The sequence below is a fragment of the Anabrus simplex genome, chromosome 14 (genome assembly GCF_040414725.1).
Source record: "Anabrus simplex isolate iqAnaSimp1 chromosome 14, ASM4041472v1, whole genome shotgun sequence".
Taxonomy (NCBI): Eukaryota; Metazoa; Arthropoda; class Insecta; order Orthoptera; family Tettigoniidae; genus Anabrus; species Anabrus simplex.
The window spans coordinates 17400818-17528620 of NC_090278.1; the positions used below are offsets into that span (position 1 = coordinate 17400818).

Below are 127803 nucleotides of genomic sequence, written 5' to 3' on the forward strand. Positions count from 1 at the left end.
TACAATTCCTGATTTCCCTCCAAACAGCAGAGACCACGGTTCTGTTAAATTCCTTTTCTTATAATTTTTTCCGCTAAAATGTCTGAAAGGAATCACCAGTCCCCACCGCTAGAGGAAGATGTTTTACGGGTCATGATAAATGAAATGTTGATATTTAGTAAGGAGTATAGTGATCTTAGTGAAGTAAGTTCTGCCGCAGGCGAATTCGTAAGTGACAGGAATTTACATGGAACACGTACTTCAGGCTCAAATGACAGAGTTCCTGCCCAGCTGATGTGAAAATTTAGAAGTCGCGAAAGAGATATCACTAGATCGATTCCTGTTCAAGTAGAGACCATGACAGTGACAGTGGTGACGATAATACCGATAACAGTCCAACCAGTGTAACTTCTTAGTCAACCTGGACCTAATGTGGACAAAGAAGTCCCCACTTTGACCCAAAATTCAATCCTGATGTTAAGGGCGAGCTTTTAGGGGAAGCAAAACCGAGCGAAACATTTGATTTTCTGATGACGAGGTATGCCAGAACGTACTGTAGCTGAACTGACAAGAAGTGCCCAGCAGAAAATCGCATATAAAACTGAGTTTAGTAAGAAAAAACGAAGGGATAGGAATCAAGGCCGGATCCGTACAAAGGACGACATAGAGATTCATATGGGCTTACTGTTACCACAGGGGATTGTATAGAAAACTAAATAATGTCTTTATATTAATTGCAATTGCTTGTTGACTACCAACTCCTACTTCCCATGAGCTGATGGTACGAAAATCATTTCTTCTTGCCAGGCTGAGTGGCTCAGAAATTTGAGGCGCTGGCCGACCTTCAGACCCCAACTTCGTAGGTTCGAATCTGGCTCAGTCCAGTGGTATTTGAAGGTGCTCGAATACATCAGCTTCGTGTCAGATTTACTGACATAAAAAATAACTCCAGTTCGATTTAATTCCAGCATCTCGGCGTCTCCGAAAAGCGTCAAATTAGTTAGTGGTACGTAAAGCCATGATTATTATTATTAGATATTCCTACACATCTTTTAACATTTATGTGACAATGAGACGTAGAATGAAATATTCTTCAAAAATTATAAAAGTTAAAGCCAGTACATGACCTTCTGGTAGCAAAATGTTTGGAACCTTATACCACTGATGGCAACGTGTCAATTGATGAGAACCCCTGTTTATGAAAGTGTGGCTACGGCGGAAATTCTACATACCAAGGAAACGATTGTGTATGTACATTATTGAGCATGTGAGGCGATCAGCTTAGTTTAAGATAATAATCACTCTCTGTGCTCACTCAACAACCCCAAGCTTGTCTGATTAAAGAAACAAATAATCAATGCGAATTTTAAACAATTACTAGTCTGTCTTCTATAATGTGTGAAGGTAGATTGACAAATCTTCTTAATGTCCTAAAGTGATCATTCCTTTAGTTATTCGATCATGATAATGAGGGTGACAAATTCTCGAATGTTCATGAAGTTAAGGTTCGCAATAAATAATGAAAATATACGTAATGTAATACTCATACCTAAATAAAATGATTGACCGCACATGACCTTACTTCGTCCGGGATTTGAAAAGTAAGTCTTCCCCAAGAATGCAAGCTGAAGCTAACAGGCACGGATTCGGCTCAAGGCCAAACGTCACAAGCCATGGATTCAATCCTCGGCTGAAGCTTACAGTGTCATTAGCTTAGCTTTACCGACTCAAGTTCGACGCCCAAAGAGTGCTGGCTTAGCTAACAGACACAGACTGGATACCTGGGTCAACCTTACAAGGGCATTACAGATTCGAGTTTGATATTCGATCTCAGGATTAACCTCATTAAATAAGATGAGACATGGTCCATGGGCTTTAGGGTCTGTGCTTGGAACTGAATGGTGGCCATACACATTCTTTTAATAGGACTATGGAGATGCTGTAAGGCTTAATACACGCGCTTTATTCATAGGGGCATAACCCTGAAAGGTGACCTTAGGTCACGGAGCTAAGTGACTGCAAAACGGAAAAAGGCCAAAGGGCTAAACGGCTACATGGCAAAAGGATATAAAAGTGGTAAAAGACAAAAGGGCAAAAAGTCTAAATGGATAAAGCACTGACGGTCCAAATTGGTAAAAGCTGAAGGGCAAAACGGAATGAGCTATTGTCTGGGGCTAAGAGATGAACTTGGAACAGGATGGTGGTATGGGACTATGGAGATAGTGAAAGGTGCATTATTCATAGGTACATATCTTTATAAAGCTACTTTAAAGTCTTGAAGCTGAGTAGCTGCAGAGTCAAAGATGCTAGCGTGTGCGCAGATGCGAACCATGCCATTGGTTTTAAGTGTCTGGAACCCTAAATTTTTTATTGTAACAAACCTACCTCTTAGATTTGAATTCTAGAAACTTATAATATCGTGGACACCACTTAGAGGTTAAAACTTTGTGTTCAGAACTGAAAAACCTGTTCGCACTAAAAATGATTGGCAATGGAACCCAGGGCCCTTCCCTTGGGACTGCTGAGTACCACGCTAGGTAAATGACTGCACATTGAAAGTGTGCTTTGAATTCAAAACATCTAACGTTTGAGCTGCGAGAAATTACAAATCCCCACCCCGACTGGGATTCGAACTCAGCATTCTTTCCCTTGGACTGCTGCCTATCATAGTAACTAAATGATTGTGCATTAAATTAAAAAACACCCAACTTTCTAGCTACAAGATATAAAAATCGCAGACCCGACTAGGATTCGAACCTGTGGCTCTTTTACTTGGGAAGCAGAGAAGCATGCTAACTAAATGACTGCACATTAACAGCTGATGTGTTTAATTGAAACACGTAGCTTTAGTGGTACAAGAAATGAAAGTCTAAAATCACCGACCGAATTAGAACTTGAATCTGGAGTCCCCTTGGGCCCAAAGCTGAAGTGCTATTCGAATAACTAACTCCAAAATTTCAAACTTATAATTCTGCGCAAAGGAAAATATCGCTGATTCTGGGTTTCAAACGTGGAGCTCACCTGGACTCAGAACTCAAGAGCTAAACTGCACAACAAGAAGATTTTTTTAAAAATCCTCAACCCGACTTGGAATCGATGACAAGCTTTCCTTTCACTGAAGACTAAGTGTGAGCTATTAGCACTAAGTATGTTACCTGAATGTGAAGAGAGAATGCAATAAACTTAGTATAAAATGAGGTCGCGACATATGTGCATCACAGGAAAAGAAACTGACTGTACGAACATGTTGATTAAACTTGGAAGTATTTGCTGTCACACAAAATACAAAGTTCACTGTTTTTGCATTTAGCTTAGTATGCACATCTCAGCAAAAGAACATTGGCAGTACGAGTAAGTTGAATTGATTTGGAAGTAACTTATTTTCTCAGATAGGGAATACATAGTTTATAGTTTCTGCACTTAACCCTGAGCTGAAGATTGAAACCTGGAGACTTGCAATTGCCTGCTGTAAATTATACATCACATAGCACCTAACATTATAGCTGCGAGCAATTAATAAATCCTCAGGCCGTCTGGAAATTACACTTGTCACACATTCCCTTGATCTACTATCATAATAACTACAGGAATGTGCGAAATGTGCATTAAATTCAAAACACAACATTCGAGCTGAAAGAAACTTAAAAATCACCGACCAGACTAGGAATCAAACCTGTGGTTCCATAACTCGGGCAAGAAACAAGCATGCTATCTAAATGACGGCATATGTGTTTAATTGAAACACTTCAAGTTTGACTTCCTTTCGAGGTGAGGATAATAATAATATTATTCTCACTACGCCTCACTAATTACATTCCACCGTTTGAAAAGTTCGCAATAATAATGATAATTTTGAGAATCCAAGCTGGTTTCATGCCGAATACTGAACATTCATGCACAGTAAGAAAGTTAACTTTACCGTCTGAGCTCGGTAATTAATGTCCTCAGTTGCTAAGTGCTCAAATAGCAATCCCCGTTTCAAACAGTTTTCGAAGATATCGATGTGCCAGAATTTAGTCCTGGAAGTTTTCCTTTATCTGCCAGTAAATCTAACGACACGAGGCTGACGAATATGAACACCTTCAAATACCATCGGGCTGAGCCAGAATATAACCTGCCAAGTAGGGCTTAAAAAGCTATCGCCTCAACCGTCTGAGCTACTAAGCCCGACAATTCAACTATTACAGTAAGAAACGAAAACACACATACGCTAATAATAATATCATTTGGAGGATCCTAACCACATTCATACTGAATATTCAACATGTATACCCAATAAGAAAAAATATCTGGTGCTGGAATTTAGTCCCGCAGGAGTTTGCGTCCTATCAGAATCACCTACCTGGTAATAAAGAATAAAATCTCTGACCCTGCCAGGAATTGCAAAATCTAGACTATTTAAATCAGCATGGATTACACAAACAAAGAAAATAAAAATAATTTGTAGGATCCAAACCACCTCCACACTGAATACTCTACATGAATACTGTACCAGGAAAAGTTGTGGGCAAAGGGCATGAGTAGGACTTCAGGGAGTGGAACTGGGTTTTGGAGCCGATACAGAGAAGGATAGTCTCGCAGAGCGAATAATAGATGGTAAATAATTTTTTTTTCTTAAAACAATTTATTAATTTTTCACCCTGCGGTATGATTATTGACTCAAATTTTGCATAGAAATTAAATGTCGAAAATAATCTCCTTAAAAAAATGGCATAAATATCATTGGTTTCAAAGTCTTTCATATGTGGGAATTTCCACCTAAAGTCTTTTTAAACCTAAGCACACTTTTATAATTGTAAATGGATATGAGAAATTATCAAAGTTTTCAGTTCTCAGTTCGTCAATCTCGATATATAGCACACTTGAAAGCCTACAGTCTTTCTATGAGAAATGAAACTGAAATTAAATTTATCACTTTTGAGAAATTATGAAAATTGTTCACACGCGACACTGAAGTTTCACTGTTCAAAATAAATGAAAAAGTTTAGTCAGTTTGTTACTCACTTATGACAAGAACTGTTGCTACCAAATGTCGAAAGATGGACGTCTGGAATGTTCCATGTAGAATCAGGATTGGCGATGTTGACGTTCCCAATGAGGTGATGACAGCTGGAACTGGATCACGTTCAGTTGTAGCTTGTTCGGGTGATTTTCGCACACGAAAATTTACTTAGTGTGAGTAGTTTATCACTGACACTGTTGAACACTATTTATGGCGTATGAAGAATCACAGTCCTTTCTGTACGAAATGCTATTTACAGTCGTTATTGAAACGTTCATAATCACACAGTTCACATTAAAAAAAAAGTAAGTCGATAAGCACAGTCTTTGAACACAGTCTGAAGTTGCTAGGGATTATTTTCTGCTAATCCTGTTACTATAATGTTATATTAACACAGAAAAGTTCTCACTTTTTCACTCAAATTACTACTGTGAGTCTTATGTTGATGTGACGTGAATATGAGTTCTGGTAATTCTAAGTATTAGGCTCAGTAGAAGTTCAATGTTACTTGAAGTTACCTAAGTCCACACGTAATGAAATAGTTAATATTTGTACTCCAATAAGTTCACTCGCGTTACAGTCTTAAATGTCTTTAGGATTATATTGTAATCGCGACGCGGTATACTAACTGCAGTGCGACGTCCTTTAATAATTCTATCGGTGATAGAATTTCGCGTTCCGGAGATACGACGGAAAGTACTTCTACCGTGACTGCGCGAACATACTGTACGCGGGCCGGTCTCTTCGCTATCTCACTCACACAGCTGTTTGCTTGTCCTTATACTAGTTTGCGGGCTGTCTGGCCTTGACATATATAGATACCAGCGCAGGGAGGGGTGGCGGCTCTCTCGGCCATGTGACCGTGATTACGTAATTTCGTTGAGAATTTAAATTATTATAACTCAACAACCGTTTGATGAATTAATTTGAAATTTACAGGGATTAACTTTTATGATGTTTGCTATAATTCAGCGTTTGTCCCGTTGAAATTGGTTAAGGTGTTAAAAAGCTGTTAAAAGAAAATTTCTTTCGAGAAATATCTCTAGGGGAGGTGAGCTTCAAGCGACAGGTGACGTCACTTGACTCCGCCTAGCGCACTCGTAGGGTCTGGCACATACTGGAACATTCTTTACATGGATGTTCGTACGTCGGTCGGATCTTTAATGCTGGAAATAACATTTCTTTCAATTAACATGGACCAGGACCTAGGCCTTCCTGGTACATCTTCCCCTTGGTTGGACGAAAAGAAAATACGCAGGATTTTCTTTTCCAGGCTTTACTCTTCCTGTGGTACATATTGTTTTATGAATTAGCTGAGTTATAAATACAGGTTTACGCACTATGGCCAATGGATTCAAGTACTTAGTTACGCAAGGCGAAATTATCCCATCATCTGTCATTTTATGAATTAAGTTACGAACTTCTTCTCGATATTTCTCGGGTACGGGATATGGTTTCTTCTGATAAGGAGACAAGTCATTTACATCAAGATGATATTCGTAGTCAGCTATCTCTCCAGGCTTGTCATCGAATACACATGCAAATTTCTGTAGAACGTCATTTTTAGCCTCCTCCAATTTTAATTTAATTTCCGGGTCTTCAACCACACTGGCTATTGACATTATATAATCCGGACCTATAATGGAGTTCTCATTGAATAGGGACTCTGCGTCGTCCTCACTTTGGTCACCCTTTCTACTTTCTGCTACGGCTGGCGCAACCTCGCTTACAGCGGGCTTAATAATGTCACCACCGGCTTCTTCAAAACGGGCTCCCTTCTCTTGAACTTCCAGGTCACCTCGTCCTACCAGCTGTAGTTCTACGGAATTATTCTGTAATCTTACGAGGTTGGCATCATAGTCAATGGTTCCTTTGTATTTGATCATAAAATCTGATCCAAGTATTAAGTTGAAGTTAAGACGTGATACTACCAAAAATATGTGTTCGAACATCTGACTGTTAATTTCAAACTCTAAAAATGCCTGGGATTTGCATTTAACAATCTTATCAGGAACTATCCCTCTTACTTTAATCTGAGCTGCAGGTAATAACAAAACATTGTTCTGATCTTTCAGCGAGTCTACAAGCTTATCAAAAATTAAAGAAGCTTGCGCTCCAGAATCGATGAGCGTAATCACCTGTAGGTTGCCTGTGCGTACTGTTATGACAGGTAATGAACGTGTAATAATTGGCCTTAGTGTTTGTGCGTCTTCGAATAGTAATTCGGAATCGTCAATATGCCAGTAATTGATAACAGCCGTACAATAATTTGACGTTTCGACCTCATCGCGTTCGGTAGTCAATCTCCCTATTGCGAGATCGGCGTTTTTTTTTATAGCGCCTATTGGGTCAGGATCAGGTGATCTTTGTTCTCTTGGTCCGAATTGACGTTGATATTCCAGGGATGTCACTCCAGGTTCATCAGAATTACGGTTTCTCTCCCTGATGTATTCCCGTGTGTCCTTCCATCTACTTTCGAGTTCTCGCCGTCTGGCCTCACGATTTCCTTCAGGAGTGCTTTCGCGCTGTCTCCATGAATTCCTAGGTTGGTAAGGGTGTCTATCCTGATTCCTCTGACGTCTAGGATTCCGGAATCTGGTTGGGTTAGTAGGGCTTAATCTGCCTTCTTCACGTGTCCTGGGTTCCTCTCTCTCCGGAGGTTTTATTTCCGCAGAATTCGTATTTATTTCTCGACTCCTGTTAGTTTTCGGACTAGATTGGGTATTAGCCGTATCTAACCTACGCAAAGTAGCGTCAAAATGCTCCAATGTTTTAATGTTGGCAGCGACTAGTATCTCTTGAACATGAGGCGGATATTGAAGTGTCAGGATCTGAATAAGTTCAATATCTGGCAAAGGTGGATCTAAAAACTGGAGTTTCTTTAATTGCATTAGACAGTAATCTGAATATCGGGAAGTATTGACTGAAGTATTGTATTTGCTAGAGTAGAGTTGCATCTTGACAAGGTGCTGTCTTTCTGAATCCCAAAAGCGTTTAAGAAGTGCCTGTTTAAAGTCATCATAGTTTTTAAAATTGCTCTTAAAAGCTATGAACCATGATAAGGCTCGTCCTTCTAGAAGTTTGGATACTACTCTAAGTTTCCTATCGTCATCTACCCTATTCTCTTCCAGGTAATCGTCGACATTTAACAAAAATTCTCGAGCAGTGTACTCATCACGTCCTGAAAATTTGACTGGTTTGTCATCTGGTACTTTAATAAGGGTAGTTGTATTGTGTATTTCCCTCGACGAACCAGGAATTGTGACGTCAGTTGTATGTTCTTTAAGTTTAATTTGATTCATTTCTTCGGACAAATTTTTAATTTTAGAATTAATTGAGGTGTCTAAACTTTTTATTTCATTTCTCAAGTCAGTTTTAATGACTTGTACGTCTTTACAAAAAGCAGCTATCTGGGTATGCGTGCTATCTAGCTGTCCTGTAATACGCTTGTCGAGTTCTCCTTGCGTGCTCTTAATTAATCCTATCTCGCTTCGTAATTTACCCACGTCGCTCTTTAATGCATCTCGCAAGGTTTCCTGCACCTGAGCTAACTTTGCTTGAGTTTGTGAGATGTTACCATGGGATTCTTGAAATTCAATCCGTAAATCTTTAAGTTCAGTGGAAAATGCTTGAACGGAAGGAAGAATATTTCTAAGATCTTTGTCTAAAGACTTGACGACCTCTGTCTTTATTTCTTCCTTAATAGACTCTAAATTTTCAACAAACTGATCCCGCATGTTTTTCAATGTAGCTTCGACTTGTGCACTAGAATCAGTAAGTTTCTTTTCGAGGCGAGTTCCAGCTTCACGGAATCGTTGCTCGATAAGGGCACTAGATTCAGTGAGTCTTTTGTTAATGACTTTATCCGCTTCAGCAAACTTAGTATCCAAGGTCTTGTCAATTTTAGAAGTTAAGTCTTCAACCTTACTATTTGACTCAGTTAACTGCGCTTGAAGTTGAGTATTTTGTGCCTGCATTTGTTGTTGAAGTTGAGCCTGTAATTGGGAATTAGACTCTACCATTTGAGCCTGCATTTGTTGTTGAAGTTGAGTATTTTGAGTCTGCATTTGTTGTTGAAGTTGAGTATTTTGAGCCTGTAGTTGAGAATTAGACTCTACCATTTGCGTATTAATTCGATCTATTTGTGTGTTCATTTGTGCTATCTGGTTATTCTGATCATTAATGCTAAGCCTGAGAGCTTCGATAGCTGCAAGTAAGTTATCCATGTTTCCGGAATATTCGAATAAGTCAAATACAACAAGTTCTTTGCAGTCAAATCCTGTGCTCAAAATATAATGACTTGAATCGAACCCTGAATGTTGCGATTATTGCAAGTGCATCATTTATTATTATAGTACGGCTCCAAAATCGTGCCCTTGAAGTTGCGACGTCATCTATTATTATAGTACGGCTCCAAAATCGGGCCCTTGAAGTTGCGGCGCCATCTATTATTATACTATCCTCTCTGTACCAGGAAAAGTTGTGGGCAAAGGGCATGAGTAGGACTTCAGGGAGTGGAACTGGGTTTTGGAGCCGATACAGAGAAGGATAGTCTCGCAGAGCGAATAATAGATGGTAAATAATTTTTTTTCTTAAAACAATTTATTAATTTTTCACCCTGCGGTATGATTATTGACTCAAATTTTGCATAGAAATTAAATGTCGAAAATAATCTCCTTAAAAAAATGGCATAAATATCATTGGTTTCAAAGTCTTTCATATGTGGGAATTTCCACCTAAAGTCTTTTTAAACCTAAGCACACTTTTATAATTGTAAATGGATATGAGAAATTATCAAAGTTTTCAGTTCTCAGTTCGTCAATCTCGATATATAGCACACTTGAAAGCCTACAGTCTTTCTATGAGAAATGAAACTGAAATTAAATTTATCACTTTTGAGAAATTATGAAAATTGTTCACACGCGACACTGAAGTTTCACTGTTCAAAATAAATGAAAAAGTTTAGTCAGTTTGTTACTCACTTATGACAAGAACTGTTGCTACCAAATGTCGAAAGATGGACGTCTGGAATGTTCCATGTAGAATCAGGATTGGCGATGTTGACGTTCCCAATGAGGTGATGACAGCTGGAACTGGATCACGTTCAGTTGTAGCTTGTTCGGGTGATTTTCGCACACGAAAATTTACTTAGTGTGAGTAGTTTATCACTGACACTGTTGAACACTATTTATGGCGTATGAAGAATCACAGTCCTTTCTGTACGAAATGCTATTTACAGTCGTTATTGAAACGTTCATAATCACACAGTTCACATTAAAAAAAAAGTAAGTCGATAAGCACAGTCTTTGAACACAGTCTGAAGTTGCTAGGGATTATTTTCTGCTAATCCTGTTACTATAATGTTATATTAACACAGAAAAGTTCTCACTTTTTCACTCAAATTACTACTGTGAGTCTTATGTTGATGTGACGTGAATATGAGTTCTGGTAATTCTAAGTATTAGGCTCAGTAGAAGTTCAATGTTACTTGAAGTTACCTAAGTCCACACGTAATGAAATAGTTAATATTTGTACTCCAATAAGTTCACTCGCGTTACAGTCTTAAATGTCTTTAGGATTATATTGTAATCGCGACGCGGTATACTAACTGCAGTGCGACGTCCTTTAATAATTCTATCGGTGATAGAATTTCGCGTTCCGGAGATACGACGGAAAGTACTTCTACCGTGACTGCGCGAACATACTGTACGCGGGCCGGTCTCTTCGCTATCTCACTCATACAGCTGTTTGCTTGTCCTTGTACTAGTTTGCGGGCTGTCTGGCCTTGACATATATAGATACCAGCGCAGGGAGGGGTGGCGGCTCTCTCGGCCATGTGACCGTGATTACGTAATTTCGTTGAGACTTTAAATTATTATAACTCAACAACCGTTTGATGAATTAATTTGAAATTTACAGGGATTAACTTTTATGATGTTTGCTATAATTCAGCGTTTGTCCCGTTGAAATTGGTTAAGGCGTTAAAATGCTGTTAAAAGAAAATTTCTTTCGAGAAATATCTCTAGGGGAGGTGAGCTTCAAGCGACAGGTGACGTCACTTGACTCCGCCTAGCGCACTCGTAGGGTCTGGCACATACTGGAACATTCTTTACATGGATGTTCGTACGTCGGTCGGATCTTTAATGCTGGAAATAACATTTCTTTCAATTAACATGGACCAGGACCTAGGCCTTCCTGGTACGACACGAGGCTGACGAATATGAACACCTTCAAATACCATTGGGCTGAGCCAGAATATAACCTGCCAAGTAGGGCTTAAAAAGCTATCGCCTCAACCGTCTGAGCTACTAAGCCCGACAATTCAACTATTACAGTAAGAAACGAAAACACACATACGCTAATAATAATATCATTTGGAGGATCCTAACCACATTCATACTGAATATTCAACATGTATACCCAATAAGAAAAAATATCTGGTGCTGGAATTTAGTCCCGCAGGAGTTTGCGTCCTATCAGAATCACCTACCTGGTAATAAAGAATAAAATCTCTGACTCTGCCAGGAATTGCAAAATCTAGACTATTTAAATCAGCATGGATTACACAAACAAAGAAAATAAAAATAATTTGTAGGATCCAAACCACCTCCACACTGAATACTCTACATGAATACCTAGTAAGGAAAAGAAATCTGGTGGCGGAATTTAGTTCCACAGGAGTTCGCGTCTTACCAGAATTACCTAATAAAGAATAAAATTCCCAACCCAGATGGGAATCACAGTCTAGAATATTCAAATCAGCCTGGAATACACCTACATACGCATTATATCTGTCATAAAATGGTTTAGAAGCAAAGTGTAAGTCCTGAACAAGAGAAGTGTTCCACATTCGGCTGTCAGAGATCAAGGGGGTTACTCTATTGGAGTGTCTAACAACTAGGCTCGCGATAATAATGCAGACAAGTAAACAGGAAGTTTCGTGTTACTGCATTCTTTGGACCTCGCTTGCTAGATGTGCGCAAGGATCATCAAAACTGTTAGGAGGATGAAGCCACTAGTTTACTTATTATTAGTGTGTGTTTTCGCCACCTTATATTTGAATTTTTTTGGCAGAGTAGCTGAGATGGTTAAGGCGCCAGCCTTCTAACTCCAACATGGCAGGTCTGATTTTGGCTCAGCCCGACTTTCCTCCTTAGTGCTGTAACTGTTTCCTCTCCTCGCTTCACACTTGAGACGAAAGTTATATGCTGCGGACACATGAATATAAATATAAACTATATGTAGCTTCCCCGCAAATTGCCATGCAAATAAAATATCAATTATAATTCCATGGTTTCCCATTTCTCTGTGTTTTGATTGGGCGCCAGCTTTACAGTTTTTAACAAAAAGACCGTACAGCAAATTTTATATTGAATAGCATAGAGACTTATACTTAAATCACGGGGGTAGGATTTTAAATAATTAACCATTAAGTATCGCTATGAGAAAGAAAATTAACGCAATATCCAGTCAAATTAATTTATTAAACAAAAATGAGATAAGTCGGAAAACTTCCTTTTAGCTTGGAGGGAATTAAGAATTTAACGTTACTGTAATTTACTGTTGCTTGCATTATCTAATTGTGGCTCACCAATTGCAGCTTCCGTTGAGGTCATCTGAACTCCGTGGTTACTCGTTCCAGACTGGTTCCATGGACATCCTTCTTTCCTTCTGCAATTTGGTTTGGGCTATCTGGCCTAACACTCCCTAATTACATCGTCCTTAAATTAGACATTGGCCCTATGCTTAGGAAAGTTGATCACAGCTGAGCTTATGTGGAGAAAATGCAGTGTTATGAATTTTTCCATATTATTAAAAATCTTGTACAAACTAAGCTGTTCTCCTGATACAGTACAGATTTGTACCAAGTACCGTAGACTTGAACTAGCATAGTTCTTCGTCTAGAATAATATAGAATAAATAACACGCAGGGTACAACTCCGTCTCACAGCATCACGGCACTTGCGTACGGTATATCGATGGTAACTCACTCTGTGTCAGGACTGCTCCGTTCACGATAATATACACGAGACATCCCCACCCTTGGTAACTGCTCCATATCAAGTCTCTTTTCCATCGAAGCACCGGATTCCTTGAACTCATATCAGACCTTTCCCTATCTTCTTTCTTCACGGGTAACCAATGGGCGTGTCTACGATGTAGGCAGGCAGCTCTAGCCTTGCGCGCGGGTCGCTGTATAATCAGGTACTCTTGAGTTAAACCCAGTGACTCATCCCAAATTCCCAGCTTCAAGAATAACTTTTCCGTTTACACAAATATGAGATGAAATGACACAAACTCTGTCTCAACATATGGCCCAAATTACAATACATATTAAATTCCTATCGTGATAATTAAAATAATAAATGATGTTCTAATGTAACTAATATGATTCAAATATAATTCTAATTTACAACTGACTGTAGTTTAATTAACAGTTCTCAATGAATAATTGCCGATGACGGACAATTGATATCGAATGATATCACGTAATTGGACTGTAGAATTACAATCGACGTGGCTGGAGAAGCCTGGACGGTTACATACGCCCTCCTTTTATTTACAAATATAACATATGTGAAAATAACACACTACACGAATACGGCTGATACATACATCATTGGCTCTTATGAACACCTAATAAAAACATACATAATCAAATCTTGTACCCCACTGTAGAGTGTCTGTTCCGGTGATACCATATAACACTTGTAACAACTCGTGCCTGGAAAGCTGAGGATCGAATCGCCGTCGATACTGGGTTGGGATTTTCATCTCAAAAATTACGCGATATCCGGCCCTGAACCCCCGGCCTTAGTAGCTTCAGCGACCTCAATTATAGCCGGGTTAAGCTGAAGAAATTACATGTTGTCGGTAATGTTATGGCCTCAATCACTTACTGTATAGACTAGGTAGCTTCTTATTCTGCTTCTGCATCTTCTTGTTCCCCGGCCGCCATTGTGCCCGTAACGGAAAGTCAGGAATGGCTCTTCTGATCCTCAGAGAGCAGGTAGGTAGGCAAAAGGTAAGGGAAGACAGGTGGGCAAATATCTTAAGATCAAGAACAACAATAGGTAAGTGTTATCATTAGGGAGTTGGCCCAGGTGAGGTTGGTTCGGATCACTGCAGGAAGATCAGCAGAAGGAAGTGTTACGGAGGAGCGGAGGGGCAAGAGGAAAGCGAAATATAGAATAGTGGATAGGAAGAAAGAGAGGGAGGAAGAAAAAGACGTTATCTAAAGAGAGTGGGATTGGGGCTCTGGTCAGGCATGTAGAGGAAAGGGAACCAGAGTGGAGTATTAAGGCAGATGTTGAGGAAAATAAAAATGCGGAAGGGGGATAAGGAGAAGGTGGTCATTTACAACGTAAGGCAAGAAGGAGATTTGTGGGATCTGATTTCTGCAATATGGGAGAAGTTAAAGGAAGCAGAGATAATTATCAGTGGGATACCGTGTAGGAGGGATAATGAATGGTATGCGTGACGTCAGTGCTACCTGCTGAAGCAAGTTGATAAAGGGCAGCCATGTTAACGGGTGTCAAAACAAAGCTTGTTGGCGCGAGAACATATTTCGAGGTGACAGGGAGATAGTGCATGACAAATAATTTCGTAGTTTTTCATAAGCTTTTAGAGGTGAAAAGATAGATTCTTGCTTTCAAGTATGCTCAACAGTGGGTTGTGAGGACGGAAAGAGATAAATGGTATCCCACTCTATAAGTCACTTATGCTCTGTACATTAAGTACATGTATGAAGCAGATGACTAATAGCGATTACTGGTAAATGCCGTCCAAACTATTTCATTTTTCTCCTCAGTTACAGACAAAAAGGCGAAGCGCCTACCTCCAAGCGAAACGTGACCACGAAAATTCACCTGAGATGACTGATGAGGAACCTCCTGCTAAACGATGTATGTATATAAGGTAGGGATTATTAAATACTTACAAATTATTTAATTCTTAATCACTTGCTACTCCTATTTATTATGTAATATAAGATTTATTGACCTGGATGACATTGTTTAAAAGAAATCTCGGAAGTCGTGATGCAGTAGTGATCATCGGCGGGACGAACGACGTAGCTCACAACGACGCCAAGAATGTTATTTCTGAACTTAAGTGTACACTAGGTAAGCTGACTCACACTAACATCCTTGTAGTGAACGTGCCCCACAGGCATGATTTGATTAGAGACTCGTGTGTGAACATTGAAGTGGACAAAGTTAATACAGATATGGTTAAAATTTGTAAAACATTTTCGTAATACACAGGTAATTGATAGCAGCAGTTTCGAGAGACACTGTTACACAAAGCATGGCCTTCATCTGTACAATTCAGGTAAACGAAAGATAGCAAATATTGTTCTAGATTTGATTAATCATAAGATATGTACTGTAAAAAAGGCCACTCCCTTGAGTTATAATACTGACCAGGAAAACTAGTAGAAAGAGCCAGCTGTACTTCAAGCTGGCTCAGCCAACTAGAAAATGAAACTCAGGAAATTAAGGAATTTCAAGTTACCCAATTGCAACAGTCAATTTTTAGGGAGGAAGGGGGTCTGAGATTGCTCTTGGTACACTGTCAGAGCGTAGTAAATAAACAATTAAAATTCAGTACATTGATGGAATCTTATGAGACTGATGTGGTGATAGGAGTGGAATCATGGTTGAGAGAAGGGGTGGGTAATAGAGAAGTATTTCCAGAAGGGTACACAGTCTATCGTAGAGACCGAGGAGATAAAAAGGGAGGGGGGTGTTTATTCTGGTGAAGGAAACATATTGTTCACATGAATGGTTTACCGATGAAAGGGATGAAATATTATTGATAAAATTAATTTGTGATAATATGAAGGAGGTGGCAATTATAGGAACATATAGGCCTGAAAGAGAGGAAGGAGACATGGAAATATTTGAGAAAATAATAGATTATACTCATAAGAACAATAATAATGATGTGGTAATAATTGGGGGAGATCTAAACTTGCCTGAGGTTGAATGGAATGGAGCTACAAGTGAAGCCCATGAACAGAAACTGGCAAATAAGTTGATTTGGGAGGGAGGATTTACACAAGTAGTACAAGAACCGACTCGTCTCAATAACTTACTAGATGTATTCTTGGTTAAACCATGGGAAATTATTGATAAAACTGAGGTAATTGAAGGAATAGGTGACCATAAGGCTGTAATAATGGATGTAGGACTGGTACAAAAAAGGCTTAATAAGAGGGTCACACAAGACAAGAAATTGTACAGAAAAACTAAAGTTGATGAATTTGGGACTTTCCTTAAATCACAATTCAGTTGTTGGATAAGTGAAGGGAGTAATGTGGATACACTTTGGGCTAAATTCAAAGAAATCATTTAGGAAGGAGAGAAGAGATTTGTACCTGTTAAGAAGGGTAAAATGACCTCAGACCCTGTTTATTATACAAGGGAAATAAGGAAATTAAAAATAAAATGTAGAATAGTAAACAGGAAAATCAAAGAAGGTAGGGAGAGTAGAGAAAGTAGAAGACAGCTAATGAGGGAACTGAATAGAGTGAAAAAGGAAGCAAAAGAGAATTATATGAATGGCATACTTCAAGAGGGTAATGACCACAAAGGCAAATGGAAAAAGCTGTATTCATATATCAGGAATCAAAAAGGAAAAGGAATCCAAATTCCTACAATGGTGGGAGAAGGGGGTGAACACTATTTAACAGATACTGAGAAAGCAAACCTCTTTAGTAGGGAATTTAGAGATTCAGTAGATGATTGTCAGGAGTTGGAAACCGAAACAGAATTTACAGAGGGACAGACACAGAGGGAAAAAAGAAGCTTCTCGTTCACAAATGAAGATATTTTCAGAGAAATCCAAACTGCTTCAGCAAGGAAAAGCAGCAGGAAGTGATCAAATTGCTGGGGAGGTGACAAAGACAATGGGGTGGTACATAGTGCCTTATTTAAGATTTCTCTTTGACTATGTCATAAATAATAGTGTAATACCAAAGGAATGGAAGGAATCTATAATAATATCAATTTATAAAGGAAAGGGTGATAAAAGGAAACCAGAGAACTACAGACCAATCAGCCTGACCAGTATAGTTTGTAAAATACTGGAGAGTTTAATAGCAAAGTACATCAGAGGGATATGTGATGATAAAAATTGGTTCATGAGGAGCCAGTATGGAATTAGAAAGAAATTTTCTTATGAGGCACAACTGGTGGGATTTCAGCAGGACATATCAGATCAATTGGATTCAGGAGGCCAGTTAGATTGCATAGCCATAGATCTTTCCAAAGCCTTTGATAGAGTGGAACATGGAATATTATTAAAGAAATTGGAGGGAATAGGATTGGACATAAGGGTTACACGTTGGGTAAAAACATTTCTAAATTCAAGGGTTCAGAAAGTCAAAGTAGGAATTAACGTATCGCAGGAAGAGAAAGTTTGGAAGGGAATTGCACAGGGTAGTATAATAGGTCCGTTACTTTTCTTAATATACGTAAATGATTTAGGGAACAATATAACATCAAAAATAACATTGTATGCAGATGACATAATAGTTTATAGGGAAATAAATACCATTGAGCATTGTTCAGAATTACAAAGGGACCTTGAGAGTATCCAAGAATGGGTTGAAGAGAATAACATGAAGGTTAATGGAGGCAAATCAACTGTTACAACATTTACAAACAGGAGTTTTAAAACTGAATTTGAATATACTTTGGATGGGGTAGTTATCCCAAAAGATGGCAAGTGCAAATACTTAGGTGTAAGATTTGAAAGTAATTTGCACTGGAAGGGTCATGTGGATGACATTGTTGGGAAAGCATACAGATCGTTACATGTCATAATGAGGCTACTTAAAGGATGCAACAAAGAATTAAAAGAGAAAAGTTACTTAAGTATGGTTCGTCCATTATTGGAATATGCAAACAGTGTTTGGGATCCTCACCAAGAATACCTAATAAAAGAAATAGATAGTGTGCAGAGGAAAGCAGCAAGATTTGTAACAGGGGATTTCAGGAGAAAGAGTAGTGTGTCAGAAATGTTAAAGAAACTAGGGTGGGAAACTTTAAGTAAGAGAAAGGAGAAAACTAGACTTATAGGTTTATATAGAGCCTATACAGGAGAAGCAGCATGGGGAGATATCCGTGAGAGGCTTCAGTTGGAAAATAATTATATCGGCAGGACTGACCACAAATATAAAATTAGAAGGAATTTTAGCAGAAGTGATTGGGGTAAATTTTCTTTCATTGGGAAGGGTGTGAAGGAGTGGAACAGTTTACCAGGGGTAGTGTTTGATCCTTTTCCAAAATCTGTACAGATATTCAAGAAGAGAATAAACAGCAACAGAGAAAATAAATGAAATGTTAGAGGGCATTCGACCAGTGCAGGTTAATGTAAATAAAAAATGTGTGTGAATAAATTAATTCCATCCCCTGGTCTAAGGAGTTTGGACAGCCAAAGTAGGGGACTGCCTGTAGGAGTGAAGTACAGTGGGGACTTCGAGGGCCCTGGGACCGCTACGGTAGCTGTGAAGGCCCTTCAGGAACTCTGAAAAGTGGTGGTAAAAGGGGCTCTGGTTAAGACGCAGCAGGTCATTATGCTACTTAGGTTCCAGAATGGGTAATGAAAAGAAAAAGTAAATAAATGCAATGTAAATTTTAATCTTATACCAGTTGTACAGTATCATTTGAAGTAATTCCACATACTGTATATCAGATGACTATATTTGTAAGTAGTACAGGAGATATTATAAGTAGAATTTTGTAAACAATGTAAATTTATTAAGGATGAGCTGTGTGTTTAATAGAAAGAATTGTTTGCGTAAATTATAAAATATTGTATTATAGGAAAATTTTATTCTCTTGTTAATTTACTATTTAGTGCTTGACAATAATGCATTTTAGTGTACCATTTGTCACCGAGGTAAACACCTCATTTGCAAATAAAGAGATTTTGATTTGATTTGATTTCAGATCACCGGACCGATGACCACAACTACAACTTGTCCCAGCCGTAAGAAATTAAAGCAGCAATTGGTGCAGACTGACTGGAAATTAAAACAGCTGAAAGAGATAACGTCATTAAGCAGAAAGCAAAAAGGTGGAAGAAGAAAGTGTTAAATCAGTAAGAAAATATCGTGGTCTTAACAAAAGACTTAATGCTTCAGCTCTGAATGATTTGGGTAGCTACATCTGGGGCTGTGCCTTAATTAATATTTATTTAGCACACTACAGGACTTATTGTCCCCAATTACAGTAATTATTACAGCTTATTACTGTTGCTTGCTCATCTGTTTAGTACGCGGAGCCAACCGACCTAGTATTTTGGTGTACTACTGTCGCTTGGCCCCGATAGCACGTCACTTTGTGCTGAGTATGCTAGATAATTTTTCTTTATGCCGACTCTGGTCTGCCTCCTAACTATTTAGACATCGATTTGTTTCTTCACTTGCATCATCACTAATTACATCTACGCAATCTTCTAAATACACTTTCTTTTCACACAGATATCTCACGGCACTAAGATATTTTTGTTTAAATTGTTTTCACTGTTCCACTCCTTAATTAACCAAGCAACAACTCATGGAATATCCTTATGCTTGCACCTCACCATTTGTTTCTCATTTAAAAATTTCTTCCTCAAAACCTCCGTTTTCTCAAATTCCCCAATCAGATGCAGATCATCCATCTTCTTTTCACATACAAAACATACTGAGTTGTCTTTTCTCTTCACCCAACCCTTATTCTTGTACAGCCCCATTATCCACCAAATCAACCCCTCATTTGGTCTATTATTTCCAAATTTTAGACTAATCTTAGAGACTTTGCGTGCCTTGTAGAATAAACTCAGAGAAGTTCTCTTGCCGCATTCCTCTAAACACTCTTGCATTTTGGTGTCCTTAATTCTGGCTATCATCGCTCTCTGCCCACTGCTCCCTTTACCCTTCCATGTCTCCATCCAGATATAACTTAACCCTATCCTCTCCACATAAGTTTTAATTAACATCAACCAACTCTATGTGTACATACCCTTTTCCTGTTGCTTAAAGGCCTTCTGTACCACTGCACCACCCTGCCCTCTCCTCAGTCTCATCAGACAGTTTAGAACCCTCCGAGCGCAGTCCACTTCCATGTATCCTCCACACGGTAATGCGACCCTCACGTTCGTGGTGCATTGAGGTAGTCTCATACATATTTTCTTAAACTTATATGTGACTTGATTTCGCAAATCCCTTTTCTTTCCATCTCCTAAATTTCTGCCATTTACAGTACTTTACTCACCACTATTGTCTTGTACATTAGTCTCAATATCCTATAGCTTATCCCCGGAAATTTTTCTATTAGATTTTGACCACAGAAAGTGCTGCCACCCTGTCGATTTTGCCTTCTTGATGTGATCAAATCACCCCCCTCTTCTGTTTAGTACCATTCCTAAATTTTCTATCTTGTCTACCTGTTCTATTTATTCTCCCTGTAAATTCAATTTCTTATTCACTATTCGCCTCTTGACTTTGCTTATAGTTAATACCTTATATTTGTTGAAGTTAAGTTTTAATGCCCACTTCTTTGCGTATTCCGATAGCTTATCCAGGCTCCTTTGGAAACCGCTCCTTGTCAAAGCCATTAATATGACATCATCTGCAAAAATCAAGCCCGGGGTCTCTAGATTATTCATAACCGGCACTGCCCATTTTTCTCTACCATGTCCTCCCAAAATGTCATTAATTAACAGTAAAAATAGCAGCGGCGAGAGTTTACAGCCTTGTCTTAGCCCCGTCTTACAGTCTATGGGCTGACTGATGAAATTCTCTTTCACCTTGACACAGCAACGGACCTTCTCATATAACGCTTCTATCGCTCGTATAATTTATCTTGAGACCATAACCTGCCTATTTTTCTACCAATGCTTTTGTGCTAAACGTATCGAAGGCTTTTTCAAAGTCAATGGTCGCTAAGTACATGCATCCTCTTTCTCTACTTAAATATTTATCCAAAATCAACCTGACTGTCATAATATTATCTACGGTTTATTCCCCTTTTCGGAATCCTCCTTAAAATATTGATATTATTGATTGGGTTTCATATATATATATAAGCAAGTCGGTCTGGAGCGATGGATATATAAATATTGAAAAATGAAAAAAGACGTGAATTAATGAGGCACTTCCAGAAATCTCAGAAATTTGAAACTTGGTACGGGAGAATCTGATGACCCCAGGATCCCTAGAAACATCGAAAATTCTCAAAATTCCCTCAAGGGGGCACGCTGGAGGCCCTCAAATTTTGGGCTCAGCAAAAGGACGCAGTCGTATAATTTATCCAAAACGACAACCTATTGGTTTCGTGGACTTAAAAATTTTCGGGAGTTTCCTAATTATAGCTTTTGGTCCCTAACCGACGGAAAAATTACAAGATATTCAAATTTTAATGACTGTGGGGACATTCCTTTTGAGCTATTTGTTGGCTAAACGGTAAGTCGTATCACAAAACGGATGGCACAATCTCGCTTCAATTCGGAGTGATCTACAACTTTGGTCCTATGACATTTTGTCGTATCTCTCTCCCTTATACGTTAGATTTGGCCGTATTTCTGGATTGGTCGTAAATTTGGTGATTTTTACAAGAATATTTCATTGTTTGACACACTTATATGACTGATAGGATCATCAAGTTGGGTTCGCACATTGGCACCATCAAGGGCCATATGTGGACCAAATTTCATGTTTCTAGCTTATAGATAAGTAAGCAAAAAGTAATGTAAAACGTTACAAAAGTACCCAAATTTCACCCTATTCAAATTTTGAACTCAATATACCCACTAAATAGGGGAGATACGAGGAAGTGGTTTAGAAACCAACATGTAGAGCGACAAATGAGGCGCCTGATGGCGCAAACCGTTTGGTAATATCATGCAGCGTTCATTGTGTCTCACAATGCGATGTCCTTTACTCCTCATCTGTTTACAAAGTTCTGTTTTGACCATTCTATATGTCATGTTACAACCACGCCATATTACCCTACGTCTTCGTTTAGTGAGAGGATGAATAGAAACCTAAAGTCTGTTCTAATTGCATTTCATAGCGACAATCATGCCAAGTGGGACACTTCTATACACTGGTTGGAGTATCCATTTAACTCTGCGGTTCATGAATCACATATGCAAACTCCCATGGCTCTCATGTTTAATTTTACGCCCAACTCTCCTCTGTCCAACCTAATTAATATTGACCAGCTTCTCCCTGATAGCAGGAATCCTGATGAAATTCGGGAAATGTGGCGAAAGGCTAAGCGGAGGTTAGTTGTTCCCTACCAAAGAGTTGCTGAAAGATACACTAAAGGTCGCTGACCTACCAAGCTCACCATCTGTGATGAAGTTTTTGTAAAAACTTATCCGCATAGCAAGACTGTAAATAAATCTGCGGCTAAGTTAGCCCCTGTTTCACCGGTTCTGGCACCATCCTAGATATTTTAACTCCTGTTATTCTGTTGGTTAGTGATCCTAATACCAAGCGTATTAGGCGAGTTCACCTTAGCCAAATCAAAACTACCTGAAATCATGTTGATAAAGAGGTCAAGGTTATTGCTTCAAACTCGTATTATAGAACTGTATGGCAGTCATGTAATTTTGAAAGATGTGATGCTTCTTAATATTATTACAAGGAATTGATAATCCATTTCTTCAGGTTGTATATGAAATGTATGTTAAAGGTAAACAGATCTAAATTAGTGACAATAATGTGGATCCACAAGGTAATAGGAAACATTTAATTGTGTGATGTCATCACACTAATTGCCGATGTGCAATTTTATATTCATATAACAGTGAGTCAAAAGAAATTGTGTACACCAGTTGACATTGGTACTAAACGACTTAGTCCAACGAACAACTTTGGGATATTCCCAGATTAACCTAGAATTTCCTAATCAGGTTAATGGTACTCTTCGCTGTTGCCTTCTGGTTATGTTGCAGCAATATAGACGTCCAACTAACACCATCTTAAGCTGAAGAAGCACTCGAAGATTGATGTTGTTGTTGCTTGAACTCATCATGAAATCCTGCGGTATACTGGAGGTATTAAAAACAAAATTGGCATTGTGATGGTGGTACTGGCCATATCTTCATCGCGAAACTGTGCCTCCTACAAGATTGACGTACCATTTGGAACTGGTGATGAATTAAAGTAAGATGCTTGCTTCGGTATTATTTCCTAGTTGGTGACTGTTTTCCACATATTATTGTGACATCTCGTGAACATTTCTCGTGAGAATTTATCCCTTGCATCACTTAAGTGAAATGATCTCCTTATTTTGGGAAATTGTTTGGAACGTAACTTAGAAAACTGTACCCTCTCATCTCTACATTGTGATATACCATGTCAGTACCCTAGTCTTTTTTTGCTAGTTGCTTTACGTCGCACCGACACAGATAGGTATTATGGCGACGAGTACCCTAGTCTGATCCCCGTTCGAATCTTGCGGGAGGAGAATGAGACATTATTAAGGAACATGGACTCCTTTTGCAAGTGATTTGAAATTCGTATCACATTAGGAATTGGAACTAGTTTGCAACGCAGCACTACCTGTTGGAGTTGCTCGTTAATAAAGTCTAAGCCAGCTGGTGGCGCTCCTCACGGCTGCCAGTCTGAATTGCGACAATGAAGCAAATAAATGAAGGATGTCTCTAGGAGAGGATTTTCATCCTGGAAAAGAACCTTCGTGTGTTTTGTCTTTTCAAGATCTTTTTATTAAGTCGGCACTAGCTGCTACTGTATGATTTACTACGGATATTTCCTTCTTAGGGCAAATCAGTTTGTACGTGCTCACGTGATAACCTACTTTATTTAATTATTCCTAATTAAGAAGTGCAATAGCCTGAAACTCAAGATATATATATATATATATATATATATATATATACATAATCCTTAGGAATGCTGTAAATAAAAATTATGTGTGGAACTGGTTCCGGTGGTCGTGCTATCGGCAGATGAACTACACCTGTAATTCACAATTATTCTGTTTGGCATCCTCAAAATGCTAAAATGGTAACCTTAATTCGGTAATTTTCCCTTCTAGTTTTAAATTCGTGGTTAAAGTTTATTCAAGGTGTAATGTGTACTTCACATGGTGAGTGTAGGCCTAAAACTTTAAAACTGCATTTCGTGGCTTCCTTCCCTAATGAAAATGAAACCTCAAAATTATTAGTGGCCGTCAAGCTAGTTTTCTCTATGCTTATTGCCTTGCCTATTATTAAGGCTTGTTGCCTGGTTACGAGTTTCCTTTGATGATGATTGGACTTTCTGCCCACTGTTGTTGAAAAATAAATGTCTTCGAATGTTAATGATGGATAGAATGGTGCTTGGTGACTATGTTTTTTTTATCTCTGTTAGCCGGTCAGTTAAATCTGATCATATTTGTTGAATTATTTGTGGTAGTCAGTTTTTATTGCCAATTAATTGTGCATGTTTTAGAAGCAAAATTCATTTATATTTAACTACATTCCTTGCCTAGTTAACCAGTGCTTGTTGTAATTCTAAGGTTCCGAATAAGGTACACACACTGATAATAGTAGTAGTAGTAAAAATAATAATAATAATAATAATAATAATAATAATAATAATAATAATAAGTGGTTATGGTTATAGTTAGTTGTTTTGAGGCACCTCAACCTTTTATTTTTAACTTGATCTAAAAATATTTCAAACTACCCTTTTTATTTTGTTACACAACATTAATATAATGGACATGATATTGAGTCGCACTATTTCTTCATTTACTTAGTATAATTTTAATTTTATCTTTAATTATTAATGCGTTCATTAAAGCCTTTTATGTTTAATGGTGTGGCTCATTTCATATTACATGGTAAGGAGGGCTAAAGCTTTAAGTGAGTACTAGTTCCCGGTCTTGGATGGATATACTCTTGAAGTGGGCTTCTCCCTCCCACGTTAAACATTGTCATCAGTAAGTATTTTTCTCCGGTCTAGAAAGCCAAGAATAACGGCCGAGAGTATTCGCCGTGCTGACCATACGACACCCCGTAATCTGCAGGTCTTCGGGCTGAGCAGCGGTCGATTGGTAGGCCAAGGCCCTTCAAGGGCTGAGGTTTGGTTTTTTAAGTAATTTTCCGTGACAAATTGCATCCGTGTAGCTTCATATACATGCGTGTCGAGCCGTGACTTGTCAGACAGACATCTGAGCTGAAGAAATCAACAACAGATATTGCAGGAGTGTGACCTCTCGCATGTGATGTGTCAGACTACATTTTAGGCTGGATTGACTACAGACATTGCACAGGCGTATGTTTCGTCCGTGTGAGTCCGCATGTGTCGTTTCAGGTTCCTTTTGAGGCTGAAGGATTTTCCACAGACATTACAACAGTGTGGCCTTTCGCCTGTGTGAGTCCGCATGTGGTGTGTTAAATTTACTGTACAGCTGAACGATTTCAGACAGATACTGCAACAGTGTGGCTTCTCACCCGTATGAGTTCGCATGTGATGTTTTAAAAGTATTTTGCGTCTGAAACATTTGCCACAGACATTGCAGGAGAGAGGCTGAAAGCTCGTATGAATATCCACATGAGCTCTTAAATATTTTTTCTGGCTGAAACATTTGCCACAGATATCGCAACATAGTGGCCTTTCCCCCGTGTGATTCCGCATGTGATGACTTAGACAGGTATTGCTGCTGTATGATTTACCACAGACACTACACAAGTGTTGGCTCTCTTCTGTGTGTGTCAACATGTGAGCTTTCAGATTGCTTTTGAGACCGAACGATTTGCCACAGACAACGCACCAGTGAGGCTTCTCGTCTTTGTGAGAAAGCATATGAGAACTTAGATTGCTTTTGTCTCTAAAGAATTTACCACACACATTGCAACAGTATGGCTTCTCACCAGTGTGAATCCTGTTGTGACGCGTCAGCCCACCTTTGAGGCTGAAGGATTTACCACAAACAATGCATAAGTGAGGCTTATCGCCCATGTGAGTCCGCATATGATAAGTTAGACTGATTTTCCGGCTAAAGGATATCCCACACGCGATGCACCTGAATCTAGCTCCTACGTCATCCGTAGGTTGATGATTGGCGAAGCTCACCTCGGGTCTCGATCTACAGTGAACAAATGAAAATATTACCAATTATTTAACCGTCAACTCTACTACAACTCTCACACAAGTGAAATGCTACTGAACATTATTCAAGATCACATTCCTGAGGGTAAATATCTTCTGAGGTGTAATGAATTTGAAAAGCTGTCACTTATGACGAGAATATATTGCGTCTTTTCTCTTGAATCACATTGTTACGCGCAAGAAACTTCTGACGATATATAAATGTACGAGCACATACACCTCATTTAAAGAATGCATGAGAAGTGGTCGAGGCTAAAGGAGAAATACAAGCTCCTTAATCTGGCAAACATTTATGTATTGAAATCCGTATAAGTCTGTCCTCCAAGATAAAGGACGGCATATGGTTTGGAGATTTGATCTTGTTTAACAACTCCGCGGTTTGTGGTGGGCGAGTGATAATTTTTGTACAAGCCCTTTTTGTGGTTGTGTCCGCATGTGGAATGTTACTCTGAATTTCATGCTGCAGGATTTGCCACAGATTAGCACTAGTGTGGCTTATCGCCTGTGTGAGTCTCAATGACAAACCCTACACTGCACAGTGGGTCTCACGAGACCCACACTAATTTTTGCATCCCTGAGTAAGTGAATAACCTATCTTCCACACGAGGATGGGGTTCCTTGTGAGGCCTGAACTATTCAGTCATTTTAGTTCATAAATCATCCACCATAGACCAACAAAGGGATCACCTACAAAGCAATTTTATAGAGTTTCCGTGACAACAGCCATTACTCCAAATAGCTGTATTTCTCTTCTTGACAGGAAGGGCATAGAGTGACAAATTTCAGTTGTTCAAATATTGTCTGTGTTATTGAGGGCTTTTAGGATAATATACACATGGTTTTTGTGGAATTATGTTTCTTTACAATAGAAAATTTAGTGAAAACTGTTTGTTCCTTGTGAGACCCACTGCGCAGTCAGGAATATTTTTATGGAGACCATGTTTGAGGTCATATGATTTCGTTATTATTGACTTTGTTTTGTTCAGGGATCGAAATGAAGTGGTTTTAAATTGCTTGGCAGAGTTTCAAAGTGTATTTATGCCTTAATAATATTTGTATTGCATTAAAAATATCATATAATGACAAACTAACTGATAAACAATTGTTTACTGCCCTGGAAGAAATTTTTGCAGTACCTGAAAATAGTGAAAATGGACTGGATGATTCAGATGATAGTGATGAAGAGTTCAGGGTGAAAAATATACCCTTTTCTGAGGACATAACCCCTAAAGCTTTCTCCAGACAACCACCAATTGTCCCTGAGCCCAACCAATTAACATTTGGTACTGAACAACAACCACCTACTGAGCCTTATTCCACTCAGCCACAAACATCTGTGAGTGTAGAGTCTGTCTCAGATGGTGCAAAACAGAGGGGTCCAAAGCGTATTCCTACCTAAGCAAATCAAACAACAGACAAAGTGAAATATAGGAATGTCATATGGAAAAGAGGATGTATGCAATGGGATAACGAAGATCTCAAATTTTCTGGCAAAACAGTGCAACCAGATGAAATATGTGAGATGGATCAGTTAGTCGTTAATGCTTGGCTTTTTTCTAAGAGATGCCTAATTGAAAAAGGGATACAGCATATTATGACACTTGCTGAATTCCGTGCTGATCTTGGTGTAATACTCTGCAAGTTTGGAAAACCCATTACTCCTTCACGGGGAAGGCCTAGATCTGAAGTTGAAGTGCAGCTACAGCCAAAGGAGAGGAAAGGCCCTAATACACCAGCACCACCACAAGATGTTCAGAGTGATCAAGTTTCTCATTTGCCAGTATTTACCGAGAATCAACAGCGCTGTAAATTGCCCGGTTGTAGTGTTAAATCACATTCTAAGTGCATAAAGTGTGCAGTATATTTGTGCCTACACAATAAGAAAAACTGTTTTTACAGTTATCACAATAATTGAAATATAGTAGACGCGATATTTCCTATTGAAAGGAAAATATAAAATGTATTTTCAAACTGATCCTTGCTGCAGATTTTTTTAATTCTTTAAAAATGCTATTTGTTCGGGGCGTTGACCCATGTGGATCTTTTGCCCCTACTGGCACCATATTCTATGAACCTGCGTGTAATTGGAATGGCGGTAATGTGAAATGTTGTGTGTGAGTAAAAGAAAATGAAGGACATCACAAATACCCAGTTTCCAGGCCTGGGATATTAATCATTACAATTAAAAGCCCCTGACCCGGCCGGGAATCGATCCCGGGGCCGTCAGGTGACAGGCTGACGCGTTGCCCCCTACACCGCGGGGCCGGACATGTAATAGCCTACCTCTGTGTGATAATTAGGCTTATAAAAGGGAATCAAACATATGCGCTAAATTTACCTGATTGTGCTATGCATTATTCATAATCAGTGTGAATGTTCATTTTTCAAACAATGTGTTTTGTACATACTGTATATATGTGGCCTTTAGTTTCTCGTGCTTTTTGCTTTGGAAGGTTAATTTTTTAATTACATATTTAAAAAGACCGCTGCAATAAAGTATTCATGTGTTCTAAGAGTTCTCAAACATTATTTTACTCTCAATGTGCAGTGTTCCTCCTGAGACCCAAACCCCTTTTTAAGCCATAATCTTAGCATTTTGTAAATATAATTTATTTTACTATTTTTTCACAAATTAGTACATTATAAATAATAAAATATATTTTTTCATCAAAATTTGAAAAACTGCGCAGTGAAGGGTTAATAAAGTCTAGTATTTTGTTTGCCGACAATCAACAGGATCTGCTGAACCAAGGCAAATATTTTATAAATATTATTTACTGTCACGCAAAAATTCGTACTGGAGTTGTAAATTGTTATCATACAAGTGCAGCATTATGTTACGTCACAGTGTGGTCATTTCTAATTACATGGTTTTGACGTGCAATCAGAGTCAAAACACTGTAAGTATAGGACGGTAGGTTTATACAAGAAATTTCGTACTACTACCGTGTATTACATCAGTCTACGTCTCAATTGCTGTCTTTAACTGAGGCCGCATGCAATATAGAAACAACTTATCCTGACGAAATCCTCGAAAAGCTGAAAGATAACATGCAGATGATGACTCTTTCCCTAACCCTGATGATTTCATTTCACCTACAGATACTGCTGTCATAGACATTATAACGGCGACAAAGAATATGGCTTAGGCGGTAGCGTTTTATTACAATGTTCTGATATCCTGGAATATTTGAACACAAATGCAAGCTATCACGTCCTTAAATATTCTTATGAATGTTCTTTTAACACTGCACGTAAAAGGAGCATAAAAATCAAGGCTTGAGCCAGAATGCGAGATGACAGGACATTGAATTGAACCATAGGGGATACTGCTGTTATGTAAAGAAAAGGATGAAACTCATTTTATTTCAGAAACTTAATGGATCAAGTTTTATTGTTAGTAGAATGATAATATCGCTAAATAGCATCCATGTCTATGCCTGAGTCCCCACCGCAGGGTGGTTGTAGATATCCTAGGAAAGAAGAGTGAGAAATACAAATTTCTTGGCTAAAGGTGAGATCCACCTGCAACAGGCACAGGAGAACATTCATCGTAACGTGAAGTCGGACTTCCCAATTCATTCTGTATGCACTGAATTGACATGTACCGGTGGAATGCATGACCTCCTCAAAAGCAAAGAAATGGGAGGAGGCTCGACCGTTTGCTTTAAACGGTGCAATACTCTGCGACAATTCTTCTTTACGTGATTACGTGATTTTTGTGACAAGTGATTTATCAGGTTCTCATTCTTTTTCAGTAAAACAGTATTTCATTTTGAACTGATGAACACTCTACACGAATCTGTTACACTGCCATCATACGTGGGTCGTCCCAGGTGATGGATACGGGTTCCCCACCGGCCTGCCGGCAGTCTTGAGCGAAATATAATTGCTCTCGTGAACGAAGCACACACAAAGTCCTTAATGGCAACTTTGGCGGGGATGGAGACGTTCAATACGGAGTAGTTCGCAGTCGAGATACTCGACCTTTCTGAAGTTAATGTAGAAAGGAGCGTAGCGTACCTTCTCCAGAGGAGGGCTGCAAAAGGCGTCCGTTTTCCATGTCCTTGGCGGCGTACCTACCTGCTGTCATGAGCTCTAAAACTATTCATAACAAGCGCTACATCCTTATGGAAATACGTCACATGGAATCGGAACCAAGCCTAATAACGTACATATATATTTATAATAAGTGTAATACATATAAGTACATACATGTAATAAGTACATAATATATGTAACAAAGTACATACATGCTTATACAACCTGAAACTGTTCGGTAATGTATTCTCTGTTCGATTTAACGTACAAATAATTCGCACTCTGATACTAACTATATTTGATTACTGTGAAACTGTCTTGACTGAAGTAACCTGCGACAGTAACAAGAAACTGGACCGGAGACTGAACAACTGCGTAAGATGTACCCTTAACCTGCGAAATGACTCACATATATCACCTTATTATAAGGAGCTGGCGTAGCTTCGAGTGCACAAGCTCCGTGAGCTTCACAAGCTATCACTTCTGCAAAAAAGTACTATCCACTAATACTCCCGACTATCTGTTTTCATCTTCTTACCTCTCTTCCTATCATGAACAAACTACAAGATCTGGCTCCTCTCTTGCCATACCTGTAAACCGCACTGCTGTGTACAACCGCTCCTTCATAATCTCTGTATCTAGGTCATGGAATTCGCTACCTGCGAATATTAGAGACAATCCTTCTCATCGCAAGTTAAAAGTGGCTTGCGGCGAGCATTTGCAGGGTAGATTCCGCTGACCTGCTGGATAATTATTGAGTGAATGTTAGCAATGAATGAGATGAATGAATGGATTACTGTAGTTACATCATTTAAGTGTACTTTGTGTATTTTAAAATTAAGGATTCTTTTATTATTATTATTATTATTATTATTATTATTATTATTATTATTAATATTATTTATTTGTATTGAAATTATAAGTCATGTAAAAGTATACTCACCTAGTGGTTAAATGTAAGAGGGCCATGAGCCCCAACTTCGCCACCAATAAGGGTATTTTCCATCTATCTATCCCCTGGAAGGGATGCACGTTGGCAGGGCCCAGTCAGCGTGAAAATTATGCATGGGTTACCGTCGCACGGGCTGTGAAGGCTAAGCAAGCGAGAACCCCCATTTTTATCGCATCACTGAATTACGTTCGGACGAAGTAGCGAATTAGCCACAGCACTTGAGAGAAGGCATGTAGGCATCTGTAATGTGCAGGAAAAAATATGGGATGGAGGAAAGTAATGCGAAATGGGGAGCAGTTACTAAACGTACAACGGAAACTGAAGAACAACTAATTGTGTTGGCATTGTTATATCAGCAAAATGTTGACTGTTTTGTCTCTGAGGTGCAAATGTACGACAATGGCTTGATGTAACATGTCTACGATGGGGACAGAAGGAAAATCCAATTTTTCAGTGCAACGCTTTACAAACTGGCCTGGGCACGGAAAGCAAAGATGGCTTCTGGGCAGTGCTTGACATGAAGAACGTTGACTATCTTATTGTTGCCTGTACTATTATTATTATTATCGTATGGCATTTACAAGCATAATCTGTAAAAATATATAATTAACATACACATTAAAATATAGAGGTAATTAAACTAGAATGTCCAGCTTCGACAACCAGTCCACTGCACTTGGTGTCAATTCATGCAGAGTCCGTAAACCGTCCTTAAATGCTGACAGTGGACAGCTCTCAACAACGTGAAGCAATGTCTGCTTCTCAGCACCACACTCACACGCAGCACTTTCACAATATCCCCACTTTTTCATCATATATCGGCACCTGGCGTGGCCTGTTCTGAAACGGTTGAGTTTTGACCACTCATGTCGAGGAAGATCGAAACCTGGCACTTTCTTCGTTGGGTCTTTAATCAGAAAGACGTTAGTGGGTGGACATTGTTCCCATCGCTGTCTCCATTCTGCTGTTACACTGAATTTTTCATAGGAGTGTAGATCAGTCCAGAGTGGATTCCTGGATTTTAACCTCATCACAGGTGGATCGTGTAAGGCATTGAACAAAAGTGAGTTCCTGTGTGCAAAGGTCTTCTTGAGCAACTGTACTTTTGCTGCTTTTCTCCTCAGATCTGGAGGAGCAATGTTTGCTAAAACAGGCAGCCACTGAGTAGGAGTCGACCTCACTGTACCAGTAACAACTCTCATGGTTTCATTGAGCTGTACATCAATCTTGCTCAAATGTACGCTGTTTTCCCACACAGGAGCGCAGTACTCACCAGCCGAGTATACTAGAGAAAGTGAAGCAGTGCGAAGAGTGTTTGCATCTGCACCCCAGTTGCTGCCCGCTAGTTTATGCAGTAGATTTACTCTTGTACTCAGCTTCTTTGACAGATTCGAGCAATGCTGTTTGAACGACAAGGACCGATCCAGTGTGACACCCAGATATTTTGGGAAGAAGTTGTGGGAGACTTCTGTTCCGTTAAAAAGCACATGTAGCTTCCGATTAGCTTCCATGTTATGCAAGTGGAATGCTGTTACTTCCGTTTTACTAGGATTTGGTTGGAGTCTCCATTTGTGAAAATAGTCGCACATGGTAGCTAGGTCCTCTGTAAGTACATCCTCACAGTGTGCCAAATCCGTACTCTGAGTAATTAAAGCTAGATCATCTGCAAACTGTATCTTCTTTGAAGTTGTTCTTGGCAGGTCATGGATGTAAAGATTGAATAGAATGGGAGATAAAACTGACCCTTGGGGTAAACCATTATTTAGAGATCTCCACCTGCTTCTTTCACCATTCAGAAATACAGCAAGTCGACGGTTGGATAACATGTTGTTTAGTAAGCATGCTAGCTTCTGACAAGGGATGACCTGAACAAACTTGAGCAACAGTCCCTCTCTCCAGACCGTGTCATAGGCTGATGTAAGGTCGACAAAAGCTGCAGCAGTCTTCAGTCTTTTCTGGAATCTTGCTTCAATCTCTGTTGTCAGTGTTAACACCTGATCACAACAACTACGATTCTTTCTGAAACCCCCTTGCTCAACTGGGATGACTCTTTCTATTGCTTCCTGGATACGGTTAAGTATCATTCTTTCAAGCATCTTGTAGATTACACTAAGGAGTGAAATTGGTCGATAATGTGAAGCATCAGTTCCTTCCTTTTCTGGTTTCAAGACTGCAATTACTTTGGCTTGTTTTAACAACTTAGGTAATTTACCAGTTCGTAGAATTTCATTGAAGAAGTTGACTAGCCATTGTTTTTTACCAGGGCCTATGGCCTTCAGAAACTCAGGATAGATTTCATCCAGACCAGCAGCTTTATTTATCTTTATCTTGGATAGAGCCTTGTCCAGTTCTTCAGTACTGAAGTCACAGGAATACTCCGGATGGGATGTCAACTGTGATCTTCTCGTTCTTAGTTGCTTCTTAACACTCCTTGCGTGTACCTTGTCCATCTTCGCTCTAGAGATCTGTGTCAGTCTGGAGGCAATGGTGTTTGGGTTCATTGGCAAACTTCTGCGTTTCATTGTAGGGTCACTACCAAGTTTTCTTATGAGGTTCCAGGCTTTCCGACTAGAGTGTGTGAAGTCTATCTCTGCTGTAGTTCTGTGCCACTTCTCTCTCCTAGATTTATTTAGAGCCCTGAGCAACTCATCAGCTGTTGTTTTATTAGGAGAGTTCTGATATTCGGTGTAGAGCTGATTACATTCTTCTGACCATCCTGGTATATACGTCTTGCGATATCCCCGGGGAATGAACTTCCTAGCATTAGCTTTTATGGCGTTGACAAATCTATTGTAATTTTCAGGAACTGGTCGTATCCACTGTACAGTGTTATCAAGTCCTTCTGCAAATTTATCCCACTTTGCTAGTCGAAAATTCCAACGAGGTTGTGGTACTGAAGACACAAGAGGGATCTCAGTGCCATAGTAAATAATAACTGGTCTGTGTTGACTGTGAGGAAAGGAACTGATGACCTTTCGTTGTACTATGTGATGATTCTCAGGAGTTGACTGTGACACTATGCACAGGTCAGGAGAATAATCCTTTAGCCACCTGCCAGAATGAAATGTGCCAGGATGTTTAGCATTGTAGACGAGTTGTAGGGAGTTTGCTTCAATCCAGTTATTTAGGTTGGACCCATTGTCATCTTCAAATTCGTATCCCCATGCTGGGCTATGACTATTGAAATCTCCGACGTACAAAACAGGGTGATCAAAAACTTTTAATGAACAGCTGGACCAACTGACTGCTGGTGGTTTATAGATATTCACAACAGTAATGCCTGAGATTTCCACTGCCAGGACAGAGATATCTGTTGAGTTGTCTTCATAAACAACTTTAAAATCAGTTAACTGGGATCTGATGTAAGTTGCGATCCCATAACGTTCATCATTGATTGCTCCAGCAAGATTGTAACCACCTATTTTTCCTCTTCTGTAGAGATCTTCACTGTCACTGGTATGTGTTTCCTGTAGTGCTATCAAATCCACGTTGTTCTCCAGCATAAGGCGAGACAGATACTGACTCTTTGGTGGTGATATGGATTCGATATTTAAGTGACAAATGCGGAGATTGTTACCAAGTCTGATCGACAAGTGTTCTGGTTGGTCCTGAAAAGGACTGTTAATGGACACAGTACTTGCTATCATCTGCTTGTTGCTGTGTAGCAGCGCCTTCGTGGAAGAATCAGCCGGTGTATCACCGTTGCCCAGGGAACGCCCGAATGCCTTATCTAGCACTCTTCGGGGAGGCTCCTTCCGTGTTGCCTGTGATCTGAATAGACGTCAGACGGTGGAAAGAAGACCACACAGCCCACTGCGGTCATGGATACGGACAGAAGAACGATGATCACGACCAACGAACTCGCGATAATGAAAAAAGTGGTCATAGCGAATACACTCATCTAGGCAGGTACTAAAGTGGCTCCCATCCGACACACAATGGCTAAATCCTTGTGAGATGACAGAATCTCAGAGATGTTGTAGACAACTTGAGAGAAAATGGACCAAAATGGATCAAATGGTGGCACCTGCACGAGGCCGACCTTGTTGCAAAAATTACAGTGCCACCAATAACCACAGTTGAAGTGAGCCGGACTAAACTGTAAGACGCCACATGCCCTATTCTTGGAACGACTAAATGAGGGTGACGACGACGGATTGGCAATGACACGTGGCTTCGGAGTGACAATGTTCAGGATGCAGTAACGTTGAAGGAACAGCTGTTCCACAAGTCTCTTGTTCATTGGAATGTCTACAAAGAAGCCAGTAGTAAAAAGAAGGAGGTCACTGCCAAAAACAAAACCAAACGGCTATACAGGTCTATATGTGAAACTAGACATGCAGGAATACGAGCGAGATATTTAAGACCTAGTCAAATCGAGGCATCATGAAACGGAACAAATCCAACATTTTTACGGCATCAATAAGGTAACAGACGATTTGCTACTCGACTGACGGGAAGCGCGAGAACGCTGGTGGAATTACTTTAACAAAATTTCAATCTTGGAATATCCGTACTACTAGTCCCAATCACCTCCGCTCAAAAATAAGGGAAGCCCTGCCGGTTTTTATAATTACCACCAGATCACATTTGAGAGCCACGCAATGACAGTTATCGAACAAATCCTCGACAATAGGATTAGGGATTTAGCCAAAATTGCAACGAGCCAACCTGCATTTGTGTAAAATTGTGGCACAACTGGAGAAATTCACACCGCACGGCTGTTAGTTGCGAGACACTGTGAAAAGAATAAGAGGCTCCATCTCGACTTTCTGGACCATGATAAAGCCTTCCATCGGGTTCCTCGTGACCTTATCTGGTCAGCACTACAAGAACGTGGCATTCCAGAGCACCTTGCTGAGAGGGTAAAATTGCTCTACGTAGAATGAAGGAGTTATGTTCAAGCTGCCACAGGAGCATCTGCTACTTCTGCATAAATGTAGGAGTCCGCCAAGGCCCTGCCGTATTACCACTGCTGTTCATTCTTGTGATGGACAACATTATATCAGACCTCAACAAGCCAATACCATGGACACTTCTCTATGCTAATGATGCCATTTCGACTGCAGAGAATAAGCTTGATATGCAGCGCCAAACAGAAGATTGGAAAAGAATCGACTACCGCAATATGTCCCGCGCCTCAACAAAAAGAAGACAGTATACATGACATTACATCGTCGAGATGTTGGAACCATGCACGTTGACGGTGAAGATATAGCACGAGTAGTGAAATTTAAGTATTATGGCTCCACAATCTCTGACGATGTCCGACTTACTGATGAAGTCAACTTAAGGATATGCAATGCATGGCTGATGTGCGACCGTCGGATGGAGAATAATCTGAAATCTACTATCTACCTAACTGTTATATGTCCTGTCGTTTTCCATAGCAACGAATGCTGGCCTGCTACAAAGGAGGTAGAACGCCAACTAAGCGTCATGGATACGAAGATGCTGAGGTGGAAGGCGGGCATAACTAGAGTAGATCACATTTCAAATGATGTGATTAGGAAAAGATTTTCATTGCACCGATTCAGAAGAAAATTGATGACAGCCGTGTGCGCTGGTGTGGGCAATTGTTGCGTGCAGAGGATAATATATTGTGAAAGTCAGCATATACATAGGAAGTAAGCGGAAAGAGGCGCAAGGGACGAACAAGACAGCGAAGAACAGATACAGTGCACAGGGAACCGAAAGTTATGAAACTATATACAGACATGGTCTTAGACCGATCTAACTGGAGACAACCAATCACAACACCGGACACTGCCACGAGGCAGGACTGGACTACCACTAAAGAAGCAGACTGATAGATATTCTATTGTAAAAATGGGATACATGTTACACACCCTAGCATTCCACTTCATACGTTCCAATTCTCTCCCCTAAAGCCTACGTCCAATATCTATAAATGACTTACTTTCACAAAATAGTGTTTGAATGACAGAACGCTTATGGATTGCGTGTTTATGGGACTGTATTAAATGTATTTTATACAAAAATATATAAGTCAACAAAAGGAAAATTTCAAGATTATCTGTATTATTCGGAATTGACAGTTTGCATATCCAGTGAAATTTTATGGGTACCAACAAGAAGAGCATTCGAGGCTGAATGGAATTTCGCAATTCATATTTCTGCTTACATGCGTAATAGATAGCAGACGATCAGTTCAATCAACTTTTTTTCACCCTGCTCAAATCTATAAATATGAAGACCAGGGTGGAGTGGCAAAATGTGGTCAGCTCAGGGCCACGCGTTCCTATACAAATGGTACAGATAGGTCTTATGGCGACGATCAAAGGTACTGTCAACAAATATATTTCAGAAATATCTAGTTCTTCTAGAAATTTTTTGTAGATATATATTCAATAAAGCTACATGAAGGAACAATAAATTTGATTTTAAAATTCCTGAATATTTTAAGTAATTTTAACTAATAGAATTTTAAGATATTAGTGTTTAAATGTAACCCTGTAAATACAGGATAAAGATGGTAAGTTTCAAAGATAAAACAACCACTGTTGAACACAACTGTGAATAGGTACAACATATTCCATATTGTATAGGGTTTGTGGTGTACGTACTTTGTGTCTTCTTTGATGTACGCCAGCAGCTGATCATCAGTATTTTGTTCTATAAATATTTCCTTCTTAATGTCTTCGGAAGGCTATAAGTAAGAAATAAGACGACTAGAATAAAGAAGTAAAGGAATAAAAATACGAGTATATAGATAGGCCTAAACAAGAAACAGCTGAGAAAATAAATTTCATATTGGTACAATAAGAGGATAAATAATTTATCTCCCAATTTAAAATATATACATTTAAGAATGGAAAGTAACAAACAAATCAAAAGAGGTGTCTACCTCGGTGGCAAATAGTACACCAAAATACATTATTGTCAAGCACTAAATTTTAAACTAACAAGAGAAGAAGATATTTTCCTAAAATACAGTGTTATACAATTTACATCAACCATTTTTTACTAATCACACAGCTCTCCTTTAATAAATTTATATCATTTACAAAATTCTACTCATAACTTCTTACTTACAAATATAATCAACTCATATACAGTATGTGGAATCACTTTAAATTATACTACACAACTGTTACAAGATTTAAATTTACATTGCATTTATTTATTTATTTATTTATTTATTTATTTTCATTTTTACCCTTTTGGAACCTAACTAGCATAACGACCAGCTACGTCTTAACCAGAGCCCCTTTTAGCACTGCTTTTCGTATAAGTGATAAGAAAGATAAGAAAATGAAAAGATACATGCAACAGGATAGCAGTAGACAAAGTAGCGATAGAAAAGGAGTAACATGAAGGGATAAATACTATCTCTAAATCTTGCTCAATACCATTCCTTGCTTCTCTTTCTGTTAATCCCTATTTCCACACTGACTACCTATTATCTTCATCCTCTTATATTCATGTTCCCCTGTTCCCATCATTCTATACATGAATTAACTTGTCACCTCTTTGTTACTCTCCATGCTCCTGTATCTATGTAAATAAAGTTGTAGGGGGCCCGCTGTCTGTAATTTCGATTGTTTAGCCAATTTTTCAGATATTTATCCGTTTAGGTCAACTCAAGATCGAATCCGTGCTTTTTAATTTCCGTGCCTGTTTGCCTGTTCCCCCATCACGGCGAAATGGCTGGATAGATCTCGATCAAACGTCATATTTAGTGTATACTCGTTCCGGTGAAGGTTTTGATATGCACATAATTTAAAAATGATTTTCCTCCATTTTCTCTTGGTTTTCCGTAAACTCCGTGCACTGTATGTGAAACGTTTCTTCATTATAAACAACTGTTATGTTCATAATTTATCTTACTCTTCAAATGACGGAGAAAATTACTAATTTCCGCGGGTACCATGCTTTGCACTGAGTGACCAACAGACCGGCAACGAACCTACAGGTTACCAAGGCAACGTGTCTGACTGCTTGCCAGCAGGGAAGTAACGTATTGCTATTTTCGTCACCATTCCTGTAAATTCATGGTTGTTCCATGAGTAGAAAGCAAGAGAGGCGTCAATCAGCCATTCTGGGGGATATTGGCGGAATATCGTTGGAGGTTTTAACCGTCCTCGAATAGCGTAAGTAATAATAGAAATATAGAAAGAATTTATTGCAGCCGAATGACCAAATTGGTACATACATGACATATATTACACTTCCTTAGTAGCTTATTCTATATAATAGTATCTAATTATAATATTCAATATATAGTATTCAAACAGTTTTATCCGCCCTCATTTCTCCCTATTATATTCATTTAGCTGTGTGGTTCATTTTAAGTGTGCACGGTTATGCCTTCCTATACTCAACAATAAACTTTTGCCTCTTATTACACATGGTTAAGTGGTGCCTGTCACAGAGTTGGTTACACAGTGCGCATACACAGTTTTCGGATGGTTCGTGGTATTTCTTGTTCTGGCAGATTTTATGGTGAAATCCATGAATTGCCAGTCTGGTGAGTACGTTCCTTAGTTTATGGTTTACGTTCACCTATCTCCTATCATAGCGTCTGTTGTATAGAAGTCTAAGGGTATTCCTCGTCGTTTCTTCTCTCTAACCTCGATAAGTGTCTTCGCTGGCTTGGTGTATGGCAGCAATAACTGGAGTCGTAGGTCCTCTATATAGAGTGTCTCTCTTGCTAGTTCGTAAACAAGTCTGGATGGGGCCGTTTTCGCTACTCCTAATGCTCTTTTTAAATATCGCGCTTTCACTTTCTCTATGATCTTTAAGTCTGTCAGGGATAATTTTTCCCATATTACTTCTAGACCCTATTTTAGGACTGGGCTTATTTTTGCGTGGAAAAGGTAATATTCTTTACGCTGTAGATTCCCCTGATTGCGGCAGTTGCTCTTTTTTCCGTGTTTCCATTAGTCATCTTCTTATTTGTTTACCTAAGAATCCCTGCCCCTAAATTTCTCACCTGTTACCGCTTTCTTGTATCCATAACTCATACCAACATATTTTATTGAGGGGCATTTGATTATCCAATACTTTCACTTGGTATTTACATATTTGCCCTCATCCGGCTGTACTCTGTTATAATCTTTTCTATTAATTTCAACTTTCTTAACTGTATTACTTTATTTCTTAATTACTGCGTATGCATGCGAGTGCTAATCACGAAACCTGGACACTCCTTTCTTTGAGGAAATATTCTAAACTAAGCAAATGTATAACTTTTAGCCCCGGAATTTATCGAAATATGAATGCAATTTTAACGACGGTCCAGACCTTCGTTTCGGGATAATTGGTGGCTAAACGGCAAGTCGTATCACAATACAGAAAACACGATCGCCTTTCAATTTGGAGAGATCTACAACTTCGGACCTATGTTTTTTGTGGTATTTCTATCCCTGTATAGAGCTGTATTGCTCGATTTCAAGTTAATTTTGTACTTTTTACACGTATATGTTAACCTTTGGCTCACTTATAGGAAAGATAGAATGATGACATTCGGCACGCATATTGACATGACCACTGGGCATATGATAACCAAATTTTATTATTCTGGCTGTCACATGAGTATAAATAAGTAGTATAATTGGACAGTTCGGCGGCCACCTCCACCTCAGGCTCCCAGTGGCCACCTCCACCTCCACCTCAGCCAGAGGCCTCCCAGTGGCCACCTCCACCTTCACCTCAGCCAGAGGCCTCCCAGATGCCTCCTCCACCTCCACCTCAGCCAGAGGCCTCCCAGAGGTCTCCTCCACCTCCCGCGGGAAATTTGAATTTGTAAACAAAGCCACGTGCTTTTTGACAGCTGTCATCGACAACAACGCATCGCTAACCTCAGTACTGCCATCTTGACGGGCCTAAACCTCAGTAGTGCCAACTTAACCTAACTAGCGCGAGGTAAACAAAGCCACGTGCTTTTTGACAGCCACGTGCTTTTTGACAGATTTGTAAACAAAGCCACGTGCTTTTTGACAGCTCTCATCAACAACAACGCATCGCAAACCTCAGTACTACCATCTTGACGGGCCTAAACCTTAGTGGTACCAACTTAACCTAACTAGCATGAGGTAAACAAAGCCACGTGTTTTTTTGACAGCCACGTGCTTTTCGACAGATTTGTAAACAAAGCCACGTGCTTTTTGACAGCTGTCATCGACAACAACGCATCGCTAACCCCAGTACTGCCATCTTGACGGGCCTAAACCTCAGTAGTACCAACTTAACCTAACTAGCGCGAGATAAACAAAGCCACGTGCTTTTTGACAGCCACGTGCTTTTTTGACAGCTGTCATCCGCCATCTTTAAACTACAGAGCACCGTGCTGCCCTCTTTCGTCACCTGTCATCGGCAGTGCTGCCATCTTGACGGGCCTAAACCTTAGTGCTACCAACTTAACCTCACTAGCTCGAGATAAACAAATCCACGTGCTTTTTGACAGCTACGTGCTTTTTTGATAGCTGTCATCCACCATCTTTAATCTATAGAGCACAGTGCTGCCCTCTTTAGCTACTTACCTTTGAAATGTGGTGGCGGATAATTTGAAAAATGCTTTTCGACAAGCAGCCATCTTTAATCCAGAGAGAACAGTGCTGCCCTCTATGTGGTGGCGGCAAATTGAAAAATTCCACGTGCTCTTGTTTGAAAACAAACTCACGCGCTTTTTTGACAGCTGTCATCTGCCATCTTTAATCTATAGAGCACAGTGCTGCCCTCTTTAGTTTGAAATGTGGTGGTGGTAAATTCCACGTGCTCTTGTTTGGAAACAAAGCCACGTGCAGCTGTCATCCGCCATCTTTAATCAACAGAGCACTGTGCTACTATCATGCGGGCAATTTCATCACCTGTCATCCGCCATCTTTAATCCACAGAACACCGTGCTGCCCTCTTTATGGCTACTACCTTAAGCACGTAGTAGCGGACAATTTGAAAAGTTCTGTTAGCTATCATCCGCCATCTTTAATCAAGAGAGCACCGTGCTGCCATCTTTAGCTAGATACCTTTGAAATGTGGTGGCGGCAAATTGAAAAATTCCACGTGCTCTTGTTTGGAAACAAACTCACGTGCTTTTTCGACAGCTACCATCCGCCATCTTTAATCAACAGAGCATAGTGCTACCCTCTTTGTGATGGCGGCAAATTCCACGTGCTCTTGTTTGGTAAACATAGCCATGTGCAGCTGTCATCCGCCATCTTTAATACAGAGAGCACCGTGCTGCCCTCTTTATCGTAGTAGATGTAAATTCGTCACCTGTCATCCGCGGTGCTGCCATCTTTAGCTAGATACCTTTGAAAAGTGGTGGCGGATAATTTAAAAAGAAAAATTCTACAGCAGCCCTCTCTCGACGCTAATTGCATAAGATGGTGGCTATACATGACTCCTTAAGGGTGCTTACGCAAGATGGCTGCTATACACAGGTTCTTATGAGACGCCCTTGGGATGCTTGCGCAAGATGGCAGTTATACATGGCTCCTTATGAGATACCCTAGGGATGCTTGCGCAAGATAGCGGCTGATCTTATGGGATGGCTTAAGGGTCCTTGCACAAGATGGCTTGAGACGCCCTAAGGATGCTTGCGCAAGATGGCGGACACAAGATGGCAGCTATACATAACTCCTTATGAGACGCTTTAAGGGTGCTTGCGCAAGATAGTTGCTACTCTTAGCTTAGAGGCTAACGTGTCGTGATAGTTCGATTCATTAAATTTAGGGCTTAAATGCAAAATGTTAAATATATCGAAAACGGTGCACCGTAGAGCAAAACGGACAAAATTTTTCTGCCTAATACCTAGGTTCGCAGTATGAGGAACAAGAAAATCATAGTCTAATGATGAGATCAACGGTTCGGTTCCTACTTAGGCCCTTTGGCATTTGCTCTGTTTTAGCTTGTATTGAAGCGAGTCTTCGTAACATGATCAGGTCTAGCTATGGTAGAGAGTATAACGTACCGTGCAGGTTCGATTCATTAAATTTGGAGGCTTAAATGCAAAATGTTAAATATCTCGAAAACGATGCATCGTAGAGCAAAACGGACAAAATTTTTCCGCCTAATACGTAGGTTCGTAGTATCAGGAACAAGAAAAAACATAGTCTAATGATGAGATCAACGGTTCGATTCCTACTTAAGCCCTTTGGCATTCGCAGCTATCTATTTCTACAAGATGGTGGCTGCTCTTATGAGAAACAAGATGCCTTGAGACGTCCTAGGGATGCTTACGCAAGATGGCAGACACAAAATGGTGACTATACATAGCTCCTTATGAGACGGCCTAGGGGTGCTCGCACAAGATGGCGGCTACTCTTATGAAGAAAGCTAGCTTAGAGGCTACTGCGCAAGATAACAGCTGCTGTTATGCATGTGGTGGAGGGCAATTTGAAATTCTATGTGCTTAATCAACAGAGCACCCTGCTGCCCTCTTTAGCTGAAATGTGGTGGTGGATAATTTGAAAAATTCTTTTGACAGCTATCATCTTTAAAAACAATGGCGACTATACATAGGCTGTTAAGGTCTTATCATTCTCCTCCTCCTCCTCCTCCTCCTCCACCTCCTCCTCCTCCCCCCCTCCTCCTTCTCTACCTCCTCCTCCGCCTCTTATGTCAAGGCATAGCTTTATATCGAACAAGTTTAAACCTGCATCGCGAAGGCAAGCGTGTGCAGCGATAACATTATTGTGCATGTTTAGACTTTCGAAACATAAGAAGAGTAGAATCAAACGCTGTACTCGATACGACATGTGATCAGAACATTGATTGATGCGTTCAGAAAAACAAAATAAGTGATCAAGACTAGAATCGAACAATGTACTCAATACATCATGTGTTTAGAATATGTCAGGGGATACGCTTGTTCTAAGAAGATCAGATTGAAACATAACAAGACTAGAATAGAACACTGTAATCGATGTTGTTAACTTCAACATGTGATCAGAACATTGATTGATGTGTTCAGAACACAAAATAAGTGATCATGACTAGAATCGAACACTGTACTCGATACAACATGTGATCAGAACATTGATCGATGTGTTCAGAACACGAAATAAGTGATCAAGACTAGAATCGAACACTGTACTCAATACAACATGTGTTTAGAACATGTTAGGGGGTACCCTTGTTCTAAGAAGATCAGAATGAAACATAACAAGACTAGAATCGAACACTGTAATCGATGTTGTTAACCTCAACATATGATCAGAACATTGTTTGATGTGTTCAGAGCAAAAGTACAATTTTGATGATTTGCTTAGTGTAAAATCAAAAACTATGGAAACACACTGTGCACATATCGCGTAGCTAACTCGCTCAGTAAGCAATATTGCAAAACTACAACTTCAATGATTTGCATAGTGTAAAAATAAAAAACACACTGTACCCATACTGCGCAGCTAACTCGCTCGGTAAACGATATAGCCAAAGTATAACTTCAAATTATTTACCTTCCATCATTCGTCTTGTGTGTAAAAATCAGTCGAACAAGTTATCGCATAAACATGGCTGAAAAAAAATCGTGATAGGTTATGGAACCCAGGGGTTACATCTTATCAGAAGGGCAAAAAGGATGAAAGGACTCTTCCTCCTCCTTACCGCACATTCCTTGGCTAAAGGGCTAATGGGCTAAAGGGCTAAAGGGCTAAAGGGCTAAAGGGCTAAAGGTGCAACAACCTCATCGATCGCTATCAGCAAGAACGCTTGTACTTTGTTAAGTGTAGAAAATTAATCTTTATTTGTAAATGGTTTCATGTTCAGAACAAGGAATGGAAAATCCCCGAGGTGTGATGAGTTACGTTTTTCGAACTAGTGTTTGGAACACTGAACTTTTCAAGATGATAGCAGAGAGTTTAGCAATGTTCTGTTGTTGGATTTTAAATTCCGCGCTACAACATGCATAAGGTGGTAGCCTTGAGGTTTACCGCCGTAAAGATGGCAAGAGTGAGGTTAACAATGTTCTGTTGTTGGATTTTAAATTCCGCGCTACAACATGCATAAGGTGGCAGCCTTGAGGTTTACCGCCGTAAAGATGGCAAGAGTGAGGTTAACAATGTTCTGCTGTTGGATTTTAAATTCCGCGCTATAACATGCATAAGGTGGCAGCCTTGAGGTTTACCGCCGTAAAGATGGCAGCAGTGAGGTTAGCGACGCTCTATTGTCCTTCAAAGTGAGGTTAGGGTTCGTCAAGAAGACAGCTGTCAAAAAAGCACGTGGCTATGTTTACCAAACAAGAACACGTGGTCGTGACGTCACGGTCACGTAATCAATCCTTAGCTCGACGTCGTTAAGAGCAGTATTAGGGTTAGCTATGCTTAAAAGTCTTGGGAACAGAGCAGCAGTATGAATTGCTATGTTTCAAAGCGTGTACACATGACCTATCGATTTTACATGCATCGACCATCGAACTAAACTTCATCCGCTAGATCGTGCTGCTATCTTAGCATAACCTATACCCATAAAATTAAAGTACAATGAATAGCCATGTTTCAAAGCGTGTACACATCACCTATCGATTTTGCACACATCGACTCTCGTACTAAACTTCTTCCGCTAGATTGTGCTGCTATCTTAGCATAACCTATACGCGTGACCTTAAGGTACAAAGAATAGCCATGTTTCAAAGCGTGTACACATTACCTATCGACTTTGCATGCAACAAATATCGTACTAAACTTCTTCCGCTAGGTTGTGCTATCTTAGCATAACTTATACACATGAACTTAAAGTACAAAGAATAGCCATGTTTCAAAGCGTGTACACATTACTTATTGATTTTGCATGCATCAAATATCGTACTAAATTTCCTCCGCTTGATTGTGCTGCTATCTTAGCATAACCTATACCCATGAACTTAAAGTATAATGAATAGTCATGTTTCAAAGCGTGTACACATCAACTATCGAATTTGCATGTATCGACTCTCGTACTAAACTTCTGCAGGTAGATTGTGCTGCTATCTCAGCATAACTAAGACGCATGAACTTAAAGAACAAAGAAGAGCTATGTCTCAAAACGTGTACACATTACCTATCGATTTTGCAAGCATCGACTCTCGTACTAAACTTCTTCCGCTAGATTGTGCTGCTATCTTAGCGTAACCTATACGCATGACCTTAAGGTACAAAGAATAGCCATGTTTCAAAGCGTGTACACATTACCTATCGACTTTGCATGCAACAAATATCGTACTAAACTTCTTCCGCTAGGTTGTGCTGCTATCTTAGCATAACTTATACACATGAACTTAAAGTACAATGAATAGTCATGTTTTAAAGCGTGTACGCATCAACTATCGATTTTGCATGTATCGACTCTCGTGCAAAACTTCTTCAGGTAGATTGTGCTGCTATCTTAGCATAACTAAGACGCATGAACTTAAAGTACAAAGAATAGCCTTGTTTCAAAGCGTGTACACATTACCTAATGATTTTGCAAGCATCGACTCTCGTACTAAACTTCTTCCACTAGATTGTGCTAAAATCGTGTAAGTGTGCTGCTATCTTAGCATAACCTATCGATTTTACATGCATCGTTATCGCAAGCATAACTAAGACGCATGAACTTAAAGTACAAAGAATAGCCTTGTTTCAAAGCGTGTACAGATCACCCTGAACTTCTTCCGCCAGATTGTGCTGCTATCTTAGCATAACCTATACGCATGACTTTAAGGTACAAAGAATAGCCATGTTTCAAAGCGTGTACAATTACCTAACGACTTTGCATGTATCGACTCTCGTACAAAACTTCTTCCGCTAGGTTGTGCTGCTATCTTAGCATAACTCATACACATGAACTTAAAGTACAAAGAATAGCCTTGTTTCAAAGCGTTTACACATTACCTAATGATTTTGCACGAAACGACTATCATACTAAACTTTTTCCACTAGATTGTGCTAAAATCATGTAAGTGTGCTGCTACTCATACTAAACTTTTTCCACTAGATTGTGCTAAAATCATGTAAGTGTGCTGCTATCTTAGCATAACCTATCGATTTTACATGCATCGACTATCGTACTAGACTTCTTCCGCTAGAGCATGTAGCAATCGCTTTTGTGTATCCCAAACCTCTGTGCACGAACTTAAAGCATAAAGATGAGCTATGTTCTAAAGCGTGTACACATCACCTATCGATAATGTATGTATCGAATATCGTACTAAACTTCTCCTGCTAGAGCGTACGAGTATCGCTTGTGCGTGCACGAACTTAAAGCATAAAGAATAGCAATGTATAAAAATCTTGTAAACAAAGCAGCAGCATTACGTATAGTCAAGATTAAATGCGTGCACACATCATGTATCCATGATGCACACAGTACTAAACTTATTCCATTAGATGTACAAAGTTCGCATGTGTTTGTACTGCTATCTTAGCATAGCCTATGTGCATGAACTTAAAGCATAAAGAATAGTTATGTGTAAAAAATCTTGTGAACATAGCAGAGTGTTAACTACGTAGGTGTAGACATTGAACTTTACATGCTGAGGCAACATACTACGTGACCGTGACGTCACGACCACGTGCTCTTGTTTGGTAAACATAGCCACGTGCCTTTTTGACAGCTGTCTTCTTGACGAACCCTAACCTCACTTTGAAGGACAATAGAGCGTCGCTAACCTCACTGCTGCCATCTTTATGGCGGTAAACCTCAAGGCTGCCACCTTATGCATGTTATAGCGCGGAATTTAAAATCCAACAGCAGAACATTGTTAACCTCACTCTTGCCATCTTTACGGCGGTAAACCTCAAGGCTGCCACCTTATGCATGTTGTAGCGCGGAATTTAAAATCCAACAACAGAACATTGTTAACCTCACTCTTGCCATCTTTACGGCGGTAAACCTCAAGGCTACCACCTTATGCATGTTGTAGCGCGGAATTTAAAATCCAACAACAGAACATTGCTAAACTCTCTGCTATCATCTTGAAAAGTTCAGTGTTCCAAACACTAGTTCGAAAAACGTAACTCATCACACCTCGGGGATTTTCCATTCCTTGTTCTGAACATGAAACCATTTACAAATAAAGATTAATTTTCTACACTTAACAAAGTACAAGCGTTCTTGCTGATAGCGATCGATGAGGTTGTTGCACCTTTAGCCCTTTAGCCCTTTAGCCCTTTAGCCCTTTAGCCCATTAGCCCTTTAGCCCATTAGCCCTTTAGCCAAGGAATGTGCGGTAAGGAGGAGGAAGAGTCCTTTCATCCTTTTTGCCCTTCTGATAAGATGTAACCCCTGGGTTCCATACCCTATCACGATTTTTTTCAGCCATGTTTATGCGATAACTTGTTCGACTGATTTTTACACACAAGACGAATGATGGAAGGTAAATAATTTGAAGTTATACTTTGGCTATATCGTTTACCGAGCGAGTTAGCTGCGCAGTATGGGTACAGTGTGTTTTTTATTTTTACACTATGCAAATCATTGAAGTTGTAGTTTTGCAATATTGCTTACTGAGCGAGTTAGCTACGCGATATGTGCACAGTGTGTTTCCATAGTTTTTGATTTTACACTAAGCAAATCATCAAAATTGTACTTTTGCTCTGAACACATCAAACAATGTTCTGATCATATGTTGAGGTTAACAACATCGATTACAGTGTTCGATTCTAGTCTTGTTATGTTTCATTCTGATCTTCTTAGAACAAGGGTACCCCCTAACATGTTCTAAACACATGTTGTATTGAGTACAGTGTTCGATTCTAGTCTTGATCACTTATTTCGTGTTCTGAACACATCGATCAATGTTCTGATCACATGTTGTATCGAGTACAGTGTTCGATTCTAGTCATGATCACTTATTTTGTGTTCTGAACACATCAATCAATGTTCTGATCACATGTTGAAGTTAACAACATCGATTACAGTGTTCTATTCTAGTCTTGTTATGTTTCAATCTGATCTTCTTAGAACAAGCGTATCCCCTGACATATTCTAAACACATGATGTATTGAGTACATTGTTCGATTCTAGTCTTGATCACTTATTTTGTTTTTCTGAACGCATCAATCAATGTTCTGATCACATGTCGTATCGAGTACAGCGTTTGATTCTACTCTTCTTATGTTTCGAAAGTCTAAACATGCACAATAATGTTATCGCTGCACACGCTTGCCTTCGCGATGCAGGTTTAAACTTGTTCGATATAAAGCTATGCCTTGACATAAGAGGCGGAGGAGGAGGTAGAGAAGGAGGAGGGGGGAGGAGGAGGAGGTGGAGGAGGAGGAGGAGGAGGAGGAGAATGATAAGACCTTAACAGCCTATGTATAGTCGCCATTGTTTTTAAAGATGATAGCTGTCAAAAGAATTTTTCAAATTATCCACCACCACATTTCAGCTAAAGAGGGCAGCAGGGTGCTCTGTTGATTAAGCACATAGAATTTCAAATTGCCCTCCACCACATGCATAACAGCAGCTGTTATCTTGCGCAGTAGCCTCTAAGCTAGCTTTCTTCATAAGAGTAGCCGCCATCTTGTGCGAGCACCCCTAGGCCGTCTCATAAGGAGCTATGTATAGTCACCATTTTGTGTCTGCCATCTTGCGTAAGCATCCCTAGGACGTCTCAAGGCATCTTGTTTCTCATAAGAGCAGCCACCATCTTGTAGAAATAGATAGCTGCGAATGCCAAAGGGCTTAAGTAGGAATCGAACCGTTGATCTCATCATTAGACTATGTTTTTTCTTGTTCCTGATACTACGAACCTACGTATTAGGCGGAAAAATTTTGTCCGTTTTGCTCTACGATGCATCGTTTTCGAGATATTTAACATTTTGCATTTAAGCCTCCAAATTTAATGAATCGAACCTGCACGGTACGTTATACTCTCTACCATAGCTAGACCTGATCATGTTACGAAGACTCGCTTCAATACAAGCTAAAACAGAGCAAATGCCAAAGGGCCTAAGTAGGAACCGAACCGTTGATCTCATCATTAGACTATGATTTTCTTGTTCCTCATACTGCGAACCTAGGTATTAGGCAGAAAAATTTTGTCCGTTTTGCTCTACGGTGCACCGTTTTCGATATATTTAACATTTTGCATTTAAGCCCTAAATTTAATGAATCGAACTATCACGACACGTTAGCCTCTAAGCTAAGAGTAGCAACTATCTTGCGCAAGCACCCTTAAAGCGTCTCATAAGGAGTTATGTATAGCTGCCATCTTGTGTCCGCCATCTTGCGCAAGCATCCTTAGGGCGTCTCAAGCCATCTTGTGCAAGGACCCTTAAGCCATCCCATAAGATCAGCCGCTATCTTGCGCAAGCATCCCTAGGGTATCTCATAAGGAGCCATGTATAACTGCCATCTTGCGCAAGCATCCCAAGGGCGTCTCATAAGAACCTGTGTATAGCAGCCATCTTGCGTAAGCACCCTTAAGGAGTCATGTATAGCCACCATCTTATGCAATTAGCGTCGAGAGAGGGCTGCTGTAGAATTTTTCTTTTTAAATTATCCGCCACCACTTTTCAAAGGTATCTAGCTAAAGATGGCAGCACCGCGGATGACAGGTGACGAATTTACATCTACTACGATAAAGAGGGCAGCACGGTGCTCTCTGTATTAAAGATGGCGGATGACAGCTGCACATGGCTATGTTTACCAAACAAGAGCACGTGGAATTTGCCGCCATCACAAAGAGGGTAGCACTATGCTCTGTTGATTAAAGATGGCGGATGGTAGCTGTCGAAAAAGCACGTGAGTTTGTTTCCAAACAAGAGCACGTGGAATTTTTCAATTTGCCGCCACCACATTTCAAAGGTATCTAGCTAAAGATGGCAGCACGGTGCTCTCTTGATTAAAGATGGCGGATGATAGCTAACAGAACTTTTCAAATTGTCCGCTACTACGTGCTTAAGGTAGTAGCCATAAAGAGGGCAGCACGGTGTTCTGTGGATTAAAGATGGCGGATGACAGGTGATGAAATTGCCCGCATGATAGTAGCACAGTGCTCTGTTGATTAAAGATGGCGGATGACAGCTGCACGTGGCTTTGTTTCCAAACAAGAGCACGTGGAATTTACCACCACCACATTTCAAACTAAAGAGGGCAGCACTGTGCTCTATAGATTAAAGATGGCAGATGACAGCTGTCAAAAAAGCACGTGAGTTTGTTTTCAAACAAGGGCACGTGGAATTTTTCAATTTGCCGCCACCACATAGAGGGCAGCACTGTTCTCTCTGGATTAAAGATGGCTGCTTGTCGAAAAGCATTTTTCAAATTATCCGCCACCACATTTCAAAGGTAAGTAGCTAAAGAGGGCAGCACTGTGCTCTATAGATTAAAGATGGTGGATGACAGCTATCAAAAAAGCACGTAGCTGTCAAAAAGCACGTGGATTTGTTTATCTCGAGCTAGTGAGGTTAAGTTGGTAGCACTAAGGTTTAGGCCCGTCAAGATGGCAGCACTGCCGATGACAGGTGACGAAAGAGGGCAGCACGGTGCTCTGTAGTTTAAAGATGGCGGATGACAGCTGTCAAAAAAGCACGTGGCTGTCAAAAAGCACGTGGCTTTGTTTATCTCGCGCTAGTTAGGTTAAGTTGGTACTACTGAGGTTTAGGCCCGTCAAGATGGCAGTACTGGGGTTAGCGATGCGTTGTTGTCGATGATAGCTGTCAAAAAGCACGTGGCTTTGTTTACAAATCTGTCGGAAAGCACGTGGCTGTCAAAAAAACACGTGGCTTTGTTTACCTCATGCTAGTTAGGTTAAGTTGGTACCACTAAGGTTTAGGCCCGTCAAGATGGTAGTACTGAGGTTTGCGATGCGTTGTTGTTGATGAGAGCTGTCAAAAAGCACGTGGCTTTGTTTACAAATCTGTCAAAAAGCACGTGGCTGTCAAAAAGCACGTGGCTTTGTTTACCTCGCGCTAGTTAGGTTAAGTTGGCACTACTGAGGTTTAGGCCCGTCAAGATGGCAGTACTGAGGTTAGCGATGCGTTGTTGTCGATGACAGCTGTCAAAAAGCACGTGGCTTTGTTTACAAATTCAAATTTCCCGCGGGAGGTGGAGGAGACCTCTGGGAGGCCTCTGGCTGAGGTGGAGGTGGAGGAGGCATCTGGGAGGCCTCTGGCTGAGGTGGAGGTGGAGGTGGCCACTGGGAAGCCTCTGGCTGAGGTGGAGGTGGAGGTGGCCACTGGGAGCCTGAGGTGGAGGTGGCCGCCGAACTGTCCAATTATACTACTTAAATAATATAAAGTATGGGTAGTATGTGAAAACTGTACAAAATTTCATCGCATTCAATGACTAACTCAATCGACCAGCCATGCAGAACACTAAATGAGGCGTCTGATGGTGAAGTCCGTTTGCAGATATGTCGTACAGTTTCAAAGCAGAGACTCTCGAAATAAAGATCTGCACTTCTAGACGTGTCCATGCGTATCTATATAAATAAAAATGTAGGGGATCCGCTGTCTCTAGTTTTGTTTGTTTTGCCAATTTTTCAGATATTTATCCGTTTTAGGTCAACCAAAGACCGAATCGGTCGTTTTTATTTTTCGTGTATCTCCGTTTGTCTGTTCCGTTATCACGGTGGAACGGCTGGATATATCTCGAACAAACGTCGTATTCAGAGTATACTCATCCCGGGGAAGGTTTTGATAAGCTCATCATTTTAATGTCTATGAAAAGACGGAGGATTTCTAGGAAAACCATAACGGTTTTCCTCCAGTTTCTCTTATACTAACGATTTCCTCTAAATTCCGTGGACTGTATGTGAAACGTCTCTTCATTCTAAACAACTTTTGTTATGTTCATAATTTACCTTACTCTTCAAATGAGGGGAAAATTACTATTTTCCGCAGGTATCATGCTCTTTATTGAGTGACACACAGACCGACAACGAACCTACAGGTTACCATGGCAACGTCTCTGACTGCTTGCCAACAGGGAAGTAACGTATTGCCATTTTCGTCATCATTCCTGTAAATTTGTGGTTGTTCCTTGGGTAGAAAACAAGAGAGACATCAATCGGAAATTCTGCAGGATATTGGCGGAATATCGTTTGAGGTTATAACCGTCCTCGAATAGCATAAGTAATAACACCATTAGTCATCTCCTTATCTGTTTACCTATGAATCCCTGCGCCTAAATTTCTCCTCCGTTACCGCTTTCTTATATCAGTAACTCATACCATCAAGGTTTATTGAGGAACATTTGATTTTCCAGTGCATCCACTTGGTATTTACATATCCGGCTGTTCTCAGTTATAATTATATTTTCTATTAATTTCAACAGTCCGCATCCGTAGCATAACGGTTAGTGTTATTAGCTGCCGTGCTCGGTGGCCCGGGTTCGTTTCTCGGTACTTCCAGAAATTTAAGAATGGCAGAAGTGCTGGTATGTGGTTGAAATGGCACATGCAGCTCACCTCCATTGGGGGAGCTGCACCACGTCGGGATGAAGACACGGATTTACTTTATTAATTTCAGCTTTCTCAATTGTATTACTTTCTTCCTTAATTACTCCGTATGTATGCGAGTGCTAATCCCGAAACCTGGACACTCCTTTCTTTGAGGAAATATTCCAAGCTATACAAATGTATAACTTTTGGCCCGGTAAATATCGGAATTTGGATGCAATTTTAATAACGGTGCAGACCTTCGTTCCGGAACAATTGGTGGCTAAACGGTAAGTCGTATCACAAAAGAGGAAGTACAATCGCCTTTCAGTTTGGAGAGATCTACTACTTTGGGCCTTTGACTTTTTGTCGTATCTGTATCCCTTATACGTTAAACAGAACTGCATTTTTCGAGTTCAAGTTAATTTTGTACTTTTTACACGTATATGTTATCATTTGGCACACTTGTAGGAAAGATGCAATCATGACATTCGGCACGCACATTGGCATGACCAGTGGCCATATGTTCGCCAAATTTTATGATTCCAGTGTGACATGAGTATCAAAGTAAGAAGTAGTATGTGAAAACTGTACCAAATTTCACCTCAATCAATGACTAACTGAATCTACAACATAAATATAAGAGATACGAGAGAATTCCATAGCACCAACCATGCAGAACACTGCTGGTGAAGTCCGTTTGTAGATGCAATTTAATGTAATCTTACACATTGCCTTCACAGTAAGTTACGAGGAAATCCATATACAATGCAGAATACCGTAGGGAACCCCGGGTACATTTCCTAGTACAAAATAATCCCACATTATTCCTACCACTTTCTTAACAAGTGGACAATGCTTAAATCATAATTACAGAAATATCCATCATCCTACTCTGTACATCATATTAAGACCCAATAACCCATCACTGTCTCAATCAATCAATCAATCAATCAATCAATCAATCAATCAATCAATCAATCAATCAATCAATCAATCAATCAATCAATCATAAAATCCATCAATCACCACTGATCAGCATTTAGGGCCGTCACCCAGGTGGAAGATTTTTTGTCAGTTGTTTATGCAGAAGAAGATTGTTGAAATTTGCTCCAATCATCAGACCTACTATGTCGATTTCCTCTATCTGGTATTTCTCCCTGTAGTAAGGAATTGTTGGTAAGTAAATATTCCTCTTCTCGAGGTTAACATCTAAGGGCTGCGACTTATGGCTTTCAAAGCGAATTGTGGGGTCGATGATGTAACCTCTCTTCTTATTCTTGAAAGCAATGATGTCAAGCCTTCTGTGGCTTCCGTTGTCCGCTAAGCCATGAACCTCTTCAAATACCTGGAAACCGTGGTCTTTTAGCGTCGCCGCAATTAACGAGCGGATGTTATGATGAGGCGTATTCCTTAAAAGTTCACCATGAGGATAAGATCCCAGAACATGTGCAAGAGTTTCAATCTCCTTCAGGCAGCGCCTACAAAGGGAATCGTTCTGAGATCTTCCTGGTACCGATCTAACTGCTGAAATGTTTGCTGTCATCTTAATTGCTTCACGCCATTCACTACATGATAAGCCTTGATGGTCTCGAATCCAGGAGTTGGCAGGAGTATATTCATTGTACAAACATACACCTCTTCCTTTCGGCTGCAAGTTACTCCACTCACTGAATGCCCTTTCTCTCAGTACTCTTCTCACTTTCCTAGCATCTGTTATTTCTAGGCGTGGATGTAGCAAATTGTTAGATGGATGGACACTGAGGGATTGTAGTGACAGAGTTATTTCTTATTTCAGATTTCTTGTAGCACGGATGTATTCGTCACCTGAGCTAAATAGTACCTCACAGATGTTAATGTGCTGAAGATGAGCTTCCCAAGTGGCGCAGAAGAGTCCCAACCCCTTATATTTTTTCTCAGTGTAGACCATTCTATTAAGAATGTCTGCAGGTACTTGAAGAATTTCCTTAAGAGCACTTCGAATTAGTATGTCTGTATCAGCAAGGAACTCTTTCGGAATCTTCTCTGGCTTGATAGTTTGGAATGTGTTTATGAGAGATGGGCATATAACTGTGTTTATTACTTAAAATTTCTGGTCAGCCTGTAATAGTGGAGAAGAAACCAATTTCTCAATTTTATTCTGTAATTTTTTAAGCTCCTGTGTAGGTTGAAAAATTATTTCATTTGAAAAGTTAACTCCCAGATAGCGGATTGTTTCCCCACGTCGCAAACTCGATATATCATAGCTCTTAAATTCAGCTGGGTCTTCGAATAACTTTCCGCGTTCGATGCAGACTGCTGCAGATTCCATTGGTTTGACATAAAGCCCTATTTCATGAAATCTCCTTGTGACTATTTTCGAGAGCTCAAGTGCTGCTGTTCGACTATTTCATATGACAACCAAGTCATCAGCGAAACCCATGATCGCTAAAGGTGGAAGATGTGGTATAAAGAAAATCCATAGTGGCTTCAGTTAGTTCGTTTAAAATATGATCTGTTGCTAGATTGTAGAGACAGGGAGAAAGAGGTGAGCACTGCATAACACCCCTTTTTAGGCTTAAGGTGGCTGTCTTTCCAGTTACAGTTTCTATTTTTTGTAGTGTTTCCTGTCTGGATATTAACTATTAGTTCGTTTAATTTATAATAATAGTGTTATTTGTTTTACGTCACACTAACTACTCTTTTACGGTTTTCGGAGACGCCGAGGTGCCGGAATTTGGTCCCGCAGGAGTTATTTTACGTGCCAGTAAATTTACCGACACGAAGCTGACTATTTGAGCACCTTCAAATACCACCGGACTGAGCCAGGATCGAACCTGCCAAGTTGGTGTCAGAAGGCCAGCGCCTTAACCGTCTGAGCCACTCAGCCCGGCTCCTTTAATTTCTCAGGTATTCCTAATGTCCACAAGGTCTCATGTAAATGAAGGTGGCGAATGTTGTCAAACGCCTTTCTGACGTCTAGAAAAATCACTGTTAGATCAGTTTTGTTCTGTTTCGCGGAATTTACAACCGAATCGACTTTAGAAGTATTGATATGTGCATCGGCTGAAGATATAAATCCCCGTTGTTGTGGATTAAAAGCAACGTATTCTCTCAAGCGTTTATCAAGAACTCGCTCAATTACTCTCCTAACAACAGAAAATATTGTGATTGGTCTCCAGTTTGCAATGTCATCAGGGGCACCTCCCTTGTGTGTAAGAACGGTTCTTGCCTTTCTAAAACACGGTGGTACCTGTCCTGTTTGAAGCATACGAGTGGCTATTGTGGTAATTATCTCGGAAGCGATGTCACTTTTAATAGCTCTAACGATGACGTAATCAGGTCCAGGTGAAGTGTCCACCGCAATTCTACTTGTTGCAAGCTGTATTCCATCTTGAGATATAACACCATTAAACGTATCATTGTAAACCGTTTGTGTAGCTTCACTCACCTTTGGGGGATAATTTTCTCTCACTGAATTATTTTCATGTCCTAATATTTCATAGAAATAGCCATATACATGTTGAGAATTAATCAGATATCTTTCATTGTTTTCATGAAGGAAGTTCTAACTGCTTTTCTGGAACTGAAATTGAGTTAACTGATATAAATATTTACTTCGTCTTTTTTTCTATCCGTATTAGCGGACCTTTGCGGATTTGAACTTTGTTTATATCCTTTTTCCGTATTAAGATGCAATTTCTTTTTACGCGCCTCGTAAAATTTCCTTGCTGGGTGTTTAGGCCCAGGCAAATCAATTCCAGTGGACAGAAACTTTAGAAAGTCTTCTATAAATAAGAAAAAATCAGAATCATTGATGTCACCTTGTAGCTTTTCCCTCCATATCACCATTTGTTCTTGGTAATACCAGTTATGTGTGTTTTGTTGTTTTATTTCTTTTCTAGATTCATGCCCTTTTTCTGCAGATGTTCCTAAATTTATTTCAGTTCTTACTTGGTGGTTCGATTCTCCAGTTATCTGTCTATTCACTAGCCGTGTTCGGTGCTCATTCGGATGTGACTTTGAGATATGAATATTGACCCCCGAGTTGCCCGCAATGCTTACACACAGGCTGAGAGGAATTACTTTTGTCATTAGCTGAAACATTACTTCCGTTTGAATCATCCTTCTCAATGCATGATGTAGGTTAACCTTACTTACGTGATCACCAGCTGATCATTCAAGGGCTATGGTAACTAAGTAGTATAAGTAAACAAACAAATTTGGCTTCCCAGACTGAAGATGTATACACATACAAAATGAAGAGGTTATATCATAAAACATACTGAGGAAAAAACAGATAACATACTATCGTATAGAAATCAATATAAATAACCACAATCACAATCCTATTATGCTGAAGAATACATCACTTAAAAGATTAAGCCTATAAAGACCACACACAATATCCTTGGCTAATACATTCTCTATCTTCAATATAATGATTGCAACAACTAGTGCAAAAAGTCTGAACTTTTCTCTATAAATGTCGCTACCAAGAAAAACTTATGTTGTTCCCTCTAGTGTGAAGAGGTACTCTGAAATATATTTTTTATTTTGAGGTTTACTACACTGAGTTGATTCTTCTTTGTTCTTTGTGTGTTAGATCTCGCTCCATCAACTTCAAAATTGCCCAAAAGGAATTTTTGTATATGTATTTTTTCACCTTCTACCTATTTAATTAGCCAACAGGAACCGTCTTGTACGCTTTTGAATGTCCAATAAAATTTGTAGGTGTGTCGGGCGTTATCCTAGACTTCTCTAGAACCTTCCCCTTGGGTATAAAATCATTTTTCGAGCACCCTTGTCATATTGATCGTCAAGTTTACTGAGTGTGTGCTGAGGAAGCGGGGCGTGTCGCCCTTTACCGAACTTTACTGCAGATTAAGGTAATGGCAGCTATTTAATATCTACGTGACAGCTAGCTCGAGGGGAAGGTTTTCAATCTTTAATAATGTAACCTTAAATTTCCAATCATCGAAAATGTAGATTTCCTCTCTAAGTTTCAAACCATCCGAAAAGCATCTAGCTTAAATTTAGGAATAGAGAGTGTGAAACCCTCTTGAGTTCTCTATCAACTTGACTTCGAGGAGACTATGATTTTGTAACAGTTTTCTGTGTGTAACGTAAATTTTCTCCATCTGAAACTTCGGGCAATGAGCTCAACTAGAGTTTTAAGCGTCTAAGTGTAAGTTTCAAGGAGTGCAAGTGTCCGCCTGCGCATCATTTTCATTTTTGGGCCAGTAACATTAACCTGGTTTTTTTCTTCCCGCAAAGGCCCGGTAGAATGAGTTTTCGATACTACTGTAAAATACAACCATTTATGTTAAGAGGTTAAACTGCTGAGTGTTTAAGACAGCGAATTCTGTTTAAATTGCAAAATGTAGGTGGTGCCTCGAGGGGCCTGGAAAGTGTAAACATTAGTGATCAAAGATGCTCTGGTAAGGCAGAAAGGGTATAAGTTTCGGAGCGCAGTCTCCTAGATGAATTCATAGAGCATAGACGCCCTTTACATTTTCGTAGAGGTGTTTGTATACCTTGTAAATGAAACTGAGAGATATGTCTCCTTGACTATTGAGTGGATGGTGCCATAGTGCTCAACACTTGGAAAATTGGGAGCTTTAAGCTCAGATGATTGTCAAACTTTCTAACTTCCCTTCCTGTATCTAAGCTAACGAGCTAGCTATGTGCCTGAAATCTTGTTCTGTCGCTGAGCGACTTTTTTGTTGAAATTGGACATTTGAAAAATAAGAAAACAGCCAAAAGAAAATATAAGCTTGATTTTAAAACTTTTAATTAATCTTTTGATTGACGGAGATCGATCCATTCATGCCTGCACCTCCTTTCACCCCTCTGTTCCATGCAAAGAAGTGGTAGCAGAGCGTGGTTCAATTGGTCTAGATAAAGCCCATTTTGACGGCTACTAATAGAAATCTACATCGAACTCTAAAAATGTTCTTGGTTGCTGGAAATTTTCAAAATTCTTTTGATTTTTTATCAACATGTCTGGTCCTCGTGAGTCCTTGCAAGCGCGTATTTGCGCAAGGAGGTATTGATTTACAAACTTCTAATTAGGAAAGACCAATCTGGAGGCACGGTTGAGGCAGATATTGCCAAACTTAAGGAATCCTTAGAACTTCCTATTTGTATCCCGGTATTTGGAGAAAAAGAGATTGATGAGGCTCTATCCACTATCACGGATATTACCACCGAGCTAGCTTCTGTAGTTACTTTTTTGAAGAAAGCGGTCCTTCTGCTAAACAACTTAAAACAGTTCAGACCAGACTGTTTCACTTCTATAATAGGGCTAGGGTCCTATTGTCTCTGAAATTGAAGGATGATCATGCTAAGGAGGCGAGTAATCTAGTGGACACCTGTTTGAAATGTCGAATAGAGGTAGTCAATTGTTGACCGGGGCCGCTACTCCTAAAAGCAACAATGTTCCTCTGGTATATTTGTCGACGGAGGAAGAATCTGGTAGAGCGATTCAGAGTAGGAAATCTGTTGCTACTAGACAACCATCTGCCCCATCGGAAAAAGTGTCGGACCATCTAAGACAACTTCCACACTTCTTTCTGAGAAACGCAGTGTTTGAACCGTCTCAATCCCCAATGCCGTCACCTGTTATTTCGCCCGGCTTCAGCAGCTTGCCCCACACCTTAGCCATGTTGCTTAAAGTTATATCCACGTTCTCCATTAACTCAAGTAATGAAGTCATTGCATTTTTAAGATTTTTGGTCGAATTTCAAGACTATGCTATACTGTTTGCTCTCTCTCACTCCCAAATACTTCAAATAATTTACCCTTTTTCTGTAGGTGTCTTCTCGAACAAAACTGTAAGCAATAGCTGATAGATCTTCAATAGAAGATATCCTGCCCATCTTTTGGCTAACTTCATTCATGCTAGAGCTATGTTATCTTTAATCCAGAAGTACTATTTCGGAGTACAGATGTTGGACGAGAACCTTGCTGACTTTATCTAAGATATAAAGTTTCATACGAGGGTATTCGCTCTTCATTTCCCAGAAGATCAAATTGTCCAAACTATAGTAGAAGGAATCTCTCTGCCCTGTAGGACGTACCTATGTTTCGCTTCTCGGCCCCAAACCTTCTGGGAATTAGAAGCAATGGCAGTGTCAGCCGACTTACGAGTCGCCAAGGAGCCCCATTCGCTATCTAATTCTTCTCGGCCACCACCTCGCCGAATATTTCCAACACGCAAGTGTTTCGCATTTGTATCAACGGAACATCTTAGAAACAAATGACCCTTGGTAAAATCTAGTGGAATCAGAAACGGAGCTCACCCAGAAAGAGATGTCGTCACATCTTAGGCATCTACCTGAGGATCAAGCTGAAAGCATTAGAAGGTTGTGTCAGTCCTTTTCTGACGTATTCTCAGATACCCTTGGAGGAACCGACCTGACTGAGTACAAGATTGAGCTAACGGATTCCATTCCAGTTAGGTTCCCTCCTTATAGGCTATCTCCCTAAAAATGAAAACCCTTAAGGAAATCATCGATCAGACGTTGAAGGATGGTATTATTCGACTTTCCAAGGGGGCGTATTCATCGCTCATTTTCCTTGTCCCGAAACCTCAAGGTGGTTTCAGGCCTGTGATTGATTACAGGGCTTTGAACCGTAAGGTGGTGTTACAATCTGTGCCCCTTCCTTACTTTCACTCCTGTTTTCCTAGGGTTCGCAAGGCTAAGTTCGTTACCATCTTAGATCTTAACCAGGCATATCATCAAATACATTTGACAGAACAATCCAAACATCGAGCGGATTTTGCCACGGATTCGAATCTGTATGAATACAACCACGTGATCTGCGGGCTCCCCACGGGTGCAGCTGTCCTTACTAGACTGCTTGGTAGGGTCTTCTCGGATCAAATTCGAATATTTGTATTAATACCTCGATGATCCCGTCGTGTTTTCAGAAACCTTCGAAGAGCACTTAGATCTTCTGAAGGAAGTCCCCAATCGCATTTGAAAGGCTGGGTTGACTGTCAAATTATCTAAGGTAGCTTTCGCTAAGCCTTCTATGTCGTTCTTAGGGCATATTGTGTCGCCCGATGGGGGTTCCTTTGACCATTCCAGAACACAGGCTAATCGTGACTTCAAGCCTCCTAAGGACATCAATGGAATCGCTGGATACATGGCATGGTGAATTTCCACATGAAATTTATTCCTAATTTCGCCAACAGGGCGGCGCCCCTGAACCTGCTGCGTAGGAAACGTCATATATGAATGGGAGCCGTCGCAGCAAGCCGCTTTTGAAGACCTTAAATTAGCTATGTGTAATTAGATATGCCTAAGTTCTCTAAGAAATTCATTGTCCAAACTGGTGCCTCTTCACCTGCTGTTGCCGCTGTCTTTCAAGAAACGGAACTCGGAAAACGGCCCATCGCCTATGCGTCTAGGACGTCATCGGCTCAAGAAGACAAGCATTCTATCTACAAATTAGAGGGTTTGGCAGTCTTGTTTGCGCAGGCGAAGTTCCGCCTTTATCTGGTACGTGATAAATTTGAATTAGAGACAGATAAACAAGCCTTAAGTTTGGTTTTAGCTAGGCCTCGTCGTACGGGTCGTATCGACCGATGGGCTATCAGGATCTCTGCATTCCAATTTGATGTACGACAGATTAGGGGGATCAGAAAATGTAGTTGCTGATGGACTAAGCCGCATGTTTGCTAGTGATGTTGAGACCAGTAAACAGGAAGATTGTTCTTCTGTTTCTGTGCCCATACCTCCTAGTATTAATGCTATTTTAACGGATGCCCCTATGCTATTCCGTTAAATTGAGAAATATCAACGAGAATATCCAGTGCTGGCTCTGATAATGGGAAGTATTTTTTTCTGGGGACATGTTGTCCCTTATGTGTTGAGGTTCGAGGTTTAGTGTTGCCCTTCGAGGCATGATAAGAAAATGAAAGTTGTGGTTCCAACCGTTCCTCTGCCAATGATCTTCAAATACTATCACAAAACCCCGTTAGGGTGGCATTTAGGCATCTTCAAAACAAGGAGAAAATCAGAGATGTTTATTTGGAAGAGTATGGAAGGTGAAGTCAGAGAAATGGTTAAGGCTTGTAAACCTTGCTTTCTTAGTAAGCCCACCTTGTCCACTAAGCTAGGATTATTGTCAGCGCATCAGGCATCTCGCCCCATGGAGCGTTTATATATAGACTACGTCGGACCTTTCCCCAATCAAAGGGGAACGGGAATAAATTAATTCTTGTATGTGTAGACGGTTTTACTAGATTTTCATGGTTGTTGCCGACTAAGCTGGCTACCGCTCAGTCTATTTTTTGCCTCAACACTATCTTTGCTTCTTTTGTTCCCTGTCAATATGTAGTTTCTGATAATGAGGCTTTCACATCTTATTCCGAAAATTCTGTTTTGATCTGTCCATATCACATGTAACAACGTCAGCTTATTACGCTCAACCATCTCCGCTGAGCGGGTCAATCGTTATCTTCTATCAGCGTTGATCGCTTTTCATCATGAAGATCATTCCAGGTGGGATACTTCTCTGCACTGGTTATCTTTTGCTTTCAATTCGGCTGTTCATGTGTCCCACAAGTTCACCCCTGCTTCTCTCATGTTCAAATTTGTTCCCGACACGCCGCTGTCTCATCTTTCGTCACCCAGTGACATATTGCCTGAGACAATAGATCCTGATAATATCAGAACCTTTGGAAGAAGACTAGAAGTAATCTTAAATCCTCTCATGAAAAGGTTAGAGAGAGATACGAGAGATCCTGATAATATCAGAACCTTTGGAAGAAGACTAGAAGTAATCTTAAATCCTCTCATGAAAAGGTTAGAGAGAGAAACGATTGTGGACAGAAGCCCACCAATTTAAATGTTGGAGACCAGGTTGTGGTTAAGAATTTCGTTCCTGCAGGCAAGCTTGCCCCCAGTTTCATGGGCCATGTATTATTCCAGACTTCTTAACTCCTGTCACTCTTCTGATCAGCAACCCAGCCTGCAACTTTCGCAGATCAAACCGGTATACCCTTTTGTTTTTCAGTATACAGTAGGCCATTAAAGTCATGGCAGTGAGAAAATGTTATATTAAAAATACAGTCTTGAATCAAAAAATGAATTGGGTAAAGTATAATTTGAAATATGGAGGTCTTCTGCCTCAATTGATAGGTCAAATGTTTCACCTCTCGTTGTTCAACCTATGTACAAATCTTCTCTAACAAGGCTAACGTTCCATTACCTTAACCCCGCCTGAAAATCACATACCCATCCTCAATGCAGCCCGCCTCATCTGAACCCGCAGCTCAGAAAAATACTCAACTCAAATCTCCACAAAAACAATTTCTGTCGCCAAGTAAATGACTGTTTCAGTGCCCTGTCCGTTATCTTCGGCCGTGTCTCAACATTTGGCGAGGGATGCCGGCGTGGGGTAAGGGCCCACTCTGCTCTGACCCAGTCTCCTGCATAATGGCGTACTGGAACACCATCCTACCCGGCAAGGGCTGAGGTGCGGTAACCCAACCGCCTACACATCTTGGAGCAGTATCACTATATCTGATCTATGGCGACCATTACCATGGCTACGCCTCTCATGGTAGCGGGAGAGATGTACCTGAAAGAACTTGGCGCCTGCGGCGGCCTCTCCTACCGTCAAAACCTGAACTGTATATCCTGTACTGGCACGGCTGCAAGAAGACTTCAAGACTGGTTTTCGGCGCAATTGCTTAAAATGAACTCTTTCAAGAAAAACTGTACAACTGTACAAGTTCATTTTTTTCTAACAAGCACATTTCTAACATTAACTATGAGGAGAGACTTTAAGAGGGAGTAGGTCTGTACCGCAAGGTACACCGGCCCTGTTCATTCAAATGATGTCTCTACCAAGAAGTAAGTTACGTTATGCCCTCCAATGTGAGGAGGATCTATTAAACTCTTAAAGAATTTTTATTTTATTTTCAGGTTTACTACATTGAGCTGGTTGTTCTATGCTTTTTGTGTGTTATGCCTTTGCTGGCAGGACCTAGTGTTTACAGTGCACTATGTCTTCTGGTATGGGCTAGAGCAATTTTGTTTCTTTCAATGATCTGTCTCTGTCTTATCCTTGGCTTTGACAATATGAAAGTGACTGAGGTATGAGCGATGCCAGTGATGCCATTCCTTGTGCAGCAAGTCCCTGCCATGAATGGTGTTAAAACGTTGCTCATAGGGTCGGTTGGTGCATGCATTTCAGTGGGCGTGGCAGGCTGATATGTAATAGCAACTTCTGGCTCGGTGAGGAAAGCAACGGGAAACTACTTCACTCCTCACTTCCCTAGTACGCCTCTTCTGTGATACCTAGGCCATCTATGACGGCTGATGGCAGAGCTGTTGAGCATCCAACCAGCCTTAGGGCTGAAGACTGAACATACATACAAGGTTGTCAACAGTTCGATCTCGCTCCGCCAACTTCAAAACTGACCAATAGTTTGTATATGTATTCTTCCACCAGTAATATTCATCTTCTACCTATTTAATTAGCCAATAGGAACCGTATTCTATACTTTTGATTACCCAATAAAATTTGGAGGTGTGTAGGGCGTTAGCCCAGAGTTCTCTAGAACATTCCCCTTGGGTATTAAACCTAGCACTTTTCTGAAATACATTCTCTTATTGATCGTTCAGTTTACTGAGTGTGTGCTAATTTAGGAGACGAGAGCATTTCGCACTTCATCGAGCTTTACAACAGATTAAGGTAATGGCAGCTATTTAATATATGTGTGATAGCCTCTGAAAGCTAGCTCGAGAGGAAAGTTTCCTATCTCTAATAATGTAACCTTAAATATCCAATCATCTAAAATGTAGATTTCTACTGTAATTTTCAAACCATCCGAGAAGCACTTAGCTTAAATTCCGGAATAGAGAATGTGAAACCCTTTCGAGTTCCCTATCAACTTGACTTCGAGGGGACTATGATTTTGTAATAGTTTTCTGTCTGTAACTTAAAAATTTTCTCCATCTAGTCAACTCAGTATTATAGGATTAGCCTCTGTAACGCTGGACAATGAGCCCTACAAGGATTTTAAGTTCTATGTTTAAGTTTCAAGGAGTTCAAGTGTCCGCCACCACATAATTTTCATTCTTGGGCAAGTAAGTTTAACCTGTGTTTTTTCTTCCCACAAAGGCTCAGTAGAATGAGTTGTCGATACTCCTGTAAAATTCAACCATTTATGTTAAGTGGTTAGACTGTTAAGTGTTTGAATTGCAAAATGTAGGTTGTGCCTCGAGAGGCCTGAAAGTGTAACTTTTAGTGAAAAAAGATGCTCTGGTTAAGGCAGTAAGGGTATGAGGTTCGGAGCGCAGTCTCGACCATACGCGCCCTTTCTATATTTGTAGAGGTGTTTGTATACCATGTAAAAGAAATTGGGAGATCTGTCTCCTTGACTATTGAGTGGATGGAGCCACAGTGCTCAAGTAACATTTGTAAAATTGGGAGCTTTAAGCTCAGATGATTAATTGACAAATTTTGTTGATTTTCTAATTTCCCCCACCTTGTATCTAGGCTAACGAGCTAGTGAAATCTTCTTCTGTCGCTGAGCGACGTTTTTGTTTAAATTGGACATTTGAAAAAAGGAAAAAAGCCAAAAGAAAATATTAGGTTGATTTTACAGATTTTAATTAATCTTTTGATTGTCGTAGATAGACCCATTCATGCCCGCACCTTCTTTTACCCCCTATGTTCCACGCAAACACGGTACCAATTACAAAAAGCCTTATTTCTTATTCCAGTTCATTATTCATATATATATATAAGGTCTCATTATACTGCCATCTAGGACCCAATCATATAATCATCACATGATCAAATATGCTTCACATACTGTAATGCTCCGAGTCCTATTTTCTGGAAATATAGCCACCCATTTAGTCACTATTCTACCTAGCCCAACTGCACTTAATTTTGTCAGATGTCTCCCAAGTTCTGTCCTATCAAAACGTATAGAGATGTCCATCATGACACATTTGACCTCCTAAATCAAAAATATCTCCTATATCTTGGTGGAATCTACAAGATGAGCTTCAGTGGAATAAGGGAGTGATACGGCAGGAATTTAGAGGGGAAATTGCGGGAGAGGTGATAGTAGTGAGTGAGTTGTTCAGTAGGGATCGTGATTTACCTATGTTTTCTGGAAAACAGTTTAATCCTATGGAATTTGTAAAACTAACTGAGAAAAGATTTGCAAGTAAGGTGAGGAATAATATTATTGAATGGGAATACGTGCTGGAAATCTTGTCGAACGTTTTTTTCGGTGAAAGTAAAAAAGGTTTCAAGTGTACTGGGATAACATGTCTAATTTGGGAGAATTTGAAGAGAAGTTCATTGACAGGCTTTGGGAGGAATGTGTGCTAGAGCGCGAGAGAGAGCGCATGATGTCTGGTGAAAGTAGTATAGGAGAGAGGGGGGAAACAGCCGAGTATCAGAGAAGCGACAGTAGTCTTGATGAGCAAAGGATTGAGAGTTACGTCGACGGTAATAGGGGTCAGAGAGATAACCATAGAGAATCGGAAGACGGGAGGCGTATGGATTTGAGATATCAGAGAGATTATGATAAGCCAAATATGAATGTCATTCAGGAGTGGTTATCGTGCCAGAGGATTCCAAACGCACAGGGAATCGGGTAAGTTAAGTGAACAGGCCGAAGGTAGAAGTTGAACAGGTATATAGTGCAAGTAGTTATGTAGTGAAAGTAGATTTAAGAGTACAGTGTGACTGTGACCTAAGTAATGTTAAGTGAGATATTTAAGTAATGACGTAGTCGTAGATAATGAAGTAATTAATGGTAGTAGTTAGACGTAAGAAGTGATCTGTTATGTGATGTAAGTACTTATAATACTGAGAATATACTGTAAGTAGTGAGGTAATAACTCCGACGATAGAAATTGTGATACGAAGAACGTAAGTGAAGGTATTATTAGATATTATAACAGCCGTTGGTAGTAAGTCACAGTGAGTAAATAAAATGATAGCGGTACCAATGAAGATGAAGGTAATTGTAATTTTCAGCCATGCCTTGTTGTGCTAAAGTTTGTGTATTTAGTTATTTTAGGAGCTAACTTGGTTGCAAATCATGGAGATAGAATAGACTTTGATTTAGGAAGTGTGTGTTTGTTCTGAGAGAAAACTAACAAAGTAGTACGTGTTAATTATGATGAAATGAACTGTCGCATGGCTTTTAGTGCCGGGATATCCCAGGACGGGTTCGGCTCGCCAGGTGCAGGTCTTTCTATTTGACTTCCGTAGGCGACCTGCGCGTCGTGATGAGGATGAAATGATGATGAGGACAACATATACACCCAGCCCCCGTGCCGTTGGAATTAACCATTTTAAGGTTAAAATCCCCGACCCGGCCGGGAATCGAACCCGGGACCCTCTGGACCGAAGGCCAGTACGCTAACCGTTCAGCCAACGAGTCGGACGTTAATTACGATGGTCTGAGGTGAGTGTTGGTGACGTGTGTTCTATTAAATATTTGAGAGGTGAGTGAAAGTGTTCTTAGTAAGAGGAAATGTTTTGATGTGTGTCACGTGTCTATACGACCAGGATCCGAGGGATAGTCGGTATGAGGCAGTGGCGTGAAGTAATCTGAGTGAATTGCAGGAGGAACAATTGTGTTCAATGTTAGGTAAGCATCGAGATGTATTTAGTGATAAGCGAGGTACATGACCATTCATCATTTGTGGGACGCAAGTACCCCATTCAACATAAATATGCTAGTGACGTCGAAGAGCAGATTTACGCTGGATTAAGGAATAACTGAACCGTCTTTTAGCCATAGTATTGAGCCTTCAATTATTGTTGCCAAGTAGGATGATCTATTGAGATATGTAAGTTAGTAAGGGCAAAATTGATTCAGTCTGAGTGACAATGTGCTACTCAGAGTTCCATTTTCATCATCTGCAGAGGCGGGGAATATGTCTAAATTCGTTATTTTGTATCAGGGTTATTTCACTATTGTGAACCGTATCGGGAAGTGTGCATATTCCTTCAAAGATCGGGAAGGGAAGATTGTCGGTATTTATAGTATTTTATACGTAAAGAAGTACTTCACGTGATATTCTTGAGATAAAAATAAGATGATTAATTTATGTGAGAAACAGGAAAAATAAATGTAACATCTGCGATTTGTGTGTGAACCAAGTGTCGTATTTGTGCATTGGAAGAACAAGTGCTACACTGTTAAGTATTGTATGACAAAGCGGAGAACGAGACATTGAACAGTTATCTACGATAACAATAAGCTAGAAAAGTTCTCATATAAGAGATACTAGCAATTATACCCGTGCTTCGCTACGATATTCTAGATTGTATACGGATATCGAAGTAAATTACTGTACATGAAGTTAACAATAAATTTTAAATTGCATGTAAATTGGCGTTATCCGAGAAAAAGCATAGAGAGGTCCGCAGACGATGTTTCCAATGTAAAGTGTGAGTTGTGATGATAACGACAGGTGCACTTGTCTACCACAATTCATTATGTTTTAGAAACGTCGAATAGGGTGAAATATGTGTAAGATTTTCACACAGTGCATTATTTTTCAGATACTTATGCGACAGCTTCAAACATAGAATTTGGCTCACATATGGCTACTGGGTGGGCCAATATTCGTGTAGAATTTGATGTTCCCATCTTTCCTACAAGTGAATCAAACCATTAATTGTACGTGTACAAAGTGCAAAATTTTGGTAAATCCAGAAATAGAGGAAAATTTAATGTATAAGGGATAGAGATACGACAAAAGGTCATAGGACCGAAGTTGTAGATCACTCCAAATTGAACAGAGATTGTGTAATCGGTTTTGTGATACGACTTACCGTTTAGCCACGAAATACATCGAACGGAAGGACTGCACCGTCATTAAAATTGCCTCCATATTTCGATATTTTTCGGGGGTAAAAAATAAAATTTTTAAACATCTCGTAAATTTTCCGTCGGTTACATGCTAAAAACTATAATTTTGCAAAATTTCTATTTTCTAATTTGTCTGGGAGATTGTGCTGCCATCTTGATATGGGGGAGTGGGTTAAAAATCAGGACTTAAAGGAAACTTTTAAGCCCATTAAACCTGTAGGTTCTCAATAAATATCACCGACTGTGTTTTTATGCAGGTTTGAAACTCCCAGCATGTACCCCTCAGAGAATTATGAGAATTTGAAATTTTTCTAGGGATCCTGAAGTCATCAGGTTGTCTGGTACCAAGTTTTAAATTTCTAAGATGCCTAGAATGGTCTCACTAATTTACGTCTGTTTTCATTTTTATGCCTTGATTTATATATTTTATATAATTTATATATATATATATATAGTACGGTATATATAGATCGCGCCAAACAGACTTCCATTTATTAGTGTGGATAATATTTTACCCGCTTTCCTAGTGGTTCTAGGGGCGTCTTATTCCCACAGTACGTTTTCCAGGTAGTAAGTCATACTTAAAAGTCATACTGGAACATACACACGTCCATTATATCGGTCATTTCTGACAATTTATTTTTTCACCCATTCTTACCCCCCATGCCAAAGGGGGCTGAAGTTAGACTTTAAACATCCGGAATGTTACTATTCATCTCAGCGACCCAGAGAACTATGGATTCGGCAGTATATTCGAGTACTATTATATCTCACTCCCACTTCCCCCACCCTAAAGTGTGCTAAACTTTGAGTTTTAAAAAATCGGAATGTTACTATTCATCTCAGCGACCCAGAAAAGTATGGATTCAACACTACTTTCGATGATTTGTATATCTCAGTCCCCTTGCCCCCCGCCCTAAGGGTTCCTGGGCTGTCTCACCCACGTGGTTTGTCTCCTGATACTAAAAATCCGGAGTGTACAATTCACCTCGGCGACCCCGAAAACTATGTATGCGACACTATTTTCGTTTAATTTTATATATCACTCCCCCTCGCCCCCACACCAAAGGGGGTTGAACTTGAACTTTAAAAAAAATCCGAAGTGTCACAGTTCATCTCAGCGACCGGCACTTTTTCGATTAATTTTTACACCTTGTCCCCCTGATCCCCCACCCCTAAGGGAGCTACGGATGGCTTACCCCACAGTGCTTGTCTCCAGATAGTAAGTCATAAGTGTACCAAGTTTGGATGAAATTGCTCTAGTGGTTTGGGAGATGTGTCATTTACACACACACATACATACGTGCATACATCCATTTTTATATATTGTAAAAAGAAGAAGATTATGCTTGCTTTATTATTACATAGAGAAATTTTATTTTGAACACTGCAGAGATCTAAACTTAAATTGTATATACGAAGAAATTATTCGAATCCGAGGAATGAATATTACTTCGCCCAATCATGAGAATGGCTTCAATAATATTAGTCATCAGTTTCAGAGTCGTGTTCATTGCAGAGGGCAGGATTCTTATTCTTAGGAAGGATAATTGGTGCCACAATCGTCCGCTCTAAGATGTTCGAGGGTACTCCAGGTGACTCCAAGTTTTTCGAAGCTCTGCCGTGTAGTCGATAGACTTGTAACTGTGTAGAACATCGGGTAATTCTTGTGAAACTGCTTGATGAAAGAAATGAATGACATGATATATGATAGCAAGAATGAAGAGGATGAAACCCGGCGCCGGCACATATGCCACTCCTCTCGAATAGCTCAAGACTTAACGTCTCGATCCGACGGACGCATCATCATCAACGCCGTCATATGCCCTCACACCATATAAGACCAAAAACAGCTTCCTACGTCCTGGACGTAAAATGGCTCCTTGAATATTGTGTTCTCTACCTATCTTATGTACGTTGCCTAGCGACAGTGACTCTATGGATTTAATCTCGGTGACAGCACGTTGGATTGTCGTATCCCAATGCACGTTTTCCGATGGTTTTTCGTTCATAACTCACCAACGAAAGCGAAAATGAAAATTCCGGCTTCGAGGTGCATTCGGACCCCTTTCCATCGACATATGTTCAAAATTTCAGATCTCTACGTGCTGTAGATTTTGCTGGGCATCGCGCACAGACAGACAAACACTTCCTTTTATATATATAGATAGATTTCATAAAAAGTTTTGATATGTAAAAAAAAGAAGAATGTTGTATGTTCATTTAAAATTATTTGTATGTGTTCAATTAAGTATTATACTCTTGTGAATTGTATGAGAAGGAGAGAATGGGACCCTGGACAGTTATCTATGATGACAATATGCGAGAAAAATACTCATATCTGTGATATTTTATAAAATGTACGGATGTTGAAAAAGAAAATTATTGTTGTATACTAATTTAAATTGTTTACATGTGTCAGTGCTATATATATGTCATTTTGTTCATAAATCAATCGATTCTTTGTTCTTCGATTTATTTATGAGGGAGGCGAATTGTAACGGTTCATATTCCGTTACAAGATGACATCTGTATTTGTATTATTATTATTTTACCTGTGAGATTACTATTATTATATTATCATTATTGTTCAATTCAATTATGCAATGCTTGTCGCTTGCGTGATTGTAGTCAAATTGTTACGTATAAACGTGTGTGCAGATTAACACTAAAAACATGTACAGTAAGTGTTGCTGTATAACAGATGTGGATGTAGTGTGTGCAATAACTTGTGACACTGTAAGATTGCGAAATACTGCTGGAGTTATTGCCGAGTCATCGCTACGTCATCGTGTGCATTTAGCGGTGAGCTCACTTCGTGGGAGTTACATAGAGTGCCGCCGGCGATTTCACCATTGTATGTAACATTTGTCGTGAGATGGGAGTAGATCATAGTTATTTCTGGAGATTGCGTAGGTGTGTCAACCAACGTCGATAAAAGGTGCATGTATATTGTAGCGTCAGTCATTATTCAATTGGAAGGAGAGGGCACAGATGGTCGGAGGAGTGAACGAGATGGAGAGGCCTCAGTCGGCCATTAGTTATTAGCCAAGTGGAAGGTGAACCGTGAAGAAGTCAATTGGATAAGTGAACAGTGAAGGAGTCAATTGGAAGGAGAGGCCACAGTTGGTCAGTCAGTGAGATGGAGAAGAAGCAGTCAGATGGATACTCAGTCGTCAGTGAAATAAAAGGATACATCACCAAATTAGGCTTGGCACATCTATAGTAAACACCAGATCAAAGGAATACGTCGTAATTACACTCAAAGTGACATGGACATGTTATTATGTTCTTTCTCCTCCTCTCAACGTTTTCGACGTGGCCTGAATGGCATAGAAAATGTGTCAAATAATCTCTACCTTTGCGGTATCATTTTCAAACTCTGTTTCTTCGTACTTCAAGTTTCACTTTTCCACTACTACTACTCTGTGTTGGCGCTCTAGTGAGCGAGGAACTTAACTAATGAAGGCACCTTGTACGTGCTGATATCTACTCAGAAACTTTGTACTACGATGCTCCGCCCCCTTGACCAATGGGAGCTCGCCCTGAGAAACGAGGTTGATTGCCGATTCTTGTAGTAAATGAGAGCGTTATTACTGCGAGGGAAGTGAAGCGAGATGCATTCGCGCTCGTCGTCTCTCTGGTGTGAGCGAGTTTCCCAAGTCGATATGGACGTGACTTGAAGAAAAGTATAAGAGGACTTCTCCCTTCGCCCTCATTATGTTTTGGATATTTCTATCAACGCAGGAGCTGCTCTAATTTGTATACTTAATATAATTGTTTGCTTGGCTTCTTCATCCAGTAAGTAAGATTTTAAAAATGGCGTCTCAGCGTCTTCTCAATTCAGTGAAGATTTTCGGCATTGATAAGAATCTAATTCTCTTCAGCTTCGATCAAATTGAGTATCGGTTATGCAGTAATTGTGGACTCTAAATTTTTAAGAAAGGAAGTTCTCGGCTTCTTAAAATAAAAATCAAATATTATTATCATCATGTTATAATGTAACTTTTCGTGTGGTTGATAAAAGGACAATAATTTAAGATGTATCGGGGTGAAGTTGGAATACCTTATGCCTATGTGGAAAATCTTTGATACACCTTGTAAAATCTAAATTTTACTACCTTATCAAGACACCCCTAGTGAGTCAGTTTTAACCATTTGAGTTCTAACCAACGGGACAGTAATTTATTTAATCTTTCTCTGTCTTGTTTAATTATTTTGCTTATGTTCTTGGTTCTTTGGAATTACTTTTCTTTGCGTTGTTTGTGCGGACTTCGGTTTCCGTGGTTTCCTGGTTTGTTATTGCGTTTGTTGGTTGCTATGGCAACGTGTTGTATTTGGTGATTGTTAACTTTGAATTTAATCTTTTTTTCCTGAATGTGGATGCTGTTGGTTGATATGCCAACTATTTCCGTCTTGATGTGTTGATATTTAATTCTGTTCGATTTTTCTTATCTTTGGTTACCTTATGCTCGCATTGGGGCAATTTAACTGTTATATCTGGTTATTTTTCCCTTTTCTTCCGGGTATAATGTGTTGTGGGTATTTCATCTCCACTTCCTTTATTTAATCCCTTGGTGAGAACTCTCTGGTTCAAACGGGTTTTAAAAATTGGTATATTGTGAACTAATACTAGATTCAAAACTATCATTTTCTCTGGTATGTTGAGGCCTCACTTATTTATGAAATTTTTTCCTTATTATTTTCTGGTGGTCGATCACCGTAGATTTTAATTCATGTTTCACTTGATATCTTAATTTAAGTTAATCTTTTCCTTATTAATTTTACTGCGATTTTAATTTCTTTTTCCCTAACATTTTAAAAGATTTAATTTAAACAATAAATCCTTTGCTTTAAACTCCCTAAGAATATTTGTTGTTCTTTCTTTCACTCATTTTGGGTTCTGGTGTCCAGTGCAGTGCTTTATTTAATTATCCACGGTTTGTTGTGACATTTCTCCACTTGTTAAGGTAAGTTTTTCTTTCTTTCTTGTTGTTTATGTGGAGTGTATAGTGTCTGACTGGGCTTCCACTTATTTCTTATGAACTGAGGCAGTAGTGTAACAGCTAGTTCATACCTTGGGCTGGCCGTTATGGCTGTAGTTGTGATGTTTGACTCTGTAACGGCACAAAAGTATAGAAGGTACAGTCAATGAACCAGTGAGGGACAAATTTCGTGTATACTTGTTTAATGTCCGATCAAGGAGAATTAAAAATCATGTCTAGTTTCTTTCAGTTGCAATGTCATAATTTCATATTCTCATCTGTTTTAATCACAGCAGTTCTCACTATTTTTATTGGCATTATTTGAAGAATATATTTTTCTTCTATCAAATAACGTATGTGTAAGTAAGCAGGTAAGAAATAAGTGTGAGTACAAGGTCCGACGATTGTGTATTTTATTTTATGAATAATAATTTTCACAATTTTCATTTTAAATTCAGATTAGTATGTTTGTAAATTTAGTAAAGGAGTCAGGACCAACTACAGGTGACATGTCCTATGCCTCGCGAGTGATGAGTGCGATGCCCATTTGCTTGTGAATGGTGTTTTTTACATGATGCAGGACTGCGATACCCATTGACTAATGGAGTATACACATTCCCATGTTGTGTAATTGGTACCCCATACCTTTCTCAGTTCGTCGACATTCAATACTGTACACACAGCAATAGGACATACTACCATGCACTATATAAGATGTAATGGAGTCCTTCAGTCACAGAGTATGTCTGTGACTTCTTCATGTCATCCATGCTGACTTTATCAACACTTCAACAACAACCCCACTATCAGACTGTAGGCGAGATCCTAGATACCTGAATCAACTTGGACGGAGCCATTAGATGGTTCAGATGAGTCCAGGTATTCACTCTTCTTTATGCTCATTCCTTTTCTTTATTCACGTCAGAAGTACCAACTTTACTTACAGATGTTCCTGCCTGTGGTGCCCCTGCATAGGTACCTGGATTAAAACTCCAGTACTGAATTGAACGTCAGCATTCCAGAATTATCTACCAGTCAATATGTTCATTCTAAGGTCATATTGTTAGAAACAGATATTCCAAACTTCACCTTGTAGCAGCAGTCCCATTCTGGGTCTATCAGCATGTGCAACATATTCTGCATATAAGAGATTCCTAGGAACACTCCTTTTCAGGTCCAATGTGAGTGTGTCCATGCTGAGGACAAAGGGCAATGGGGACAGAGCGGAGCCTTGGTGTACACCATGTTGCACTGAGAAGCTGAGAGCACAACGTACACAATCTCTGTTGTCCATGTACAGCCTCTTCAAGTAGGTTCCCCTTTTAGTAGCCTCCTCTGACAGTATTCCATAAGATGACGACATCCTACTGACTCAGGTTGTCAGAGGTCGTAGCGCGTGGCACTCTATCTTGCCATATGGTGCCCCTCATCCTTTTTGAACCGGGCTTGGCATCGGATTTAGCACCCTGGGTAAATAAGGATGTAGAACTGAGATTTTAAAAAGTTGGGAATTTTATAGGACTTTGTGACACTGTCGCTACTGAATCCACCACTAGACATAGCTTAACCCAACACGACTTTTTGACTGATCAAAAAGGTTATGCAACAGGTGTAAAGCCTGTTCTAGATGAATTTGAAGAGAGATAACTGGAAGACGAGGAGGATAGGTTGCCCTCATCCTTTTCGAACCGGACTTGGGACCGGCTTCATAGCGGAGACAGCATGGCTGTTAAAACTAGTAGGTCATAAGTTACAAGTTGTGAGCCCCTGAGGGAGTCCTCTAGTAAAGTTTAAACGAATAGGGTATAGCAGCTATCTTGAATAGTAGCCCTTGATTCAGTCCCCCGAAAGTTAGGCTGATAAAACTAATAGGTCATAAGTTAGAAGTTGTGAGCCCGTGAGGTATCTCTCCAGTTAGGTCTATACGAATAGAGCATAGCAGTTAACTTGCACAGCAGCCCTTGCCTCAGTTCTCGAGTGTCAGGCTGATAAAATTAATAGGTCATAAGTTTCAAGTTGTGAGCCCCTGAGGTAGCTCTGTAGAGTTAGACCTAAGAGTAACGTCATCATTGTAGTAACGTCACCGCTGTACCTAAAGACCCGCAGTTCTCTCAAGTCAAGTGTCTTGCATCATAACACTTTGTCCGCATTCCTTTACTACACCAGATGGGAATACACAGCTTAGCTCACAAAGTCATTCATCACTCACACGTTTCAATCAGGGTAGGGATATTTGAATTGCACTTAAGCTCTTTAGTTTTGTCAACTCCACGTTCGAATCCTTAGGAGTGGCATTTACTCTGCTCCACTAGGACGGAAGTGTCCCCTACAAGAGTTGGCTAAGGAGGTTATATAGACGACAGCTTTACACACAACATGCCTAGACTCAGCTATTGACCCCGAGTTCGCCAATGCAGACACAACAAGAGCACTGGTTGCTCGGCTCCTACCTAAGGCAAGGGTGCCCCTGGAGGAGCTTTACTCCGATCGACCCCACCACCTCGGAACGAAGTGTCCTACAAGTGTTGGCCAAGGGACGTTAGATAGGCAACAGCTTAGCACACATCATGCCTGGACTCAGCTAAAGACCCCGTGTTCGCTAACCCATGCTCTCTCAAGTCATGTGCCCCTTTTAGTATACTCTTTCGATAGTAGTCCATAAGATGATGACATCCTATTGTCTGAAGGTGTCGGACAACGTAGCGCGTAACTAGAGGTTGATTGCGCGTGGCAGCCATCTTGCGCAATAGCCCCTGGGCCAGCTCCCCAGAGTTAGTCCCATAAGAGCCCATGTATAGTCGCCATCTTGCGCATTAGCCCCTGCGCCAGCCTCGACTTTTTCCCCCCTACTTCTTCATCCAAGTTAGAAGCATTTCTGGTACACCATGGTCACAAATGAAGAACAGAAAACACAGTGTGGAACACAGCCTAAAGCCATTCCTAGATCAAGGAAGGCAACAACTGCATGCAGAGCAAGCTTTTCTCCCTTGAAGTCAAGATTGGCTGCCTACCGATGCTCTTTAGTTCTAGGTTCGAGGTAGCCCTTACTTCTTCGCGGCTTCTCCGTATGTCGTTCATCCAGTATCTCTTTAAGAGGTCTATCAAGCATATCGGCTTAAAATTACGGTAGACTATGCTTCCAAGTTTATGCTTATATTCTTGCAGCACTGACCAAAGTACCCCACACAAGCACCCTACCCAGAAAAACAGCCAAAGGCATGATTCTTGAGGTGATCAAACTAGAGCAAGTTGGTCCTAACAGAACTTCAGTTGGTGAAAAACACTCAAAATATATCATTTCAACTAACATTTGTTGACACTGAATGCTCAGTATCACACGGTACAACAATGAACTCCTCCCACTGAGGGGACAGAGAAAAAGCAACAACAATCAAGAAAGAGGTTCATCACAATAGTTCTATGAACTCTGACTGTCCAATATCAACACAGTTCTATCCGTATTGCACCCATATGCCGAATTAGTATTAAATAATGAATTATTTTATTCGATACTTGAGCATATGAGACAGCCACTGCGGTAGATATTTTGGCAGGCACATGGCAAGACTAATAAAAGTTGGCGACAGGAAGCCGAGCCCTGTCACTCGAGTGAGTTCATGGGTGCAGCGAAAATAATTGCACTCCCAACTACCCTCAAATCAAACTCTGAAGCCGAGAGCCAAGTGCTTGGTTCAGCGCTTTCTCACGGGTACCAGGACGTTACCGCCATAAAACTGCACCCAGTAACTGAACAAAGGCGGCAGAAATAGAGGGAGACCACATGTTTTGTGCGGGTGAGAGGAAGTGATGACAGAGATGGCTTGTACCGAACAGACGAAAATAGCATATCGTGCCAATCAGAGAGCGTCAACATATCTTTTCTTTCCTAGCGCTCAAAATAATTCAGTTGATCGTCGACATCTGACAAATATTAACACACATTATTAGTGCACCTGAAAGCAGTCAAAACATATTTTCAGTGCACTTTTGATAGTTAAAATGATGTTCTATGACAATATTTATGAAAGTGTGTAGTTGTAATGGATATCCCGCTCTACAATCCACCGGCAGAGATTTTACACCGAAGTAAAGTGCATCGCTTAGATTATATAGTTACACCCACGCATTTCCAGTTGTGATGAATCCTCCGATCAACGGGTGATTGTCTGCAATATTGTAATTCCAGTACAAGTTCTGATATTCTCCAAGTTACAAGTGAAACTGAAATGATTTTTCAAGGGAAAATTATCCCGAGCGCGCATGAATCTCAGCGTGGTATAAACCCTGAGGACCCCGCGCAAATCCATATGTGGTGTACATGCCATAAAAGAGACCCCACAGCCCATCCCAGGACAGTTTCAATCAGTCTCTCCGAGTGTCTCGTGTCTACTTTTTATCCCGCGATACACAAGACTTGCTACTTAGTCATACTCTCATTATGGGGAGAACATCATTGAATTATTCCCTTCGCTCATTGACGTCCTCAGAGAAGTTACGCTTGAACATTGTATTTCATGAAATATTTTGTCAACAATGGCGATAGACTACGATTTTCACCTAGCCAATTTAATAAACAGTAGAAGAATATACGAGCATATAGTGTTACAAATGGAGTCAGTTGAAAGTAGACAGTAGGAGCTCCAGAGGGATGGTAAACTGTCAACCACAATTTCGCTTATCTGGTTGACAATTAAGTGTGTTCGTTCTCTGAACTATATGGATGACACACATTACAGCACGCTGCTCTAGGAGAATCATTCAGTTAATGAGGACAGCTTTAAAATACAAGAAACTTTATTTGTTCAACTTGAGAGAGCAGGCAGTTACTGTTTACGATATCCTCGCCAAGGCGGCAAATATTCTCGGAACTTGGGCTGTATGACCGAAGGACAACATTATAGGACATGAATGAACAAGCCAGCTGACTAGGAGTTACGGGGAACATTTCGTTTTGCTGTTAGAAGGCTACAATTGAGAGTAATATTTTCAGTGTTATTAGGATAAGTTTAAAGCCTACATATATGTGATTAGTGTAATATTATATGATCTATCTTATAACAAGTGTTAACCTCAAAATATTGTGTGCGTCTATTTAATCATGTGAATCCATCAAGAAACCATGTTTGGATACGTCAAGATCATGCTTTATCCTGTAATCATCATGTTCTAAGCCAATCAGTCGCGAGGGCGATGGATGAGCCGAACAACGCAACACTATGTAAGTAACTTCCGAGCTACGATGTTTGTTTATTGTAAATATTGTAAATATTGTAAATATTAGTTATGTAGGACGCAAGCTATGTAAGTCGGAGTTGAGTAGTTTAAAGTTTAACAAACGCTAGCCATGTCAGATTTACAACCCATTTAGCCACCTTGTAGATAATTTTGTTGACATCCACGCACTATTATACACTTGGCTTCATTTTACTTGGCAGTATTATTCTACGTTATGACAATGTTGATTTATCCGACTGATGAGATACATTTCATGATGGTTTAGTGGCTGGTAACATTTATTTATATCATCGCAATTCAGTAGTGTTGGATTCTTGTGACGAAATGTAGTATAGTTTAATAGTTAATATTTATTGGTTTATTGTGGGCATAACTTACGTGACCGTGTATGACAGAAGTAGTTCGCCGTAAATCATCTGTAGTTGCTTGAATTATTTTCTGTTTATCATTGTGGTTGCCATTGTAGCTACCTTGTAAAATTCTAAGTTCCCATGGAGGGATCTGTTTTTGACAAGCTCTATTGGTGAAAATATCTAATTCCCTCCATGGGAACTTAGAATTTTCAATTCGGAATTGATAGGCGGGCAATAATTCCATTATGGAGACTTTATCTCCCCTGTGCAGTTATCAGACTGTGCTTATTATAATAGGCTTCTGATAAGTTCACCTGCATACACCCCAGCGTCCGTGGGTAAGGTGTAACACATCCCACTCTGATGAGTCTAGTGCCAGACCTAAGACGAAACGCTGGTTAATAGAGCAAACGCCTGAAAAGCCTTACATCTGATCTGTTTTTTTTTACCTTGTGTTTGATAATTTTGATTTGGGTAGATTGTCATATTTGTGTGTGATCCATTTTAATTAAGAATGATGAGAAAACAAGTAAAATTCCATAGAGTAATTTAAGGGATAGGTGAGATCAGCAGAACAGCTGACGAATAAGACATAAAGATATGAGATTACAGAGATAATAATACATCAGCAGGAAAGGTGAAGGAATAATTAATGGATTAAGTTTCTTTTATATGGCAATAATAAATACAAGTGGTTTTCCTACGGCAATGATGAGTATAAGTTGGATTTTTCTACGGGAATAATGGACACGCATATGGACAACGGAAACATTATAGAGTTAAAATAATAATGCTCACTTTTAGAGATATGATGGATCTGATTGATAACCAATAATCCACACAACAGAATTATTTAACATGTGTTCAGATTTGAACTTACTAAATACGCTGAATTGTGCAGCGGAACAAAAAACAGAACACACGGTGAAGAATGTTGCGAGATACTGGTAGCTCTTACACACGCAGCTTATACCACTTACATACGATTTTTAATTTACTTTACACACAGATATATGAATTACCTAAGATACTTACATGTAAAAAATGGGGGGAAAGATCAAATCATAATATTGTATTTATGCATGTAGTCTGCGCCAAGTCATAAGAGCAAATGAGAACAGTACAGTGAGTTTCTGCTACTGCTTGCAAAAACGTGAATGGAAGTGACTTGGCAACACAGCATACTACACTTCATCTTTTTCGAGCATAGACAAGTAAGACACACATTTAGTTTGAAATAAAATGATGGATACTCCGGTTCAAATCCCGATGACATAATGTCCTGTTCCTTGATAGAACTAATTACATCTTAGCATTACCGTTAGGAAGGGCATCCAGCCGTGTTTGTTTCCGTTCTCTGTTACTTGATGGACCTAGTTTCTAGTAATTACATCTTAGCGTTGTCGATAGGAAGGCTATCCGGTGGAAAAACAGTATATCTGGTTCTGGCTTGGGAACTAAAAGCTCACACAACAAACAGGGCACGCTATGTTTGTTACTCAACTATTATGTTATATACACACATCTGTTAATGCCTCTTACTCGAAAGCGCTGAGTTTGATTCTACAGGACCAAATTGACATCTGTGCCCAGCTCAGTGCCCTAGGGTTGCCAAATCACGCTCCGAAGTTAGGAGCCACTTGGCCCCCTCTTAGTCACGTCTTACGTAGGCAAGGGATACCTTGGGTGTTATTCCACCGCCCCTACCCACAGGGGGATATGTTTCTGTTTGTGTACTTCTCTATCAACTACTCCTCACTTTCATCTAACCTATCTGACCTCCCTTGGTCAGCTCTTGTTCCTTTCCAACCCCCACGGTATTACGTATACAAGCCTAGGGATATGTACTATATAGTAGACCGTGCTATTGTATTCAAGCAACCTTGTTGATAGAGAAGTACTGTCATTATTAGATCATTTACTACAGGTCTACATTGAAAGTTTTACTGTTTGCCAAGAGTTGGATTCATCATTTGGGAAAGCTATGCTAATGCACCAGACTGCTTTTTTTGTCAATTCAGAGGGACAAAGTATTGATCCGTCTTCGATTGTGCAGGCCTTGATCACGTAATAAGACAGGTTTCCCAGGCGAGAAGTACGTGTGTACTCAGCGAGCAGCAGCGAGGTGACAAGTTTCGAGAAACAGTCACAACAAATTACAAGAGACCTTGAACCAATGATCATCTTCAGAAACGACCCCCCCCCCCCGCCCCGAGCTAAAGCTATAAAACCTCATGTTCACAATAAATCTTTCTCTAACTCTGCTTTCTTCTGCTGCTCTGCTACTCTGAACTCTACTCTTCTGCTCTGATTATTCTGAGCTGTGCTACGGGACCACGTGTATATAAAGTCAGTCGCGTAGACGGAAGGGTACTCTGATAACTTTCTACAGTGATTTACGATAAAGCTCACGAAGTGTACTGCTAAATTAATGGATATAAGTTAAGTTCATTTTTCCACGAGAATATTTAACATCCGACCGGTGTATGCAAATTTTAATAATGATTATCTCAGTTGCAGCCTAACATTACTGGCACGTGGCGAAGACTCAACTCATCAGATCGCCGTGGTGAACCTCAAGATGGATCATTCTTCCACAAGATTCAGCAAAATTTCATCGTGGGACGTCTATTGCTGTGTCTCCATGACTTAATAAACATGTAAGGCATTTCTGGCTGGAGAAAGGTGACCGACGGGAAAATGCCAGAATGACGGTCTTCAACCTGGAATCGAACTGCAGCTAACAACTGAGTACCATTTTTAATTATCTGATATCTTTCTCATCTATGTAAAACTAGATGATCTTCCTTCCCTAGATCACAGTTCTAGTATTTTTTGCAGTAGTTTGAGTTATTTCAATTTTCATTCTTATGGTGTCATGGTAGTTGAGTTACATATGTGTGACAGGAATTTGAGATCTATTAGACTAGTTTTTGTAGTAGTTCTTTGAATGAATTCTCAAATGCAGGACTTAGATGTGTTAAATTTCTCTTGCTTGCATGTGATACTTGAATTTTTGTGATATGGACTTGTACTTAATTCTGTGAAATAGTATCGAATTGATTGTCATCAAATCTCACTTGCAATTCCTTAGGATTGTGTCATCTTATTTCATGATATTTTAAAAGGGCTGATAGACGTAATAATCACTAAAATAATAATAAATGAAATTAGAAGACCGGGTTAAAAATGTAATTAATGGTCGTGAGCTATAAATTGACATAGAATATTCTCACATGAATTTTTAAGTGTTCTGCTCATATTCGCGCCTGGAATATTGGTGATCCTCCGGGATAGGCTATTATTTGAGTAATTTGTTGCTTGTGTTTTTGGGAACACAGTGTATATTATAATTAAAGTGGAGGACGTGTTGAATATAGTCATGTGTAGGGAATAATAAATGTGCTTAAGGCTCATGAATGCTACTGTAGACTTTCGATTTGTAACCCATGTGATAGTGATGATTATTGAATTCTATTCGAATCTTCCGGCAAATCTCTGATATTAAGATGGATCTCTGTTGCTATTTAAAGATTATTTCTATCAAAGTGATTACATTAATTCGATCACTAACCTCTAATCGAGTCGTTAATGGTACCGGACCTGAGTTCATCTGCCGAATTTGATTGATGCGACCATGTAAAAATAATTGATTATTTCATTGATGCTGGATTCATTGTAAATATTGTGTATATAAAATATGTGTTACCCTTGTGTGAATGTGATGTGTGTGTGTGATATAGTTAAGAATATTTTCATGTTTCAAGTGTTCATTGTGTTTTAATCTGGTCGTGCATAAAGGAATATGGTTAGCATCCATTGTTATTAGGCAGAGATCAGGATTGGTGTCTTCACGCCATCTAGCAGAATGGAACGATTTTTGTCTTTTGCATCGTAGGACAGATAAAGTTGGAGCTGGTCCATCCAATCTGATAGCTTTTCTCCATTTTCATCATTTTTGTCATATCCCCATGAAGTGTGATGACTGTTGAAAAATCCAATGTAAACACCAGGATGACCTATGTTTGGAAGAAGGGGATCTGGCCAGCTTTCCTGCGGTAGTTTGTACACTGCAGATATGGTTCTTCCCATCACGTTGACAGAGATGATTTCAGTATTACTTTGTCGGTAGCAAGAAGTAACACTGTAGTCGGATATGTCCTTGCGAATGTACATGATAGAACCATAAAGGCGGAAACACATTGCTGTCACTTCACGTGAGTTCGTGCGTATCGTGACGCAATCGAACCTGTCAAGAAATACGTGCTCTGCCTTTTCCACACTGTATGAAATGTAGAGTGATCACACTGCACTCATGTCACGGCTGTTGACGTCGGCTGACGTCACTGTGACGTAGTATCTGGTGACAGCACTCTTCACGCGGAGCACAATTTTCTGCTCTTGCACATATCTGGCGACGTGAAGTGCGAATAGAAGCCGTTTCTTTGAGCGATATGGAAGAAATGTTAATTGAATTGGTGCGTGTGCATGAGAATCTGTAGGCTATTACATAGGTTCGATTAACTATAAAAATCAGCAAGTGTGGCACGTGGCATGGTACAAAATAGGAAAGCACCTACTACGTTAAATAGGCATTCAGTTGTTGAAAACAGTCCACAATTGTGCTTATGATTATTATCCCAATAATAATAATAATAAAAATAATAAATGAAATGGCATATGGCTGTTAGTGCCGGGAGTGTCCGAGGACAAGTTCGGCTCGCCAGGTGCAGGTCTTTTGATTTGACGCCCGTAAGCGGTCTGCGCGACGTGATGAGGATGAAATTATGATAAAGACACATACACCCAGCCCCCGTGCCAGCGAAATTAACCTATGATGGTTAAAATTCCCAATCCTGCTGGGAATCGAACCCGGGACCCCTTTTACCAAAGGCCAGCACGCTAACCATTTAGCTACGGAGCCGTACATAATAATAATAAATTAAATCCTACACAAATTACAAATTATCCTGTCGAATTAGACATCGGTGAATAAATATGTATAGTATGATCCATTCACTACGGCACAGTTCTTTTCTTTTCTTCTTTGTTCAATTTATTCTTCCATGATGAACTGTTGATAATTACCATGGCACAGAGTGACTTGAAGTAATTTTTGAAATGTTCTCATATCTGTAAAGTTGTGTAGTATACCTCCGAATCAGTTGCAAATGCAGAGCGGTACTTTGGCCAACAATTTCATCCTTGATGAGATTATGTAAGTAGTTGAATTCATTTTTTTCAGCCTGAAGTACATCTGAAATTTTTCTGGAAGCCCATTTAGCTCCATCACTAAATTGTGGTATTCACCGCAAATTACCTTCATGTACCCACAGTCGTTTGCGACAGATATACTCATGGCAACAGAAACATCACAGGCAATTATAAAATCACCAGAATCCAATGAACTGAATGTACCATCGTAGCTTGTCGTCGGACGAAGTATACTGTGACCTGTGAACGTGAGGACAGTGTGTTTCCTGTCTTCATGCCACATGCAGCGACATCATCAACCTTCCGTCGACACTGACTCAGCTCAGAGATAGTTCACGTGAAGTGACAGCAGTGTGTTTCCGCCTTAAATCTCTGAACCAAGCATGCCTACAATTTTATAACCAGGTATTCTTGCTCTAGACTCTACCTGATCATCTTTTAGATGGGTTTCTTGTAGGGCGATGAGATCAATTTTATGTTCTTTAGATAATTTACTCAGGTATTCACATTTATCTTCGGATCTGCCTTCAATGTTCAGTTGTAGGACATGGGCACAAGGTCCAATGCATTTTGAGTTCTGTATGAATTGGTTCTTAAAGGAGCCGTTGGGATAAGTTTGTAGATCGTAAAAACCGGGAGAGATACGAGATCTAGTTCGGTTACCAATTGTGTAGACATTCTGCCGCCCTGCTCTTGCAGTCCGTTGCCCGGGTTACACCATCTTGGGGGTTGTCTACACATCGAAACAGATTTGCCCTTCTTAAGATGCCTGACAAAATGGGCAGGCTCTGTGACCTAGGCAACTGTGTGAAAAGGGAGTAGAGTGCACACCTTCTTTGTGGTCTCCATGGTAGTGATGGCAGACGAGACAAAATGGGTGACAGTTAGGGCGAAATGTTTAAAATAGATATAACAAGTTACCCTCTAAGTAGTGATATCTGTGGAGCAATTGTAGCAGTGAACAAGATGGCAGATATTTAGGGCACAAAACTGATAAAAAATACGACCCTAAAACACTATTAAATGAATGTGGACTCACCAGATAACACTAACATAAACTCAGCATCCAAAATAAAAACACACGTACCCTCTGAAAACCACAAACGAAGCGCAGTTCTTCTTTACAGAAGGATATAATATGCACTATCATTGCACATCTTCTGGAGGTAAGTCATCCACTCTTCAGATGTGTGCATGTGTTAATGCATCTAAAGGATGTGACCAATGAGAGAGTGTGTAAGCAGGTACTGGGTGGTTCTGAAGGCTGTACTGATTTCTTGCCTGAAATGAATATTTCTGGCCATGAGACGCTAAACATTTTGAGTGTATGCACAGCAAATTCTTTATCTATAAAAATAAAATCGTAACGACCGTGTTTCTGTACATTGACTATTTTGGCGAAATGTTCATATAGTTATCCATTTCAGGTGTAATAATGGCTATCTGCAAATTTTTTAGCTACATTGTACTGGAAGTCCTAAATTTAACCCCCCCACTTGCCCACAATCAAGACTGTGGCACAATCTGCTAGACGAGCTAGAAAATTGAAATTAGGCAAAATTATAAGTTTTAGCCTGTAACATATGGAAAACTTCCAAGATCCTAAAATTTTTCACTTTTTATCCCCAAAGAATATTAAAATATGGAGGCAATTTTTATGAAGGAGCAGACAATCATTTCGAGCCAATTCATGGCTAAACGGTAAGTCCTATCACAAAAGGGATAGCACAATCTCAGATTAATTTGAAGTGATCTACAACTTCGGTCCTATGATGTTTCATCATATCTCTATATGAAATAAGAGTTTTGTCTGTACATTGCTCAGAATTTAAAAAGGATGGCATTTATGTATCAGTCATATCCACAGTAACAAGGAAAGGCACTTTTCAATTTTCCGTAATTTATGCCTGTCTGTCTATATGTATGTATGTACGTGCATCATGAGAAAGCAGATGAAGAGAATTCAATAAAAATTGGTATGCTGCAACAATCTAGGCCATAAATAATTTTATTCACGCTGAGCGAAATGGTAGTTTAGGGGAGGGCCTAAAATTTAATTCCCAAATATTTGTTATTAGAGAGCCGGGCTGAGTGGCTCAGATGGTTCAGGCGCTGGCCTTCTAACCCCAACTTGGCAGGTTCAATCCTGGCTCAGTCCAGTGGTATTTGAAGGTGCTCAAATACGACAGCCTCATGTCGGTAGATTTACCGGCACGTAAAAGAACTCCTGCGGGACTAAATTCCAGCACCTCGTCGTCTCCGAAGACCGTAAACGTACTTAGTGGGAAGTAAAGCAAATAGTATTATTATTATTATTATTATTATTATTATTGTTATTACAGGTCGTATTGATAAATACTGCATAACAAAAGTTATATAGTATTAAATTTTTGATCAATTATGTCTTATACATTGTTACTGTACCGGCTATGATTATAAAGATATTCATGAATTTGGATTTGTGTTACTAAGTCCATATCAGTGCTAAGTCACGAGAAAGTGGTAAACATAATTTAATGAAAATCAGTATGTAAAGTTGTAAAATAAGGAACTACAGTCTACACTGTAAATAATTTTACAAATCACAGAGTCGGAAGAAAAATAATGTGAAGGCCTACAATGTAGATGGCCCATAACTCTGATCAACAATAACATTACATTGACCATTGTTTGTTGTGATGTGCTTTGTGACATCTGTTGCAACTCATCTCCGGTAGATAGAATTACTGTTGCGTACCGAGTATATTTTTTATTTGCTTTACCTCGCACTGACACAGATAGGTCTTATGGTGACGATGGGATTGGAAAGGGCTAAGAGTGTGAAGGAAGCAGGCTTGGCCTTAAATAAGGAACAATCCCAGCATTTGCCTAGTGTGAAAGTGGGGAACCACGGAATACCATCTTCAGCGCTGCCGCCAGTGGGGTTCAAATCCACTATCTCCCGGATGCAAGCTCACAGCTGTGCACCCCTAACAACATGGCCAACTCACCCGGTCATACAGAGCATAACAGCCTGCCTGAATAGTGAGGGGAAGTAGCTGGGGAGTTAGATAAATTCCTTCTTTAGCGTGCCATTCCTCTGGTTCATAAATTTTCTGATTCTGCTGGTACGTAACACTCTGGTTCATCATAGCATTTGAACTATTCAATCCCTACTCTGAGGCGCTGATTGGAATGAGCAGTGTGCATATTTAATGGAATAATGGTAGAGGAGTGTTTCCGGCTTCTGCGGCCTGGTCATTCCAGCTCTGGAACTTTGGACTGTCAGATTGGCACCGTAGTACTGTTCATTAAACGTGATTAAATATGCAGTTTTTAATTTGATCAAGTGTAATAATAATAATTTAGTGTGGCTATTTCTAGCCGAGTGCAGCCCTTGTAAGACAGACCCTCCAACGAGGGTGGGCGACATCTGCCATGTATAGGTAACTGCGTGTTCATGTGTTGGAGGATAGTGTTATGTGTGGTGTGTGAGTTGTGGGGATGTTGGGGACAGAACAAACACCCAGCCCCCGGGCCAATGGGCATAACTAATGAGGATTAAATTCCCCAACCTGGCGGAGAATCGAATGCGGGACCCTCTGAACCAGAGGCCACAATGCTGACCATTCAGCCAACAAGTCGGACACATAATAGAGTATTTTATATATATAGAAAATATATGTTTTTGCTTTTAATTGCTAAATTCCTATCGATTTTTCGTAATGACCATGTTGATTTCAGTTAGGAAAACCACTAAGTCAGGTTTTCTGAGAATCCCATATCGGAGCACGGGTACATCAGCTAGTTTTTCTCTATTTCTTGAATATACCTATATTTTCCTCATTGTACACGTTCGTTTTTCGAATTACTTAAACAAAAGATAGAAGCATCTAATTCAGTACAAACATTGACCCAGCCAGTATCCACACGTGAGCCAAATTCTATATTAGTAGCTATCACATTAGTACCCAAAATTGAGAAAGCCTTATCCAAATTTCACTCTATTCAACGTTTCTAACTCAATTTTCACCATAAATAGATGAGACAGGAGAAAATGTCTTAAGACCAGCCTTTTCGACCACTAAATGAGGTGTCTTATGGTTCAATCGCTTTGTTGATATGATGTATTGTACAGCAGTAGTTAATTTGTAAATGAAAGTTTGCAATATCCTAAACATGCAATCAATCTATATATATTCATTAAAGTCTATTTGTAGGAATGTAGAAAGGGTGTGTCTGCCATTATAATTATTGTTTTACAAACCGATAGTGACTCTGAGCAGCAGGGCATCTGTTATTCTAATCATTACTCTCCACATCGACTGTAAATGGCAGTAAAAACGGAATCCTTTCCAACTCCTGTGTAACTGGCATTAGTAAGGAGGAACTACCATTGTAATGAATGAGTCCCTTCTTGTTTTGACTGGCAGAAGTCCAGGGAGCATGCAATTTTATTCAAAACTCCCCTAATGGATTGTGTTTGGGGATATGCAAATGTGCCTGCCACTATAAAAAAATTTACCCATCTAAAATGTGACTGGTATTAGGCATAGTGGCCTTGCTATTGTAACGGAAACTCACCAACTCGGTGTGACTGTCATTAAGAAAAGGGGGCTGTCATTATAATTATAACAGCGCAACTCAATTCTGACAAGCAGTAGGGAAGATGCCGGCTATTATAATAAAAACTCCTCAACTGTAATGTGTCTGAAAGTAGGAAAGGGCACTTGCCATTGTAACAAAAACTCCCCAAATATATTGTGACCATGCAGTAGGCAGAGGTGCCAAACTTTGACGTGGATTATCAGTAATCACTCTCCTCAGAAAATGTTCGAGTTTAAGTCCAAAGCATGTCCTCTGTTCTCGATAATAACACCATCTTTTTCCTTCCCGACGCAATCTATTCTTAAGCATATCATATTACACAATAACTTTTGCACACTCACTGTTAATTCGCTGATAAAACATTCTTTGCAATTTGTTTCGCATCCAGCAGATGCTTTTCAGTGTAGTTATTCTTGAAACATCCTTCCCCGTGATGACATTTTCGTCTTCATAACCAGAAATGATTCCAGTGTATATGTGCTTAATGTGGCCCTTAATTCTGTAAATACATCACTTAAGGATTTGTAATGGAAAAGAGCAGAGAAAGTCCTTCATTAGCACAATGAATTTGACAATGCTTACGATCGAATAAGTACCGTTGCCAACTCACAAGCAATGAAACAAGAGGGATTTATCAGACAAGCTGGAAAGGACTCAGCATATTTCCCTCTTTACTTCTCTTTGTCCCTAGAAAATGACTTTCGTGATAATGTCAATTTTCCATAATAAGTTTCCCTTAGACAATAATGCCGTACTTGTGAGGTGAAATCCGTAATAATTACAGACAACACATAATAGTTGGCACCCCTGAGTAGATAATGGGCCTCCCATAATAATGTAAACTTACAAACTTCACTCTGAATGGCAGTAGGCAGGTGAGCTTGCCATTATCATCACAACTCCGCCACATGCAATTTACATTGGAAATAACATATGGGAACCTCACCCTGCTGCTTCTGGATAACTCTAAGAGACATGCAATTTTTAAAAGTCTTATTCACTGCATGTAATTTACTTTGATATCCGTATACAATGTAGAATGCCTTACCAAGGCACAGGTACAATTTGCTAGTAATTAATATAGTCAATAAAGGTGTATCATTTGGAAGAAACTAGTAAAATATCCAGTAACAGTAACAAAAGAATGTATCTTATAGCAACTCCATGTTCAAAAATATTTACGAAGTCAAATGTTCAAAAATATTTACGAAGTCAAGAGAACTGGTAGGAATGACACCAGCACCCAAATGATATAACGTAGAGGTCTTTCCACCATTGGTAACTGTTACACAATACTTAACGCAAGATCATGGAACAGCTAGAAGGAAAAGTGAAAATTATGTAAGTAAACAGTCAATCTCATAAAAAGTATATTTACATAGGACTATCAATTGTGTAAGGGTCAACCACTGATATATGTTGAGCCATTTTCTAACTATTTTCACTAACTGATTATCAAATTATGCATATTACCTCAAGGGAGTTTTCCTGTGTTGACCCTGGCTCTGTTAACTCTGACTTGGCTTCTTTTTTCAGAGCTATCACTTCTGATACATGTCCAACATTTTCCTGTGAAAAATAAGATACATTAGGTATGCACATAACACATATCTACAAACATAGTAATCAACAAATGGGCATGATAATTCATTACCTGCCAGTATTACAGTTACTTTCAAAATTTCACTAATTTTTTAAAAAGATTTCTACCAGTAGAGGATTTTTAAAACCAAAGGCTCTACTAAGAATGGTGATATTATCCTTGCTCACTTCTTAAGTCGGAGAAAGGATGAGACTGAGAAATTGGGGCCATCTTGCACAGAATTTGGAAGGAAGCTGCCATAGACATAAACACTAAATCTTATGAACTATTTTCATATATCCAATCATATCAATCAAACCTTACAGATTGATTGAACCACTTCTAAGTGTTAAAACTTTTCTAAATCTTTTTATATTCTTGCATAGAGTTTGTTTACGGACATTAAAATATCTTGAAATATTTAAATCACATTCCCTACCCTGGTTTTGCCATCCACACAGAGGCTACATACTGCATTGAGACAGTTCTGTTTAAAACAGCATATTTCAGTGCTTCCAGGTGTAAATATAAAAAACGATCATGAAAGAAGCAGGCTCATCACAGTCAGATACCAGGGAAAGATGTGATGTAGTCCAAACACAAAGCAACTACTGTACAAATGAAAATGTTTTACCACTACAAAGATGTTATGTAGTGTTCTGAGAAGACCTGTGGGGATAAGAACACCATCAGTGGAGAGTCAGCAGTGTTGGAGTGTACATGTACAGTTTCAGAAGCTCTTTCATGATCTACTACAAGACCTCCAAATTTCTCACTTGCATACCTGCCAACTTTACAAAACCAAAAATCAGGAGATTTGGTTATGAAAATCAGGAAAAATCGGGAGGAATCAGGAGATACAATTGGTCAAAACTGCTTATTCTGCATGTATTGTGCAATAAAAAAGTATATATGGTATATTATAACATTATAACACTTATTGTCTCAACACCCAACTGGTGCTGTACGAGGCTACAAGGTTAAAAAAATACACATTTCTATTCCCTCACAGGAAGTATGTGAGAGATATGATCGGTCTCTGGGAAACCTTCCGAAAATAATATGAACTCCTGCTCCACACGTGTGAAGCAGTCATGTACAAGATGCCATTACTTAGCAAATTCATAGAATATATTGCATCACGCTCTCGCGCGTGTATTCTCCCCGAAGGCAGGTCCGAACCTCCTTAGAGATGTGCCTGAGCCGGAGTTTATGTATGGTAGAGTAGTCAGTTCCTTTCCGCTCCTCCATTCTACCAACAGCGTGTGGCAACCCATCCAAATCTTGACCACGCCCAATGTTGCTTAACTTCGGAGATCTCACGAGATCCGGTGTGTCAACATGGCTACAACCATTGGCTATGTTATTTTTATCAAGTAATTAATTAAAATTCGTCAGAATTGTCTCTGAATGACTCCTAAAATCTCCAGAAAAGTCACTAGTCGCTATCCTTGAAATTATGTCACTAAATTATTAAAAAAGACTCAAACGTAGCAACTAGTCTCTAGAACCGACTAGACTGATGTGAACGAACACGAACATAGTACGCGAGAACGAGAGATTGACAATCCAATCGATATACGCGTCGCGATATACAGGTTTCAATAAACATCACACATTCACGCGCTTTTCTCGTATTAATAAACGTCGTGAACGAAAGACTTCCGGCTACTTGCGTACAAAGCTGAAATGGCGGGATTTGAAAACAAATTTTTAAAGTTCATCAAAAAATCGGGAGAAATAATACAATAATCGGGAGGCGGGAAAACCTGTCGAAAATCGGGAGTCTACCGCCTAAATCGGGAAAGTTGGCAGGTATGCACTTGGATTCATAAAATCTTGTTGGCACTGAAGGGGTGGGGAAGGGACTGTGCCCAAAAGCTTATGTTCTAAAATAAATTCACTTACTAATAAAAGTGAATTCAAGCATAAAAGTCTAGAATATACCCCCTTTTTTTTTCGCTAGCTGCTTTACATCGCACCGACACGGATAGGTCTTATGGCGACGATGGGACAGGAAAGGGCTAGGAGTGGGAAGGAAGCGGCCGTGGCCTTAATTAAGGTACAGCCCCAGCATTTGCCTGGTGTGAAAATGGGAAACCATTTTCAGGGCTGCCGACAGTGAGGTTCGAACCTACTATCTCCCGAATACTGGATACTGGCCGCACTTAAGCGACTGCAGCTATCGAGCTTGGTGAATATACCCACTTAACACATTCAATAAATAAGAAAGAGATCAGTATTCATACTAAGAAAAGGATGAAAAAAGATGCACAAAACGGAGAGGGAAATAATGATACAGAGGAAAGAAAAGTTCATTTTTAAGGGGCATATTAAAGAGAATTTTCTTGGAAATAATGAATTCTAGAGTCCTTTGAGATAAATTACATTCAAATTTTGAGTTATTTTATCTCTCATATGCCATAGGCAAATCTGCTCTTTCCTTAACACACATATCTCCGAGCAGATTGTGGATGTGAGGGTAACCCCGAGTAATCACACCTGTGTTGACATTCTGTTTAGCAGACTGGTATATCCAGTCTCAAAAAGACTGACAAAAGTTTGTGATTTACCTTCTTCTATACTAATTAAGATAGGAGTAATAATTTTCAACATGAGGTGCTAATAGATATGCGGTAGTGTTTGAGGATATTACAGTTTTAAAAAAAAACGGAAAATGGGCCAACCATCCTCTTTTATAATCAGAGTGGCGTCTCCGAAAACCGTAAAAGAGTAGTTAGTGGGACGTAAAACAAATAACATTATTATTATTATAATCAGAGTAACCAAAGTTATTACGATACCACCAGTAACAAGTAAAGAGTAATCCAACCCCAACTTAAGACACTCGTTAACAGTTTCCGCACCGAGCTCGATAGCTGCAGTCGCTTAATTGCGGCCAGTATGCAGTATTCGGGAGAAAGTAGGTTCGAACCCCACTGTCGGCAGCCCTAAAAATGGTTTTCTGTGGTTTCCCATTTTCACATCAGGCAAATGCTGGGGCTGTACCTTAATTAAGGCCACGGCCGCTTCCTTCCTACTCCTAGCCCGTCCCTGTCCCATCGTCGCCATAAGACCTATCTGTGTCAGTGCGACGTAAAGCAACTAGCAAAAAAAAAAGTTTCCGATATTGGCACACATTTCTTTAACATAATTTTCATATCTAAAGAAGTTCAATGCAGTGACATTATAAGAAACATCAAACCTAGAGTTCTTGATCAGGAGTGTGCTCATATGTCAGGTTCAAGTTTGACACAGAACATAAAAAGAAATATCAAAGGTAGAGATCTTGAAAACCAGTACGCTCACATCTCGGATATGTACAGAATCCATTCTCTTCTGTAGCGCCTTTAACTTTGAACACGACTAGCACACATTAATTCTGAGAATAGTGTGCATTTATTGCAGTTTTTATGCTTCAAGCAACTCTTGATCAATATCTCATCTATAATTTAGCGGTTCACAGTCTGTGAAATAAATTATTACCGTCAAGACACAGTTATTCATTGAACATCCCTCTTCCAACTTCCAAATTTTTCAGACACCCAGGTGCCATAATGATGTGCAGGAATTCACTTTCATGCTGGTATCACTACAGATATGTGCTGGGATAATTCAGTTCCTTCAAATACCTCTAGACGAAACCCGAATCACACTCGTCGACAAGAAATTAGCATGTCACCAGTTTACCCTCTGAGCTACCAAAAGAAGTCACTGAACTGAAGGCCTCACACTCAGGGAATTCAAATGGACTGTGTATACAGTAGCAACAAACAGAGCAAGGAAAGTTGATGAAAATATCTCACTTCTTCTCCTAAATATTCCACTGCATCTATGCCTTCATCAGGGTGTATGTCTTACGTGAGCTATACTCACAATAAACTGCCAAGGCAGAATTTTACTACATGCTCACCCAACATTACTACATACATACATACATACATACAAACATACATATATACATACATACATACATACATATTTTATCATTAAAGACTGTTATGCCTTTCAGCATTCAGTCTGCAACCCTCTGTGAAATTACTAAACATCGCCACAATCCTCTATTTGCAACTAGTGCTGTGGCCACAATTAGTTCTATACCTCTTATCTTTAAATTATTAGAAACTGAGTCTAAACATCATCGTCTTGGTCTCCCTCTACTTCTCTTACCCTCCATAACAGTCCATTTTTATCCTTGGTAACCTATCCTCCTCTATTAGCCTCACATAACCACAACACTGAAGCCGGTTCATGTGTACAGCGTCATCTATAATGTTCATTCCTAAATTAGCCTTTATCTCCTCATTCCAAGTACCCTCCTGCCATTGTTCCCACCTGTTTGTACCAGCAATCATTCTTGCTACTTTCATGTCTGTTACTTCTAACTTATGAATAAGATATCCTGAGTCCACACAGCTTTTGCTCCCATAAAGCAAAGTTGGTCTGAAAACAGACCATTGTAAAGATAGTTTCGTCTGGGAGCTGACTTCCTCCTTACAGAATACTGTTGATCGCAACTGCGAGCTCACTTCATTAGCCTTACTACACCTTGGTTCTATTTCACTTACTATATTACCATTCTGGGAGAACACACAACATAAATACTTGAAATTATTGACCTGTTCGAGCTTTGTATCACCAATCTGACATTCAATTCTGTTGAATTTCTTACCTACTGACATCAATTTAGTTTTCGAAAGGCTAATTTTCATACCATATTCATTGCACCTATTTTCAAGTTCCAAGATATTAGACTGCAGGCTTTTGGCTAAATCCGCCATTAAGACCAAGTTGTCAGCATAGGTCAGACTGCTTACTACATTTCCACCTAACTGAATCCATCTGTGCCATTTTAGACCTTTCAGCAGATGGTCCATGTACACTACGAACAGCAAAGGTGAAAGATTACAGCCTTGTCTAACCCCTGTAAGTACCCTGAACCAAAAACTCATTCTACCATCAATTCTCACTGCAACCCAATTGCTGACATAAATGCCTCTGATTGATTTGAATAATCTACCCTTAATCCCATAGTCCCCCAGTATGGTGAACAACTTTTCCCTTGGTACCCTAGATCTACGAAACATAAACACAACTGTCTATTCCTCTCGTAACATTTTTCAATTACGTGGCATGTAACGAAAATCTGACCCTGACAGCCCCTCTGTGGTCTGTAACCACACTGGTTTTCATCCAACTTCCTCTCTACTGATCACAGCCTCCCTCCCATGATGCCAGTGAATACTTTGCCTGGTATACCAATCAATGTGATACCTCGATAGTTGTTGCAATCCTTCCTGTTCCCTTGTATATAGATAGGTGCAATTATTGCTTTTGTCCAATCTGAGGGTACCTTATCCACACTCCATACTAATCTTACTACTCTATGAAGGCATTTCATCCCTCACTTCCCACTATACTTCACCATTATTAACATTTAAAAAAAGTTTAAATGATGCAAATCTTCCTGGAATATCTTTTCCAGGAAATATATATTCACCATGAGAGCCAGGGAACTGCTAGCCTTAACCTAATTCAATTCAGCACCCACCATTTTGTATCACCTCAGTAAATACTAGCACTGCAATTGGCTGACATATGATAGGAAATGATTTCAATCAAACAAATTTTCCATTACCAAATCATGCAGAATAAATTCATAACCACACACCCAACCAAAATCCATTTCAATAACCAACAGAGGTAATCAATTTACAACAGACAGTCAGTCAATGGGCACTTACCATATGAAATGCCCTGAAGCCTCGAACTTGAGACACTGCCTTCACAACTTTGTCACAAGCTGGACCTAACCAAGGCTCCCTAGCAAGTGCTACAGGCCAAATGTCCACACAGTGGGCCTAACCTGGGGGCTTATGCCATCAGAACCTATTTCCTTGTGCCATGAACAATGCTTTGTCACTAACTGGACCAATAGATGCACATCAACAGTGTTGTTTATAGTTCCTAAGAGTTGGCAGCTTTGTTTAGCACACTGTGGCGTATTCCCAGACAAAGAAACAAAACAGAGACAAACCACCCCTAGAAGCCCATGCAGCAAATGGTGACTGCTGGTGTTAATATTGGGTAAGCACATAGTAAATTTTGCCCCTGCCAAACTTATTCAGCTACTAAGGATTAAATTCTGACCTCTATAAAGTTATCTGGATCAGACTTACAAGTGATGCATTTGTTGTCTCTTCAAGCCAGGCTGGTTCCTCCTTGATGTTCACTTCCCTGTCCATTTCACACTGCAACCAAAGCAGTTAGAAGGTACTAGGGTTGTTGATTACTTCTGAAGACCTTACACTGAAACACAGGTCAGAAAATATACTACCTTATTGCTGTCATTGCTAATAAGGTTATTTGTCAATAGCCTAAACAACAAGCTTGTAATTTTAAATGACTGTCAATATTATGATAGTACAGAAAAGACCCAAAATTTTAGGTGACTGTTGATATCGTGATCATACCTATAGAACTTCAAGATTTCTATGACTGATACTATGACTATAGCTATAGACTTCCAGTTTTACATGACTTCTAATAAAGTGATCACTTCCATACAATATCTCATTTAACATAATTTCGATACTGAGATCATAGTCAGAGGATCCCTAGTTTTATATGACAACTTATTATCATAATCTTAGCTATATGAGGTACAGTTTTATATGGGATTGATCCACAGCAACATAACTGTGATTGAAATCGTTCCATTTGCATATCACTCTCATCACCCGGGTCCGTATCTTTGAATCTTCCTACCATTTTTATCCTCTGCACTTTGCTTCAAAACTAACTGAACAAGTTCACAGTGCCAAGATATTTGTTCCATCAAACTCTTCCTTCCTAGGATCAAATTTTCTAAAACCATTCTCCTCTCATCAAGTTGATTCACTATCTCCTTATTTGAGACACGTTCTACACATCTGATCTTCAACAACTTCCGATAACATGGCATTCCAAAGGCTTCAACTCTGCTTTTCTTGGCACCAGTTATTATCCACGTTTCACTTTCATACAGTTCTGTACTCCACACTCAGTGTAAACACAATTTTTAAATTCTTCAATCCATTGAATCTAAAGAACATGATGAAGAAAAGATGGAAGTTTAGGCACAATTTTGTGATGACATTTATAGATATTGATGAGGCATATGACAGTGTACCATGACAAATGGCCTTGGATGCATATATAAAAAAGAAGGCAGGCAGAGGAGAAGAAACAATTATAAAAGCCAAAAACGAAAAATAAGTTGTAGGAAGGCTACGATAGAACAAAGTGGTTCAAAGTAGAAAGAAGAATTCAACAGGGATGTGGATTATCCCCTCCACTCTTCATTACAGTCATAGATGAAATTCAAAAGAGTACACAACGGAAATGGAAATCAAGGAGGCATAGTAAGATGACACAGTAATATGAGGAGAAGGTGATATAGAAGTAGAAGAACAAGTTACTGTATTGTACCGGTTACGACCTGTACATGAGAGTTAATTGTATTTAATCATCACGCGTATTACTTCGCGCGAGCATGGTTTACATTCTGCGGAACGAGCAAGCAAGCTGAGGACAGCTGTATGTGTGACGTAGCTGCAGGGGCTAGTTAGATCACCCGCCTGTCTTGCCACGTGCAGCCGGCCTGAACTCGTATGTTCTAGATTCAAGCATCACACCTTCCCGAACATTCGACAGAGAAAAAATTTAAAACTCCTATAATAATTATGGTAGTGACTTGAGCAACATGTCATTTTAAAGGGAATCACATAAATGTTGCAATGCTTGAATTTCAATTCAGGAGATAACTAGCTTCACGGCATATGTGACGCAGATGTCCCCAAACCAAATATAAGGAGGGCTTAATACAGCCTGATATCTCAGTCTCAGTCAGTCAGTCGAGTAGTCAGCGTGGCTCTACTCGCTGCCATAATCGTCGGAGGCTATCCTCGTGTGGTTATAGTCTCACTGAGAATTTCCTCGAAGTCTTTATTTACGAGTGTTGAGGAACTCTGAATTCTTCTAAGTCTTTATAAATGGGACTTGTAATATTTACGAGTGTTGAGGAACGAATTCTTCTAAATGGGACTTATAATATTTACCAGTGATGGACTCTAAATTTTCGCCAGTAATTATTCAAAGACTTGTAATATTTACCAGTGATGGACTCTAACTTTCCGCCAGTGATTATTCAAAGACTTGTAATATTCACGAGTGATGAACTCTAAATTTATTCGAAGTTTCCATGAGCATAGACTTGTGATTTTTGCCAGTGATTACTTAAAGACTTGTAATTATTGCCATTGGTGAACTATAACATTACTGAAAGTCTTCATAGGTGTTAAAGAGTGAATTCTTGAAAGTCTTTACGAACACTGACTAGTGATTTTACTAGTCGTGAGGAAACTAATTTCTTATAAATTCTGCAAGTGACGGAGAAGATTTTCGGAGTTTGTGGGCATTGATTCTATCCACATCATTGTTCATGGGTAATGTGATTACCTGCAACATCGCCAGGAACCATCGGAGGTCATCCTGAGCATCGGGAATATGAGGCGTATTCCATACAACCAACCTGGATGGTCCATCCGCATCTTGACGGAGTACTTTACATCAGTTACATTGAAATGTAAATAAACCAGAAATATATTTCCATGAAGAAGCAAAAGAAAAGCGCAAGCATAACTTGGAAATGAAGAATTAACATTAAGTACGCCACTAACACTCTGTATATCCACAGACAAAACTGCCACGCTGGCTGCCATCACCATAGCAACGACCAACCCCAAAACACTGTGCAACAATGAGAAGCACACAGGATATGAAACAAAAGGAATCAGTTACATCCCACAACTTGAAGAATTACATGTTAATATAGAATAATTAAAAAAAATTAATATCAAGAACGGGATCAGATAATAATTTAAAACTCTTGCAGAATCTCACATGGTAGTTAAACCACCTTTAACATAAATTTGAAATTAATAATGCATTACATAATATTTTAAAAGGAGCCTGCTTGTAATGATAATAATAATAATAAAAAATGTAATTAATCAATTTCACACGAGTAAGACAGTTTAACTCAACCCAAATGTAAATCACATAACTGGTTAGCAGGCTTAAATTTTAGATTTTAAGTTACAACAGAAATAAAATTAAGAGGAAAACATTTTCAAAGATTTGCAACGTAGACATGATATTCACAAGCTTCACGACATCGTTAAAAAAGAATGACCACGAGAAGCTGATGTCTTCGTCCAGAAGGATTTTCGAATTCAGTGCCAAACCACACCAATATTTAATTCAAGGCATTACTTATAGTTAATGGGCAGCCATACCATAATACGTAAATCACTCCCACAAGATATAGACATGCAGGTGTGCATTCCCAGAAACAATTTCCACAGCAGAATGCCATATCTAAAAAGGTTAACGAAGAGAACAACAGAGTAACCTCGGGTACAGTGGTGACAAGGCATAATAGAGAAGGAAGAAGGAAAATTGAAGTAAATGGAAGAAAAATTGAAGTTGTGGAAAGCTTCAAGTATTCGGGGAGAATAATTGCAGAAAATGGGAAAATAAACTAAGAAAGTGGAAAGAAAATTGAACAAGCCAATGGGTTTTACCAATGTGTGAGAAGTATAGTCTGGAACTGGGACATCCCACAGGAATGCAAGAAAATATTGCACCCACTGTATTACACACAAATTATGACATATGGAGTGGGCAAATGGACAAGAAAACATGAAGAAAGCAGAATCCAAGGGGAAAAAATAAAATTCCTTAGAGGAATAATGGGGAAGGTATGAAGGGATAAAATCAGGGAGATAATTGGATTCCATAAACTGCAAGATAGTATAGAGACAAGTAAGCTGAAATGGTATGGGCACATGATGAGAATGGAAGAGGATAGAATTCCAAAGTGAGTATTTACAAAGAAACTGATAGGAGAAAGACATCAGGGAATGCCGAGGAAGATGTGGATGGATACGGTGTAAGAGAGTACAGAGAAGATAGGTGTTAATGTAGAAAATATATTGGAAGAAGGGAGTGAAAAGATAGAAAACTGAGGAGGTCCTTGATTCACAACTCTACCCAGAAGACTGGAAATGGACAATGAAGAAGAAGAATCTGTTGAACTGAAGACTAAAATTTATACAAAACTGCCATCAGCTCATTTCATTGAACAATGCCACCAACCTTTATTTAAGTGTCCTATCTTTATCTGTCTGTGCATGTCATGACTAATAACACAATGAAGGGTTGCTTACCAGAGCGCCCCTTGAAGGGAGTACCGTGTAAAACAATTGGTTTAAATGTTTAGCAGTTTTTACTGTTCCCCAGGTGATACAAAATTTGTCTGTTTGAATACTGTGAATAGTGCCTCAATGAAATCATTTCAGCCAAGAGCAGAGTTTGTTAGTCACTTTGTGATATTCTACAGTAAAAGTAAACTTACTGCACTAACAGTAACACTACAATTTCTTACACGTGTAACACGAGCTTCGTTCCTGTGGCCAATTGCATCGATTCTTACTCATTGCCAGGAAAGCGAATTCTATGTAAAAACATATCTATTCAGGACACTATGGTTAAGTGTATTTTGTATATTTCAACATAGGGGACACTACTTAAGTGTGCCACATTTACTTGTTCTGGCCACGCTGGTTATCCTGTTAATATACTTTCAAGTAACTGCATTTTACAGTTTCCATATCCATAATTTAGTCCTGAAGATTTTTTTCCCTTTCTTGCTAATAGTTTAATATTGCACTAACACATTGAAGAGAAAGGGCCAGAATTAGGAAGATTAAGGTTAATTAATGAGAAAATGGGGAAACCACGGTAACGATTTGCAGGGTTGCAGATCGTGACATTCAAACCCATGCAAACTCACTGCCACTCGCCCCTGAAGAAGATCTTTTACACACCAATAATTATCAGGAAATATGTTACAAAAGGGAGGCAGTCTACTGTTAAGTAAAACATGAGAACTAAATACTGGATATAGCTGTTGTGGTGTAGAGATATAATAGAGAGGAATCTTTATAACAACACTTATACAACAATAATTCTAAATATTCAGATAATATTACAGATATCGTAAACGGAACAACTCTCATAATTTAGAATCCTTCTTCTGCAACCTACAGTGTAAAGAAAAACTCAACATTCACAGCGTCACTTTGAATTCGCACACAGATGTAAATAACATACCAACACAATAATTAAAATTGCTCACTATATTTTGTAACTTCTATATGAAACAACCATCTACAAATAAAATTTTATCAATTAAACATATTAAATATAAAAAAATATGTAGGCTAGAATGCTGAAACTGAGAAATCTTAGTGTTAATTTAGTACGGTTCCCAATTGAGTTCTATAAGTTTGGCAAAAGTAAATTATTGAAACTTGAATATTACCGACAATATGTTAGAGGTTGTGAACACACTGTACAATGATGGAAATCACAATACCTCAATGAAGAAAATCTGTAACACAATTAACGTTCAAGCTGTACAACTGGCTAATACGCTTCTTTTATAACTGTACCGGGCGGTACACCTCCACGCCGCTAATTCAAAAGGTGCGCCAGTTGAAACTCCTCTGCTGGAGGAAGTCTGAACTTGATTGACGGTATTAATTTTCTACTTTCTCAGAAGATGTCACTACCTGTAAATTTTGGAGTTTTAGAACTGTGTCATTTTTGATGTGTTTTTGTTTTGCTTGAAGTAAGAAGTGTGAACTTTCTCTTTTAGAGGACACTACTGAAGAACTACAATAGTGCACCCTAGTGCGAAGAAAAAGAACTGTTCTTTGGAGAAAATTTTATTTCAAATGTTTGTTCTTTGTTAAATTTCTTTCAGTCATTGGTTAAGTTGGCAATATTACCCCTTTCTTTCCCCTTGTTTTAAATCTAGCCAATCCCGAATTTCTGAAATTAATTTTCCACCAATAATGTGTTTCTTCTTCATCTTGTGTAGGGGTTTCTCTTTTTTCTCCAATAAAGTGATGGTGGGCGGGTGTTTTCATTCCCCTAACGCCTAGAACCTTCTGCGAGAGTATATAAACTGCTGATTTTAGGGTCTCTGAGCCACTTCTGTTCCATCTTTCAGTGTGTAAAGTACATAGCAGGGGGCGGGTAGCGCCTCTTTCTTTGGCGGCGGTCAACAACAAGGTAATGGCCGATTAATTACTTATTTTCTTGCTTGCTCAGCAGTTTAACTCTCGGGGCGGGTCCGAAGCTTTTTCCATTATGTAACCCTCCTTAAAATGTAAAGAAACTTGTATCTATTTCATCTTTTGAACTGCATATCGGGATAGAGAGTGCTTAACCCTCTCGAGCTCCCAATCATAATGTTTTGAGGTGAACTTATTTTTCTCAACCTATTCTTCGTTAATATAATGTAAATTGTTCTTTTCTGAAGTCACCGCTGTAGTATGGGATTAGCCCTTGTATTAATGGCCTAGTGCCAAGTAGGTTTTAAAAACAAAGTGTATTAGGAGTGCAGATCGCCTCCTCTCAAATTATTATTTTGGAGGTCATGTAATCAACCTTCTTTTCATTTAATAGACCTCAGTAGGTTGGGTATTTTACCCCTGTGTCTATGTCCAGTGAGGACAACTTGAAGGTGGAGTTTGGTGTGGCCTGGGAGAGGCTTAGAGTTGAGAGCGAGTGGCTCTTTTTGAAAATTGAGTGTTGTATGCCTCGTGGAGGCTTTTCAGTGTAATTTGGAGCAAGGGCTCCTAGGCATGAATGGGGTTTTCTGCCCCTCTGTTGAAACTTGTGTTTGGGGTAAAACTGAGCTGATTGCCCAAGCATTGTGAAGTCAGGGCGCGAAGCCCAAATCCTGTAAATATTGTAACTACCCTTTTGACTTGCTACTTTGTACCTGCCATGCTTGTTATCTCCTTATTTTGAAAAGAAAATATAACCTTGTTAACCCTAGAATCATAAACTTTCGTCTCCCAGACCACACACCCCTGTAGTTTCCGCGGTAATTTCCAGATGCTAAATAACTGTGCCTTCCCCCCTCCCCCCCCATCTATTCTTCCCCGGCTATCAACAATCAGTGCTGACCTTGGTTTCAAGCATAAAGGACCAGTTGTTTGTTCACTGAGATATGACCGTCGTCTGAGAGACGAAAGTTTATGATTTGTAAAAGTATTTGTGATTTGTACATAGCTGTAAATAGTGTGAATATCAGGTTTATTACAGTAATGTTTTTGTACGTAATATGTAAGCTTAATAGGATACTGAAATGGAAAAATCTAGCGCACGAGAATGAATTGATAACGGCAGTGTTTTCTTAGACAGAGAACCACTCTCTTCAGGAGACATTAGTGGTAATGTATTTCGTGAATGAAATTACCCGGCCAACACATGCATCAAAGAGAAATATTATGACCGACAATTGGTTCACCTCAGGTCATCTGGCTGATTCTCTGCATTGCGACCATAACCTGACAATCATTGGGACAATTAGAAAAGACAAGCCACAGGTACCACCAGAGTTGAAAACAGTCAAGGGAAGAAAGCTTGGGTACTCCATGTTTTGTTATGATGGTATAAAACAATGGAATCCTATAAAGGAAAACCAAACAAGAATGTAATCCTCCTTTCTACATGCCATGGAGTAGGAACAATAGCAGCCAGTCGGAAAAAGATATGGCGGAAGACTACAATGGGACTAAAGGAGCCGTGGATACTTTCAATGAAATGTCAACATTGATCTCCTCTTCAAGAAAAACGAGAAGATGGCCAATGTGTATCTTTTATAGTATGATTAATACATCACTTGCCAATGGATACATTATTTATGTGCATAAGATGGTTCAGAAAGGCCAAAAGACACTTTCAAGGCGAGAGTTTTCAAATGACCAACTTTGAGGCGCAGCCTGAAGAGGACCATTGCTGAAATTCTTGGAAAAGATGGCATTCCTGAACAGCCTCAATCAGGTACTGCTGAAGGAAGAAAAGTTTGTGCATTTTGTCCATCAAAGAAAAGAAGAATAAGCCGATTCCTTTGTAAGACATGCCGAAGCACATTTGTCTTGATCACCAGGCAAAACAGTGCATTGAACGTGCCTATTGAAGAAAAACTGACCAGAGTGTATTGTCATCACTACGTGTTGGTAGTTTTAAGTTTAATATTCTGTATTTTGTGTAAAATGTTGGGTTTATGCTTATTAAAGCCCTTTTCTTTTTGTAGTCTGACAGACGAAAGTTTATGTTTCGTGTTACACTGGAGGGACTTTATGATTCTAGGGTTAAATTTTAAATTAATTTTACTTTCGTAGCTGGAGACCTATTCACACCCGCACCTTCTTTCACCTCTACCTACCACGGAAAGCTCCGTAACAATAACAACAAACCTGACACTTCGAAACAAAACCGGTTGTTTTAATGTAGTCTAATCACTTAAGACAAACGCTTGTAGAAGATTTCTATCATTCTGTAGCACAGGCTGAATGTAGAAAATTATTTATTATCACTTAACACCCCGAAGTATACGAAACTTATTGAAAAGAGCACTCCGTTGCCTACGAGATACACAAGGCCGGGAAATACAGCACACTAAACTTGTCCTCGAGATACTTGCGACAAGCGCCGCTAGAGTTCTCTTTACTATTCTGTCTCGCCCGCTCATTACAACACGTTCGAATATGAAAAACTAAAAAAATTCATTAAAACTAGTAATTTCAGAAGGCAGCAAACAGATATGAGATCAAAGATAGACCAAGAGCAATTGTTTGACTTATTTTCTACAACGTATTTCTTACAATATGCTTAAACTAAATAAGTAATTCACGAAAGAAGCAGAGAAATCTGATAGCGAGTTTGTCACTTCTTACCGATTCCTTTAATTGAGCCTCAGAGTATCCGATTAGCGGATCGAGATTGCGGTCATAAACAACTTTCGGTTTAATCGCCCTTTCACCTATTATCAGCGATCCAATCTTTTCCTCCGCACATCTGATATTTTGACATTCGTACTGAAGCCGCTGTTTGGTGAGCGATGTTATGCCCGTTACGCTATATTTAGTGGCGTTTACCCGTATTTCTCTCTTTTCTTCCCGTAAAATTAAATTTGTGTTCGCCTCTGTGGTGTAGTGGTCACTCCCGGAGGTCCGGTTTCGATTCCCGGCCCTGCCACGAAATTTGACAAGTGGTACGAGGGCTGGAACTGGTCCACTCACCCTGGGAGGTCAACTGAGTAGAGGTGGGTTCGATTCCCAGTTCAGCCATCCTGGAAGTGTTTTTCCGTGGTTTCCTACTTCTCCTCCAGGCAAATCCCGGGATAGTACCTAACTTAAGGCCACGGCCGCTTCCTTTCCTCTTCCCTGCCTGTCCTTTCCAATCTTCCCATCCCTCCACAAGGCCCCTGTTCAGCATAGCAGGTGAGGTCATCCTCCCCAGCTGTATCCCCCGACCCGAAGTCTGGTGCTCCAGGACCCTACCCTTGAGGCGGTAGAGGTGGGATCCCTCGCTGAGTCCGACGGAAAAACCGACCCTGGAGGGTAAACGGATGAAGAAAGAAGAAAATTAAATTCGTTCTAACAGGAATAAAGCTCCAAATGACCCATTTTAGCATGCTTTTCAATTTGGTTTGCTTTTTTTTTTTTTTGGTCAAGTTCAGATACCGTATTTTTTTTCTGATTTCATTACCCGTATCCTACTTCTCAATTTACAGATGCTTTTCTGTAATCTGGTATTTAATTTTCTCATTCGTGTTTTTTTCTTTTAAAGATTTAACAGAGATACTCGTAGACTTTCTTTGATATAGAAACGAGACTTGTACTCCTTTTTCGTTTGTGGCTGATGTATGAAGATATGATATGTTCATCGTTATCTGAATCGGAACTTTTACTAAATTTTGAAGGACCGGGCGAGTTGGCCGTGCGGTTAGGGGCGCGCGGCTGTGAACTTGCATCCGGGAGATAGTGGATTTGAATCCCACTGTCGGCAGCCCGGAAGATGGTTTTCCGTGGTTTCCCATTTTCACACCAGGCAAATGCTGGAGCTGTACCTTAATTAAGGCCACGGCCGCTTCCTTCCCACTCCTAGGCTTTTTCTATCCCATCGTCGCCATAAGACTTATCTGTATCGGTGCGACGTAAAGCCACTAGCAAAAAAAAAAAAATTGATGGCAATACATCATTTTTGGGAGCTGGACGCTTCCTGCGTTTGACATTTTTCTGTTTGTGAACAGGATACACAATAAAAACAGAAGGAAGTTTGATTGATGTGCTTACACTGAAATCTGTTTTATGAGAATTGCTAGGTAGGCCTACCTAAAATAAAGAGATCCTACTATATCACCTTGCCTAGAAATACTTTGCTTCCATTTCTCCCTTAAACCGCACTCGGAAGGGAAATTATGGAACGTCAATTTTCATGCTTTTTTAGTGTCATCCGAAATACAGAGAGAGGTACACAACAGTGTACCTTCTTCTCAACCTCACAGACACTCACCGACAGAAACAATTTTCACAATAAATTGCACAAAATCAACATAGCATCACAATTACTCCGCATATCACAATGTTAAAGTCTGCCAAGAACAGAACGGAAACCTGACATATAGCGGCCAAACCGTGAACACGGTCGGGCCGCTTTTTCAGCGACAAACTAGTAGCTATTTCCCGGCCTTGTATATCTCGTAGGCAACGGCCCAACTCGGAAACCGGTAGATATTTCCTGTATCACTTCCCACTCTTCCCTAATATTTCTTTTCTTCTTAGAAATGAATAGCATGTCGGAGGCAATTACAATTGAGCTGATTGCCACGCGGGGGAACTGCATCCGCCCCCGTTCCACCGAAAAAAATCTCCGGGTATAAACGGACGGAAATGAATACACATTTTGGACATCAGTTGCTTCAGAGAAGAAAAATAATTCGACAGCGTGTCCTTAAGTCGTAACGTATGTGGACGGCCATGGAAGGAGGGATCAACTGACTGAACTTTACGATCTAATTCTTCGTATAATAGAAATTATATATTATTATTATTATTATTATTATTATTATTATTATTATTATTATTATTATTATTATTATTATTATTATTATTATTGGGAGTGTGAATACCTCAGTGGCTTAGTTGCTGACTTCCCACCTGGAAAGCTGAGGATGGAATCCCCGTCGATACTTAGTAGGACCAGGCACGGCGGCGCTTCCGCAAGCGGGCCGGCATTGGTAATCAATAGTAAAGACTGAAAAGGAACGTTTTACAATACCTGGAGTACCAGAGAGGAGAAATCCTTCATCTACGCTTGCTATAATCCCACCATCCCGCCCCAAAAGACACTCTTTCTTATATAGGAAAATTGAAAGCAAGACAACATGAAAGAAGAAATTGCCACCATTATCTTTACTCCCATTGGCCAGCTCCGATCAGCTGTGAAGAAGTCTATGTAACTTTCTTTCCGCTATAGTTCGCATGTGCGCCACACCAACCCGCGCAAAATAAGAACACTCGCTCGTCAAGAAAAAAATGTAATTTAGTAGCTGTAACCTATCTTTGTAAATCCAGGCCTAGCTCTGTCATGAGAACAGTGGCCCCCTTCGGGGGCCACACTACCTTCCAGAGGCTCTTAACTATCGCCGCGGCGCATACTGCCCGCACGACAAGAAAAAAGTTAATTTAGTGGTTGTAACATAACGTCACATTTTCTCAACAGTTGGTGACAGCATCACCCGCCGCGAAGCCTCCGTGTGTACATCGAGTGGAGTGTGAGCGCGCCATGCCCGGCCCGCTTGCGGAAGTCAGTTATAGCCGGGTTAAGCTGAAGAAATTACATATTGTCGGTAATATCCAGGCCTCAATCACTTACTGTATAGAGTAGGTACCTTCTTATTCTGCTTCTGCATTTTCTTGTTTCCTGGTCACCAATGTGCCCGTAACGGAACTCGGAGAGCTGGTAGGTAGTCAAGAGGGAAGGGAGGACAGGTTGGCAAATATCATAAGATCAAGGACAACATTAGGTAAGGGTTATCGTTAGGGGGTTGGCCCAGGTGAGGCTGGTTCGAGTTACTGCAGAATGATCAGCAGAAGGAAGTGTTACAGAGGAGCGGTGCGGCAAGAGGAAAGCAAAATGTAGAGTAGTGGTTAAGAAGAAAGAGAGGGATTAAGAAGTGAGTGGGAGAGGAGTGGATCTAAACAGGGTGGGATTGAACATGGCCGACTTTACAGAAGGCCGCGGCGAGCGAAAATTGGCAACCCCGCAGTGAATGGCTAGTCTGCTCTGTGTAGCCCACTGAGTTACAAGGAAAATGTGTCTCGCGCTCGTGTTCTGTTCAAAATACTGGAACTAAATTAAATGATACGGTACCGTTGCTTGTCCGTGTATAGTGGTTGGTTACAAAGCCAAAGACTTGTGTTGTGCCGAATTGTAAGTCTAATTATCGTTCATCGATAAAAACCGAAGGATTTGTGACAGTGTTTGGGTTTCCTAAAAATCCACAACTGAAAGCCGTATGGGAACGTGCCATTCCTCGAGCAAATTGGGTACCTACCTACCAAATATTCGTTCGTATGTATTAACCACTTTCTTCGTGAAGACGTAAGGTATGTTGAAGAATACAAGGATGGTGATGGGAACAATCGGGAATTCACACGGAAGAAGCCTGTATTGTTACCTCGTGTGGTTCCAAAGGTATTTCCAAACTTACCATCGTACTTCAGTAAGTGCTCCTCCAAGATAAGGAAATCCCCAGCTGAAGGAAGGGAAGAAGAAGGAAAACAGACAAAGTCTGCAGAGGAATGTAAGAAGACCCTAGCTGAGGAAGCTGAGTCCTTTGTTTCTAATATACAAAACAAATTGGCGGAGCATAAAATTGAGTGGTCTGTAAGTGCTGGTGGAAACTATTGTATTTTGTATAAATTATATGTTTCAAACAAAGGTCAAGTATTAGCGTAAACAACGATTTTACGGTCGGAATTCATATCAATGGTGGCGTGATTCCTAACGCAAATGTTCTTCATTCTGTCTCTGTAATATTTCGAAATTCATTATTAAGAGCCTGTTGTTCCAAACAATAGAATTTTTCCACGACTTTTTCTTACCTGAAAGTCCAGTCAGTTCACTAGTTGCGCAGTTTAGTAGTTTGATAGATAACCTAAAATCTGAACTTGAAAAACAGGAATATCAACCTTTAGAGATTTTGTTAAAACTGAGGAGTGCGATGTGGCCAAGGAGGCATTAATGTTTATGGTGACAACACTGAATAGAGCTGGAAAATACCAGTATGTTATAGTTTGTCAGTGGAGTGCCTAAAGACGTGAAGTTAAATGTGGTGAAACAGTACTTGAGAAAACTGCATGAGACAGGTATAAAAATTGTTGCAGTAGTGTGTGATGGGACTGTGACTAATAAGTGTACGATGCAAGGTTTAAGAGTGAAATTTGATGGACTGAACTCTCCGTGTTGTTTTTCCCTTCCAGCAGATTCTGAACAAAAGTTGTTTGTTTAAGCCGATCTTCTGAAACTTGCTGGCAGAAAAGCAGGTTCAATAGATGGTAGTGCCCCACAGCAAGAAAATAAAACTAAGTGGAAATACTTGGAGAAACTTGCAAACTTACAGGAAAGAGAAGGTCTGCATGCTGGTAATAAATTATGGGGAAAACATTTAGAGTGGGAGAGACAGAAAATGAAGGTTTACTCACCTTCAGTAATTCTGTTCTTAAATTTTGCAGTGATCTGCGCCTTGGATAGCTTTCTAATTGTAAAAATACCATTCATTTTATCACGATATAAATCCTGCATTTGATTTATTAAATTCATGCTATCCTATGGGTAAAGAAACCAAGGCTGCAATCAGAAAATTCTGCAAGGCCAAAATCTGTGCTGATGTTGAGATACGCATAAGTTACCATAAAAATATGGCATTAACTCATGGCTCTTCCCGCTGTAACTGTAAGGAAAAGATTACATGGAAGGTATCATTTTTGATTTGTTAAGTGTGTAAGGCCTTGCAGAAACATGTGTCTGGAGAGATGGTTCTGTACTGAAATACCTCCTTACACAGAGGTTGAGCCAGGATCACCTGGAATTATGTTTTCATTTGTGAGGAACAGAGGGAGAAATAGCAACAATCCCAATACTGCTCAATTCAAGGCTGCGTACAGTAAGTGTCTCATTGTTCAGATTGAGCTGTCTTGTAATTCTAATGTGTCTATGAATGATAGTGTTATCTTGAACCCAGATGATGTACAGAAAATTCCAACAAATTTATTTTACCAGATTTGATCAAAAAATTTTGTCACAAATTATGAAGCCCTTTCTTTATATACTGGTACTTAACATGCTGTTGATTATATTGCAGGCAGTGTAGTGAAAAGCATCTCTAAATCAATAAAATGTGTGCAGTGTTTGTGTGTCTTTCAGAGTGTGAGCACCGATACAAAATGTGGATTGATGAAGTGTAAAGATGTCATAATTCCCTTTTAACACTTCTGAGGATATCAGACACCTATGTTAAGTGGCAGAGAAGGTCTTTAGAAGTAATCGTTCTACTTTGGGGAAAAACCGAAGAAATATCATGCTGAAATATCAGTCAGATGTATTTTCAATGTTAGACAGATGTTTACTCTCAGGCCATGAACATTTGTTTACTGCTACTGAACCCAGTGAGGAATTTCATTAGTTTGCTCTTATCAAACTTACCGTATTTTACAGAAGTATTATTCAAGCAAACTCCATCATGCCCTTAGGGAAAAACTACACATATTGAGAGAAACTGTAGTAAGGCAAACTCTCACTTCATCCGATTCTAGGGCCAGTGATGAACACTTTTTCCTACAAAGAATATGGTTTGACTTTTTCATTATTGTATATAACTCTATATTTCTTGCATAACTGCGATTATCTTTCTCCTATAATCATCCTGTAAAACTGTTTATGATGTTGAATTACTATCCATTTCCTTTCCCCTTCCATTCCCTCTTCTTATTGCACAGGGCCCTTGGTAGAGCTATCCCATAGCTTTTAATCATAATTTACCCTGCTTTGCTTATAATTGTGTCAAACTTTTGTTTCAAGCCTAGTTCCTCTTTCAGGATTTCTTATTAGACACTTCACTTTTCATTGTTACCGGTATTGGATAACATTTTGTTCTTGTTCCGTGCACTAATTTTTGTGGTTACATAGAACACTGTGTTTATAGTATATATTATATTCCTTATTGTACAGTAGTGGTTTATGGTGTGGGTTACTCTAGTCATGTCCTAGTTCGTGAATCATGAGCAACGGCTGAGTTGCCTTGTAAGTGGTCCCAAGAGTCAGGATACCAAATGCTACAGAATGGGAGTGGGCATCTCAGGCATGTTCTGAGTCATGGCCCTCCCTGAGCTCAGGCGACTAGGACTGTACAACAACCCACTAGTAGTCCCTAACCTGTTTACGGAGAGATCCTTACTGAGATTATCCCTAAGTTGGGTAGCATTCTACTTCACACAATTTACAAAGTTCAGAACTTTCTAAACAAGCCTTGGACCTATGGGAGTAACAGAGTCCCACTTCAATTTGGAAAGCGAGGGACCATTGGGAAACAACTTGGCAAACAACATGGAATTTGATGGAGAGGTATCAATATTAATGTGGCTTGTGGAAGAAAGAAGGAATTGGCTTAGTCAGTGAAGAGGTTGCATCTGGGTGTGCTGGGAGTTAATGATAATAGGATAAAGGGAGAAATCTGGGAAGAGAGAGGAGATTATGAAATATACTTAACAGGTGCTGAAAAGGGAAGGCAGAGTGTAGGGTATGAATGTCTATCAGGAAAACTATGCATGCAACGTAGTTTGTTAGGCATGTAACTGAGTGATTGATGTGGGTAAATATAGCTGTTGGGAGGAATTAGAACAAGTATGGCCTCATTCTAATCACTGTGTGAGGGTGCAGGTGAGGATGAAGTTCACAAGTTTTATGAAGCAGACCACCCTTGCTTTATGGGAGATAAAGTTGAGCAGACTTAGGATATCTTAATCGTAACTAAGAAGTAACGGACATGAAATTATGGTAGTAAGAATAATTGCTGGTGCAAACAGGTGTGAGCAATGCCAGGAGGGTAGATGGAATGAGGAGATAAAGGCTAAGTTAAGAATCAAGTCTATTTATGAAACTGTATTTGGTGGTGGGAGTCATGTGAGGCAAACGGAGGGAGATAGGTTACCTGGGAGAATAATGGACTCAGTAAAGGTGGGTAAGAGAAGTAGAGGAATACTCCGTTTCTTGAATGATGGTTAAGAGTTATGAAACTAAATAAGACCACAGTATTAGTTACAAATAGAAGATTCTGGTGGCATTTTTAAATTGATAGAGGGTTGCAGACTGAATCCTGAAAAGCATAACAGTCTAACATGTAGATGAATGATTGTGTATGTGAAGAAATAAAACATTTCTATTTATGACTGTACAGTATATTTCCTTGATGCACTCTCACTCCTAGCTAAACTGCCATTTTCAGAAAATAAAAATTTGGTTAGTGATACTAATGATACTTACTGGTTGGGTACCTCATTACTGGCATAATACTGTACCTCATCAGTACACACTTACAACCTTCGGTCTTATACCGGTAACTCATATGTATGGTACCTGATGGAGTCACATACTTGAATCAGAGATCTCAATAAGCTGACAGCAGAGTTTTGAACATTGTGGAATAGTGAACAGCATATTTAAAACTGACTTCTAGCATGCGTTTGATTAACCACTCCTTGACAACCAAATTCATCAGCTGAAGTGTGAGTATTTCAAAGTGAGGTTCCACAGAAAAGCATGGCTTGAAACAGAAAAACTTCACAGTGTGTGGATACAAAGTTCAGAGGAAGACTGGTCCCTTCAGGAACCAGTAATGTACGGTGAACTATTGTGTAGCATAGGGTGCAAAGAGACTTTCAGGAGAGAATCTGGCAGTTCTTTTCACAGGTAAGATACTATTTATCTAAACTAATTTGTGGTTTCATAGACACTCATACAATATGATGGTATAAATGGTTTACATGTTTCATGATGTCTTAAGTCAGGTGTCTGTAATACATGTACAATTAATCTTTATTGGAACCAAGAAAAGCCTCTCCACAGTCACATTCACTTGTATTCTCCCTTAGTCAGATTTTAAAGTTTAGGACCATACGTCCTTTGCAGATCTCCTTTTAAAATCAAAAGACCACTTAATGAATATATATAACCTCTACAGGAGGCAGGTGGTGGTGGTGGTGTTTTTCTAGGAGAAGTGGTTTCATTGGTTTGAACGTGTTTAAAACCTGTCTTAGGAGTGTATAACTTGATTCTGAAAAAATTCATATTGAAGATCCGTTTTCTGCTCATGTATGTACTTAGTCAGCATCACTTGGAAGTACTTTTAGTGCCATTAGAGTCATGGTAATACAACCAGTGTCTATTGCTCTGCAGTTGACCCGAATGTAACTGTGAATTATATAGACCTCTGGTGATCCTATTAATGTGCCTGCCAACAGTACTGATGTACTCTCCGTTAGTCATGATCATGACCACTTTCCACATCCAGCGAACTTGATATATGTTAAGGATGTGGTGCAATATACAGAGTGGCCCACGAATAGTTGACACATTTAATTTTAGAATAACAACTTTACTTTTCACAGGATACTAATGAAGTTTTAGACACAGGCAGCTTGGGCCCTGGAAATATATATGTCACTATATCACATGTTCAATGAGGACTCCACTGCGGCGGATAACCTCTTCGAGACGAGTACGCATGTTTCTGACATTTTTTGGCACAGGTCTTCATGAATTTTACTGCAGAGATGCCCAATCCGAGCACGCATTTCCATGGGGCTTTGAGGTCTTGAAGCGAAGAATTCTTCTTTCAAATAGCCCCATAAAAAGAAATAACAAGGATTTAAATCTGGGCTTTAAGGAGGCCAGAGGTATCCGCCATTATTGTTGTATTGTGGGTAACGAAGAGACATTACACGATCATCATATACTCCCCTCAAAAACTCAAGAATATCGTTAGCTGTGTGAGGTGTTGCACCATTTTGCAGAAACCACTGCGTATGAATACGGATAGCGAGAATTTGAAGCATTAATTCATTCCCCAGAATGCCCTTCTATCGCTGTGAATTAACTGTCTGAGTGAAGAAAAATTGTCTAATTAACCCATGACTTGACAGAGCTACCCACAGACTCACTTTTTCTCCATACGTGTTTTGTACGTGAATAATGTCTGGTTTTTCTGTAGCCCAAAACCGCACATTTTGTTTATTAACTGCCCCGCTGAGATTAAAATAGGTTTCATCAGAGAACCAAGTGTTAAACAGTATTTCATCTTTGTCTTTAGTCCATAAGGCGTACTGCAAACTCTTCTGCGTGTAAAGATCTGTTAGCTTCTGTAGAACAGTCATTTTGCACGGATACAATTGAAGCTTACCGTGTAACATTCTTTGAACTGAATGGCGCGATATTCCACTGTATCTTGAAATTCCCCATGTTGATTTGTGTGGGCTGCGCTGCATAGCGACCTTCAGCGCTGCGATGTTTTCAAGAGACCGAACTGCAGGTGCACGTGGTCGCTTTCGTTCCTTCACAATGCCTTCTTCTTGAAAGTTTCTGTATAAGCGAAGGAGGGTGTTCCTTGCTGGTGCCTACCTACTCTGAAACACAGCTCGAAATGCCCTTTGCTTCGCCGTAACACTTTTTTGATTCGCAATAAAAGATAACTGTTTTGGCGCGGTGCTGAACGGAGAGTCGGCCATGGTCGGCCATGGCAGAAAACCCATTAGAATGCAGGCATTTGGAGACAAAGCAGCAGTGTCACCTGTACAGATATTTCCATGAAACAGGGAAGGTTTGCGCGAAATTTTAACAACATAGTACATAAGTTGCATTTTATTTTTGCTTTTCAAATGTGTCAACTATTCGTGCGCCAACCTGTAGAAGGTTTAGCAGTGAAACATTTACACAAATAGTGAAATGTGAAGTTTGCAAGGCAGTTCTTCAAATAGCAGTTGCACAGCAGCCAATTCTCCTGAAGAGAAATAACGGATGTGGCTTTCTATCCCATCTCACAATGCGGTTTACCTCTGCAGGAAAGGTGAAAAGATGATGCAACAATTCCATCTCAAAATTACACGATTGAAGACCCTCAAACTTGCTTGTTATGGCAGTTCTAAACCATGTTAAGAGCATCGCCGTCTCAATCCTATATACTGCCTGCTTTATGCTATGTGGTTAACGTGCTGCTCAGCGTGAGCTCTTACTGTCAAAAATCTCCGTTAGGGGTGCCAGCTAACGCACCCAGTTATATTTCCGTACTCACATTGTTGTATTCCCGTTCGTTTGCATCTAGTATTCATGTGTGTGTGTGTGTGTGTGTGTGTGTGTGTGTGTGTGTGTGGTTGTAAAATGAAGAATTGTGGTGTTCCCCTCTGTATATGATAGCAAGGGATCCAAATTCTTCCGGTGTGACGTTTCTTGAAATCCCCCCAAGTAAAGAATTTTGTGTAACTTAGCTTAACGCTATATCAAACCAAGGATCTATCAACCACGGGTAGTCAATGGATTCCATCCGATTATTCTCGTGTTTGTAGCCTGAATTTCAGAGATGGAGATTGTACCGGGCGGTACACCTCCGCGCCGCTAATTTAAAAATTGCGCCAGTTGAAACTCTCCTACTGGAGGAAGCCTGAACTTTAACTACTGTGCTAATTTTCAAGTTTCTCAGAAGATGTCACTACTTGTAAATTTTGAAGTTTCTGAACTGGGTCGTTTTCGATGTATTTTTGTTTTGCTTGTAGTAAGAAGTGTGGACATTCTCTTCCAGATGGCACTACCGAAGAATTACAATTATGCACCCTAGTGCGAAGTGAAAGAACTATGTTTTTGGAGAAATTTTGAGTTCATAAGTTTGTTCTTTGTTAAATTTCTTTCAGTTATTGTTTATGTTGGCAATATTAACCCCTTTCTTTCCCCTCGTTTTGAATTTAGCCAATCCTGAATTTCTTTAATTAATTTATACCCAATAAGGTGTATCTTCTTCAAATTTGATATGCTGTTTAACCCTAGCCAATAAAATTCTTGTGGGAGGGTGTTTTCATTCATGAAACGCCTCGAACTTTCCGCGAGGGTATTTAAACTGCTGATTTTCGGGTCTCTGTGCCACTTCAGTACCAACTTTCAAAGTGTAAAGTACGTAGCAGGGAGCGGGAAGCGCCTCTTTCTTCGGGCAGCAGCTCAACAACAAGGTAATGGCCTTTTAATAACTTCTTTTCTCGCTAGCTCAGCAGTTTAACTCTCGGGGCAGGTCCGAAGCCTTCGCCATGTAACTTTCCTGTAAAATGTAAAGACACTTAGTTTCTATTCTATCGTTTTAAACTTAAAATTGGGATAGAGAGTGCTTAACCCTCTCGATTTCCCACTCATATTGCATTGAGGTGAACTTATTTTTTTCTCTCAACCGTTTCTTCCTTAACGTAATGTAAATTGTTTCCTTCTATAAGTCACCTCTTTAGTATGGGATTAGCCCTTGCATTAGCGGCCTAGAGCCAGATTAAGTTTTAAACAAAATGTATTAGGAGTGCAGATCGCCTCCTCTCAAATTGGTATTTTAGAGGCCATGTAATTAAACTTTTCTCACTTAATAGGCCTCAGTAGGTTGGGTATTTTACCCCTGTATTTATGTCCTTAGAGGACAGCTTGAAGGTGGAGTTTGGTGTGGCCTTGGATAGGCTCGTACTTAAGAGCAGGTTGCTCTTTCCAAAATAAAAATTGTGTTTTCTGCGCGCCTCGAGGAGGCTTTACGGTGTAATTGGGAGCAAGTGCTCCTGGGCATGATTGGGGTCTTCTGCCCCTTTGTTGAATTCTGTATATTGTAAAATTGGGCTAATTGCTCAAGTATTGTGTGTCTGGCTCTCGGAGCTCAAATCCTGTAACTCTGTAATTGTACAATCTCGAATAGTGGCTTTGCTACTCTGTACCTGCCATTCTTGTTTTTTCTTGATTTTGCAAAGAAAATATAACCTTGTTAAATTTTAAATTAACTTTAATTTCGTAGCCTGAGACCTGTTCACCCCCGCACCTTCTTTCACCTCTGCTGTTCCACAGATACCTCGGAACAGAGATAAAAGATAAAACTAAAAGAAAAATTTAATTAAGCCAGAGAGTGTGTCTAGTCGGCTTTCCAAATATCCTCATCATCTTCAAACCAGAAAAATTGCTCCACGGAAAACCAGACAGCGACAAGACATTTCTTCGGAATAAACCTATGATAAAACAAGTTCTTCAACCGCAGGGAATATAATGGATGACGAGTGCGAAATTCATGTGAAGAATGACGTCTCAATCCAAGTCAATATTCCAACGAGTTAGAATGACCGCACTCTTCAGAATATCATAAATTAGAGGCTCCGATCGAGAATTCTACATTGCGAAAAAAGCTAATGACTAACCATAATCAACTTAAAAGACAGCAGAGGAAATTCGAAGGAAAACCAGAAAATGACCGTTGGAATAAAGTAAAGAAAGCAGCTAAACATAATTAAGAAAAATACCGTTTATCTTTTTATCGAATCCATAATATTTGCAAGACAAAATCCGCACGGTCAGAACAAATCACACGGTACTGTGGCGTAGAGAGTAGTATCCCAAACGGTTACGAATATGGGAGGAGTCGTGTTCTAATGTCAGCTCCATAAGGTAGTCTGAATGAAAAATGTTGAGTGCGGTGTCGGGATTATCCAATTAGTGAAGGAAAGACTTAGAGGTGAATGTAAAACTCTCAGACCAACAAAGAGGAGTGTAACAGTGATTGCCGATAAAACGCGTAATTATTGATGGCCCCACTACGACCGAACCAGTAACAAGTTCGTTTGCGTGGTCTGTGCTGAAGGTGTATGCAGCACAGATATTGAAAAATCTCCTGCTCTAGCGAATAAACCCGTGCCGGACTTTCAAAAAGTTATCTATTCTTGCTGCCTATTTCCTCGTTAAAGTCCTAGAAGTCTCTAATCTATTCCTTTTAGTTCAGTAACGATCAGTGTCGTTGGCTGACAATCATAGAACCAAAGTGAGAACCTGTGTGACGCATCCCACGTGATCCCACTTCTTTTCAGTTTTGTCTGTTACCCTTTGATAAAAATGTGAGATCCCAGTTACTGGACAGAGAATTGACAGCAATGGCATCATCACCTCCAAATATGTGAAAGACGTTTATCGCCTCCAAGCTTGTTCGCTATTACGAAAAAACACGTTGACCAGAGGAATTTGGAGAAGATGAATGTTCTGCAGTACAAATACTTCTCCAGCGCTTTCTGCTGCTATTCACTTCATGAAAGAAAAGCTTGCCCATTCATAAACACAAGTTTAGAATTTCCGGACGTCGAATCGACGGTGCAATTCATGGAATCAATTTACAAATTTTTCACATTCTACGACGTCATTGACAGAACTCAACACATTCCAGACAGTCCAGACTGTGAGCATTTCTGTTCACCAGCAGATAAAATACTACAATGGTTGAATTTTGATTTCAGCAAATGCGTTAAAATAATTCAGTTGGAATCAAAACGTGGTACACTGAAGTGTCTGACAGGTGCTGTCTCGCTAACTGTGAAATCTGGAATGTGTGTCTTATCATTTTCGTTCTCACAAGATGATTTTCTATGTTTAAATACTTTGGAGAAAATTATGTAGATGTCAGTTGCATTGGCATTTAAAACTAGGCTGCACCTCGCAATAGATAACGTTCAAGGTTACCTTTCAGCCAGTAATCCCAGCATGATATGGTAATGGGAAGCTCTATATAGTGCAGTGAGATTGCGTGGTGGATATAATGGCATGACGGATGCACGCACTGGATTATGCGCTATAAAACGAATCCTGAAATCTGGTCGTGAACAAAGGGTCAGCGAAACAGTGATAGAAAAATGTGTGCTCCACTGCTGGTAAATAAAGTGAGAAAAGGACGGAAAAGATGTTCCGTTACTCTTGTCGAGAAAACTATGAAACTATTTTGTACCATGGTCCTTATATATCTACTGTAACTGGTAATATTTGTATATATTTTATGTCTCTAGCCAAGCTAAAATGTGAAATGTTAGTTCCCCTATGTGCATTATATTCTCAATTAGTAACACGTCAAGGATTATTTTTCATTTTATATTGGTGTTACGGAAGTACTCTCATTTAACCTACATTGCTCTGGGTGCGGTAAGTGCTACCATCTGCAATGTCGCTGTAAACGCAATTCTCGCGGCACAGGGCAGGCAGTATATTGAAATCGAGACGACGGTAGTTAAGAGAGAACTGTTTGGGGAACTTTACGAGCATACATTAGATTCTCCGCCTCTTGACAACCACATTTGTAAGCTGAAGTGGGTAATTTTGATGGAGTAATTTAAAGTGTGATTCCACAATGAAACATGACTTTAAACAGAAAAACTTCATAGTTTTCAGATACAAAGCTTTCAACAGAAAGACTGGTTTGTCAGGAACTAGTAATGTAAGGTTAGGTACAATACAATATAAATATTATTATATTTGTCATGTAGACATGTTACAGTGGGTAGGTCTATGTCAGAGGATGATCATGTATTACCTAGTGTTCTACACTAGTGTCCAAAAGTTAAGCACAAGTTGCGAGTAAGTAAGATAACAGAAAATATACCTCAAAAGTGGAGGGGCTACGTGAGTTCTAAGCCACCTCGTCAGAATTCATTCTGCTGCGTCAGCAGTCGAAGTCGGCCCAAGGTCATTGACCCCATGACGTCATGACCTGGTGACCGTGACGTCACGACCACGTGCTCTTGTTTGCAAACAAAGCCACGTGCTTGGCCACGTGCATTTTGACAGGTGACAGCTGTCATCTTGACTGACCCTAACCTCTATTTTAAGGACAACAGAGCATCGCAAAACTCATTGCTGCCATCCTGGCGAGGCTAAACCTCACTGTTGCCACCTTATGCACGTGGGGGCGCGGAATTTCAAATCCACGTGCTTTTTGACAGCTGTTAACTTGACAACTGACATCTTGATAGAACTTAACCGTACTTTTATAGACAACAGAGCATCGCTAACCTCGGTGCTACCATCTTAACATACACTAACCTCATTGTTGCCACCTTATGCATGTGGTGGCGGACAGTTTAAAATCCATGTGCTTTTCGACAACTGTCATGTCCTAACCACGTGCACTTGTTTTGCGTAGGAGTTTATACAAATGAACATGGCTAACCTCAGTGTTGCCATCTTAACAGATCCAGACCTCACTGCTGCTACCTCGGGGCGCGGAATTTAAATTCCACATGAATTTTGACAGCTGACAGGTCCTAACCACGTGCACTTGTTTTGCTGAGGAATTTAAACAAGTGAACATGGCTAACCTCAGTGCTGCCACTTAACAGGGCCTACCCTTACTGTTGCCATTTAGGGGCGCGGAATGAAAATCCACGCGCTTCTTGACAGCTGACAAGTCCTAACCACGTGGACTTGTTTTGAACAGCTGCCATCTTGACAGAACCTATCTTCACTGCGGAGCGCGGAATTTAAATTATGACAGGGACTTAGCCACGCTGCGGAATTTGAGGACATAGCCAAGGAGTCTAACCACAGTATAGCTGCCCTTCTCGACATTGAAGGGGCCTAAGGACTATACTTTAAGGCAAGCTGCCCTTCTCGACATATCACCATCTTAATGCAAGCTGCCCTTCTCGACAAGACAAGCTGCCCTTCCGACATACTACTATCTTAGAGAACCCTTCTTACGGTCCCAGTCCGGTAGCACAAAGAAGATGAATATAGCTAATATTTTGCGCAATCGCACCTAGGCCGTCAGAGATTTGTGTTCGAAAGGTGATGAGCTAGCCCACTCTTATCGGAGAGTCTGCCTTTCAACGGTCACAGACCGGTAGCACAAAGAGAATGGATATAGCTACTACTTTGCGCAATCGCCTCTAGGCCGTCAGGGCTACCAAGCGACTGCTGCCGAAGCCCTGCAGATTAGCCTTGCCTTACGAAGCGACCGCAGTTCGGTCCTCAACACATGTCTAACCGCGTAGCTATTTCGCTTAGGAAAGGTGTGTTGGTGTTTAGAACATAGATTTTTCCCGTCTAGGGATTTGCCTTGCCCTACCAAGCGACCGCTGTCAGTCCTCAACACATTCATAAACGTGTAGCCAATTCGCTTAGTAAAGTGTTGTAGTAACACATGCACAGGTGTTTAGAACACAGACTGTCCAGACTAGGGTCTTAACGAAGTGTCCTGCCCTACCACTGTACAGACCTCAACATGCCTAACTGCGTAGGTAAGTTGTAGACATAAGGTTGTGGTAACTAATATTAATGTCCATGTGTACTAGATAATAACCTTAACTATGTAGAATGTTCTTCCGTGAGCCACGACAAGCAGTCGGCGCACACTGCTGTGTCTTCAGTAATTTAACACTTATTTCCTGTCGCGAGAGACACGTGCCAGCTACAGCTCGCTGCAAGCAAATAATCACCTCGAATGTACTGCGTGTTGTATGCAGATTTCTTGCTGTTACTAATTGCAAATGAATTATAATTTTCCATTTCAATATGTAAGTATTGTTAATCTGAGGTGTGCAGTGCTATTGATCACACGCTACCGCTTTCGAAAACCAACTAACTTGTGTATGCCAGCGGCGAGTGATTATTGTTTTGACGTTTATTCAAATGCTACGTAGGCTGTTCCTCAGTTCGAATCCACTGTTGTAGTCGCTAACCTAAAGACTCAGCTACGTGTCCTGTAGTCGTCACGTCGCTAACCGCAGCTATGTGCCCTGTAGTCGTGAACTACATGACTTTCAGAACGTTGAAGGCATGTGCGTAGCTATTAGCTTGTAGCGGGGTTCGAACCCCTACGTCGTCAACCTACAGACTCACCTATGTGCCCTGTATTCGTGCTTTTAGGACATCAGTTTATTTTTTTTTTTCACAGTAGGCAAAGTGATAGAGCCGTATGAGCACAGCCGCTTCTACTGTGTGTAGTTATTAGCTTGTAGCGGGGTTCGAACCCCTACGTCGTCAACCTACAGACTCACCTATGTGCCCTGTATTCGTGCTTTTAGGACATCAGTTTATTTTTTTTTTTCACAGTAGGCAAAGTGATAGAGCCGTATGAGCACAGCCGCTTCTACTGTGTGTAGTTATTAGCTTGTAGCGGGTTCGAACCCCACGCCGCTAACCTACAGACTCAGCTATGTGCCCTGAAGTCGTTATCTACATGTATTTAGAACGTTGAAAGCATATGGGTAGCTATTAGCTACAGCTATTAGCTATTTGCTTGTGACCTGTAGTTGTGAACTACATACCTTTAGAACATTGAGAGCGTGCATGTAGCGGGTTCAAACACCTACGTCGCCAACCTACGGACTCAGCTATGTGCCCTGTAGTTGCATACATTTAGGACGTCAGTAAAAATTATTATTCCACCGAAGACCTACAACTACACCGGGCTATGTTTTACGGACAGATGCCCCTTTTGCAGCAGGTAAAATGCTGGGGGCTGTATCTTAAGACAACGGTTATTTCTACTGCATGCAGCTCTTAACTTGTGGCGGGTTCAAACTCCACACTGTCACTTACCTACAGACTCAGCTATGTGCACTGTAGTTGTCAACTGCATACCTTTAGGGGGCTGAGAGTGTTTAATACCGGGTTTAAGCAGTGGTCGCCGAAGTGTATGATAAAAAATTAAAGTATTATCACAACCGCTACTTACCTCCTGTGTCGTGCAAGCAAACATCTTCCTGTGTAGCAAAAATGCTGACCGCTATTGTACTTTTGTTCTACGCGTGGGGTGTCACATGTCACGTCTTGCAAGCAGAATCTTGCAAAAAATGCTGACGGATAATGAACTTCGACCGATACGCTGGTATATAAGCAGACAAACAATTCTTCCCCCTCTCTAACTTTCAACGAAGCAGCGTTCGTGTAAAGTTGAGTGTGTGTTTGATATCTGCTGTCTACGAAAAAGCTCCTGAAGCTTGATTTTCTACAGCTTCGGAAAATAAATACAAGATTTGGTGTTAGAATACTGTGCGTCTGTGAAAATTCCAATTATTTTTACCCAGTAGATTTAGTGTGTTGACAGATTTAGAATTAGGTCACCTAAATCAACGATCCATTGGAATAGAAAACAAAACCTGTATTATAAATTTCGTTGACATCTAATCATGGCAACTAATTGGGAGACTAATCATACATGTTTTTCATCACGTATGCTAAGCGGTGATATAAGAAATTCATTCAATATTTTAGATCCAAATTCTTTTTATTACCTTGCTATAATATATTTCACTTCTTTGCTCACTACCACGCATACTGCGCTTAAGCTAAGTGCCGCACTTGCTTGTTCATTCATTCTTTTTATAGATAATGCGGAAATTCATGGAACTTTTTACATTTCATCAAAAATGACAAAACTGTTATGTTCAGATAATATCTCAGAATGGTTTCGTGAACACATTGTTCACGAATTCGCCGCCAAATTTCAAAAGTTTGAAGAGGGTGTGAGCAATTAAACACTCCATAGTGTTTCTCATCTTCAGATTAATGTGTGTAAATATGATCCCTTAAATTCAGGTACGCAATATATCGAACTTCCGCAAGCCATTCATAAAACAAGTTGTTCTCAATATTCAGAATAAAGATGACAATTGCTTTCTATGGTGTATTGCAATAGCGTTAAAACCCACAACACATCATCGTACAAGAACTACACAGTATGAGGATATGTTTATTCATTTGTTACAGACGTTACATTTTGGCGACCGAGCTCGACAGCTGCAGTCGCTTAAGTGTGGTCAGTATCCAGTATTCGGGAGATAGTGGGTTCGAACCCCACTGTCGGTAGCCCTGAAGATGTTTCTCCGTGGTTTCCCATTTTCACACCAGGCAAATGCCGGGCATGTACCTTAACTAAGGCCACGGACGCTTCCTTCCCATTCCTAGGCCTTTCCTGTCCCATCGTCACCATAAGACATATCTGTGTTGGTGCGACGTAAAACAAATAACAAAAAAAAAACATTCTGACGGTGTTACTTCTCCCATGTACCAAACAAAAAGTTCTAAATTTGAGGAAAAGCAATCCCAGTTTTTCATTTTCTGTGTGCTGTGTCAACGGACAGAGTATTGCAGGACCACATTATACAGCTTCTTCTCGAAAATAACACCATCTTCATCTTTTGTATGTCTGCAATGAAAACACAAGCCACTACTGTCTTATAACCAACCTCTCACGTTTGTTAAGCTCTCAACTTTCATCGCACAAAGAAAAGTAGTTTATTTGTGACAGATTATTGCAATACTTTACAACAAAAACTTATTAGCTACACCCTTAGATTATTGCGCAACACATCCAGACGAAAAACGTGTTCTGCCAAATAGCGAAAATGCCGAAATGAAATTTGAGAAATATTATCGTCAGGAGCATGTTCCATTTACTTTCTATGCAGATTTCGTATGTTTTACAGTACCTTTTCATCGTTGCCAACCAGACTTGACTGAACCATATACTGATTATACACTGACTTAGCAAATGTCATGGGATAGTCACCTAACAGCGTGTGAGGCCTCCTCTGGCCCTGCGAACTGCAGTGAGACTCCATGGAAATGAGTCGACAAGTCCCTGGTAGTTCTCTGAACGCTGCTGACACCAAATCGTTTGCAGAGCGGCCGCCAATACTGGTCTGTTCATGGGTGCAGGGTCCATGGCACGGAGCCTGCGTTCCAGGACATCCCAGATATGCTCGATAGGGTTCATGTCGGGGCTCGTGGGTGGCCATGGCAGTCGTTGGACCTCCGCTGCATGTTCGTGGAACCATTCCTGGGCAACGTGGGAGCGATGTGGGGGCGCGTTATCATCTCCAAACACCGCAAAACCGTCTGGGCGCTGGAAGGCCAAACATGGGTGGAGATGGTCTCCGAGCAGCTCAACATACCGCGTACCATTCAAAGTCTCTTCCAGAACAACTGAGGGGCCCATTCCATACCAGGAAAACGCCCGGACTATAACAGAGACACCAGCGCCCTGGACCACACCTTCGAGGCAGGCGAGATCCATCGCTTCATGTGGTCTGCGCCATTCACGGTGCCTCCCATCGGCATGGTGCAGTTGAAATCGTGATTCGTCCCACCATATCACGTTACGCCATTGTTCCAGTGTCCATCCGTGGTGACTGGCGGCAAATGCGCGTCGTTGTGCCCGATGACGTTGGATTAACAGTGGCAGACTGTGCGGCGCCGGCTCCCATACCCCATAGAACCCATGTTCCTACGGATTGTCCTCTGTGAGACGTGTCTAACACGGATGTGTTGAATTGAGCGTGATTTGTTGCACGGTTGCCCGTCTGTCACTATTGACAATCCGTCTCAGATGTCGCTGGTCACGGTCATCGAGGGCGGCTGGACGGCCGGTCGTTCGTCTGTTGTGGACGGTGACACCCGCATTCAACCATTCACGATACATCCTGAACACGGCTCATCGTGTAAAGCCGAATTCCCGCACCACTTCCGAAATCGCACTTCCCATCCGTCGGGTACCGACCACATACCCCGTTCGGTGTCAGCTCACGACGACGTTCCATGTCACACCTGTCACATGCACAGCCACTGCTCACAAGGTCTCTTATACAACTGCCACTGGCACAGGCGGCGTGTGGTGCGCAGACAACACATCTGCGCATCAATGCTCCGCTATCCCATGTCATTTGCTCAGTCAGTGTATACACACGCACACTCCATTTCCTGTGGCATACAAAGTTGTTTCTTCATACGATTCATCTCTATCACTTTTTAAGGTGTATCGAAGAGAAAACTGTACGGAATGGTTGTTAAATGAATTACAAGAGTTAGCACATCGTGTTCATTTTCTTATATCACAACCAGTTCAAATTCAAATGTCATTGGATGATATGATTTTGCATAATGAAACCGATGAATGACACATCTGTAAACAGTCAATTACATTCCCGGAGATTCAACCGCACCATAACATTTTATGGTACGTTTATCTTTTCTGAAGTCTTCACGTTCCTAGCGAACTCTTGTATTTATTTTGAACTGTTAATCTTTCCCATGATGTGTTGTTACCACTACGTAATCTTTCCCTATTCCGGTAGATGGCATCTCACGCGTTAGCATAGTTCAAAGCATTTCTTTTCTGCCCCATCTTGTTGGGTTATATTTCTGGTTAGTTGTGTGGGGAGTTTTTGACTTGAGAAGATGGAAGGATTGGATTTCCAAGTCGCCTTTGTGGCATATAAAAGTTATTTTAACAGATTCAAGATGTATTTGTACATATCTCGGCCTTTCGAGAACGATAATTGCTTATGTAATTGAGGTATTATTTTTCTTTAATCTTCTCTTGGTTTTATTATTGTTTCGTTCTATTCTCAGCATAGTTGGGTTAGAAAGGCTTTTCTCATTTCGTTTGTTTCTAATTTATTTGTGTGTTAACTTTTATTTGACACACTTCTTTCTGTATTTTCCTTTACCGATTCGGTATGTTTGTTTAGAGAACAGAAGGTGACACGGATTCATGTGTGTGTATGTGATTGTTTGCTGTGTGCCGTCCG

General features: G+C 40.0%; 1 long non-coding RNA gene across 1 annotated transcript; it reads right to left on the bottom strand.

Annotated features, from left to right (window-relative positions):
* Positions 1–37712: 37712 nt before the first annotated feature.
* On the bottom strand, positions 37713–108504 carry LOC136885526 (uncharacterized). The gene is made up of 4 exons (XR_010861548.2): positions 108312–108504; positions 97393–97522; positions 91105–91200; positions 37713–37765 (listed from the first exon to the last, which is right to left on the bottom strand). It is a non-coding gene; the product is annotated as an uncharacterized lncRNA (long non-coding RNA).
* Between the last annotated feature and the right edge of the window lie 19299 nt (positions 108505–127803).